The sequence below is a fragment of the Pongo abelii genome, chromosome X, assembly GCF_028885655.2.
Source record: "Pongo abelii isolate AG06213 chromosome X, NHGRI_mPonAbe1-v2.0_pri, whole genome shotgun sequence".
In the NCBI taxonomy this organism is placed as follows: domain Eukaryota; kingdom Metazoa; phylum Chordata; class Mammalia; order Primates; family Hominidae; genus Pongo; species Pongo abelii.
In genome coordinates this window covers 16,166,755-16,310,933 of record NC_072008.2, presented here as the reverse complement: position 1 = coordinate 16,310,933, position 144,179 = coordinate 16,166,755, and the positions used below count along the sequence as shown (strand labels likewise).

The 144,179-nt window shown below is 40.2% G+C and overlaps 2 protein-coding genes and 1 pseudogene across 2 annotated transcripts; 1 reads left to right on the top strand and 2 right to left on the bottom strand.

Moving 5' to 3' along the window:
• Nucleotides 1-13,437: 13,437 nt before the first annotated feature.
• On the top strand, nucleotides 13,438-14,294 carry LOC100436762 (large ribosomal subunit protein eL6-like; annotated as a pseudogene).
• A 42,588-nt stretch (nucleotides 14,295-56,882) lies between these two features.
• MAGEB17 (MAGE family member B17) lies at nucleotides 56,883-66,575 on the bottom strand. The gene is given in 5 exon segments (XM_054544816.1): nucleotides 56,883-58,433; nucleotides 61,979-62,054; nucleotides 62,057-62,245; nucleotides 63,064-63,103; nucleotides 66,522-66,575. Coding segments are annotated over 5 exon segments (1,419 nt in total). The 3' UTR covers nucleotides 56,883-57,373.
• A 2,697-nt stretch (nucleotides 66,576-69,272) lies between these two features.
• Nucleotides 69,273-108,629, bottom strand: GRPR (gastrin releasing peptide receptor). The gene is made up of 3 exons (XM_002831418.4): nucleotides 107,776-108,629; nucleotides 81,005-81,356; nucleotides 69,273-79,407 (listed from the first exon to the last, which is right to left on the bottom strand). The coding sequence occupies exons 1-3, from the start codon at nucleotides 108,186-108,188 to the stop codon at nucleotides 79,018-79,020; spliced, it is 1,155 nt and encodes a 384-aa protein (XP_002831464.1). The 5' UTR covers nucleotides 108,189-108,629; the 3' UTR covers nucleotides 69,273-79,017.
• Nucleotides 108,630-144,179: the final 35,550 nt, after the last annotated feature.

Sequence of the window (144,179 nt, the reverse complement as noted above, 5' to 3'; positions counted from 1 at the left end):
TGTTGTTGTAAACTCTATACTTACATGTCCAGCATTTCACTTTATAATTTTGGGCCTATAAATTATGCATTTATATGCAGGTTTTCTCTATGAGACTTGAAGTTCTTTGAGGCATATGATAATTTCTTATTCATTTTTGAAAATCTAATGCTGGAGGTTCACTTCCCATATGTTCGTGGAGGGGAGGAAAAAATAATTTTCTCCTCTATCCTTCTAAGTTCTTAATTGAGATGGACGTCTTTAACAAAAGACAGATTAACAAGAGAAAATCCAACAGAAGTTTAATAGCATGTACACCTCACGTATACATAGGAGATACTCAGGGGAAATGAGTAACTCTTTAAAAGATAGCTTTGATTTCAGACTTAAATATCATCTTTAACTGAAATCAAGAAAGAAGGGTGTTGGGAGGCCAGTAACGAGGAGGTGGCCAGGAAAAGCATGGTAAACAGGGTAAGGTTTGTGGTGCAGAAGTTTAATATAAAGACATAAAAGTAACTCTAAGGGATAACTTAGAGAGAGAGACAAAGGGGAGTGGGGAGGAAGAGAGAGGAATCAAGGAGGAAAAACTTGGAAGAGGGCCTGTTCCTCAAGGATGCGTTTAGACCTCATCGCAGAGGATGTGGCCACAGCCTACTGGATAATGAAGAAGTTTGCTGGGTTGCCCTGACCAGAGCTGGGCCACAGTCACACAGCCACAGAGGCTGATAGGCGGGGGCATAGAGGGAGTCAGGGTATCTGCAGCCCACTCACTGGCAGGGTGGTACACAGCCCTTGATACATGGTACCTTTGTGGGAGGGCTGTAGAAACTAATCACTGGGGCACCAGTGAGCCAAGGCACTTGGGTGGGTGTGCAGAGAGAGCTGGGGTACCACTGCCAGCATGAGGCCTGGAGTTCACCAGTGTCTACCTTAGGAGGGCCATGTCATGGAGATCACTGGATCTGGGCCAGGCTGTGGGATTACTGAGTTTTGGTACACTCCCAGCACATAGCTGGGACAGAGCACCACTAGATGTCCCTATACACATGCACCATGCAGCAGAAGCAAGAAAAAGCAAAAATCAGCACAATGGAACCAGGAAAAGAAGGCCCCTTCCTCCTGTAATGTCCCTCCACTGAGAAAGCTGACTATAAAGGACATGTTTACTATAAAGGACAAATGATTTAAGAGTCTAGGCTATTGTTGCAGAGCAGGTACTGAAGGGTGAATTTGGAGTTGAGAGGCAATAAATTCATGACTGACATGTATTACAAGTTTCCACCAGCTCTTTTGAGCTCCTACCATCCATGAAAACAGCATGGCCCAAAGAGCCACTGCATCTTCAGATTGAGTTCTACAATGTGGAGCAGACATGAACCATAGGTAGTGTTAGGCCTAGGCTGGCTGAGATCGTTGAAATGACAGCCAACTTATGACTCATGAGTATCAAACAAATATTCATTGCAGCAAGTTCTTGAGATATTTGAAGCTATTTGTCATACAGAAAAAAATAACTAATATGTCGATTTTCCTCCATATCCCTTGTGCCAGTGCCTAGATTATAAGATGAGATCAATATACAGTTTTAATTGAATTGTTATATAGACTCTGGGTCCATTTTCTGATTTTTCTGAAGGTTTAGCCCACATGTTGTCTAATGGGCTACAAATTGAGTCACCATTTCAGGTACACAGCAGAACAGGAATAACATCATGAAGAATCTTATTAGATTTCAAATTGGCTCTTTTAAAGAAAAAAAAAACAAAACTCTTTTAATGGAAAACTCAAACCCAGGAATTGCTTTTTAAGCTTTTGGAATCCACACAGCTCATTCAGGGTGGGGCCTTTATATGATGCAGCTAGGCCATTAGGTCTGGCTTCATCATCTAAAGTGGTACCTTTTTTATGTGGCTTTGGGGGAACAAGGTGAAAACTAATCAGAAGATTGCCTTGTATGTGAGCTGGCTATTTATTGCTCAAGGGGTGAATTTATGGGTGAAGAGAGAAAACAGATAATCCAAACATGGCCCCTACTTGTAGGGCTACAACTATCATATGTTAATTTTATGTTCCAATCTTTTTCTCCTGTTTAAGGTCACAGCACAACATCACACCCTCACATATAATTGACTAACAGTGAAGAATTCTATCCTTTCTTACATTAATTATTATGCTGATATTACTTTCATTACACCACAAAGAATCATCAGCAGGAATTAACACATTCTTCAGTCAATTGAAATTATGTTATTTAAAAAGACATTCCTTTTCAAAGATGTCTGGCACAAATTCTGGCATCGTATCCTAAATATGATTGTTGGTTTGGCCACAAATGTTGTCCATTGCTAACAATATACTCAAGAGCTTTTCACTGGTTTTCATGATGCATATAGTAGAGCTTCCCCCTAATTTATTGACCAGAGCTATGTTTATAGAGCTTATCATCTCTATGTTCTGCCCCAAAACCCCATACTCCAAATGAGCTACGCTTTATCTGTTGTCACTTTGGACTTCATGGTGCTGCTGCTACTAACAGTAGCCAATCCTTGCAAGTCATGAACACTCTGTCACGCGGGGGTTTTGATTTAGCTTTTCGTAGCAGGCTTTTCTGATTAAACACACTGTAAACTCTACCTTTCTCAATGGCATAGTTATTTATTTTCCTTCCAAGGATGTTCATTAAAGGGGTTTCAAAATAAAATAGTACATTATGTTGATATTCTTTTAGGCCCACAACCTCTCTATATTTTATACTTTTAAAGTTTCCCCTTTCTTTACTGTAATACTCATCTAAAGAATCCAAAATTGGTTTCCATTTGATTTTGTTTACTCTCTAAGTTCTCTTTTTCTGAGCTAAAATAACTTTTGATATGTATCTCTGAACGAGGGTTTCCAAAGAGTAGAAATGACATGATCCCTCACAAATGGAAGCTTTGGAGAGAATGTAGACCTTGAAAGAATTTTACACAAATTTGTCTTCAACTTTCTCCTTTTGCCATTGAGGTTTAGAGAGGCTAAGTGACCTGTACTAGGTTAAATAACTAAGTGATGGCATATTTGGGACCAGGAATCAGTCATCCTCTCTTCTCTCCCAGTTTTCTTTTCACTGGATCATGACACAGAGTGATAAAATGGGAGAGCAGGGAGGGATGTTAGAGATCACTCTATCTAACCGTATTATTTGAAAGATAAGAAAGTAATGCTAGGGAAATTTGGATATCTGGCATGATCACGATATTCTTGGCCTTCCAAAAAATATCTTTCATTCTTTTTAATCTCAAAATAAGAAGCTTTTCAGCAAATCTCCAGTCCCAGGGACTGGCCCTGGTGAGACAATTCACTGAGGAAATCTGTGGCTTACACCCACATGTCTGTTAGGAAGCTGAGCCATCTTCATGAGTAGGCAGAAAAAGGAGGTGCACTAGGAAATCTCTCTCAACCAAAATATCACCCCACACATATCCTCTTTGGGAGACTAACTCTTCTGGGTTCTGAAGGCTTCTTTCTATCTTTCAGAGTTCCCTATTAAAATGCACATAATCCTAGAAAGAGAATCATTTTGAGTCATTTCAGGTGTTATTTATTTATTTATTTTGAGACGGAGTCTTGCACTGTTGCCCAGGCTGGAGTGCAGTGGCGCGATCTCGGCTCACTGCAAGCTCTACCTCCCAGGTTCACGCCATTCTCCTGCCTCAGCCTCCTGAGTAGCTGGGACTACAGGCGCCCGCCACCACGCCCGGCTAATTTTTTTTGTACTTTTTAGTAGAGACGGGGTTTCACCATGTTAGCCAGGATGGTCTCGATCTCCTGACCTCGTGATCTGCCCACCTCGGCCTCCCAAAGTGCTGGGATTACAGGCATGAGCCACCGCGCCTGGCCCCATCTCAGGTGTTATTAGTGAATATTCAGATTTTCTCTGAGAGAAAGGCTTCCTTGATGTGCTTTTGTAATAGACGAAGAGAACCAGGAAAAAAAAAGGGTCCTGAAATGAGATGTCTGTCTTCAAATCAAGCTCCCTAAACCATATTTGGGACTGAACTAGACTTAAAACCTTGCTGCTTTACATAGGCTGTGTTCTTAACATCAGCAGAAAGAAACACAATCACACTGAGTATTTTTATTTAAATTATGCAAAAGTGTGGGTAGAATCCCTGGATTTCCTTCTCGAGCTCACTTTGCAACTAATAATGATCCCACATAGAGAAAAGGGGAAACATTGGAACTGATGCTTAAGTGAACAAATCTAAACACATTCTTGACTTTATTTAAAATCTACATATTTCATCAATTCCAAGATATATTCCCACTTCCCTATATTAACATTCTGAAATCAAGATGTTTCTAATGGCTGGTGGTGTCTTACAATCATTGGCAGCCAGGTGGGCACTGTCACGTAGTTATCGCGTGGATGGGCACCAGCTTGATCATACACAGTGTTCATATTACCATTTCAGTAGACTTATATGTAGTGTTATTTGTTCACACAGCAATGTAGTAATACATATAACTGGTATTTAAGTTTAAATTCAACTAGCACTTGAAGTATCTTTAATGGATTATTCCATGATTTGGTATTAAAACATTAAGATAATGTGAATGCAGAGAAGCGGAGAAACAGAGCAGCAGGGTATAAATTTGATATTAGTGAAACAAATATCTGTCATTGAAGGAATGATGACAATTTTACATTTTCTTTCAATGCAACAAGCAACTGCTTTATGGTATCTAGGAAAGGAAGATATCCATAGGTAGATGAAACTCTGCTGGATTTTGCCATTCGTGTTCATCCAAAAGCTTTACCTACACCTCATCAGGCAAGAATGTGCCATTATCAGCACTTGCAGAATGAGTGTCAGCAGCTTGCAAGGGAATTGCAGGAACAATAGTGGAGCACCATCTTAAGAAATGCTGTATTACCAGAGCTCTCAAAAACATAGAGGACAAGATCATATGTACTCTATGGTATGACACAGATGTAAAACCAAAACATGGACATGGAAATTTTGTAACGAAAAATGATTCAAAAGAGTTAGACAATAAATTTGAAAAATCTTTAGGAATTAAATCAGTTTATTTCATTCATATTTCCCTTTTAGATATATGCATAATAGTGAAATATGATTAAAATGTGTGCTTAAATAAGTCTAAAAAACTTCTTTTAAAAGCTATACAATAAAATTTATAAGTAATTAAGAAGTATTATAATTTAAGTACTTTTTGTTTCTTAGTGTTACATAAATAATGGTACATCTTATAATTGATGACATCTTAGATTCAGTGTTAATTAGTAGCAAAGCCTGAAAGAATCCAGATCTTCTAACTGTCAAATACCTCACACAATGTCTATTACATAGAATGTACTCAGTGAATAGAAGAATTGCTGAAGAAAAAAGAAGAAAAGAAACAATCATGATTACAAAATCTACCCAGGGTGAATTCTCAGTAGCAGAGAATAGCAATATCTATCAGAGAAGAAAGCCAGACCTTAAGTAGATTGTCAGTTTACTTTGACACGTACAACTCAAAATTGACCACTTTTACCTGGTATCTGAATGTCTGCCGAAAGATGATGAGAGGCATGAACATGAATTATCTTGATTTTCTATTTAGAGGATGGATAATTACCTATGATGATTTTTTAAAATACCTGTGAAGACTCAGGAGGCCAAGTACGGTTATGGAGTTAACCTTTTAGTTTGGTTGTTGTCAAGCAGCAGTAAATCAGATAAAGCGTGGAGGGCAAAGTCTTAGAGGATAAGAAGCCAGACAGAGGCTATAAGGCCATCAGAGGTTGTAAGGAACAGCTTGCTGGCACTTTTCCAGTTTTGCCTCCACTTTGGACCATGCACAAATGCACTGTGAAGCATCATTGGTACTGCAATGTTCAAATACAATTGATCCTTGAACAACACAGGTTTGAACTGCATGAACCCACTTATAAGATTTTTTTCAATAAAATTTACCAGTGTGCCCTGCCTCTTCTGCCTCCCCTTTCACCTTCTCCACCTCTTCCACCTCTGCCACTCCTGAGACGCAAGACCAACCGCTCCTTTTTCTCCTCCTCCTCAGCCAGTTAACATGAAGACATGTTAACATGAGGACAAAGACCTTTATGATGCTCCACTTCCACTTAATGAATAGTAAATAATGCATATTTTCTCTTTCTTATGATTTTAATAATATTTTCTTTTCTCTAGCTTACTTTATTGTAGTAATACAGCCTATAATACGTATAACATACAAAATACATGTTAATACTGTTTATCAGTAAGGCTTCCAGTCAATAGTAGGCCACCAGCAGTTAAGTGTGTTTTTTTTTTACTTTTTAAAATTTTTCCATAAGTTATTGGCATACAGGTAGTATTTGGTTACATGAGTAAGTTCTTTAGTGGTGATTTGTGAGATTTTGGTGCACCCACCACCAGAGCAGTATACACTGTACCATATTTTTAGTCTTTTATCTCTTTCCCCCTTTCCCACTCCTCCCCCCAAGTCCCCAAAGTCCATTGTAGTCTAATCATAGACTACTATATGCACATCACATTGGCTAAAAATTTTAAAAGACAGAACATAATAAATGTTGGCAAGGATTTAGTGCAACTGGAACTCTCATACACTGCTGGTGGGAATGCAAATTGACAAAACCACTTTGGAAAACCGTTTGGCAGTATTATAAAAGCTGATTATTTGCCTGTCTTATGAAATTTCAATCCTTGATATATTTCCAACAGAAATTGGCTCAGCAAAAGGCACAGAAGAATGTTCATAGTTGCAATATTAGTAATAAGCACAAACTGAATGAAATTCAAATGTTCATTAACAGAGGAAAGAATAAATTGGTACATGTTTATCCAACAGAATACTATTATTACTGTTACATACTACAACACGGATGAAACTTATAGACATGATGTAGAATGACACAAGCCAGATACAAGAGTTTGTTGAGTATGATTCCATTTGGTTCAAAAATAGGCAAAACAAATCCATGCTCTTAGAAGTCAAGATAATGATTACCCTTGGGGTGGGGATGGAGTAGTAGACAGTGACTGGAAGAGGACACAACGGGGCTTTTGGGCCTGCTGGTAATGTTCTGGGAGCTGATCGCGTGGTTGCTTCCAGTTTGTGACAGTTTATTGTGTTGTAGACTTAAGATTTGGACAGTTTCTGATATGGGTGTTATTGAGCAGCATGCAAAATTTTGATGAAATTTTGGGATAGAACAAAGTAGATCAAAGAATTTTGTATTTGTGATGGATTGTTTTGTTTTCAGAAACCATTTCATAACTAGCCCTCACCTGATGCTGGGACCAGGGTCTGGCCTCAGAAATCGGAGAGGATTTGGTCACTTCTCTACCTTCTTTGTGTGTTGATATCAGTCCCCATCAATGACCCTTATCAAGTTGAGAACAATGAGACCCCAGATGTCCTTAATGACCTAGAAGTTGGCTCTCCAGAACGTACCTGGACTTAGTCTACCCAGAGAAACTGAGGGTCCACAATAAAATAGCAGTGTCCTGTGGAGTGTTGGATATTAACATTCAATAGCAAGTTTATACATTGTGGAAACCAATTATGTTAAAGGAAAGACACAGAGAAACCCAAGAGCAATTCTATGACACAAATACATAATTCTGTTGCTGATAAGAAGTTTAAACCTTCCAGGAGCTGACTTGAATGGCCTTGCTCACTAGTACTTTTGTTTTTCACTGCATCTATTTAAATGCTACTTTTTACGACATTTCTCTGGAGCTAAAAGGAACTTTATAATTACTTATGTGTGGACCAGTACTTCAATATAAGATGGAAACCTACATCTTATAATTGCTCTCACATGGGCTTTTCCGCCTTGTTTCTCCTCACTGGAGCAGATGCTAAGAGCATGGCAGACGTAGAAAAGTATTGACCTTGATCTGAATAGGCCTTGGTTGAACTTGTGCCAGAATTCATGACTTCAAAAGATCTTTTGGAATAAACAGAGTCAGGTGAAACAAATTTGTTCTTTACTAAAGCAGAGCCAACACGTGAGTAGATGGCACAGTCACTTGGGGGCCAAGAAAGGTCTCTTTGATCTAGTGTCTGAGGGTAGGAGCCTAGAGATCAGCCTTCTGTTAAGAATATCCAGAAATGGAGCAAGAGGACTGATAAGATTCAAGTGGGTGGCACCACATACCCTTCAGTCTAGTTTTTGTTTTTATTTTTAATTTTTGTGGGTACATAGTAAGTGTATATATTTATGGGGCACATGAAATGTTTTGATACAGGCATACAATGTGACATAATCACATCATGGAGAATGGGGTATTCATCTTTCTCAAGCATTTATCCTTTGTGTTACGAAAAACCCAGTTACACTCTTTTAGTTATTTTTTAATGTACAATTAAGTTACTATTGACTATAGTCACCCTGTTGTGCTATCAAATATTAGGTCTTATTCATTCTTTCTATTTTTTTTTTTGTACTCATTAACTGTCCCCACCTCCCCTTGCCAGTCCCCCATTACCCTGCCCAGCTTCTGGTAGCCAGCCTTCTACTCTCTATCTCCATGGGTTCAATTGTTTTGATTTTTACATCTCACAAATAAGTGATAACATGTGATGTTTGTCTTTCTGTGCCTGACTTATTTCACTTAACATGATGATGTCCAGTTCCATCCATGTTGTTGCAATTAACAGGATCTCATTCTTTTTTATGGCTGAATAGTACTCCATTGTGTATATATACCACATTTTCTCTATCTGTTCATCTGTTGATGGACACAAGGTTGCTTCCAAATCTTAGCTATTGTGAACAGTGCTGCCACAAACATGGGCCCCTCAGGCTAGTTTTGACAGAATGGCTTCATGGTTACAAAAATGACTTATATGGTATGATCCAGAATTTCATCTAGAAAGATAAAAACTAACAGTCTGTAAAATTTCAGTAAGATAGTTTAAATTTAGGAAAGTTATAGAAATCTAAAGACTCAATGGTTACTTTGGTCATGTGTTACAAGTTTGTAACAGGAAGAGTCTGTTTCTTGTCTACTTTCCCCTCTAGACCACAAGATCCTTGATGTCAGGGAATTTATCTTATTCATTGTTTGGTCTCCTGGACCTTGAACATTGCCTGATACATAGTATATTCATCGTAAGTATTTGCTGAATAAGTGAATGAATTAATGAGTAAATGGATGAATAAAAAATGATAAAATTATTCTCCATGAGAAATTTTCATTATCTTAATTTATACTGTGTGACTAGCTATCAAAGTCTTTAAAAACTGAATGCAAATCTTAGGTTTCCATAACTCTTTATAGTGAACAAGTGAGAAAGATGTGCACTTTCCCCATATACATATGCACACGTTTGCCCACACTGACAAAGAACATGGGTAACTCATTCTATTGGAGGGAAAAAAATCAATCAAAAGTGTTTGTTTTCACTGTGAACATCACCAGGAACAAGATTGTTGCTGTGCATTTACTGATGAAATGTTTAAGGGGCAGCTGTAGATAATTCGTGTCTGTGCTTCCAGATCACAGAAATTGGCATTCACTTTAGAGATAGCAACTGTTTGTTTCTATTTGTTTTAATCTCACACCCAAGCTTTACTTGATCCAATGTCATTTTAATATTGTTTCTTTGCCAAGGTCAGCAGTGAAAAACACCTGGTGTTGGGATCAAAGGTTAATCACAGGCACAGCTTCCAACTAAATATAGGTGAACATGGCTACTACTAAATCTGCAGGAATCCGCTGTTGAGCAAAAAGCACCAGTCTAGGCGTTGGGTGTGTATTATTTGTCTTTTGCTGCCTAACAAATTATCCCAAAATCTTAGCAGCTTTATACAGAAATATTAATTATCTCACAGTCTGTGAATCAGGAACATGGGCAAGGCTTAGTTGAGTCTTCTGACTAAGGGTTTCTCAGTGGGTCACAAACAAGGTACTAACAGGGACTGTAGTCATCTCAAGGCTTGATGGCTTATAATTTCACTCACATGGTTGTTGACAGTATTCAGTTCTTCATGGGCTGTTGGACTGAGGGCTTCAGTTTTTCTCTGGCTGTTGACCAGAGGCAGCCCTCAGTTTCTTGCCACATGAGCTTTTCCATAGGGCAGCTCACAACATGGCAGCTTGCTTCATCAAAGTGAGCAAGCAAGAAGAACCAAAGAGAGAGTGCAAGCAAGATGGAAGTCATGGTCTTTGGCAACCTAATCACTGAAGTGACATTGTGTCACTTTTGCCATGTTCTACTCATTAGGAGCAAGTGACTAGGTCCAGCCCACACTTAAGGAGAGGGGATTACAGGAAGGCGTGAATAGTAGGAAGAAGAGATCACTAGGAGCCATTTTAGAAACAGCCACCAAAGAAGACTTATATCTCAGTCAAGTGACAGTAATTACCAGCATGATACTGGTTATATTATTTTGCTGTTTTGCCCTCAGTTCTCCCATTTGCAAAATGGGGGGGTTGGACTGAATTGCCATTGGTGTTTACAAGATGTTAATAAGTTTATCCTATCTCTGGGATTGAATTGTTGGACATAAATGCCATAGGGCATTAAACATTCTTCATTATATTAGCTAAGCCTTTTGGCCTCAAAGAGTAAGGTCTTTCTCAAGTTACCACAAGGAAAGTGCTCATCTATAGTTAGGATCCAGGTGGTTTGAACTGAAATGGGAGGTAAAAGGTGATTCTAGGAATTCACTTCTTTCATCATATCCGAGGGGGCCTTTGTCATGGCATTTTTGCATTGCTCTGGAAATCTATTCCATTCTCTTCTGCCTTCTCCTTAACACATGTCTTTTACTTACTCGGTTTCTGCTTTCTCGCTATTTTAATTTGCCGTGGTCCATCATCACCTGAATCCTACTATCTGACATTTCCTATATATATCCTTTCAATGACTAATGTATTCCATATCTCCCAGGGTAAATTCCTGAGAAAGACAATCTTAATGTTCTAGGTCATCATTTCATGTCAGGCTTTTTGGGAGATATGGAAGGTCAACACAGGCTCACTGTAAGTTATTGTACACCCATCCTCTAGTGTTTTGAATATCTTACACATGAAGGAACATATCCAAGGACCACTTCTGATGAGCTCAAAATTCTTCCACTTCCATTTATAGCCTTTTCTTCTTTATTATTGATAAAAAATAGTGTACAACAAGATAAAAATCTAGGGTTGGTTATAAGTCTATGATCTGTGTTCTAGACTCTATAATAAAGACAGGAGTCTAAACAACAAGAAAAATTAACTCAAATGTCTTGAGTGATTTGTTCTATTGATGAATTTGGAAACTATGACTTTTTGACCTCCCCTCACCTTTACCTTACCCTGAAGTATGGTGGGCAGAGAATTATCTGAATTACATCCAGGGAGAAGGTTTCAATTGATTTCAAACGTTCTGAATGATTTCAGCTAAATTAAAACTTTTGCTAAGTTCCTGTTGACTTCCCAGTTTAGAGTAGAGGTCACAGTAGAAAATCCAGGTCATTGAGGACATATTTACTTTGCTCTGAAGTGAGAATGGAGAGTGCCTTTAGATACACACACATACACACACACACACACACACACACACACACACACAGGTCTTCTCTCCAATTAGGAATCAATCTGGCTTTGTATTTCCCTACTTTTGTTGAAAATAGAATTTCTAGCTTACAGTGTAATTCACTGATGTGCTACCCTTGTAATTAAATGAAGATTCAATGATTCTTTTGTTATCCTTGCTTGTTGATATTTATTTTCTTTTTAAAATCTCCTGAGGATTCATTTCTTCCAGAAAATCTTTTGCAACTTGATTCCTTAGTTGGGCTGTAATCAATTATATGCTTTGGGAGCCCAAAGACGGTTGAGTATTTTTAAATCCAGTCTCTATTTTACAGTTGAGAAAACTGAGGTCAAGTAAAACTAAGTGGCTTGCCCAACATCATGTAGCTAGTTAGTGGCAGAGCTATGACTGGAGTCCATGTTTTCATACAAAATTTAAAGACCTTTACACCTTAATTAGTCAACTGACAAAGTATTATTGAGTATCCCCTCTCCTCTCAATTGTAAGTTAGAACCTGTTATGGAGCTAAGATATATCAAGAGAAATTATAAATAATCATTTCTCACCAAAAGTTCTACTTGTAGCCCTCAAATATGTGGGGTTTACACTTCACAGCAAGATCTCCTACTGTGGTAGGTCATGGGTATCTATTGATTGAATGTCCAAAGTTCTACTACAGTTCTTCAACCACATTCAAATATATCATCTTACTACTGTTTGGGCACAAAGAATAATACCTCCAAAGCATGGTGGTTTGGCATGCTGAGCACTTAGAATTAAAAGAAATTGGAAGGCTCTCCTCCCTCTCCCAAGTACAGGGAGAAACACTGGTATTTCCTTATCTGACTAAGGATACTTATTTTTTAAAAGAAATGCAATTGTGTTAGGAACCATTCCTTGGGAATCTTGTCAAATAACCAGGAATGATTAATCACTGGAGAAGAGAAGAGACTAAAAGTCATCACCACACCTTGACAGACTTTTCATCTATGCTTCTGAGGGCAGTCTTGAGAGATTACCTGGGAGACTTTATCTACATAAGAAGACAATCTTTGTTCACAGTATAGTTCCACCCATCACCTTTCCATAGCTTCCCATTTAGTTTCCTAAGAAAATAATTTAAAAGATAATGTCTGTATCCCAGGCCCATTTATTTTCGCTAAAAATCATGAACTACCTCTCTAAAATTGCCTACAGCACCCCACTTCACTCTCCCCTATGAAGAGAATAGTTAAGCCTCAACCATCTGGCCCTTTTTGTCTCATATTTGCTGGACTTCTGTGTTCATGTGTATGTTAATAAATTTGGATTGTTAACAGAAAAAACAAACTCTGTAAAATATTTTAAACAGGTTTATTCTGAGCCAAGATGAGTGACCATGGCCCAGGGAACACAGTCTCAAGAGGTCCTGAGAAAGTGCACCTACAGCAGTCAGGTTACAGTTTAGTTTTGTACATTTTAGGGAGGCAGAAGTTACAGGCAAATATATAAATCATTACATGGAAGGTATATATCAATTTGGCCCAAAAAGGTAGGATATCTCTAAGTCATAGGTAGGTTTTAGGTATTCTTTAGTTGACAGCTGGTTGAGAGAGTTAAGCTATTGTCTAAAGACTTGAAGTCAGTAGAAAGGAATGCTTGAGTTAAGATGAGGGGGTTTGGTGGGCAAGGCCCTTGTTATGTAGATAAAGCCTCATAGGTAGCAGCCCTTAGAGAGAATAGATGGTAAATGTTTCTTTCCAGTCCTTAAAGGCGTCAGACTCTCAGTTCGTCTCTCCTAGATCCAGGAAAGACCTGGCTGCATTGATGGAGATTCTCTACAGATGCAAATTTCTCCCACAAAAGACAGATTTGCAGGGTCCTTTCAAAATATGTCAAAAAATATATTTTGGGTATTTCTCATCTTGCAAGATGGCAGGTGAAAAAGTTGAGAAGCGAGATACTAAAGACAAGAAACCCAAAGCCAAGAAGGCTGATGCTGGTGGCAAGGTGAAAGGGTAGTTACCTCAAGGCTAAAAAGCCCAAGAAGGGGAAGTGCCATTGCAGCCGCAATCCTGTCCTTGACAGAGGAATTGGCAGATATTCCCGATCTGCTATGTGTTGCAGAAAGGCCATGTACAAGCGGAAGTACTCAGCTGCTAAATCCAAGGTTGAAAATAAAAAGGAGAAGGTTCTTGCAATTGTTACAAAATCAGTTGGTAGTGACAAGAATGGTGGTACCCGGGTGCTTAAACTTCTCAAAATGACTAAGATATTATCCTACTGAAGATGTGCCTCGAAAGCTGTTGAGCCACGGCTTCAGTCAGCACGGGAGAAAACTGCGAGCCAGCATTACCCCCTGGAGTATTCTAATCATCCTCACTGGATGCCACACAGGCAAGAGGGTGGTTTTCCTGAAGCAGCTGGGTAGTGGTTTGTTACCTGTGACTGGACCTCTGGTCTTCAATCGAGTTCCTCTACGAAGAACACACCAGAAATTTGTCATTGCCACCTCAACCAAAATTCATATCAGCAATGTAAAAATCCCTAAACATCTTACTGACATTTACTTCAAGAAGAAGCAGCTGCAGAAGCCCAGACACCAGGCAAGTGAGATCTTTGACACAGAAAAAGAGAAATATGAGATAACAGAGCAGTGCAAGATCAATCAGAAAGCTGTGGACTCACAAAGTTTACCAAAAATCAAAGCTATTCCTCAGCTCCAGGGCTACGTGTGATCTGTATTTGCCCTGATGAATGGAATTTATCCTCACAAATTGGTGTTCTAAATTTCTTAAGGAGAACTTAATTAAATAATTGATATATATATATGGGTAAAATATTTTTATTTCCCTCAGGGTCTGCTATCTGTCATGTGATGCTATACCAGAGTCAGTTTGGAAATCAAGCCACATTATACCTGGTGAATAAAAAGCCTGTTTAACAAGGTTTTATGGTTTGTAGAGAGTGACTTGACCTTTGCTTTGCATGACCTTAGGTCTTCTTTATAATTTAGTATTTTATTGCCACAAAGAATCTGGTTTTTCAGTCCTGTGATCTGTATTTTAACCCTAATCCTGGTCAATCGTGCCTAAACTGCAAAAGGGAGTTAACTCCCTTCCTGTCATGGCCGGGAATTCAGCTTTTCAGGTTTCTCTGGGGTCTCCTTGGCCAAGAGGGGACCTGTTCAGTCAGTTGGGAGGCTTAGAATTTCATTTTTTGGTTTACAGCATGCTTTTTCTTTTATTAATCTGTCTATTGTCGTCTATTCAGACCTTCAGAGGGAAAGTTTGAGCTTCCCTACACTACTTAAGCTAGTTTACCATATCCTATTGTTTCCATCCCATCTTCTTCTCAAGACAGCCTAAATTCCTTACTCCTGAATACAACATATCCTATCCCCTTTGCACCTTTACTCATGTCATTTCCCCCCTCTCCTTTCCACTTGCCAAAGACATTTGTGGTCTATATCAGGATCCTTTTTTTCCTTGCAGCATCTTTCATCTATTGTATTCTGCCATGATTTCCTTTAGCTTGGAGCTCCCATAACAGACAGAACATTCATTTATTATTCCTTTCACTTATTCATTGATACTGTATCCTATTCTAGGTACTGATCTAACTATGTGGATAAAGGGCATCAAAGACTTGACAACATGATTTTTACCCTCTTGATGTTTAAAATTACACCAGGAAAAATAAAGCCACATAATTTTGGAGAGATAACATTTCTTCTTATTAACTTACAAAAGTTTTCTTTTTAAGTTCCCTTCTATTCTGCTTATTCAATCAGATAGCAGTGTGTTCTTTTTGGGGGGTGATATATATGGAAAGGGCTGAAAAACAGAAGTAATCCACACTTTTCTGACTTTATCCAAAAGACTAAGCTTGTAGGGTCTCCATGATATTCTGAGGATATCCTTGTGGGTTATCAAAGAAGGTAAAAAGTAGTTATTGTGTGTTTTCGGCCATTTTCAGAGTTTTCAAAAAGGAGAGGGAAGAGAGATTTTCTTCTCTCCCAGACTAGAAATTAACTTCCCCTGAGAAATGGAACAAGAAGGTGAACCTAAGGATCTTGGGATAACTTGCTGGATGTTCTGCTGGCAAGCCCCAAAGCTGATTGGCTCAATGGTGCATTTTACAGTTGAAAGTAGCAAACTATGTCCTTGTCCCAGTGGAGACGTTGTTAGAGATAGGGGATGACTCAGCAGAAGCCTTCGTGGGCCATGACTGAAAATCAGATGGTCATTCTAAGCCCTCCTCACCCCTGCCTCCAAGTCAACATTTTGTCCCAAGACATAAGAAGCCTGATACAACATTGAGGAGAAAGTGGGGCACCACAGGAAGTACAGAGGCTTAGTAATCCATTAGCCTGTTGGAATGGGTATTTGGAGTCAGAAATTAAGTACAAAAAAAAAAAAAAGTGATAGTCTGTGAACCCTTGAAACTGTGGATGGAAGTATATTTCTGCTTTGTACTTTAGTGTAACATTCCCATCTCCCTTAGTTCATTTTGTATTACTATCAAGGAATACCTGAGGCTAGACAATTTAGAAAGAAAAAACGTTTACTAGCTCACAATTCTGCTGGTTGGAAAGTTCATGATTGAGCATCTCCTTCTGTTGAGGGCTTCAGGAAGCTTCCATTCTTGGCAAAAGGCAAAGAGGAGCCAGCATGTGCAGAGACCACATGGTGAGAGAGGAAGCAAGAGAGAGAGAGAGAGGGGAAAGGTGCCAGGCTCTTTTAACAACCAGGTCTCTCAGGAACTAATGGAGTGAGAAATCACTCAGTCCCAAGGGAGGGCATTAATCTATACATGAGGGATCTACCTCGTTACCCAAACGCCTCCCACTAGGCACTACCTCCCAATACCACCAAACTGGGGGCTAAATTTCAACATGAGATTTAGTGGGGACAGACAAACCATATCCAGATCATAGCATCATCTAACAAAATGTTCCCTTTGGGCATCCCAGATAATTAATACAAATGTCTCCATTTGTAAGCTGAACAATGTGTAGTATAAAAAATATTATTAAAAACTTTTAAAACCACTCGGTTTTGGACAATATGTAACATGTCACTATACTCCAATGTCCCACAATGTCCTCAACAAACATTCCTTCAAGTATGACTTGAGAATCTGTCACCAAAGCAATCAAGGCAAAGAATTAAAGCAATTTAAAAATCTGCTAAAAGCAAAACATGTTCTAAAATCAAACTTAATCATTTCACAATAAATGGTGAAGGCCTGCCTAGGGAGGAACCTTCCCTCAGTTAGTTGTCACACTCTTTTTGTGGCTTTGAGGGATGTTCTGTGATACAGGGATTTTTTTTGAGGTACTGCGATACAAGGTTTTTTGTTCCCTACCCAACTTTTGGACATTTTTGCAAATAAATATTTAACCAAGCTGTTTGAAATCAGTGATTGGCCAAGTCAATTTTTCTCTCCTGCTGAGTGGCGGCCTCACTTTTATGCATTACACCAGATATGTGAGGCTTCACTCAGCATGTCCAAAGCAGAGTAACCGAAATTGGGACCTATTGTGCATGGCTGGCTATCCCATCTGGAAAGCCTGGGACATGGATGTGATTCCTGTGGAATAAAATTTGCCATTTTAAATTTGCACCCCAGCCAGTCATATCAACACTGTCTTCCTCAGTCAGGAATCCCCAGGAAAAAAGTGTTATAGATTCACTCTCAGAAGTCAAAGGAGAACATATTTATGAAATGGAAGAAGAATTGTTCCTACCAAATAAATATTTCATCACTAGACCTTACATTATCCAGTACAGTAAGAACTTATCAAGTATGTTCAGAAACTGCTTTGCTTACTATCACATGTACTCCAAAGGAAGGATTTACATGGTAAACTTGAGTGAACACTCTAATATGAGCAGAATTGGCCATCATAGTGACAAAAAAGGAAAATTTATATTCTTATAAAGGCATTTTGAAATTTCATTATGCATGTAGTTTATTTTGCCCTTAGTCTTTCCTCTATGGAAAAATGAAACTTATTCAGTTTCGTGTTGATACTATGGTTGAGTTTGCTAAATATGAGTATTATTATAATTTATAAATCATAATCTCTTTGTTGTCATTTTAGCCCCTCAAAAGGGCTTCTTGCTACTCCAATAAAATTTTTGTTCTTGCCTCTTCCCCCTACTACTCCATCCTCCAATCAGTGTGTTTCTTTTGCATTGGCATTAATGTAATATAAGGGAAAGTGTGGGAAATGATGTCTAAAAAAAATTGAGTAAAGTTTTAAAGATTATTTTTGCTCCTATTTAGACCTAAGACAACAGGAACAAAAATATTTTTTAAATTGTGAAACATTGGTTATAAAAGGAAATTAAGCCAGACTACAGACACACACACACACACACACACACACACACACACACATAAACATGGATGACCATCGTACCATGGTGCTGCAAACCATATTTTCTGGCCAGGATGCTTGAGTAGGTTACCATTTTCTTGCAGGCTTGGCATCTCAATATTATGGTTATAGCTCATAAGCATGGTTTATAATGTAATTTTCTCCAAATTTATATTGGTGAAACCAAGTGACTAGAAAAAAATATGAGTTAATTTGAAGGCTCTAATCCAATATTAAAATGTTAATGGCATTGAAGAGCTTCTAATCCTTCCAAATGAGGTCATGACATATCAGAGATAATAAGCCATCTTGAAAATATCCTAAGAACCAGGTCTCTGGGCAATGGTTTACAAACTAGACAGCATCCATTCAGAATATTTTCCATCCCAATTTAGGAAGCAAGTAAATAATTACTATTTTGAGGGGAGAATTATAACACTTAAGCATTCTGAGGGTTACATATTTTAAGGGACTAATTTCTTACTGCCTGATTTTTAATTCTCAATATATCTACTGTAATCTTTGCTAGTTTAAAAAAATATTTAAGTAATCAATAAAGTGCACTAATTATACATGTATAACTTGATGAACTTTTATGACTCATATCAAAATATAGAATATTTCCAGTACTCTGGAAGGCTGCTTCATGTCCCTTTCCAGTCAATACCCCCTTTATTTATTTATTATTTTGAGATGGAATGTCGCTTTGTTGCCCAGGCTGGAGTGCAGTGGCGTGATCTTGGCTCACTGCAACCTCTGCCTCCCAGGTTCAAGTGATTCTCCTGCCTCAGCCTCCTGGGTAGCTGGGACTACAGGTGTCCACCACCATGCCCGGCTAATTTTTTTTTTTTTTTGTATTTTTAGTAGAGATGGGGTTTCACCATGTTGGCCAGCCTGGTCTCGAATACCTGACCTCAGGTGATCCACCCACCTCGGCCTCCCAAAGTGCTGGAATTACAGGTGTGATCCACCGTGCCCGGCCCAATACCCTCTTTTTAGAGATAAGAAATATTCTGACAGCTAAACAATATTAATTAACTTTGCTTGTGCATGAATTTCATACAAAGGAAATTATATAGTATATGTCATTTTGGGTCTGGCTTCTTTCACTCATCAAGTCTGTGAGAGCTATCCATGTCACTGGATGTTTTTTGTATTTCATTTTTATTGTTGTGTATTATTCTATTATATGAATATACTATAATTGATATCTTTCTCCTATTGACAGGCATTTATGTTGTTTTCAGTTTAAGTTATTATGAATAAGGCTACTATGGGCAAGTTTGTATATGTCTTTGGAACACATACGCATTCATTTTTCTTGGTTATTTCCTAGGATTTGATTGCTAGGTCATGTTTATCTTAAGTAGATGCTTATTTAGCTTAAGTAGTCACCATCAGTGTTTTAAAATGGCTTTACCAATTTACATTCCTACTAATAATGTATTTGAAAGTTCCAATTGCTTCACATGCTTGCCATCACTTGGTATGATCAATCTTATTAATTTTGGACCTTTTGTTCAGTGTGCAGTAATATCTTATTGTGATTTAAGTTTGACTTTTCCTGAGAATTAAGTTGTACACTTTTTCATGAACTAATGGACCATATGGATATTCTCTTTGTAAAGTGCCTGTTCAAGTCTGTTGCCTGCTTCTAAATTTGGCTATTTGTCTTTTCTTATATTTATTTGTAGGGGTTCTTCATATATTCTGGATATGAGCCATTTTTTTGTAGATCTAAAAATGTTTCTCCATTTGTGGCTTGCCTTTTTACTATCTTAAAAGTATCTTTTGATGAACAGGAGTTCTTAATTTTAGGTAAGTTCAGTTTATCAATCTTTTTTATGATTAGGGTTTTTAGTGCAATTTTAAAGAAAAAATTGTACCTTTTCTAGTTTTGCTTACTGGCCAACAAAAAAATATAAGAATTGAATCTAGCATTCTTACTGATGTGGACAATCAGAAAACTTTAAAATGCTATAAAACTCCACTAGAATAGCTAGAATTTTAAGGACTTTCAGAAAAAAAAAATGTTGGTGAGGATGTGGAACAACCAGAAGTCCCATTGCTGGTGTGAGTGTAAAATAATCTACTCACTTTGGAAATCTATTTGTCAGTTTCCTATAAAGTTAAACGTACACCCACTCTATAACCCAAAATTTCTACTTCTAGGTATTTACTTAAGAGAAATGAAAACATATGTCCACAAAAAGCCATGTATAAGAATGTTTACAACAATTTCATCTTTAATAGCCCCAAATTGGAAATAAATGAAATATCTATCTACAGATCAGATAAGCAAACTGTGGTATATTCATACAATAGAATAATACTTAGCGATAAAAAAAGAATTACTGATACAAACAATAACATGAATAAGTCTCACAAACATGTTCAGGGAAAGATACCAGACACAGAGAATACATATTGCATAATTTCATTTATATGAAGTTGTAGAACTTGCAAATTAATATGTGGTAATAGAAATCAGAACAAGCTGACAACTTTCAGTTCTAGAAAATATTTTTCTTGCAGAGAAAACACACAAAGAGTTGATGAACAATGCAGGGAGAAAAACTGTATTGTCTGAAAGACAAACACAAATACTACTGGCAGATAGTTTTAGTTTATATTTGAGGACAACAAGATGGCAACTTTTATTATTAGCAGCCCAGGAAACATAAACAATGTGTGTATGTGTCAAATGCTTTATTCCCCAGCACTGAAGGACATTTGGAAGCTTTGGTTCATAGGAAACCAGCCAGTGTGGCTATTAGGGAGGTGACAGTCAAGAGGATGAAAGGACTGGAGGGGAGGCAGAGCCCAAGACAAAAGGAAAGAGGAAGGTCTGCTCTGCTACCCAAGAGAGAGGTCAGTTATTAAAGAGCTTCCGAAGACAGAATGCCAATTCTGAGACTTGTCCTAAGCAGATTTTTTCATTCTCTCTCACCACTTAGTTATAATCACTACTGTGACATAGATTATACATGCACTTTGTTGCTTATTGTTAGTATGTGCCATTGTGTGACCTTTGGACTGTTGAATTTCAGGTTTCAGCTTGCATTGATGCTTACTTCTCTTTTCTTCGTCTACTTTAATTAGGCCACAAGCAACGGGGCGCCATAATTTCGTCTATTCTAGATACAGCTACAGATGGAATTATTTCCTGTTATGAGGAAATGAAAACTAAGGCAGGGAAAACATTGTGTCTGTGTTTTCTACTCCAATGTGGAAGATCTTTTGAAAGGCCTAAGTCTCACTGTTAGCATCTTTGAGATACTTTGTCTTTTTCTATGAGTTCTACATGTAGGAGAAGTGGGCATGATGAAACTTATTCATTCAAGAGATGAGGCTCAGAAACATCCGCTGAAGGATAAGAAAACTGAGTAAGTGCATACACTGTTGGTAGGAATGTAAATTAGTATAGCCACTCTGGAAAACAGTATGTAGATTCCTCAAAAAACTAAAGATAGAACTACCATATGATCCAGCAACCCCATTGCTAGGTAGATACCCAAAAGAAAGAAAGTCAGCATGTTGAAGAAATGTCTGCACTTCCATGTTTATTGTAGCCCTATTCACAATAGTTTAGATACTGAATCAACCTAAGTGCCTATCAACAGATGAAAGGATAAAGAAAATCTGGTATGCATACACAATAGAATGCTATTCAGCCACAAAAAGAATGAAATCCAGTCATTTGCGGCAACATGGATGGAACTGGAAAACATTATGTTAAGTGAAATAAACCAGGCACAGAAAGATAAATATTTCATGGTCTCACTTATATGTGGGAACTTAAAAAATTAATTGGAACTGGTGAATAGAATGGTGGTGACAAGGCTGAGAACAGTGGGGGAAGGCGAGCATGAAGAAAGGTTGGTCAATCGGTACAAAAATACAATTAAATTATTTTATTTTATTTTAAATTTATTTTTTAAAAATTTATTTTATTTTTTTAAAAGACATTACTCTGTTGCCCAGTCTGGAGTGCAAGTGGCACGATCATAGCTCACTGCAGTCTCAGACTCCTGAGCTCAAGTGATACTCCCACCTCAGCCTTCTGAGTAGCTAGGACTACAGATACGTAGCTAGGACTATCATGCCTGGCTAATTTTTTAATTTTGTGTAGGGATAGGGTCTTGCTATGTTGCCCACACTGGTCTCAAACTCCTGGCCTCAAGTGATCCTCCTGTGTCAGCCCCAAAGCACTGGGATTACAGGAGTGAGCCAGTGTGCCTGGTCCAAGAATATAGTCAGATAGAAGGAATAAGTTCAATAGCACAGTCAGGTGACTATAGTTAGTAATTTGTTGTATATTTGAAAATGATTAGAAGATAAGATGTAAAATGTTCCCAACACAAAGAAATAAAAAATGTTTGAGATGATGGATATCCCAATTATCCTGATTTGATCATTACACATTGCATGCATGTATCATAATATCACATGTACCCCATAAATATGTACATGTATTATGGATCCATTTTTTAAAAAAACTACAATAACTAGAAAATATAAAAGAAAACAGCAAATTTAAAGCATCTCTAATACTCAAGAGTTGGTCTGGTCCTATTAGCTAATCCTTGGTGTTGCTAAGAGCTAGCTTGGCACTTACAGCTAAACCATGGTGTTTTCTTGTTAAGCGTAAACAATCTCACAGAGCACCAGATTCAGATAAGCCCACTCTGACCACGATGGATCAAGAGAAAATAAGACTACCTTGCAGTCATGTCTGAACACAAACAAAAACATGAACATCGTTCAAACCACAAAAATGATCAAATGGCTTTCTATCTTGGCTAATATAAGTAACGGATGCTGCCTGATCAATGACAGTGTTAGCCTCATACTAGTCTTCATTCCTTTAGATAAGATTTATTATGATACTCAATAATAGAATTACCATTTCCTAACAGCATGTAATCTGGAATAAAGTCCTGCTTCCTGAACCTTCCTCCAAATCACCCACTGCAAGTCCAAATACTATAAGTCCTAACACCCTCTATTGAGATGCCCTATGGCTCCCCATGGTGTTCATTCACTCTCATTGTAATAAGTCAATAAAGCCAACTTTGACTGGCTATAAGTGTGCTCCTGATGGTCTTTAGCTGAAGGACATTAACAGAAGCATAAAGAAATTGAGTGGAATTTCTAAGACAATGTGAATACCGAGAAAAATCACACCTTGAGGACCATCTGCATAGAGGTCAGTACCAAAACTCAATTACGTGCCACTTGAGAGACTTCTTGTACCTCAATCATTTTTAGCCTGGCCTCTTGGCTACTAGAAGCAGAAAGAAACAAAACTTGTATGTCTCATTTGGAAACCTTGTATTGAATATGTGCCTTACTTAGATAAAGATGCCCAGGGAATAGGTGTATGGTGTCAATATTTAGTGGGTCAGAGACGATAAACATCTTTGTCAGAAAATGGGGTTCATGGAATCTGGAGAAAGACACGTGGAATCATCGCTGGGGTGACTGATGTAACGGAAAAGCATTAAGAGAAAGAGTGAGAAACTGAGTCCTGGAGTCCTTTCCATAACATTTACACCAGGAGAAAATGCTCTCTGTGCCTGAATCCTGGCCCCAGCCCAGACATACAAATGCCAGTTTCCTACAATGACTCTTGGTGAACAAATTCATTCCCAAGGCTCTAGGTTGTTTTGTGAAGACATTTGCCTTTTGACAGGACATTTACAGTTTTTTTAACCACACTACTACGTAGTAGTTAAAAATCAGGTTCTGGAGTCAAAAATACCTGAGTTTAAATCCTAGCTGCATCAGTTATAAGTTACTGTTCTTGGGAAAGTTCCTAACCTCTTAGTGCTTCAATTTCTGTATCCAAATAACAGAGACAATAATAACTGTACCAAGTGTACCTGCTTTGTAGGATTTTGTGTAAAGTGCTTGCTTGATGTTTGGCACATGGTAAGCTTTCAATGAATGATAGCTATTGTTCATATAATTGGTCTATATTTGGAAGTACAATGATGTCGCCTTTTCCTAGTATTTGAATATTTGTTTTAAGAGAGTTTTACACAGATGTCAAACATACTTATGTAGTTACATGTGTACATATACACTCAAATACATATGTATACATATCCATACACAGATGAACACTTGCATTCATGGGTTTTTCATGAATACTGGGCTGGTCCTTAGGTGGGTACATGTTGTGAAATTATGGGGCTCAGGTTAGCTCAGGAATAAATATAAGCCTGTAAAAGGCTAAAGGTGACTTTGTAAATTTCCAAATCTTAGTGCTAATAAATTTTACTTGGCTTTTCCTGAGCTGTTTCCCTAAACTTAGAAGTTTGCTTCCTTAAATAATTTGACAGCCCCTCTTGTCATTTTACATTCTCCCACTAGTTCTTATCCCAGAAGTTATCATGACTGTTAATACCAGCCCTCTCCAACAGTGCTTTGGCCACAAAGGCACCAAAGAGCCATGGCGAATAATTACTTAACTATTATTAATTCTTGTCCCTCAAAAGGGGGCCTGTCTGAAAGAAGTCCCAATAGACCATAACTCCAAAGTCCACACAGTGATAATGTTTTTTATTAAAAAGAGTTTGGAATGGCTGGGCTGGGAGCAGTGGCTCACGCCTGTAATCCCAGCACTTTGGGAGGCCGAGGTGGGCGGATCACGAGGTCAGGAGATCGAGACCATCCTGGCTGACACGGTGAAACCCCGTTTCTAGTAAAAATACAAAAAATTAGCCGGGCGTGGTGGCGGGCACCTGTGGTCCCAGCTACTCAGAGGCTGAGGCAGGAGAATGGCGTGAACCCGGGAGGTGGAGATTGCAGTGAGCTGAGATCGCACCACTGCACTCCAGCCTGGGCGACAGAGCAAGCCTCCATCTAAAAAAAAAAAAAAAAAAAAAAAAAGAGTTTGGAGTGACTGCTCATAGCTTACAATGCTGTTTCAAAGGGAAGAATCAGGGAAACCATCTAACACAGGGGAAGTGTGATGGAGGGTAAGTCAGAGTAGAAAAAGACAGTGGCCTTACTCAATTATGCTTTAAAATAGCTTGTATTTGTGAATTTGACAAAAATGTATGACCATATGAATCACTGCTAGGGCCCCTTCCAGGGCCTTGGAAGGATTCAATACAAGCGTGGGGCCCTGAGGTTAAGCTGTTTTAGTAATGCTGCCTATGCCTTCGACTCTCCCAGGCACCGATAGAGTTTCAGTTGCAGTTGTCACTTGTTCATCCAAAGGAATAACTATTTTGTGCAGACTGGTGGGAGAACAGGTTTAGGATTGCCGTTCTAGGTGTTGGGCATGGACTATGTCTGTCTTATTAGCACTGAAGCCCCAGGGCCAGCATAATGCCTTCCACAGAAGAGGTGCTCAGTAAACATGTGCTGTATGAAGGAAGAAACTAAGAATTCCACCCCCAGGATGACAGGGATAGTGAATTCCAATGATTTATTGAGTGAGGGATAAATGATACAGAGAATGTGCATAGCATTAAAGTTTACAGAAGTCTTTCGTGTACATAAGAGGTTGGCAAAACACAGCTCATGGATTGGTAGGTCAAATTTAGCCTGCTGCCTTATTTTGTAAATCAAGTTTTATTGGAATACAGCCACACTCATTTGTTTACCTATTGTCTAGACTGTTTTCCTGCTGAAATAGCAGAGGTGGGTAGCCACTGAGATCACATGGCCTGCAAAGGCTAAGATGTTTACTATCTGGACCTTTAGAAAAGTTTGTTGACACCTCATGTATATTATCATATTTTGATTTTGAACCTCATTTCATGCCTGTGAGGGAGGTCAGCACTTAATATCTCTTCCTGACAGATGAAAAAAGTTGAGACTCAGGTTAAATATCTTTGCCTGGTTAGTTGTGTATCAAGAGTTGACGTTGAACCTAAGTGCTGGGACTAATTCAGGTGTGCCACGAATGTAGGTTGCTAAACTACTTGTAAATGAGCTCATGCTGTGAACCTTTAGAAATAGAAAGCCATTTTCAGAGGAGCTCAGTAAATGAAGCAAGTTTCAGTGTTTCCACTAAGGCTTTTGGGCAAGCTTTGCACAAGTGCCACATATTCCTCAGGCCTTAACACTTAAGTTCACCCCAGCCAACTTTCAACTGCAAATGTCTACTTTTAATGTTTAAGTGGAAGGCCACTCTGCTTATATGTAAGGCAGGCTGGAACTTCCATGAAACAATTCCCCCCAAGAGAGGTTAATTCCTGCCAGAAGTTGGTATATAAATACCCCAGCTCCCTTTCTCCTTGGGTTAAAAACCCTCAAGGCATAGGTTTCACACCACTTCTCAGAGTTGCCCTGTAGGATTAAGCTCCAGTTTCCCACAGTGGAAGCTGGCTTGATAATGCATCCTTTATTGGCTGCCTTCTCTGTTTTGTGACATTTCCCCACTCTCCTACCAGTGTTATCTGCACCTCCCAAATAAACTACTTGTACTTGTATCCTTCTCTCAGATTCTGCATTTGGGGAAACCCAAGCAAAGACAGCTTTGGATAAATGTAGACACTCTTACAGGGGAGCAAATATTTGGACTCATTATGATAGTTCACTGTGATGTTTCAAAGGGAAGGATCAGTCATTAGGATGGGGTTAATCTTTTGTAGTTCATTCTATTAACCCAACTACTAGTTTGCCGATGAGGGCTCGCTTTTCCTGCAGTCACTGATCCTGGAAGATGCTCACCTGCCATGTGGGGAGGAAAGTCTGCATCAGCCAAGACACACATGGCTGCTGCTGCTGAAGTGGAAAATACTGCAGTGTCATCAATCAATGCCTTCCACATGCTCTCGGCAGAAGGGCAATTAGTGTTACTCAGGATGAAAATGAATATAAGGCTGTGGATGAATGGGTTATTGAAGAGACTATCGAATCAGCCTGGCTGTTAGAAGTGGCCAGAGGCAGTGGGAAGGCTCCTTGTCTGTGCTGGGCAACAGCTAGTTTAGAGCAGCCTTCTGTCTCAGGCTTGGAAGGGGTCATTCAACTGACAGAAAGATTAGTCATTTTTACCAGATTTGTCATTTTTACCACTTCCTCCCTTCTGGGTTATCCTCTCAACAGACTCAGCAACTAGGGTACATCTACTCACAGGGCTGTGGCCATATTTTCTTTTATAAAAGCCAGAAAATGGAATCCCTTCAATGTAGTGACATGATTTTTTGCAAGTGTTTCCTTTTTATCCCTGCCTTTGGCTGTCTGTCACTGTCTATATTTCTCCCTTTGGCTCTTTCTGCCCCCCACCTGTCTCTGTATCTCTGCTTCTGTCTCTCTTCCCTTCCTTTCTCCGTACCCAGTTTTCCTGTCCGCTTCTCTTTCCTTCTCCTAGTTTCTCTCTTTCCCTCCCCACCTTCTCTGCTCTGGTCCTTCTTTTGGTCTTTGGAATATTTTCTCATGTTCTGACATTCTTTAAGGTAGGTTCATTTATTGGATCCTTGATATATCTCCCAAAGAAAAGCAGTTATAATTAAAATCTTTGTTACTTGTGGGCAAATAACCCCATATAAAATCAGATTCATTTTCAAGTAAAATTCCCTCTTGGGCTTTAAAAGCCTGACTCCTAAAGTTCCCCAGCTGGATAGACTGTCTGCTTCTCTGTCTTTAAACATTATCCAGGCACAGCGGGCACAGTGGCTCACGCCTGTAATCCCAGCACTTTGGGAGGCCGAGGCAGGCAGATCATGAGATCAGGAGTTCAAGACCAGCCTGACCAATATGGTGAAACCCCATCTCTACAAAAAATACAAAAATTAGCCGGGCGTGGTGGCGCATGCCTGTAATCTCAGGTACTTGGGAGGCTGAGGCAGGAGAACCGCTTGAACCTGGGAGGCGGAGGTTGCAGTGAGCCAAGATCATGCCACTGCGCTCCAGCCTGGGTGACAGAGGAAGAGTCCATCTCAAAACAACAACAACAACAAAAACAACAAAACATTACGCAGGCAGCAGGGTACACAAAGTTTAGCCACCTTTTAGAAATAGGTGCCAAGTATTGTGTCCTGCTCTGTTTGCCTAGGTTTACTGGCTATAGTTCACAGGTGGGCCTTAACAGAAGAGAAGACATAAGCAGCTTTCACACCAGAATGGAGCCAAGATGTCGGCAGGCTTAGTGACTGGATCTGAGACATCCCTGATATCATCACAGGGTTGAGACCTGGAACTTTCAAAAAACTCTTGGTTCTATATTATCAGTCCAGAGGCAGAACTACTAAAAAATCTGCTAGAAAGCGGCAACAGGAGGAGAGGGAGAGAGCTCTGTCTCAAAGACTCAAAATGGTCTTATAAACCAAAATTCCAAAGAAAGTAAAGAAATTATGTGTTAAGAAAGACAGCTGACGAAATCACCACTCAAACATGAATTCACTCAGGATGAAATTAAAATACTTTTTTAAAGTTTAGAAAAGACTTGATCATTGTCAGGCCTCTGAGCCTAAGCTAAGCCATCACATCCTCTGTGACCTGCACGTACATATCCAGATGGCCGGTTCCTGCCTTAACTGATGACATTCCACCACAAAAGAAGAGAAAATGGCCTGTTCCTGCCTTAACTGATGATATTGTCTTGTGAAATTCCTTCTTCTGGCTCATCCTGGCTCAAAAGCTCCCCTACTGAGCACCTTGTGACCCCCACTCTGCCCGCCAGAGAACAACCCCCCTTTGACTGTAATTTTCCTTTATCTACCCAAATCCTATAAAACGGCCCCACCCTTATCTCCCTTCCCTGACTCTCTTTTCAGACTCAGCCCGCCTGCACCTAGGTGATTAAAAGCTTTATTGCTCACACAAAGCCTGTTTGGTGGTCTCTTCACACGGACGCGCATGAAATTTGGTGCCGTGACTCAGATCAGGGGACTTCCCTTAGGAGATCAATCCCCTGTCCTCTTGCTCTTTGCTCTGTGAGAAAGATCCACCTACAACCTCAGGTCCTCAGACCCACCAGCCCAAGAAACATCTCACCAATTTCAAATACGGTAAGCGGCCTCTTTTTACTCTCTTCTCCAACCTCCCTCACTATCCCTCAACCTCTTTCTCCTTTCAATCTTGGCGCCACACTTCAATCTCTCCCTTCTCTTAATTTCAATTCCTTTCATTTTCTGGTAGAGACAAAGGAGACACATTTTATCCGTGGACCCAAAACTCTGGCGGCGCCGGCCACGGACTAGGGAAGGCAGCCTTCCCTTGGTGTTTAATCATTACAGGGACGCCTCTCTGATTATTCACCCAGGTTTCAGAAGTGCCAGACCACGCAAGGACGCCTGCCTTGGTCTTTCACCCTTAACGGCAAGTCCCGCTTTTCTGGAGGAAGGGCAAGTACCCCAACCCCTTCTCTCCGTGTCTCTACCCCTTCTCCGCCTTTCTGGGGGCCAGGAAACCCCCAACCCCTCCTCCTTCACTCTTAGTGGCAAGTCCTGCTTTTCTAGAGGAGAGGCAAGTACCCCAACCCCTTCTCTCTGTGTCTCTACCCCTTCTCCACCTTTCTGGGGGGTAAGAAACCCCCAACCCCTTCTCCTTCACCCTTAGTGGCAAGTCCTGCTTTTCTGGAAGGGCAAGTACCCCAACCTCGTATCTCTGCACCCCAATCCCTTATTTCCGTGCTCCGACCTCTTATATCTCTGTGCCCTGATCCCTTATTTCCACGCCCCAACCTCTTATACCTCTGTGCCCTGATCCCTTATTTCCGTGCCCCGACCTCTTTCCCGCTTTTCTAGAAAGTAAGAACCCCCAAACTGCTTCCCTCCGTGTCTCTACTCTCCCTTTTCTTTAAACTTGCCTCCTTCACTATAGGCAACCTTCCACTCTCCATTCCTCCTTCTTCTCCCTTAGCCTGTGTTCTTAAGAACATAAAACCTCTTCAATTCTCACCTGACCTAAAACCTAAATGCCTTATTTTCTTCTACAATGCCACTTGACCCCAATACAAACTCGACAGTAGTTCTAAATGGCCAGAAAATGGCACTTTCAATTTCTCCATCCTACAAGACCTAAATAATTTTTGTCCAAAAATAGGCAAATGGTCTGAGGTGCCTGACATCCAGGCACTCTTTTACACATCGGTCCCTCCCTAGTTTCTGTGCCCAGTGCAACTCGTCCCAAATCTTCCTTCTTTCCCTCCTGCCTGTCCCCTCAGTCCCAACTCCAAGCGTTGCTAAGTCTTTCTAATCTTCCTTTTCTACAGACCCATCTGACCTCTCCCCTCCTCCCCAGGCTGCTCCTCGCCAGGCCGAGCTAGGTCCCAATTCTTCCTCAGCCTCCACTCCTCCACCCTATAATCTTTTTATCACCTCCCCTCCTCACACCCGGTCCGATTTACAGTTTCATTCCGTGAGTAGCCCTTCCACACCTGCCTAGCAATTTCCTCTTAAAAAGGTGGCTGAAGCTAAAGGCATAGTCAAGGTTAATGCTCCTTTTTCTTTATCAGACATCTCCCAAATCAGTGAGCATTTAGGCTCTTTCATCAAATATGAAAAACCCAGCCCAGTTCATGGCTCGTTCGGAGGCAACCCTGAGACGCTTTACAGCCCTAGACCCTAAAATGTCAAAAGGCCGTCTTATTCTCAATATACATTTTATTACCCAATCCACTCCTGACATTAACTAAAACTCCAAAAATTAAATTCCAGCCCTCAAACCCCACAACAAGACTTAATTAGCCTCGCCTTCAAGGTGTACAATAATAGAGTAGAGGCAGCCAAGTAGCAACATATTTCTGAATTGCAATTCCTTGCCTCCACTGTAAGACAAACCCCAGCCACATCTCCAGCACACAAGAACTCCAAACGCCTGAACCGCAGCTGCCAGGGGTTCCTCCAGAACCTCCTCCCCCAGGAGCTTGCTACAAGTGCCAGAAATCTCGCCACTAGGCCAAGGAATGCCCGCAGCCCAGGATTCCTCCTAAGCCGTGTCCCATCTGTGCAGGACCCCACTGAAAATTGGACTGTTCAACTCACCTGGCAGCCACTTCCAGAGCCCCTGGAACTCTAGCCCAAGGCTCTCTGACTCCTTCCCAGATCTTCTTGGCTTAGCAGCTGAAGACTGACACTGCCCGATCGCCTCAGAAGCCTGCAGGACCATCACAGACGCTCTAAGTAACTCTCACAGTAGAAGGTAAGTCTGTCTGCTTCTTAATACGGAGGCTACTCACTCCACATTACCTTATTTTCAAAGGCCTGTTTCCCTTGCTTCTGTAACTGTTGTGCATATTGACGGCCAGGCTTCTAAACCTCTTAAAACTCCCCAACTCTAGCGCCAACTTAGACAATACTCCTTTAAGCACTCCTTTTTAGTTATCCCCACCTGCCCAGTTCCCTTATTAGGCCGAGACACTTTAACTAAATTATCTGCTTCCCTGACTGTTCCTAGGCTATAGCCACACCTCATTGCCACCTTTTCCCCCAGTTCAAAGCCTCCTTCACATCCTCCCCTTGTATCTCCCCACCTTAGCCCACAAGTATAAGATACCTCTACTCCCTCCTTAGTGACCGATCATGCACCCCTTACCATCCCATTAAAACCTAATCACCCTTACCCCGCTCAATGCCAATATCCCATCCCACAGCATGCTTTGAAAGGACTAAAGCCTGTTACCACTCGCCTGTTACAGCGTGGCCTTTTAAAGCCTATAAACTCTTCTTACCATTCCCCCATTTTACCTGTCCTAAAACCAGACAAGGCTTACAGGTTAGTTCAGAATCTGCGCCTTATCAACAGAATTGTTTTGCCTATCCACCCCGTAGTGCCAAACCTATATACTCTCCTATCCTCAATACCTCCCTCTATAACCCATTATTCTGTTCTAGATCTCAAACATGCTTTCTTTATTGCACCCTTCATCCCAGCCTCTCTTCGCTTTCACTTAGACTGACCCTGACACCCATTAGGCTCAGCAAATTACCTGGGCTGTACTGCCGCAAGGCTTCGCAGACAGCCCCCATTACTTCAATCAAGCCCAAATTTCATCCTCATCTGTTACCTATCTCGGCATAATTCTCATAAAAACACACGTGCTCTCCCTGCTGATTGTGTCCGATTAATCTCCCAAACCTCAATCCCTTACAAAACAACAACTCCTTTCCTTCCTAGGCATGGTTAGTGCGGTCAGAATTCTTACACAAGAGCCAGGACTGCACCCTGTAGCCTTTCTGTCCAAACAACTTGACCTTACTGTTTTAGCCTAGCCCTCATGTCTGCATGCAGCAGCTGCCACTGCTTTAATATTTTAGAGGCCCTAAAAATCACAAACTATGCTCAACTCACTCTCTACATTTCTCACAACTTCCAAAATCTATTTTCTTCCTCACACCTGACGCATATACTTTCTGCTCCCCGGCTCCTTCAGCTGTACTCACTCTTTGTTAAGTCCCACAATTACCATTGTTCCTGGGCCGGACTTCAATTCGGCCTCCCACATTATTCTAGATACCACACCTGACCCTCATGACTGTATCTCTCTGATCCACCTGACATTCACTCCATTTCCCCATATTTCCTTCTTTCCTGTTCCTCACCCCGATCACACTTGATTTATTGATGGCAGTTCCACCAGGCCTAATCGCCACACACCAGCAAAGGCAGGCTATGCTAGAGTACAAGCCACTAGCCTGCCTCTTAGAACCTCTCATTTCCTTTCCATCGTGGAAATCTATCCTCAAGGAAATCACTTCTCAGTGTTCCATCTGCTATTCTACTACTCCTCAGGGATTATTCAGGCCCCCTCCCTTCCCTACACATCAAGCTCGAAGATTTGCCCCCACCCAGGACTGGCAAATTAGCTTTACTCAACATGCCCCGAGTCAGATAACTAAAATACCTCTTAGTCTAGGTAGACACTTTCACTGGATAGGTAGAGGCCTTTCCTACAAGGTCTGAGAAGGCCACCGCAGTCATTTCTTCCCTTCTGTCAGACATAATTCCTCAGTTTAGCCTTCCCACCTCTATACAGTCTGATAACAGACCAGCCTTTATTAGTCAAATCAGCCAAGCAGTTTTTCAGGCTGTTAGTATTCAGTGAAACCTTTATATCCCTTACGGTCCTCCGTCTTCAGGAAAAGTAGAACGGACTAAAAGTCTTTTAAAAACACACCTCACCAAGCTCAGCCACCAACTTCAAAAGGACTGGACAATACTTTCACCATTTTGACTTCTCAGAAGTCAGACCTGTCCTCAGAATGCTACAAAGTACAGCCCATTTAAGCTCCTGTATAGTTGCTCCTTTTTATTAGGCCCCAGTCTCATTCCAGACACCAGACCAACTTAGACTGTGCTCCCAAAAAACTTGTCATCCCTACTATCTTCTGTCTAGTCATACTCCTATTCACTGTTCTCAACTACTCATACATGCCCTGCTCTTGTTTACACTACCAGTTTACACTGTTTCTCCAAGCCATCACAGCTGATCTCTCCTGGTGCTATCCCCAAACTGCCACTCTTAACTCTTGAAGTAAATAAATAATCTTTGCTGACAGGACTATGCTGAATCTCCTTAGGCACTCTAATTAGATGTCCTAAGTCCTCCCAATTCTTAGACCTTTAATACCTGTTTTTCTCCTTCTCTTATTCCGTTTAGTTTTTCAGTTCATACAAAACCGTATCCAGGCCATCACCAATAATTCTAAATGACAAATGTTTCTTCTAACAGTCCCACAATATCATCCCTTACCACAAAATCTTCCTTCAGCTTAATTTCTCCCACTCCCACTCTAGGTTCCCACGCCGCCCCTAATCCCACTCAAAGCAGCCCTGAAAAACATCGCCCATTATCTCTCCATACCACCCCCAACAGTTTTCACCGTCCCAACACTTAACCTCTATTTTGTTTTATTTTTCTTATTAATATAAGAAGACAGGAATGTCAGGCCTCTGAGCCCAAGCTAAGCCATCATATCCCCTCTGACCTGCATGTACACATCCAGATGGCCAGTTCCTGCCTTAACTGATGACATGCCACCACAAAAGAAGTGAAAATGGCCTGTTCCTGCCTTAACTGATGACATTGTCTTGTGAAATTCCTTCTTCTGGCTCATTCTGGCTCAAAAGCTCCCCCACTGAGCACCTTGTGACCCCCACTCCTGCCCGCCAGAGAACAAACCCCCTTTGACTGTAATTTTCCTTTATCTACCCAAATCCTATAAAACGGCCCCACCCTTATCTCCCTTCCCTGACTCTCTTTTCAGACTCAGCCTGCCTGCACCCAGGTGATTAAAAGCTTTATTGCTCACACAAAGCCTGTTTAGTAGTCTCTTCACATGGACACACATGAAAATCACAAGTATGCCTAAGTTGAAAAACTACATTTTCATAAAAATAACAAAAAATTATAAAACAAAGCAGACTTGAAAGAACAAGGGTGGGTAGATATGAAAGGAAGAAAAACAAAACAGAATGAAACATAGTTAATTGTGCTAAAGACTCAATAGATAAAATGAAATCTGGATACATTTGAATAGAGAACTTGTGAATCAGAAAACAGTGTTGAAGAATTTAACCTGAATATTACACAGATGCTGATATCAAATATAAAAGAACAGTCACAATAAGGTTGAGGAATAAACAGGCATAATGTGAATTACATGAGAAAAAAGAGAGTGGGAAGTTGAAGAAGCAATATTTAAGAAAATATTGAACATTTTCCATAATTGACAAAAGACACGAGTCTTCAAAACAAAGCACACTTTGAGACTGAGCAAGAGAAATAAAATTATACCCACCTTTAGATATATTGCAGTGGAAATGAAGAGCAGCAAGAATAAAGAGAAAATATCTTAAAAGCTACCAAATAAAAAAGACGATACAACAAAACAATTAGAGAGGAGACTTCTCATTAACAATAGTTGCAAGGAGACAATGGAGTAATGTATTCAAGCTAGAAATTTATGTGCATATACATTCTTATTCAAGAGTGAAGGAAAAATTAAAATATTTTCAGATTTACAAAGGCTATATTTATGATTCAGACTCTTATTGAAAGAAATATTACACTATGTACATTATCAAGAAGAGAAGTGAACACAGAGGGAATGCTTAAGATGTGTGAAATCACAGTGAATAAATAAATTGGTAAAATATGCCAGTAAGTTTAATGACTGAAAAAAGTAATTGTTTTGTATAAACCAAAGTAAAACTAAATTTCAAAGCAACAATAAAATGATCGAGTTGTTCAACAGATAGTTAGAGCATGCTAAAATCTTTGCCTTTGGAAGGAAGATAAATAAAACTGGTTAACATTGTATTGTTTAGAAAATTTATATGTAAATATGTTTTTAAAAGTTGATGAGTTCTAAAAAAAAATTAAATAAATATAAATTAGTTAAATTCACCCAGTAAAAGACATAGACTATCAGATTAGAGTCAAAATGAAAACCAAATCTGCCACCTTAATTTATAAGAGAAACTCCTAAAACAAACCCATATATAAAGGGTTAAAATAAAGACCTGAAAAAAGTACATCAGATCAATATTAACCAAATTAAAACTTGGATAGCAATGGCAGTACATAAAAAGTGATTAATTTTTGTCTGTTTTTGTTATCAGCCTTCATTCTTATTGAACTCTTTTATTAGTACCTGTAATTATTCATTATAATGTCTTAACTTTTTAAGATAACATGAATGTTAATTGGGGTTAACTTTATTTCTGTTCCCTCTTTTCATATATAACTTACTTTCCCTGTCTCATTAAATAGCCTTGCACTTTCATAATGTTTTAAAATATTTACATTCTGAGGGAACAAAAATTCTGTGCTAAAGAACTCTCTTCTGTGCTGCCATTAACCTTTTCAGTATAAATTCTACTATCACAGGCTACATAGGAGATGACAGAGTTTTAACTTAAAACCCATTGTAAACACATTATATTGATAACATAGACTTCACACTGTGTGTGTCTATTAAATGAGTCTATAAACTTCACTAACAGAGTTGCAGGATGTTTAAGTTTGAAGATACAGCCTGATCCATCGTTTCACAGAGAAAGAAGCTGAGGTTCAGAGGAGGTAAGTGACGTACCTGACGATACACAGCTCCAGTTTTAGAGCCCGGACTAGAGCCATCTGGTGCCCTTTACATCTAACCTCCTTAGAGATGCATTTACCATGAAGCCACCAAAGCTTAAGCTTCAGGGCCCCTCAATTGCAGAGGCCTCTTCCATGCCCCTTGCAGAACATGAGCAATGTGTTGCCATGGCCGTATAGGTTTTGTAAAATCTGCAAAAGAAAGATATTTTAAACAGAATCAGTTAAGAACACTCTCTTCCCATTCTGACTTCCCCATCACACTTCCCCCTCATTTAAAGGAGCACTGGAGTGGCCAAGGATATTGAATGTGTATAACTTCATAGTATTTTTCCAAAAGAAGCCCCTACAAAACCTGGATCCACCTCACCTGCATTTATAATGTTAATAATACACGTCATTGATTATTCCATGACCATCCATGAACCTGCTACTTAACGCAGGAATTTAAACATAACAAAAACTTACTTTAACTCTGTGCTCTGCCCCTCTCCCATCCTCCCTCTCCCTCAGAGATAGCCACTATATTAATTTTGTGTTTATTGTCCCATTGTCTTTTTGTTTTGTTTTGACACGTCATTAGCTTTAATATAAATACATGTTTTGACTTGCACTGAACTTTGTGAAAGAATATTGTACTTGGTCTTCACTCAACATATTGTTGCAAGTAGTTGTGATTCAATCATTTTCACTGCTGTTTAATATTCCATTGTGTGCATGTATCATAATTAGTTTACTCATTCTCCTGTCAATGGGCATTTGGGTTGTTTCAAAAATTTTTGCTATTTTGAAAGGTGCTGGTATAAACATTTTTGTATATATTTTTGAATAACCATGTGCAAGAGTTTCCTTTGGGTATATACCTTGGAGTAGAATTGCTGTTTCACAGAGTTTAAACATGTTCAACTTTATGATATAATGTTATGTTGTTTTCCAAATCATTTGGAACAATATACAATGTGTGAGTGATACATTACATAAGAGGCCTATTGTTTCATCTCCTTTTCAATATTCAGGCTTCCTATTTTCCCAATTGTGTGGGTGTAGAATGGTAGCTTTTTGCAGTCTGGCTTTCGACTTCTTTAATTACTAGTTAAGTTGTGCACCTCTTCATGTCATTTGCAATTCTTACAACAATCTTGTAAGTTAGGGATTTTCATCACAATGTGATAGATATAGAAAATATGACACAGAGAGGTTAAGTAACATATCCAAGGTCACCCAGCTACTAAGTGGTAGACCAAGGATTCATACCCAGTGTAAGCAAAGTTCTCACACCAATTCTGTTATATTAACCACCTTATTTCTTTGCTACATATGGTATGGAATAAAGAATCTTGGAGAAGTTGCTGTTCCAGGTCTTGCAAGATTGAAAACCTAATCATTGGTAAGGCTTTCTTTCCACAAGATTGAATTAGTAGCCATTAATCCATCGAGGCTAATGTCTGTGCCCTTTGGGTATTCGAATTTATCAAAACAAGTCTCTGCAGAAGTGAAATGACCTAATCTGTGTAGTTCTTTGGGTTTGTGAAGTGGGAACATTATTCTGTTTGCTTCATGATGAATTATTGAACTAATACTTAAATCATTCCATAAATACAGAGTGAGGCTGAGCAACCAGGAGACACAGAGCTAAGAAAAAGTTGGCTTTTAATATCATTCTCTGAACCATTAATCTGTCAGGAAAGAGGAAAAGATGTCATATTTTATTACAAAGATGCCTAGAATATGCAATTAATCTAATTACAACAGTTATTATTATTTTTTTAAAAATCAGTGCTTCCTGTGCCCTGGGCTCCATAATCCCTCCAGCCCATGAAGTGACTTAACTGGGGAGAGTGGTGTTTCTATCCTGGGCTGTTCCCAAGAAGCCACAGTCCAATCAAGGTGTCTGTGAGACACCTTGAAAGAAAGGGAGCTGTGTGGGACAACCAATTTTTATTTGTCTATCTCTCTGCTCTGCCTCAGGGACATAGGAACAGAGTAAACAAATGCTATAAATTCCTGCCCTAGGCACTGATTTTTGAAGGAATTGAAAAGACAAACAACAACTACAACCCTGTAGTTTTGGATGCAAAACTGTCATAGCTTTAAGGTGTCTTGCATATCCTCAGTCTGGATGCTTTCAATAACTAGCCAAGAGATAAAGAATGGGTTCCTTTGTGGGAAGTTTGAAAATAAATATGTCTGCATCTTCACTTTGTAATCTCTGGAAAAGGATGCTCACAAGTATTTAAAGAAGCTGGCTCTGGGCAGCTGAAAAGGCAGGGAGAAAAGCCCACTTCATTTTTTAAAAAATAGCTTTAATGATATATAATTCATATGCTATAAAATTTACCTTTTAGAAATATACACGTGATTTTTAGTATATTCATAGAATTGTGCAACCATCATCACTATCTAATTTTAAAACATCCTAATCACCTCAAAAAGAAAGCTTGTACTGGTTAGCAGTCACTTGTATATTCTACGTGGAAGTTCCTTATCAGATACATGATTTGCAAATATTTTCCCCATTCTGTGGATTGTCTTTTCACTTTCTTGATATTATCTTTGAAGCACAAAAGTTTTTAATTTTGATAAGGTTCAATTTGTTTCTTTTTTCTGTTGTCACTTATGCTTTTGGTGTCATAGCTAATAAACTGTCATCTAATCATAGGTCATGATTTACTTCTACGTTTTCTTATAAGAGTTTTATAGTTTTATCTCTTATTTTTAGGTCTATAATCCATTTTGAGTTATTTTTTATATATGATGTGAGTAAGGACTCCAAATTTAGTCTTTTGCATGGAGATATCCAGTTGACCCAGCACCATTTGTTGAAAAGACTATTATTTCCCCATTTAATTTTTGTAGTATTATTGTTGAAATGAATTGACCACAAATATAATGGTTAATTTCTGGACTCTCAATTCTGTTCCATTGATCTATATATCTATTCATATGTGAGTATCACACTATTTTGATTACTGTAGCTTTGTAGTAAGTTTTGAAATCAAGAAACATTACTTTTCCATCTTTGTTCTTTTTCAGATTTTTTTTTCTATTCTAAGTCCCTTGTACTTCTGAATGAATTTTAGAATCACCTTGTTGATTTCTTTAAATCAACTTGAAGGAAAATTGGCAATTGCCTTCAAACAGGCAATTTGGATTTTGATAGGGATTGCATTAAATCTGTAAGATCAATTTGGGGAGTATCATCATCTTAACAATATTAAGCCTTTCAATCCATAAACATGGTCTGTCTTTTATTTACATTCTTTCAATGATGTTTTGTAGTTTTTGGCATACAAGTCTTGTGTTTCCTTTGTTAAATTTGTTCCCAAGTATTTTATTCTTTTTGATGCTATTATAAATGGAGTGGTATTCTTAATTTCATTTTTGGATTGTTTATAGCTAGTATATAGAAATAAAATTGATTGCTGCATATTGATCTTGTATCCTGATCAAGTATCCTGATTACTGAACTCATGTATTAGTTCTAATAATTTTTTGTGGATCCCTTAGGATTTTCTATATACAAGATTATATCATCTGCTAATAGAGATAGCTTTACATCTTCCTTTTCAAACTGGATGCCTTTATTTCTTTTCCTTGCCTAACTGCTCTGGCTAGAACCTCCACTACAAGGTTGACTAGAAGTAGCAAGAGCAGCTATTCTTGTATTGTTTCTCATCTTAAGCAGAAACTTTCACCATTAAATATGATTTCTCTGTCAGTTTTTTATAAGTGCCGTTCATTAGCTTGAGGAAGTTCTCTTCTATTCCTACTTTGTTAAGTGTGTTTATTATTTTTAAAAACTGTTAGATTTTGTCAAATGCTTTTTCTTTTGTTTGTTTGTTTTGTTTTGTTTTGAGACAAGTTTTCACTCTGTCGCCCAGGCTGGAGTGCAGTGGTACAATCTTGGCTCATTTCAACCTCTGCTTCCCAGGTTCAAGTAATTCTCCTGTCTCAGCCTCCCGAGTAACTGGGATTACAGACACGTGCCACCACACCTGGCTAATTTTTGTATTTTTAGTAGAGATGGAGTTTCACCATTTTGGCCAGGTTTGTCTCAAACTCATGAATCAAGTGATCTGCCCGCCTTGGCCTCCCAAAGTGCTGGGATTACAGGCATGAGCCACCACGCCCAGCTTTTTAAAAAAATTTTTTATTTTTATTTTTTTACTTTAAGTTCTGGGATAAATGTGCAGAACATGCAGGTTTTGTTACATAGGTATACGTGTGCCATGGTGGTTTGCTGCATCTATCAACCAGTCATCTAAGTTTTAAGTCCCGCATGCATTAGCTATTGATGCTGATGCTCTCCCTCCCCTCACCCCCTACCCGCTGACAGGCCCCGGTGTGTGTTGTTCTCCTCCCTGTGTCCATGTGTTCTCATTGTTCAACTCCCACTTATGAGTGAGAACAAATAGGAATGCTTTTACACTGTTGGTGGAATGTAAATTAGTTCAAACATTATGGAAGGCAGTGTGGTGATTCCTCAGGGATCTAGAACCAGAAATACCATTTGACCCAGTAATTCAATTACTGGGTATATACCCAAAGGAATATAAATCATTCTACTATAAAGACACATGCACACGTATGTTTATTGCAGATTTATTTACAATAGCAAGGACATGGAACTAACCCAAATGCCCATCAATGATAGACTGGATAAAGAAAATGTGGTACACATACACCATGGAATATTATGCAGCCATAAAAAGGAATGAGATCATGTCCTTTGCAGGGGCATGGATGAAACTGGAAGCCATCATCCTCAGCAAACTAACACAGGAACAGAAAGTCAAATGCTTTATATGCATCTATGAAGTTGATTATGTGGATTTTGTCCTTCAGTCTATGAATATAATGTCTTAATTTACACATGTTAAGCCAAATTTGCATTCCTGGAATAGATTAGATTTGGTCATGGTGTATAGTCCTTTTTGTATGTTGCTGGATTTAGTTTTGTATGTTGCTGGGATTTTTTGTGTCTATATTCATTTGGGATATGGGTCTATAGTTTTATTTTTCTTTTCTTGTGACGTCTTCTTCTGGTTTTAGTATCAGGACCTCATAGAATGAGTTGTGAAGTGTTCCTTGTTTTTTTTTTGGAAGAGTTTGTGAATAATTGGCATTACTGTTTCTTCTAATGTTTGGTAGTATTTACCAGTGAATACATTCAAGCTTGAGCTTTTTCTTTGTAGACAGTTTTTATGATTATTATTTCAATCTCTTTACTTGCTATAGGTCTATTAAGTTTTCAGTTGTTTCTGGAGTTAGTTATGATAGTTTTTGTCTTTTTAGTATTTGTCCATTTATCTAGGCTATGCTAATATGTTGGCACATAATTGTTCATAGAATATCCTTATAATTTTTTTTATTTCTGTAAGGTTAGTGATGATGTCTGTTTTTTCATTCCTGGTTTTGGAGTATTCTCCTTATTTCTCTTGGTCTGTATAGCTAAAGGTTTGTCAGTGTCATTGATCTTCTTAAATAACCCACTTTGGTTTCATTGATTTTCGTTATTGTTTTTCTATTATCTCTTTCAACTATTTCTGTTCTAATCTTTATTATTTCCTTCTTTCTGCTTGCTTTGGGATTAGCTTGCTCTTCTTTTGATAACTTTTGAGGTGGAATATTAGGTTATTAACTTGAGATTGTCCTTCTTTTATATATAAGCATTTACAACTGTAAATTTCTCTCTGAGTACTGCTTTAGCTGTATCTCATAAGTTTTGGTATGTTGTATTTCCATTCTCACTCACCTCAAAATATTTTCTAATTTCAATTGTGATTTTTTTCTTTGACCTACTGGTTATTTAGTAGTGTGTTATTTAGTTCCTACATGTTTATGAATTTCCTAAATTTCCTTCTGTTATTGATTTCTAATTTCCTTTCGCTGTGTTTGGAGAATGTACTTTGTATGATTTCTGCTTTTAAAAAATTTTTTGAGATGTGTTTTTGTGGCCCAACATATGGTCTGTCTTTGACAGTGTTCCATGTGCACTTGACATGAACATGTATTCTGATTTTGTTGGATGAGGTGTGTTAGGTCTAGTTTGTTAACAGTGTTGCTCGAACTTTTTATGTAGAAGTGAATTTTCAGATGTTCTTATACCACCATTTTGGAAGTGATTTTTCACTACAGTTAACAGAAAATAGCTTTAGTGTGATGTCCTTAAATAAAAAACAAGGATTTTCCTTAGGTTGACAATGTAGGCAATAATAAAATAACTTACTTAGTTTGCACTTATCAGTTGTTCAGTAAGTGCCTAGTCAAGATGTAACCTTGTCGTTGATCACTTCTGTGATATGGTGTGGTTTTTCTTTGACAACTTCTCAAACTATACTTATTGGTTGCAGAAGTCAAATTATTTTCCTGGCAGTATCTAATGCCAAAAGCTATGATCAAGTCTTTAAGAAACCCATGAATATAAAAAAACAAAGACTGAACTTGTGATTTTGCCACCCAGAATACATTTGGCAATGTCTGGAGATATTTTTTGTTATCAGAACTGGAGAGTGGTACAGGCATCTAATCGGTAGAGGCCAGGGATGCTGCTAAACATCCTATGATGCACAGGGCAGTCCCCCACAACAAAGAATGATCTGGTTCAAAATATCAATAGAGGCAGGATTGAGAAACCTTGGTCAAAGATTAAATCTAATCTGTGAGATCAAAAGGAAAGAAATTTTTAAATTTTATTACCAAAACCATCAAGCATATATTACTTGTCTTGATTTTGTTTCATTGAGGAAAGGAATTCAGAGGCACAAGATAGAAATACATTTTTGAAGGTAATAGATGACAGACTTGAGATTCAGGATGTATTACCAAAATCAGCAAAAGAGATTAGCATAGGACAACAGCATTAATAGAAATAGTCTCTCTTTTTTTTAGTGGTCACCATAATTTTGTTTCTTTTTTAAAAATATAATTTCAACTTTTACTTCACATTCAGGGGGTACATGTGCAGGTTGATTACATGGGTATGTTGCATGATGCTGAGGTTTGGAGTATGAATAATTCCATCACCCAGGTAGTGAGCATAGTACCCAATAGGTAGTTTTTCAGCCTTTGCTCCCTGCCCCCCACCCCCCTCAGTAGTTCCTGGTGTCTATTGATCCCATCTTTATGTCCATGTGTACTCAATGCTTAGCTCCCACTTATAAGTGAGAACATGTGGTATTTGCTTTTCTTTTCCTGCATTAGTTCGCTAGGATAATGGCCTTCAGCTGCATCCATATTGCTGCAAAAGACATGATTTTGTTCTTTTATGTGGCTGCTTAGTATTCCATAGTGTATATGTACCACATTTTCTTTATCCAATCCACTGTTGTTGGGCACCTGGGCTAATTCCATATCTTTTCTACTGTGAATAGTGCTGCGATGAACATATAAGTGCATGTGTGTTTTTTGTAGAATGATTTATTTTCCTTTGGGTATATATCCAGTAATGGGATTGCTGGGTCGAATGGTAGTCCTGTTTTAAGTTCTTTGAGAAATCTCAAAACTGCTTTCCACAGTGGCTGAACTAATTTGCATTCCCACTAACAGTGTGAAAGTGTTCCCTTTTCTCCACAGCCTTGTCAGCATCTGTTATTTTTTGACTTTTTAATAATCACCATTCTGACTAGTATGAGAAGATATCTCATAGTGGTTTTGATTTGCATTTCTCTGATGATTAGTGATGAAGAGTATTTTTTCATATGTTTCTTGGCCACTTGTATGTCTTTTTTTGAGAAACATCTGTTCACATCCTTTGCCCATGTTTTAATAATAATTATTTTTATTTTATTTTATTTTAAGTTCCAGGGTGCATGTGCAGGACGTGCAGGTTTGTTACACAGATAAATGTGTGCCATGGTGGTTTGCTGCACCTATCAACCCATCACCTAGGTATTAAACCCCATATGCATTAGCTATTGATCCTGATGCTCTCCCTGCCCGCACTTCCTGACAGTCCCCAATGTGTGTTGTTCCCTTCCCTGTGTCCACATGATCTCATTGTTCAGCTCCCACTTGTAAGTGAGAACATGCGGTGTTTGGTTTTCTGTTCCTTTGTTAGCTTGCTGAGGGTAATGGATTCCAGTTCCAACAATGTCCCTACAAAGGACATGATCTTGTTCCTTTTTTATGGCTGCATAGTATTCTATGGTGTATATGTACCACATTTTCTTTCTTTCTTTCTTTCTTTCTTTCTTTCTTTTTTTTTTTTTTGAGATGGAGTCTCACTCTGTCGCCCAGGCTGGAGTGCAATGGCATGATCTCGACTCACTACAACCTCCGCCTCCCAGGTTCAAACTATTCTCCCACCTCAGCCTCCCAAGAAGCTGGGATTACAGACATGCACCACTATGCCTGGCTAATTTTTGTATTATTAGTAGAGATGGGATTTCACCATGTTGGCCAGGCTGGTCTCAAACTCCTCACCTCATGTGTTCCGCCCACCTCGGCCTCCCGAAGTGCTGGGATTACAGGCATGAGCCACCATGCCGTTTTCTTTATCCAATCTATCATTGATGGGCATTTGGGTTGATTCCATGTCTTTGCTATTGTGAATAGTGCTACAATGAACATACGAGTACATGTATCTTTATAATAGAGTGATTTATATTCCTTTGGGTATATACCCAGTAATGGGATTGCTGGGTCAAATGGTATTTCTGGTATATGTCTTTGAGGAATTGCCACACTACCTTCCACAATAGTTGAACTAACTAATTTACATTCCCACCAACAGTGTAAAAGTATTCCTATTTCTCCACAGCCTCACCAGCATCTATTGTTTCTTGACTTTTTAATAATCGCCATTCTGACTGGCATGAGACGGTATCTCATTGGGGTTTTGATTTGCATTTCTCTAATGATCAGTGATGTTGTGCTTTTTTTCATATATTTGTTGGCCGCACGAATGTCTTCTTTTGAGAAGTGTCCGTTCATGTCCTTTGCCCATTTTTAATGTGGTTATTTGCTTTTTTCTTGTAAATTTGTTTAAGCTCCTTGTGGATTCTGGGTATTAGACCTTTGTCAGATAGGTAGATTGCAAAAATGTTCTCCTATTCTGTAGGTTGTCTGTTCACTCTGATGATAGCTTCTTTTGCTGTGCAGAATCTCTTTAGTTTAATTAGATCCCATTTGTCAAGTTTTGCTTTTGGTTGCAATAGCTTTTGACGTTTTCATCATGAAATCTTTGCCCATTCCTCCTGAATGATATTGCCTAGATTTTCTTCTAGGGTTTTTATAGTTTTGGGTTTTACATTTAAGTCTTTAATCCATCTTGAGTTAATTTTTGTATAAGGTGTAAAGAAGGGGTCCAGTTTCAATTTTCTGCATATGGCTAGCCAGTTTTCCCAGCACCACTTATTAAATAGGGAATCATTTCCTTATTGCTTGTTTTTGTCATATTTGTCGAAGATCAGATGGTTGTAGATGTGCAGTCTTATTTCTGAGATCTCTATTCTGTTCCATTGGTCTATGTGTCTATTTTTATACCAGTTCCATGCTATTTTGGTTACCGTAGCCCTGTAGTATAGTTTGAAGTCAGGTAGCATAATGCCTCCAGCTTTGTTCTTTTTGCTTAGGATTGTCTTGGCTATATGCTTTGCCCATTTTTTAATGGGGTTGTTTATTGCTTGTTGATTTAAGTTCCTTATAGATTCTAGATATTAGATCTTTGTCTGATGCATATTTTGTGAATACTTTCTCCCATTCTGTAGGTCGTCTATTTACTCTGTTGATCATTTCTTTTGCTGTGCAGAAGCTCTTTTGTTTAGTTAGGTCCCACTTGTCAATTTTTGTTTTTATTGCAATTGCTTTTGGGGACTTAGCCATAAATTATTTGCCAAAGCCTGTATCAAGAAGGTATTTCCTGGGTTTTCTTCTAGGATTTTTATAGTTTGAGGTATTACATTCAAATCTTTGGTTCATCTTAAGTTAATTTTTGCATATGGTGAAAGGTAGGGGTCTAGTTTCATTCTTCTGCATATGGCTAGCCAGTTATGCCAGCACTATTTATTGAATAGGTAGTCCTTTCCCCATGGCTTGTTTTTGTTAGCTTTATCAAAGATCAGATGATAGTAGCTGTGCAGCTTTATATCTGAGTTTTCTATTCCTTATCATTGGTCTTCTTCTCTGTTTTTATACCAATACCATGCTGTTTTGGTTACTGTGGCCTTATAGTATAGTTTGAAGTCAGGTAATGTGATGCCTCCGGCTTTGTTTCATTTACTTAGGATTGCTTTGACTATTCAGGTTCTTTTTCGGTTCTATATGAATTTTAGAACAGTTTTTTCTAATTCTGTGAAAAATGACATTGGTATTTTGATAAGAATACTGTTGAATATGTAGAATGCTTTGAAAATTGTGGCCATTTTAATGATATTGATTCTTCCACTCCATGAGCATGGAATATTTTTCTATTTGTTTGTGTCATCTATGCTTTCTTTCAGCAGTGTTTTGCAATTCTCCTTGTTGGGAGCTTTCACTTCCTTGGTTAGATGTATTTCTAGGTATTTTATTTTTGTGTGTGTGTGTGGCTATTGTAAATGGGATTGTGTTCTTGATTTAGCTCTCAGCTTAAATGTTATCGGTGTATAGAGATGCTACTGATTTTTATACATTGATTTAGTATCCTGAAACTTTACTGAAGTTGTTTATCAATTCTAGGAGTCTTTTTGTGGAATCTTTAGAGTTTTCTATGTATAGAATCATATCATCAGTGAAGAGAGATAATCTGACTTTTTCTCTTCCTGTTTGGATGCGTTGTATTTCCTTCTCTTGTCTGATTACTCTGGCTAGGACTTTCAATGCTATGTTGAATAGAAGTGGTGAGAGTGGGGATTCCTGTCTTGTCCTGGTCTTAAGGGAAATATTTCTAGCTTTTGCCTGTTCTGTATGATGTTGGCTGTGGGTTTGTCATAGATGGTTCTTATTAGTTTGAGATATGTTCCTTTAATGCCTAGTTTGTTGGGGGCTTTATCATAAAGGAATGTTAGATTTTATCGAAAGCTTTTTCCATGTCTATTGAGGTGATCATTTGATTTTTGTTTTTAATTCTATTTATATGGTGAATCACATTTATTGATTTGCTTCTGCTGAACCAATCTTGCATCCCAGGAATGAAGCCTACTTGATCATGGTAAATTAACTTTTTGATGTGCTACTGTATTCAGTTTGCTAGTACTTTGTTGAGGATTTTTGTGTCTATATTTATCAGCAATATTGGCCTGTAGTTTTTTTTCATTGTGTCTTTGCCAAGTTTTGGTATTAGAGTGATATTGGCTTCATGGAATGAGTTAAGGAGGAGTCCCTCCTTGATATGGTTTGGCTCTGTGTCCCCATCCAGATCTCAGGTCAAGTTTTAATCCCCAGTGTTGGAGAAGGGGCCTGGTGGGAGGTGATTGACTCATGGGGGTGGACTTCCCCCTTGCTGTTCTCATGATAGAGTTCTCGTGAGATCTGGTTGTTTGAAAGTGTGTAGCACCACCCCCTTTGCACTCTGTCTCTCCCATTATGTGAAGATGTGCCTGCTTCCCCTTTGCCTTCTGTCATGATTGTAAATTTCCTGAGGCCTCTCCAGAAGCAGAAGCCTGTGCAGCCCACAGAACCAGGAGCAGATTAATCCTCTTTTTTTTTTATAAATTACCCAGTCTCAGGTAGTTCTTTATAGCAGTGCAATAATGAACTAATACGCTCCTCCTTCTCTATTTTTTTAATAGTCTCAATAGGATTTATACAATCTTTTCTTTGTACATCTGGCACAATTTGGTTGTGAATTCATCTGGTCTGGGCATTTTTTGGTTGGTAGGATTTTATTACTGATCCAACTTTGAAACTCAATATTGGTCTGTTCAGGGTTTCAATTTCTTCCTGATTCAATCTTAGGAGGCTGTGTGGTTCCAAGAATTTATCCATTTCCTCCAGATTTTCTAGTTTGTGTGTATACAGGTGTTCATGATAGTCTCTGAGGATCTTTTGTGCTTCTATGGGATTGGTTGTAATGTCACCTTTATCATTTCTGATTGAGCTTATTTGGATCTTCTCTCTTTTTTCTTTGTTAATCTCGCTTGTGGTCTATTGATCTTGTTTATCCTTTAAAAGAACCAACTTTTGGGTTCATTGATTCTTTGTATGGATTTCTGGGTTTCAATTTAATTCAGTTCTGCTCTGATTTTAGTTATTTCTTTTCTTCTGCTAGCTTTGTAATTAGTTTGTTCTTGTTCTAGTTCCTCTAGATGTGATGTGAGACTGTTAATTTAAGATCTTTCCAATTTTTTTATGTATTCTTTTAGTGCTATAAACTTTCCTCTTAACACTGCTTTTGCTGCATCCCAGAGATTTTGATATGCTGTATCTCTGTTGAAACAGTCTTTTGATAGGAAATAATTAATTTTGTCACCCAGAGATTAATCATGGGGAAGTACTGTTTCCTTACAAACTGATAGGAACTAGAAAATTAATCAACGTATTTTCTCTACAAAGTGGTGAATACTTAGAATACCTTTATTAAGCAAATTTTGTTTTGGGTTTCAGACTTTGTAAAGGTATTTAGGTTTCTATCATATTTTTTCTTTGTCTAATAGGTGCCTTCCATTTTGCAGAATCTATTGGTATTTATATTCCATAAGGACAATAATTTTTTTTGTTTTGCTTTGCTTTGAGTGTTTTGTTTTCTAATGTTTCCTCCGTCAACTAGAAAAAGAGTAAACACAATTTTTCTATAAAGGGCTATATGGTAAACATTTTCACCTTTGCAGCATATATAGTTCATGTTGCCACCATTCAACCCTGCTGCTGTAGCGGGAAAACAGCCATAGACAATACGCAAATGAATGGTCATGGCTGTGTTCCAATAAAACTTTATTTACAAAATCAGGCAGTGGGATGATGGATTTGACTTGCAGGCCACAGTTTGCCAAACCCTAATCTAGAAACCATCTGGTACTTACAAAATACTCTATAAACATTTGTTGGATGAATATTCACTAAGGGAACTAGCAGCTGAAAGCAACTTATGACAATTATTAATCCAGCCTAAATATTGTCTTTGGTGATGAACCAGAAAAATCAGAGCACACAGTGTTACTAACAGTTTTCTGGGTAATCCTTACAGAAAATAGAAGCCCAAAATAAAACAACAGGATAAAAGTAAAAACATAGGATACTTGAAACTTAGATTGTGGACACTACCTACCCACTACCAGCAAAACGCCACTTTTCTTCCTAACTCTGCCATTTCATATTGCATCCCTCATGTTGGCTTTGGAATGGAATGCATTGGCAAAAGAGTTTATAGGTAAAGGTAATGGCTTGTATTTCCTGAGGAAGCACAGGTTAGGCAGGAAAAGCTGAGCAGAGATGAAAAATGTCATTTCTATCTTGCCTTTGTGTTAATTACTAGGAGTTAACTGCACATTTCAAGCTGATATTTTACTTATTCAACATTGTTGAAATAATTTCTTATTTTCCGTGATTATATGCATGATTTCTTCTCTTCTTTCATGATTTCTTTTCTGATTTTTGTTACTTTCTTTTTCATTATTATAAACTCTTCATATTAGTTGAATTAATATTTTCTATCATCATTTAAAAAATCATAGCATTTGACCTGTGGCACTGCATTTTGTGTGTGTGTGTGTGTGTGTGTGTGTATCTATATCTATCTGTCTCTCTCTCTCTCTCTCTCTCTATACACACACACACGCACACACACACACACGTATGTATAAAATGGTCTTACCCCATTATAAGCTTCTAAATCAAAGTTAAGAAACCTTGGCTTACTGGACATTTTGAGCCGAATAATTCTTTTTGGTGAAGGCTGTCTTTCATATAAATTGCAGGATGTTTAGCAGGATTCCTGGCCTCTACCCACTAGGTACTAGCAGCAGCCTCCTGGTTGTGGTGGTCAAAAATATTTCTAGGCATTGCCGCACGTCCTATCGAGACAAAATTGCCCCTGGTTGAGAACCTCTGTTCTAAATGAACGAATTTGTAAGATAATTCCTATTATTGCTATGAAAGTTACCTTTGTATGAATGGTACTGAAATGTTTTTAGTCACTTTTAAAAAATTGGCCTTAAATCAAAAGGAAGGTCTTAAATCGTTGAACAACCAAGACAAGAACAAAAGAAATGGCAACAAGATTACTGAGAACCAACAATAAACCAGATTTACTCCATACATTATCTATTTACTCTACAAAATCCATTTTGTTGATAAAGAAATTGTGGCTCAGAAAGATAGCTTGTCCAGAACCAGAGAGTCAGTCAGTCGCAGAGCAAGGAATCAAATCTAGGTGTGTTGAGCAATTTAGCCTAAATATTTTCTTACAGAGTCTCTTCTATGTTAGTTTTTCTCAATATTATCAGACCCAAATGCTACTTTATACTTTAAACAATTTTGATCCCCTGTCAACTATCTGGAAGTGAAATTTGCAGAAAATATAACTTTTTCATCCAGATAAATAACAGTATAAATTTAACATACTGTCTAGTGATATGAAAGAGAAAAAAGCAGTTTATAATGAAATATTTTTAAACATGTAAATAATTAGCATGAATACACTAGAAGATACAATGAAGTAATCAGATTCTTACACCTACTTTTGAAAGACTTAAGAGAAATAAAAGAATATTCAACTGAATATTTTTGCACTTTTTCTTTATATTTGCCATTTTGTAATAAGTGCTAAATATTTGTATATATACCTATAATATATGCCATCTATATATACCGTGAATGAGACACCTAAAAGTGAGGTGTGTATATTGGCCACCCAAGTAACAAGAACAGTGATGTCATCAATGGTAGAATTTTCTGAGACTCTGAACAACTAAATACAATAAAATAAAACTCAGTACAATTTTTGCTCATTTTAAACAGTAACTGCACTCCTGTAAAAATTAGTGCAAAAATTACTTTGTGTTTATATGTAAAATAGAATTAGAGTACAAGATGGGGGACATTAGTATCCCTCAATTTGGAAAAACAAAATGCACCCAATACAAACAATTTGGATAAAAAGAAATTTTCCCCAGACAGTAGGACCTTCCCATTTCCAAACAGCTGTTCAAAGAGCATAGAGATGTATACCTCTCTAGCAGGATAGTACATGGGACTTTTCCTGTTCGTGAGATTTGGCTTAAGTCCCAAGGATGAAAATGCTGTGTAACAAAGGCCCACACATTTCAGAAAGACTTGCAAAGAGGTGGCAAACCTAGTCCAGCAGTCAAAAACCTCAATGGCCTGAAGGAGCTAGAAATGTGTTGGAGGGATCCATCAGGAAACTAATGAGAGTGAAGATTTTTGTGTATTTCCTCTCTCATTCCCATAGGGGTGAGAAAAAGGGGTTCTTCCTTAACCACACTGCAAGTGAGGAGGCATCAAGAGCAGCAGTGCTTCTGGAGAGGAGACTAGAAACATAATTCATTGGTTGGATGGGTTCAAAAGTCTGAGTTGTGAGCCTTGGAGCCACCATAGAGGCTGGGAGAGTTCTAGGGGAAGCTTGATATATGTCTCCTGGAGTTGGAAGGAAGGCATCCAAATTAGTGCTTGTAGAGCAAAAACAATCTAAGGATGGTTGAAGGTTGGAGAGGACTGGACCAGCCGGCAATTGCCAGAGAAGGAGAGGGTAGTATTGGGAGTCACCCACCCATCCATTTTGGGACAAAGAATGAAGTGAGTTTTCCCATTACTTAAATAGACTCTCTGGAGGACAGATGGACTTGAGTCATCCTAATAGGACCTGCCCGATCTTTTGTAATCTCAATAATGAATTCAGAAATTATAACCCTGGAATGTTATTTTAAACATGTACCAGTATATCGCCAGGATAAATTCCTAAAGCTGAAATTCCTAGGTCAAACAGTATGTGAATTTTGAGAAAGTCATCCTTTTGTGGGCAAAACCCTCATGGGTTACCACTTCATAGCATATCTCAATCTCAGCACTAAGGACATTCAGGGCTGGAAAAGTCTTTGTTGTGGGACACTGTTTAGCAGGAGTCTAGGCATCTACCCGCTAGATCCCATTTATGCACCCTTACCCCTAGTGTAACAATCAAAAATGTCTCCTAACATTGGTTAGTGCAGCCTTGGGAGAAGAAAAGAAAAAAAAATTCCCTTAATTGAGCCATTTGCTGAGCCATTTCATTCTGCTATTTAATCTGGCTAATTTTTGTTCTTTTCTTACTTGGAGAGACGGGGTCTCACTTTGTTGCCCAGGCTAGTTTCCAACTGCTGGGCTCAAGCGAACTTCCTGCCTCACCTCCCAAAGTGCTGGGATCACAGGTGTGAGCCACTGCGCCCCACCTCGTGGGCACCCTGTGTTCGGGAGAGTTCCGCTCATCAGTGTCAGTCAGGGTTCTTGCTTCCATTAGGGCCTAGGCGTCCGTCCCTCTAAAACCAAGCCCTCCCCTCCCTGGAAAACTCCAGGCAGAAGTCAAAGCCACAGCTGGGACAGGGCTGAGGTGGCAGGGGGCAGGGGCAGAGGGACTGGGGCAGCTCACGCAACCATCTTGGCTGTGTGCAGGTAAGCCCTTTAGCCCGCGATCAGGGTCCTGACCTTGATACCCAAACAGTGCTGGGATTACCGGTGGAGGATCTTGAGTGCAAGTTGTCCAGTTTCTTGGCATTTTGAACAAATAACTGGACAAAACACACAGCAAAGCAAGGAAAGAATGAAGCAACGAAAGTAGAGATTTAACAATGAGAACACATGGACACAGGAAGGGGAACATCACACACCCGGGACTGTTGTGGAGTCGGGGGAGAGGGCAGGGATAGCATTAGGAGATATACGTAATGCTAAATGACGAGTTAATGGGTGCAGCACACCAACATGGCACATGTATACATATGTAACAAACCTGCACATTGTGCACATGTACCCTAAAACTTAAAGTATAATAATAATAAAATTAAAAAAAAAGAAAGTAGGGATTTATTGAAAATAAAAGTACAGACCACAGGGTGGGAGTGACCCAAGCAGTGGCTTATGGGGCCCTGTTACAGAATCTTCTGGGATCCAAATACCCCCTAAAGGTTGCCCATTGATTACTTGGTGTTCACCCCATGCAAATGAGGTAGTGGCCTGCAATCAGTCTGATTGGTTGCAGAAAGCAACCAATCAGAGGCTGAAGTGAAGTTACAAAGGTTACATTCCTATGCAAACATCTGATTGGTTGCAGGAAGCAAGCAATCAGAGGCTAAAGTTACAAAGTTGCACTCCTATGCAAGCGTCTGACTGGTTGTGGAAAGCAGAAAAGGGGGTTGGTTTGCAAAGGGAGTAGCCTCCGGTCCTTTTGATAATTAGGACAAAAGTGGAAAGTTGGGGTTTCCCTTTTGATTTAGGTTTAGGAAGTCTGTGTGAATCCACCTTAGGTTCCCTGCCTCCAGACCTTATTCTCCTGTCTCACTGGGATTCTGGTAGCCTGAGGCAGCATCCCTTAGACCCAGATCCTCTGGTTCTGGAAGCTTCCAAAGTGGAAGTCGGAGTGAGCCACATCCGGCTGAGGCCCTTGGGGGTCTCCCAGGGCTGAGAGCAGGGCAAGGGTTGTCTCAGTGCACTCTTGAGGGGAGAAGTCCTCTCCAGGGCACTCAGGGTCCTCATCCAGACTCTGTTTAGGGCTCCCATCGACTCTCCTGAGCAGCAGTCCTGATGACTGTGCTCAGGGACAGCAGGCCAGTCAATGGCAGGAGGGCATGTGATGCGGCCATGCGGAGGAGGAGGACCAGAGGGTTTGTGAGCTCCTCAGCAGGGAGGTGCCACCTTGGCCTTCAGAAGGCCTCTGTGCAGGTGTCTTGGAGGGTGCTGCTTTAGGACCCCATGGGACTCCTGTTCTCCCTGTTAGTCTGTCACCTGAGGACCCCATGGAGGAAGTTAGAGTGCACCTTGTCCTGCAACCTGCCAGCCCTGCCTGGGCTTTCCTGGAGTGATGGCAAGAGCTGGTAGTGCGGGCTTGCTCTTCTGGGGTGGTGGACCTCTTAGTTCACATTCAGTGCCATCATGTCAACTGGCGACAGGGTGGCCTGGGCCCCTTCCCTCCACTGTGCTGAAGTTGACATCTCAAAGTTGGCCCTCACATTCCTGGAATCCTCTACAAGAAAGAGAAGGGGCATATCACCCCACCAGCCCTGCCAGGGGGCATTCAGTGCTGACAGCCCTGGAGCTGACATGCTCTATCCTGGGTTTGTCAGAGGTCCCCCTACTGACCTGAATCTAAAAGACTCCCCACAAGGCCATCACATCCTTATCCACTTGGAAGGGAGAAATGGAGGTTTATGACATCCTGGCTACCCCTGTCTAGAGCTCCAAGTCCTGACAACAGGGGTGGAGCCCTGCTGCCCTCCACCGTTTGGACAGGGGTCCAAACGGTATACTTGGCTCTCTCACCTGGACTCCAGGTAAGATCCAGGTCTCTTCTGTCTGTAGCACTCCTTAGACCAAGGTCCTCCCCTCCCTGAGATCTGCCAGGCAGAAGGCAGCCCGCAGCTCAGCCCATCCTCCCAGGGCTGAGTACAGGGGTGGAGCACTGGGGGACATAGATCTTTTGGATAATGAGCAGAGTGGTCCCTTCAGTCCACATTCAGGGTCCTCATCTGGATACCTGACAAGTCCTGGTTCACCATCCTTCACTTTCCTGAGTCCACAGCCCTTCCACCAAGGTCATTACCTTCCTGAAACTTCAGGGTGAGCCACATCCGACCAAGGCTGTATTGGGCCTCTGAGGCTATCTGCAAGGGCAGGACTGTTTGCCATTTGGGCAGGGGACCCAGGACAGGGGGCAGGCTGTCAGAGATGACACCATCTCCTCTTTTTCTTCCCTTCAGCAGCCAGACAGAGCTTCTGATGGAACGTTGTTTCTAGTCCATTGACTTTCTACGGGCAAGGGGTAGAGCAAGATCTTCCTGTGAGCCCCTGATCTTTTGAGGTGATCTGACATTGCATACAAATGGAGGTAATCATATTATCATCGACTATTTTCTTTTTTCTTTGTTCTTACCCCAACCCACCCCACTTTTTTGTTTGTTTGATACTCGAATTGCTCTGGCTATATATTCCCAATCAGTACTTTGTATAAAGTCCTCTTCTGATTGCCCGAGATATATGTAGGAGTAGCAAAAAGAAACGTGAATTACAACACAAAAGACCTGCCTCAGGATGGCAGGACTGGGGTCGTGTGGGTTTTAGACAGATTCGGACCCTGGCACTGCCACTTCCCTGCCAGCTATAAGCACTATGAACTCAGGCATATTGGCAGACTTTAGGAGACTCGAGTTCTTCCTCTGTGAGGCAGGTTTGATAAGGCCTATCCTCTTGGACTGAGGGCGTCTATGGAATGGATGCTATGAACCTAGGACAGTGTCTGGAAAGTATGGAGAGTTTCTAAATGGCAGTTACTTACCTTGACTATTTGGATGCCAGAAAAATACCATGCACCACATTGAAATTTTAATTTTTTTTTCTTTTTCTTTTCTTTCTTCTTCTTCTTCTTTTTTTTTTTTTTTTTTTTTTTTTTTACGTAAGAGATGTCAGGGAGTATGCAGTCTTCTATTACAAAGAAAACCAAATGAGCCAAAATGCTGCTTGCTAAATCCAACTGAGTAATCATTCCCCATGAGAGGATCAGTCATTTTAATTGGGTGTGAAGAAGACTTCCCCAGTCAGATGCACCACGAAGACGCTAGAAGGTGTGCAGAGGACAAACACCTTTCCTCCCTCCCAGCTGCCCTTGCATTGAACCCATCCCTAGTTTCATTCACCACCACCAAAACTCTGGCAAAGAACTGGCCATCCTATGCAGTGCACCTCATTTCCATTCCCTTTTAATGGAGCAGTCTGGCTCCCCCAGGCCAGGGACAAAAGGACCAGGCCAGTGGCTGCTGGACATCCTACCTGAAGGGAGCATCACCCTCATTCTCAGAAACAACCTAACACAGCAGGCAAACCATCTATATAGTGCACTGTGCTCACTGGCATGGGGACACAGCATAGGAGTCCTTCCAATCCTGCCCCAGGTGGGGATGCCCCTCTGGTCTACCTCATCCCTAAGGAACTGGTGGGACCACTTTTCCCTTGAAGGCCTAGTCTGTCCACTCTGAAACCCACCACCTGAGGGTCTGGTCTCTGCTCACCATTTCAACAACAGCCTCATCTAGCCCCTGATGCAGGCTAACTTGAAATGCCCTCCTACTAAGGGACTGGCAGTGTCTCAAGTTCCCAGCCTGCCCTGTCCCAGGGCATTTATAGTAGAGGAGGGGCAATGCAGGGAGGATCCTATCTTGAATCTCCTCTCTCCTCTCCAGTACCTTGATTGCCCTTTAGGTATTCCAATGTGTCTCTTCCACGCATCCCACCCCAACCCCACCGTGTTCCTAATAGGAGAGCTGCTCTTGGATTCCAAAATATCATTGTGAGGGGCTGGGTCTTTTTTGTCTGTGCTTTCCCAGAACTAGCATGAAGACTGTCAAAGAGCAGATGTTCAATTCATGTTTGGTGAATGACATAATTCGGATGCTTGTCCCTTCCAAATGTCATGTTGAGATATAATTCCCAGTGTTGGAGGTGGGGCCTGGTGGGAGGTGTTTGGACCATCAAGGAGGGTCCCTCATGGCATGGTGCTGCCCTGGCCATAGTGAGTGACTTCTCACAAGATCTGGTCATTTGAAAGCATGTAGCACCTCCCACCCCGCTCTGCTTGGCTGTCTTCCTCCCACTGTTGCCACGTGACATGCCTGCACCTTCTTCCCCTCCTGGCATGAGGAAAAGCTCCCCAAGACCTCCCCAGAAGCAGTTGCTGGTGCCACGCTCATACAGCCTGGTGAACTGTGAGCAAGTCAACCTCTTTTCTTTAGAAATTACCCAGTCTCAGGTACGCCTTTAGAGCAACACAAGAACTGCCTAGCACAAGGAACAAAAGAGCCAGTGAGCAAGTGTTCTCCTTTATGATTTAATTTCTCCAACATTCTTGAATACACATAGCAACTGTGAGTATATAGCTTTTCATTTTATCACAACAAAAGACTTAAAGAAATAAGATTTTTAAATGTCAAAGGTTGCCAATCAATTGACACTTTTTTCCCACCATCTTGTGATCCCAACTGATGCAGTGTTTGGTTGTTTCACAGTTTAAAGCCAATCGCTATTCCAATGCTATTTCTTCTTGCACTAGATCACAATCTAATAAGTAAAAATTTCCAATTTGTTTTACAAAATACAAGAACATCACTCTTCAATGTGATAAACAGCAATAATTGTGTGAGGCACCTAATTCATGAACTTAGATTCTGAATCAAAGTCAATCTCTTTCAAAGGAACACGCGGTAGACACAGAAGAGAAAGGGGAATCTACAAGTGGCTTGCAAATAACCAGAACAAAAGATAGACACATCTTGGGATCTCTCTAGCCCCACCTTACCCCCAAATACTGAAATGGTGGACAGCCCTTTTCAATCTCTTAGTGAGGATTGCCTGAGACTTCACTAGGGCTGAAAGGACCTGCTAGCCTTGGCCCTGGCGCTAGCCCTGGCTGCCGCTCTGGCTCTGGCTTGCTCTTCCTCCTCTCTCAGAGCCTCCTCATACCGGGACTTGTAGGTACTGGCAACGGTATCATTGAGCTTGGCCACAAACTCCAGGACTTTCATTTTGCTGGTTTCGGCACGGGCCCTGGGACCCCACAGGAACTCATAGCGTGGAGGATCGCTGCTGGGCACCTGCCGGTACTCCAGGTACCCCTCTCGCACCAAATCTTTGGTGACAAGTGCCTGGGGCTCCCCATAGATGAAGTGCTTCCTACCCTTATACATCCCCAACGCATTCAGGCATTCCCATATCTCTTCCTCAGTGGCACGGTTGCCACGCATGAAGATGGTGCTCAGGAGAACCATCAGGAGCCCGCTCAGGGGAAAGCCCCCGCCATCGCTCAAGCTTCCTTGATTGGGAAAGTCCAGCTTGCTAACAAGCACATAGGACTGACGGCTGGGGTCCATTTCCTTCAGGTAGAGGCCAAAGACCACCTCTACGTTCTCAGTGCTTCTCCGGAGGATCTCAGGGAAGTGCTGCTTGTACTTTCTGTTGATAACCTTCAGCATGGCTTCCCTCGTAATGGGCTCTTTCCTTATATACTTGTTGAGCAGGAACTGCACCAATTCGCCCGTCTTCGTGTTCAGAAGATCTCTTCCTGTGCTCTCAGAGGAGGATGGGCCATGGAAAGAGTTGGGACTTTCCCCCTTTTGGCCCTTGGCACCTTCATCAGAACTTGTGAGTGAAACAGCTGCAGCAGGAGAGCTGGGGTAGCTGGCTCTCTGGGACTCGTGAGGAATGCCTGCAGCGGGGAAGCTCTGGGGAGGACTCTGGCATGCAGGAGAGGAGGAGGATGGCAGCTTTTCCTTCTCTGCTGCGGTAGCTTGAGCAGCCGTGAGACATCGGTCTTCACCTCGAGCCTGGCGGCGTTTCTCACGGGCACGGCGCTTACTCGCCTGACCGCGAGGCATGATGACTGTGCTTAGGGGCAGCAGGCAAGAGGGTGCAGGAGGTGGGCACCTGGAGCAGGAGGAACAGAGGGTGTGAGCCCCTCAGTGGGGAGATATCACCTTAAGGAGGCCTCCATGCAGGTGTCCTTGAGGACCCTGCTCCATAGCCCCACCAGGCTCCTATTCTCCAGGGCAGCCTGTCCCCTGGGGACCCTGGGGAGGAAGTTACAGTGCTCCTTGCCCTGCAGCCTGCCAGCCCTGCCTGGGACCAAGATCCTTACTTCTCTGTTTCCTCTGAGGGGAAACTGAGGCCATCTGGGCTTGACATCCCTGTCTGGGGTCTCAAACCTCTGACATAGGGAGGGATCCTGAGGTCCTCTTACTAATTTGGGGTTGGTGGCTCCATGCTCCTCAGGGTCCTCACTATCTGAGGCCCTTCCCTTCAGGGTCAAGGCCCTCACCTTCCTGAGACCCCGCCCCCACCCCAAGGGGAAAGAAAGCATGAGCCCCTCCAGCCACCCCTGTTCATGGCCTTTCTGGACTGGTAGCTGGGTCTGGACTCTCAGAGCCTCTGATGTTCTGGGTTCGGTGGCCCTGTTAGTTCTCACTTAGGCAGAATGTGGGACATGTCCCTCAGCCCACCAGATTCCTCCAGCCTCAGCCCCAGGCCGTGTCCACTCTGAGCCCCCACAGGCTAGAAGTGAGGGGCCCTCTATCCGACTCCCTCTCCTGAGGTTTCCCAGGCCTGAGAAGGAAGCCAGACTTTGTGGTGCCCCCGGATCCAGGTGAGTGCTCTCCTCAGCCCTCACTCAGAGTCTTAACCCTGATTCCCATCATTACCTGGAAAACACTCCTGTCTTAACCTGAGACTTATTCCCTCATACCAGCCCCTCCATTCTGAAATACCCCTAGGAAGTAGTGACGGTCACCTCAGCTGGCCACAAATGCTCATCATTTCCCAAGACTGGGAGCAGTGGAGATTTTCTGTGTTGGCCCCACAGTTACACATGGGTGGTCCCCTTGGTCCCAGGGTCCTCACCTTGACTCCTGGCAAGAGCTTAACAACCTCCAGCAGCTGTCTTGAGGCTGTCCCTTTTACCCAGGCTCTTCACCTCCCTGAGATGCCCTGGGAGGAAATGCCACTCACTATGCCAACGTACCTGGGTCTCCCAGAGGTGACAGTATGGGTGGTGCTCTATGTGGCCTACTTCTCCCTGGGAAGGGCTCCCTCTTCTCATTCAGTGTTCTCCCCTTGACTCCCACCAGGGACTAAGTCCTCCTTCCCACCCTGCCATGAGTGGGGCCTTGCCCATTGGTGCAAAAGAGCCACTTCTCTGAAACACCACCCCGACCCCTTCAGGACACGAGGGGTCACCAAATGCTAATGGCTCTGCCCATGGTTTCCCAGGGTGCACAGCAGAGCTGAGACTTTATGTGGTCTCCTGTGTTTTGGAATGGCCATTTTCCTCCCTCCTCATGCAGGGTTTTTTTTACCTTCACTCCCCACAGAGCCTGGGACTCCTTTCTCCGCTGACCTGGGGCAGCCAGTCTTGCAACCAAAGCCCTCCTCTGCTGAAACCCTCCGTGCAGCCCTGTCTACTGAGGGCTCAGGATCTTCACCTTGCTACTTGACCAGTCCTGGGACTCCATCCTCAGCTCACCACAGGCAACACCCTTCACAGCAAGATCCTTGCTTCAATAGGACCTCAGATTTGGACATTCAGGGTAAGCCACATCCTCTCAAGGCTGTTTAGGGCCTTCAAGGCGTGACAGCAGGGGTGGGACTCTAGGGGACCCCACTGCTCTGCCTCAGGGTTCTGAACCTGGCTCAGGGTGGGACCTCCAACTCTTTGGGACGCGACTCAGGCCGCTCCACTGACCTGAGTCAGTCAGGCCCAGGCCCAAGCTCTCACGTCCCAAAGTTGCTAGAGGGAAAAGTCACGGCATGCCCTGTCTGGCTATGCCTGCACGGGGTCTCCCAGAGCTGACAACAGGGCAGCAGAAACCTGGCTCTCTGGCTCTCCCTGGCTCTCTTGCTTTTTCCTTTTTTTTTTTCTTTGTGACAGACACGGGGTCTCGCTCTGTCGCCACGCTCATGGCGTGACCATGGCTCACTGCGGCTTCGACCTGCTAGGCTCAAGCAATCCTCCCGCCTCAGCCTCCCGAGTCGCTGGGGCCACAGGCGCCGGCCACCATGTCCTGCTAGTTTTTGTTCTTTTCTTTCTTGGAGAGAGAGGGTCTCACTTTGTTGCTCAGGCTGGTCTGGAACTGCTGGGCTCAGGTAATCCTCCCGCCTCAGCCTCCCAAAGCACTGGGATCACAGGTATGAGCTACCATGCCCGCCTCCTGGGCCTCCCATGTTTGGGAGAGGTCTCCTCATCAGCATCAGGAAACTCATTTCGATTAGGGCCTAGGAGTCCATCCCTCTGCAGAACCGAAGCCTCACCCTCACACCAAACCCTCCCCTCCCTGGTGCCCTCTCAGAAGTCAGGGCCACAGCCTGACTGGAGCCTCCCTCGGCTGAGGGAGGTGGGTACCCGGGGGCGGGGGTTGGGGGACACAGGGTGGTCACTTTGGCTGCGTGTGGGTGGGCCTTTCAGTCCACGATCAGGGTCCTTACCTTGATACCCAACCAGTCCTGGGGTTCTGGTAGCCTGAGGTGGCGTCCCTCAGACGAAGATCCTCACCTTCCGGCAGCTTCCCGGGCGGGCGGATGTCGGAGCGAGCCACATCCAATCAAGTCCCTGCTGGGTCTCCCAGGGCTGAAAGCGGGGCGGGGCTCTGCTCGGGGCCCCTTTTTGCATAGAAGTCCTCTCCAGTGTACTCAGTGTCCTCTCCGGGACTCCAGTGAGTGTCCAGTTCTCCTCTCTCAGCTGAACTGTGCTTTTGCCTTTAGACAGAGTCACTACCCTCGTTAGAGCATCTAAGCAGAAAAAAAGGAGTCCTCAGCTGAGGTCTTTGCTATGGCTGACAAGATTAAGCATTTTTTTGTTTTTGTTTTTATTTTTTGCTGATAACCATTCCCTTATGTCACTCTCGGTCCTCACCTTGATTCGAGTCAGTTTCTGGGGCTCCACTATGCACAGCTGGGGCTTCCCCCACCAGACCAAGATTCTCTCTTCCCTGAGACCCTCCAGGCCGAAATGACAGTCACCTCAACCTGACAGCTCTTCCTGGGCTTCCCAAGTCACGGGAGAGGTAAGAATGGGGTGGCAGGAGTGGGGATGGGATGGTGTGGCAGCGGCGGTGCAGGGAAGGGGAGATGTGGGTTGGTGGAGGTAAGAGTTTTTGTATCTTCCTCTGTTCTAGTGTGGATGTGTGGTTTTCTAATTGCTCCCTGAAATTCCTCACCTTGACACCTGACTAGTCCTGGAACTCGATCCTCATGGGACTTGAGGCTGCTCCCCTCTGATCAAGGTCCTCACATTCCTGGGACTACAGAGTTGTAATCAGGATGAGCCAAATCTACCAATGACTATTCCAGAACGACAAGGGCTGTCAGCCAGGGCAGGATTCTATGGGACCCCACTGTTCTGGCTTGTTCCTTCCTTTATTCTTAATTCAGGGTCATCACCTTGGTATCTATCAGAAGCTCACAGTCCTTCCTCTACTGACCTGAGTTTGTCTTCCTGAAGTCTCTTATGCTCCTGAGAACCTTGAAGGATAATTGTGGAGATGCTCAGCCTCAGCTGAGAGCAGCCACAGGCTGGTCTTTGTTGGACCTCCAATATTCTGGGATGATGGTATCCTCAGTCCTCCTACATGGGGCTTCACATCTTGGTTCCTGTCTCGTTAATTCAAGGCTTCCTGGGAAATGCCAAATCCCTGCAATCTCTTTAACAGTTTTTCTTCCGCAAACTTTGCAGAGAATGGCTCCTTGCCCTGAAGTGATGAGAGATCAGGAAGCTGTAGCTCAAGGCAGGGGGCCCAGGACAAGTGGTGGGTGGTCAAAATAAAGCCAGTTGGTCTATTCCATTTCTTTACCAGCCAGACTTAGCCTCTGCTGTAACTTTGGTTCTAATAGATTGGCTTTCTCCAAGGAAGGGTAGGGCCACATGATTTTGTGAGTCCCCAATCTTTTCAGGTGATCTGACATCACATATGTAGATGATCATGTGGTCACTGAGTATTGTCTCTTTCTTTTCCTTATTCATAGCTCTCATTTATTTTTGTATTCTTATTGCTCTGGCTATGTATTCCAAACCAGTAGTTTGTGCACGGTATTTTTCTTCTTATTACTTGATATACAATTTGGAGTAGGGAGAAGAAAAGTGAATTAAGATACACAAGGTCTGTCTCAGGCTGAGATGAGTGTGACGGTATGGGAATAGTTTTATTTTAAATAAACAATACTCGCCGGTCGTGGTGTCTCACCCCTGTAATCCCAACACTTTGGGAGGCTGAGGCGGGCGGATCACCTGAGGTCAGGAGATTGAGACCAGCCTGGCCAACATGGCGAAACCCTGTTGCTACTGAAAAAATACAAAAATTAGCTGGGTGTGGTGGCAGGTGCCTGTAATCCCAGCTTCTCAGGAGGTTGAGGCAGGAGAATTGCTTGAACCCGGGAGGTGGAGGTTGCAGTGAGCCAAGATTGCGCCGTTGCACTCCAGCATGGATGATAGAGTGGGACTCCATCTCAAGAAAAAAAAAAAAAAGCAATACTTGCAGATGGTTAGCAAGAAAGTTTATTTTTTTCTTACCATGGCATTCGCCAACATGTTTCCTAATTAATATGAGCCCCTATGACAAGTTTGACCACTCACAGTGATGTACATTAAAGAGCTCTCAGAATGTTCCCCCTGCCTTTGACTACAGGCCAGAGAGTCATGGTTCCTTTACTTCTTGTCTGGAGTGGGCATCATTTTTAATAATGGTGAATTAAGTCAGTGTTAGTTGGTGCTGCTAATCTGTGCACCACAAATGACAATTGTTTATTTGATGGTCCTATTGGGCATGACAAGTAAGGTAAATACTAATAGTTGCCTAAAAGGCAGAATTTATTAACTCTGACACTTCCCGCCTCACTTTGGCTATTCATGCTCTGGGTCTGTGGTTGTGAGAAACTGATCACATAGAGCTCTGCAAAGGGAATTTTGTGGTTTTCTCTGATTGGTTCAGACAATGCAATAGACATGAGGGATGGCAAGACAGAGAGAGAAATAAAGAAGGAGAGGGAGACAGAGCGGGAGGGAGAGAGACAGAAGGAAAGAAGAAAGAAAGAGAGAGAGAGAGAAAGGAGGGAGAGGGGTGGGGGAAAAGGAAAGAAAAGAAAAGAAAGAAACAAAGAGGAGAGAGATAGAAAGAGAGAAAGAAAGGAGAGAGGGGTGGAGGAAGAGGAAGGAAGGAGAGAAGAAAGAAAGAAAAGAAAAGAAAGAAAGAGAAAAGAAAAAAAAGAGGGAGGGAACGAGGGAGGGAGGGAAGGAAGGGAGAGAAAAAGAGGGAGGGAAAAGAAAAGGAAGAAATGAGGAAAGAAGGAGGGAAGGGATGGAGGGAGGGAGAAAGGAAGGAAGAAGGAAGGAAGGAAAGAAAGCTTTATGGAGAAGAAAAGGTCCCCGGCCCTAAGAAGCTTTATTAGTCTCATGCAGGAGTCAGCAAGTGACAGCTTTCAGGCCAAATCTAGCTCACCACCTGTTTTTGCAAATGCAGATTTATTAGAACACAACCACACTCACTCATTTACATGTTATCTATGACCGCTTTCATACTACAAAGGCAGAATCTAGTAATCATGACACAGACTGTATATCATGCAATGCCTAAAATATTTACTCTCTGGCCCTTTACAGAAAATGTTTGCCAATTCCTGATTTACTGGGATAGATCAGCATTTACACAAGTAAATATAATTCAAAGCAGAATATGATTTAAAAAAATAAGACCCATGTAGAAAGTACTGTGTGAGTACAGGAGCATGGGAGGGCTTCATGGAGAGAGAACACCGCAGCTGGGCTTTGGGGAATGGGTTGGATTCAGCCCAGCTGAGAGACAAGAGGACATTTTAGGTGAGGTAGTCCTCAACCCTGTCTGCTTATTGCAATTGCTTGGAGAGCTTTGAAATGGAGATGTGTGGGTTCCCCCTCCTTGAGATTCTGACTCAGCTGTTCAGGGGCAGGACCTGGGCATCAGGATTTTTTTTTTTTTTTTTTTTTTTTTGAGACAGAGTCTTGCTCTGGAATGCAGTGGCCTGATTTTGGTTCACTGCAGCCTCTGCCTCCCGGATTCAAGTGATCCTCCACCTCAGTCCCCAGAGTAACTGGGACTACAGGTGTGCACCACCATGCCTGACTAATTTTTGTACTTTTTTTATAGGGACGAGGGTTTCACCATGTTGCTCAGGCTGGCCTCAAACTCCTAGGCTCAAGTGATCTTCCTGCCTTGAACTGCCTTGAATCCCAGCACTTCCTCCCAAAGTGCTGGGATTATAGGTGTGAACCACTGTGCCTGGCAGTCATCAGGATTTTTAAAAACTCCACAGGTTATTCTAAGGGCAGCCCAGGTTGAGAAACCCTGGCCCAAAGAAGTGTCAGGGAACAATTAGGAGCAAGGTGTGAATGGAGGGAGTCTCTGGGTGCAGAGGGAAGGGATAGTACAGTGGGAGATAAGCCTGGGAAGTAGGGAGTCAAATCAAGGTCAGAGAAATTATATTTTGTCCTGGGAAATGGGGACAATAACAAAATGTGGGCATGAGAGCAACATGATCAGAGGCATGTATAAGGAAGCATAATCTAGAAAAAAAAAGTAAAGAATAAAAATAAGAGCCTGTTAGGGGTTATTTGCAAGAGTTTAAGCAAAACAAGGAGCATATCTTGTTTAGGGCAGTGACATGTGATATGGTTTGGCTGTGTCCCCACCCAAATCTCATCTTGAATTGTAGTTCCCATAATCCCCATGTGTCATGGGAAGGACCCAGTCGAAGGTAATTGAATCAAGGGGGCGGCTACCCTCTTGCTGCCCTCATGATAGTGAGTGAGTTCTCATGAGATCTGATGGTTTTATAAAGGGCTTTTCCCCCTTTTACTCGGCACTTCTCCTTCCTGCCATCATGTAGAGGATGTGTTTGCTTCCCCTTCCACCATAATTGTGAGTTTCCTGAGGCCTCCCCAGACTTGCAGAATTGTGAGTCAGTTAAACCTCTTTTCTTTATAAATTACCCAGTCTTGGGTATGTCTTTATTAGCAGCATGAGAACAGACTAATACAGTAAATTGGTACCCGCAGAGACTGGGGTGCTACTATAAGGATGCTCGAAAATGTGGAAGCGAATTTGGAACTGAGTAACAGGCAGAGGTTGGAACAGTTTGGAGGGCTCAGAAGGCAGGAAGATGTGGGAAAGTTTGGAACTTCCTAGAGACTTGTTGAGTGGCTTTGACCAAAATGCTGATAGTGATATGGACAATGAAGTCCAGGCTGAGGTGGTCTCAGATGGGGATGAGGAACTTTTTGGGAACTTGAGTAAAGGTGACTCTTGCTATGCAAAGAGACTGACAGCATTTGGCCCCTGCCCTAGAGATCTGTGGAACTTTGAACTTGAAAGAGGTGATTTAAGGTATCTGGCAGAATAAATTTCTAAACAGCAAAGTGTTAAAGAGGAAGCAAAGCACAAAAGTTTGGAAAATTTGCAGCTTGATGATATAATAGAAAAGAAAAACCCATTTTCCGGGGAGAAATTCAAGCCTCCTGCAGAAATTTGCATAAGTAACAAAGAAACAAATGATAATCACCAAGACAATGGGGAAAATGTCTCCAGGGCATGTCAGAGACCTTTGCGGTAGCCCCTCCCATCACAGGGCCCCCCTGCTGTGTGCAGCCTGAGGACTTGGTGCCCTGTGTCCCAGCCACTCCAGCCATGGCTAAAAGGGGCCAAGGTACAGCTCAGGCCCTGGCTTCAGAGGGTGCAAGCCCCAAGGCTTGGCAACTTCTACATGATGTTGAGCCTGCAGGTGCACAGAAGTCAAGAATTGAAGTTTGAGAACCTCTGCCTAGATTTCAGAGGATGTATGGAAACCCCTGGATGTCCAGGCAGAAGTTTGCTGCAGGGGCAGGGCCCTCATGGAGAACCTCTGCTATTGAAAAGGGAGAAGTATTCCCTCATCCCCCTCACAGGGCATGCAACAGGGATGTGGCTCACTTCTTCAGTGCCCTGCTACTCAAACCCCTACGAGGAGCATGCAGACGGGCAGGTCGTGGGGAGTGTTTTGGGGCTCCAACCCCATGGCAGTGTCTAGGGTTGTTTACAGCGCCTGAAATCCCAGTGGGCATGCGTTACAGTGTGCTCTTTCAGTTGTGTGTTAATCAGCTCAATTAGACCCTCTGCCTTATGAAAAGGACAGAGGGCTTTCTGTATCCCGGGTTCTTGCCCTGCTGTACCAGAAAAATCAGATCACATGTGGGCTTGCAGAATGAGTGCAAGGTTTTATTGAGTGGTGGAAATAGCTCTCAGCAGATGGACGGGGAGCCAGAAGAGGGATGGAGTGGGAAGGTGGTCTTCCCCTGGAGTCAGGCCACCCAGTGGCCAGATCCTCCTCTGACTGCCCTGGTCGAATTCCCCTTGGTGTCCACATTGTTCCACCATTGATGGCCTGCCAGCATCTGCTGGTGTCTGTTGGTGTGTTCTCCTGCTGGTGTGTTCCTCTCAATGTCCAGCCACTTTGTGTCTCTCAAGTTTATATGAGCATGGGATGGGGGCAAGGTGGGCCAGAAAAATGCAACATTTGGATGCAAAACATTTGGATGCAAATGGAAAATGCAACATTTGGATGCAAAACATTTGGATGCAAATGGAAAATGCAACATTTGGATGCAAATGCAACATTTGGAAAATGCAACATTTGGATGCAAAAACAGGAGTGCCTGTCCTCACTTAGGTCTGTGGGCACATGCCTGAAGGTGGAGCCCTTACCAGGGACCATGGCCTTCTCTACCCAGCACTTTTCTGCCCCCCTTCCATATTACTAGAGCAGTACAGAAGGGAAATGTGGGGTTGGATCCCCCACACAGAGTCCCCACTGGGGCACTGCCTAGTGGAGCTGTGAGAAGAGGGCCATAGTCCTCCAGACCCCAGAATGGTAGATCCACTGACAGCTTGCACTGTGCACCTGGAAAAGCCAGAGCCCCTCCACACCAGCCTGTGAAAGCAGCCAGGAGGGGGCCGTACCCTGCAAAGCCACAGGGACAGAGCTGCCCAAGGCTGTGGGAGCCCACCTCTTGCATCAGTGTGACCTGGATGTAAGACGTGAAGTCAAAGGAGATCATTTTGGAACTTTAAGGTGTAATGACTGCCCTATTGGATTTCAGACTTGCCTGGAGCCTGTAGCCCCTTTGTTTTGGCCAATTTCTTCCATTTGGAACAGGTGTATTTTTACCCAATGCCTCTATCCCCAATGTATCTAAGAAGTAATTAACTTGCTTTTGATTTTACAGGCTCATAGGCAGAAGAGACTTGCCTTGTCTCAGATGAAACTTTGAACTTGGACTTTTGGGTTAATGCTAGAATGAGTTAAGACTTTGGAGGACTGTTGGGAAGGCATTATTGTATTTTCAAATGTGAGGACATGAGATTTGGGAGGGTCCAGGGGTGGAATGATATGGTTTGGCTGTGTCTCCACCCAAATCTCATCTTGAATTGTAGCTCCCATAATCCCCAAGTGTTGTGGGAGGGACCTGGTGGGAGGTAATTGAATCATGGGGTTGGCTAGCTCCATGCTGTTCTCATGATAGTGAGTTCTCATGAGATCTGATGGTTTTATAAGTGGCTTTTCCCCACTTTGCTCTGCACTTCTCCTTGCTGCCACCGTGTGAAGAAGGATGTGTTTGCTTCCCGTCACCATGATTGTAAGTTTCCTGAGGCCTCCACAGCTGTGCTGAACTGTGAGTCAATTAAACCTCTTTCCTTTATAAATTACCCAGTCTCAGGTATGTCTTTATTAGTGGCATGAGAATGGACTAATACAACATGTGACTTGGCAGATTCAGGAGTGAGGGTTAAAATTACAACAATTTGGGCATGATATGGGCACCACTCCATGATAATAACCCCCACTATCCAGTCCTGGAGGCCCCTGCTGTGGAGGCATTACCCTTTTGTTTCTGAATCATGGAGAAATACAGAGTCCTGGAGGAGAAGTTGAGGCTACAAGGATGCACTTGGCCACTTGCATTAGCAGCTATTTCCTGAATATAGCCCTTGGGAGATGGTCTCTTATACCCAAGACATTTTGGAAAGAGTTTTACAGACCTTGGGGTCTAGTTGGAAGTGAGTGAGCTGAGTAGGAGGAGCCAGAGATGATGGTAAGGTTTTGAATTTAGACAATTGAGGGAATTTTTACAGCCATTGGAAGGCAAGAGGGACACAAAAAGATCTTGGGAAAGAACTGATCTCCTCCCTCTGATGAATGGGGCCTCACCCATTAGTGCAAGGAATCCACCTCCCTGAGACAGCACTCCCCCTTCAGGAAATGACTTCTGCTCCCAGAAAGGGGGTGTGCTTTTAGAAATTCATTTGTTTTATATGAAAAAAAGCTCAACATCACTAATCATTAGAGAAATGCAAATCAAACCACAATGAGATACCATCTCATGCCAGTTAGAATGGTGATCATTAAAAAGTCAGGAAACAACAGATGCTGGCAAGGCTGTGGAGAAATAGAAACACTTTTACACTGTCGGTGGGAGTGTAAATTAGTTCAGCTATTTTGGAAGACAGTGTGGCGATTCCTCAAAGATCTAGAGGCAGAAATACCATTTTACCCAGCATTCCCATTACTGAGTATATGCCCAAAGGAATATAAATCACTCTATTATAAAGATACATGCACTCATATGTTCATTGCAAAACTATTCACAAAAGCAAAGACATGGAATCAACCCAAATGCCAATGAATGATAGATTGGATAAAGAAAATGTGGTACATATACACCATGGAATGCTATGCAATCATAAAAATGGAATGAGATCATGTCCTTTGCAGGGACATGGATGGAGTTGGAAGCTGTTATCCTCAGCAAACTAATGCAGGAACAGAAAACCAAACACCACATGTTCTCACTTATAAGTGGGAGCCGAATGATGAGAACACATGGGCACATTATGGGGAACAACACACACTGGGGCCTGTTGGGGGGATGTGGGGAGGGAGAGCATCAGGAAGAATAGCCAATGAATTCTCAGCTTAATACCTAGGTGATGGGATGATATGTGCAGCAAACCACCACGGCACACGTTTACCTATGTAACAAACCTGCACATCCTGCACATGTACCCTGGAAGTTAAAAGTTGAAGACAAAAAAAGAGAAATTCATTTGTTTTCATGTTGAACATGATTCAGTCCATATTCAAGGGACAGGAGTCCTGCTTTTGTGTCATTTTCTTAACAAGATGTTAGCTTATCTCTCTTATATTAGACTCGTTGCTTATCAATGTTGAGCCCAATGAACAGGAATGGTCCCTGCTTGTTGTGTTACAATATAGTCCTGCATGGATTTCCTTCCCTCTAGTGGAAGGGACTGATGAATCTGCTCACTTTATCCACATCTTCTCCAAGTCACTAAGTTTTCATTTCTTCAAACTCCTGTGACTGTGTGGAGATACAAATCATGACACTTTCCTTTAACTTCCTCATTTGTGAAATGAGGAGGTGTGTCTGGGCATTCTCTGCAGTGGCTTCCAACTCCAATAATTCATGCTTTTAAGAGAATATTAAATTCTCTGTATTACAGTCTTTGCATTAATAAAACTTTCTTTTCTGACATGGTAGGCAGCACGCTTACAAAGGGAGAATGCAGGCTTTCTAATAGTAAAAAGTCATCTGGACTTTGAGTAGAGCTCTGAGCAATTAACCTTGACCAATCTTAAATGTCAATTTGGCCTTTTATGGCTTGAATATCTCAAAGATTTTTGTCTACTTATCTTCCCATCTAATCCAGGAAAACAAGAGATACAGGGTCTACTTCAGACACAATTATGAATGATCTCTTTTATCTATTTAAAGTGTTGACACTTTCAGAAAGCATTTACAATTTAATCATGGGCTGTATATGCCACACTTTGAGAGGGTGGGGTACATGGCAGAAGTGGTAAGATATCTGGGAAGCAGAGGGCCTTCTCCCAAGATGATTTCATGGTGGTGATTGCACACTCAAGAGCTCCCTTGGCAAGGCTTCAGTGTGCCTCTCAAGGAGTTTTGTGACTGCATCTAATAGACATCTCTGGTATTACCTCTTCTCACCTGGAGTACAGGGAGCTTGGACAGCCCTAATTTGCATCCACTGTAGCTGTGTCATTTCTTTGTCATCAGCTTATTTTGTTCACAACTTTGCGATTGTGGTATTTCTCATGCTGCCTAATGTTTGCTGTTGAGTATTTTAAATATTCCTAGAGACTTGATCACTGGCTTAGTCATTAGGCAGACTTCAAATAAGTGGAATTGGTGACAAAGAGAGAAAGAATTTGCTTCCTGACAACTGATCCTGCAGGAATGGATAAATGAACTAAATGCCAACTCTCCTCACTGTCTCTGGAACGCTAACCTTAGAATCAATTACTCTTTCTTCACAATAAGCAGGAGCCAAGATGGGAAGAAAGAAAAGTAGGCTTCAGGTAGTCTAGTAGGCTAAACATCTGGAACTTTCAGCTAGACTTCTTCACTTTGATTTATAAGTTATACGAGCTTTCCTGCTCTCTGATGCCTACGATTATCCTAGGAAACAGACACTCCCAAACTTTAGTGTTCAAGTCCTAAAGAGAGCAATTTAGAATAACTGTCAATATTATAAAAGCATATGCTCTTTGTTTCTGCAATTCTACATTTAAGAATTTTTCCTACAGCAACACTTGCTCGTGCATGAAATTGTGTATGTTATTCATTGCAATACGGTTGATAATAGCCAGATATTGGAAGCAATCTGAAAGTTCATCAATGGGGGATGGGTAAATAAATTAGGGGCTGCTATGCAGTTGTAAGAAAGAATGAGGAAGTGCTTTATACAATAGTCCCCCCTTATCTGTGGAGGATATGTTCCAAGACCCCCAGTGGATGCCTGAAACCACAAATGGTACTGAGCCCTATAGATACTATCTTTGTTTCCTAAACGTACATATTTATTATAATGTTTAATTTATAAATTAGGCAAGGTAGCAAAATAACAACAAAAACTAACAAGAAAATCAAACAATTATAACAACATACTGTAATAAAAGTTATGTGAATGTGGTCTCTTTCTCCTAAAATATCTTATTGTACTGTACTTGGCTTTTTTTGGACTGCAGTTGTCTGTGGTTAGCTGACATGGCAGAAAGTGAAACTGTGGATAAGGGGAGACTACTGTTTACCGATATGGAAAGATCTCTAAGATATGGTATTTAGTGAAGTAAACAAGGGGCAAACAATGGATATGCTACCATTTCTGTAAAATGGTGGTGGGCTTCAGGAAAACACAGATTTGTATCTATTTGCATATGTGTAAAAAATGTCCAGTAGTGTACACAAGTAAGAAACTAATAACAACATAACAATGGTCACTCCTTGGAAGGCTTTGGTAATGGGTGCAAAAACTGTACAGAGGGGACAATGGTAGCTGAGTAAGTTTTCACTGGATTCCTTTCTAGGCTTTTGGTTTTGGACCATGAGAATAGCTTACATATGCAAAAGGTAAGTACATATTTTAAAAATTTAATGAAACACCACACCCCCAGCCTAAACATTGACGTTGTTCCAAGTCAATAGAGGGTTGGGGAATCTGCATTTTGCACAAGCAGCCTGGCCGATTCTGATGTAGATGGTCCAAGGAACCAAGGAACTGTGGGGCACATAGCCACAGACTACGTTCATGCAACAACTATTTTTTATTGAACGTTGGATACATGTATCTGTCCATTTCATAAATTATGTTTTATTATATTTAAGGAATAAACCTCATTTCTTCTACAACTTGAACATCCAGCTTACTATACACGGGATTTGACTTAATGTCATATAGACCACTTACAATGTGATAGAAGCATTGGAAGCATTTGTTGAAAAATAACAATTTCACTCAAAGCACACTTTATAGATAGAGTTTTACACGGTCACAGAGTTGTTTGCACATTTAAAGGGATCTGAGTCATTCATATTAATATTGTGGATTTCTTATAAATAATTCATTTGTTCAAGGAGTCCAGGCAAAGCCAAGCCATGACATTATTTACACTAAGTACCACACCTGGAACTTGTTCTGAGTTATTTAACACAGAGTACATTTTTCAATGCAATAAATATTTACAGTTAATAGTAGCAAGTACAATTATAATTTATGAAATATGAGTCTAATATTTAAAACAAAACATAAAATGACATTAAAGAAGTTTGTGCCATTTATTTTTACAACTCACCGAATTGACTGTTTTACGAATTTTATTACCCAAAACCCTACTGACTTGAATGCAAGAAAGGTCATGTTTGAATCAGTAAAGCCCAGACTGCAGGAAAAAAAAAAACTTTTTAGAAGATAATGAGTTTTACTTTCTTAATGTTGTACATGTAATATTAATGTCATTAGCTAAAATGGAAGCAAAGTTATGAAAATCTGGATTCACAACAGGCTCAAATTATATAATGTACCTTCAACACTGAAGTTCTGAGTTATGCCAACATTTTTAAGCTTGTCTGGGAGTTAATGAGGCCTTGAATGTACGAAGTTTTACTGTCTGTTAAAATTATTCTTTTAAAATGTCATAAAATTATGTGAGTCCTTTCATGTCATTATATGACTCTGTGAGTGAATTTTAAATTGGGGGAAAAAAGGCAAATAATCTTATCTTCTAGAAATGTGAGTTCAGAGAGGGCAGAGAGACAGTGGTGTCTGTGTTTAGAACAGGGCACCTAGGGCTAGGCACTCAGATACCTAAGTCCATATCTGAGTTTCTTATCTGTCCCCTTAGTCCAGGAGATGCTTTTCTGTTAGAGGCTATTTATGTAGCCTGGGTCCCCAGACTCTAGGAAACCAACCATTGTCATATCTTACTCTTATTTTGGGGAAAGTAGGGGCGTAGGTGGTTCTACCTCTACCTGACACTTTTTCTCCAACTAATTCTGATTCAAAGAAAAATGGCTAGATTCACTGTTCTCATTCGGGTCTTCTCTCTAACTTGGTCCTCAGCAAGTTTTTTTCTCTCCTCAGACACAGAACTACGTGGGAAATTCTTCCCAGGGCTTCCAGTTGCAAGTGAATTGTGTCTCTGAGTAGGAGAGAAGGAGGGTGCGAACAACTGACCTAAGGGACTTTCTTACCCACTTTGTGCTGCATTTCAGCCTCTGCCCTCAAAAATTCCTTAAACTAGGAGCCTCGATGCTCTTTGCATACATTCTTTGACTCTATCATTAGTTCAGGTCTCTGGACAAAACCTAGAATAGGGAGTGGAGTTTTCTACTAAGTACTGTGAACTTAATTTTTCACACAGGTGGGATTTGGGAAGCAATGCTAAGCAGTGGAATGGACATCGACATAGAGAGATCAGCTCCACACTTATACTCTGCCACTCAACTTCCCCATGTGACTTGAGGATCAGTAAGTAATCTCCCTGCCACGGCTTCATGTGCCCAGCACTGGACTTGGCACATTGTCAGTGTTTGGTGAAGCTGAGCCCCTTCCTTTCCAGCACTTCCAGAGCCACAGCACTCCATTCAGGTTTTGGTCAAATTTGGTGTATTTCTTGGCCAGTGTCTTTGCTCCCAAGGATCCCACCCTTCTTCGTCTTAGCCTTCCATTTCATTGTGGCATTGAATGTTGTGCCCACCAATATGTCTCTCCTGGGGCAGCCAACAATGACCCTGTCCACTCCCTTGTGCCAAGTTAAACAAATTCACTTTGGGGACAAGAGAATATCCTGTAAAGTGGAGAAGTGATGATCAGCACTGCTCTTCAGTATAACTGAATAGCCCATGGGAATGAAGTACAGTTAGTTCACCTCGAAACAATATGAAATCAGATTAAGCTGAACCAGATGAAATTGCCTTTTTGTAGTTCGAAAATGGCCCAATCTTAACAGCTTCATGTTTCAGCCTCATAGTTCCATGGGCCTTTTAATGTAATGGTAGATGGTCACATTTCCAGAGTAAAGGATGTATAGCAGCTCTTTGGCCAGCAGGGAAGGCTTGGATGAAATGAGGTAATGAGTATGAAAGTACTTTATAGACCATGAACACTAGGTAAATGCAAAGTTTTTAAAAAATTAGTCATGGACATGATTCCACAGTAATATTCTAACCCAGGGATTCTTAAATTTAACATATGTGCAACATTGAAGCTTTTTAAAAATTTGGATACATTCTACTGAATGAATTTCTAATGTGAAGTCTCATAAGAGAAAAGTCTGTTCTCAGTGTGTTATTTGTAGATTGCTCTGAATATATTCAGCTGGACTTAATGCTTGGCCTCCTGCAATATAACAAAGGGTGTCTCTGAAGGCCAAAGTTACAGTAAGAGATTGTGAGATAGTGAAATTTTTGTGTGTGTTTGGGAAGTATGTGTCTGGGTGTGGGCTAGAAGAAATGACCATCCAGATACAGAATAAAATAGAGCTTGGTAAGCCTTGGTTTCATCAAACAGTGTGCACAAAGCCTAGGCCCATGAAAGCCTAGTCCCAAGAAAGATTCTTTAATCCCTTTGTGTTCAGCTGTTAATCCATTTCATGAGAATACAGCCAAAAATTAGACAAGTGTACAAATGGTGCTCCATTCCCCCAGAAACCCAGGGATAATTCTAAGCTACTCTCTAACAATAGCTACCTCCTGTTGTGGATGTGAAGAGCACAAATGGCAAGAAAGTTTGCACCCTTCCCATCTCACCACGATACAAGTGGATGGCTCTTCATTCAGCTCCCATACAGTCAGCTTCCCAGGGCGATGGTTTCTAGCTGGCTTCCAGGAACAGTGACTTAGCCACCTTTTAGTCCACAGATGATGCCATTCAATGTGTACTCCCCAGACAAAGTTAATCTCTATTACCAGAAGCTACTTGATGCATGAAGACACTGTGAAACAAATAACCAACTGCTGCTTTTGACATAAATGAAGACTTTACAATGCAAGGATGCTCATGTGCTATTGTCAAGTTCATTTATTTCTGTTCAGTTTCATTTTCATAACAAGATGAGCTTGGTTCATCTGCAGCAGCCCCTAAACAGTTTATTTACCTAGGGGTTCTCCATCCTCCCGGATGGAACCAAATTGTTTGTGGACAAAGAGGGAAATCCAGAGCTTGTTAATGAGGCGGAAGGCAGGTTCAGTGTGAGAGTGAAGGCAGTCAAAAAAACAGGATTTAGCCATCCACATTTATGGAGAATCATCAAATCAACAACAGGGAGGGGCCCTGTCTTCACTAAGCAGGGAGGATCTTCTTGCTAAAGAATATCACTCCCAATAGCAGCTGCACCTTCCCTGCCAACAGCAGCCGTTGGTGGGAAGATTGCTTTGTTTATTGCTTAATCTATCACTGTTGAGCTGCCTGCCTCAGGGAGGCTCAATTTAAGATAGATTGAAAGGTAGTGTCTGTCAATTGAATAAACACAGATGGTTTTCCACAGCAAAAATTGATTTTTTTTTCTTGCCAAAGACATAAGTGCTAAACGTGATTATCTTTGGAAGCCAGGCGTGAAATGTCTCAGCTCCAGCCCCTGCCACACTCTGCTTTGGCAGAGAAGTGATACACATGGGGACTTGGGTCTCTCACGTAATTTTAGGTTCTTGAGGTGGAATAAAATAATAAAATTTTGACTTCCCTAGAGAAGGGCCCAACTATGCCCTTCCTGGTAAGAAGGTCTAAGTCAATCCATTAGTTGATTCACAGAATAGTTTTACCAGTCCTTGGTCACTGGCTGGCAAAGGCCTCCTTCAATCCTTTCATTTAAGAGTCTCAAAGAAGTAGTAAGATTCGGCCGGGCCTAGTGGCTCATGCCTGTAATCCCAGCACTTTGGGAGGCCAAGGTGGGTGGATCACCTGTGGTCGGGAGTTCGAGACCAGCATGACCAACGTGGAGAAACCCCAGCTCTACTAAAAAAATACAAAATTAGCTGGGCATGGTGGCACATGCCTGTAATCCCAGCTACTCGGGAGGCTGAGGCAGGAGAATCCCATGAACCCAGAAGGCAGAGGTTGTGGTGAGCCCAGATAGTGCCATTGCACTCCAGTCTGGGCAACAAGAGCGAAACTCCATCTCAAAAAAATAATAATAATAATAATAAGATTTGCCTAAGGACACACAGCTACACTTAGACCTCCATCTCCTCACTCTTTGTCCAGAAGCTAGGAAGGAGACCACACACAATCTATGCCATGATGTTAACTGAAGGAGACATGAAGATGAGCTCTACTCCTAAAATGTCTCTGGAAGCAGGTAGATCAGAGATGCCTGAACAAGTTATGCTAGGTATTCAAAAGGCTATACATGTTAGCAACTAACTAAGCATAGAGTCATTTATATTCAAGGGTTTTGAAGAAAGCCAAGGGCAAAATTGTGGAACACTAGTTCAAAATAACAGATTCATGGAGGTTGAAGAAGGGTGAATAGGAAGAGTATCCTTTGTGTAATGAGAAGACTCAGCAATATGTTTTCTTATGTCTCTTACAGCTCTAACTCCAAAACATAGCAAGCTCGCGGAACATCATTCATGCAAAGTATTCCAAGGAGCCCCTTGAAGCAACAGAATGGTCTGTCTCCTTTCATACCACTAATGTGAACACAAATATAGAATAGCGGTTGATTTCCAAAGAGTTGTTGTTGCAAGGGTAGCAGAAGTGAGGCTACTGTGACCAAATGGGCTACAGAAAGGCTGCAAAGACAGAACTAGAGACGATGAAGAGACTCAGAATTTTAGCGATAGACAAGACCTTAGCACTGTCTTCTCAGTCTAGAGATGAAAACATGGGTCTAGACAAGTGAAATTGATAGCCAGAGTGATATAGCTAGAGACAGAATTGGACCGTCAAGCTAGAAATCTTGGTTCTTTAAGCTATACTATCTGTCTTGCTTTTCAAACTGTTCAATGTAATTATGGACTACCAGGAAAGCAGGTTTGTACAGTACAGACGAGCACGTAGCAAGCAGAATTGAAGAAGTTTCATTCTATCTTGGTCCTAACTCCTAAAGCTCCATAGACAGTGGGCACTTCTTCGTATCAAGAGACAAGAATCTTTTCATATGTGCCATGTGAAAATGAGAGCCAACTGTTTGTATCTCATCTGGATAGAGAAAACCTAAAGTAAAATTGTCTTAGAATTTTAATGTGTAAGGGCACATTTGTAAAATTTGAATTTATTTGAAAGTGGGTTAATATGTTTGCAACCTGTCAAAATTGCCCTCTCTTTGAGTGAAGAAAAACTCGATTCAGGGTTTCTAAAGTAAGGGAATCAAATCTTTTTAGAGCCAACTAAACTCACTTAGAAAAAGAAAAATATTTCAGCCAAGTCTTTTTCTGCACATGACTCTTTCATAAATACTCTTCTTAAGTAGAAACAAGTCTGTAGCTGTTTTTCAATCAGTTCTTAAAGTTAAGACCCTTGTGACTTTCTTATACATATTCAGACAAAAAATACGTGTTACTGAAATTTTATTCACTTCCACCCACAAACGTTAGGAGAAGCATACATTAAATATAAACATGTTCCTATTTCTACTCAGATACAATCCCTTCTTTCTTACAGTGAAACTACTGATTCAGTGTAGCAGTCAAAGACAAATCTAAGTAAATACATTTGACTCAAAACCTATGTATCAAGAATAAATACTGTACTTTATGCATTTATAGATATTTGATTAATTAATAGCATGATTAATTTTTTTTCCTAAAAGGATTTCTCTTCTATGGTGGAATGGCACCCTGGATGATTAAAACTGTAGCAGCAAACAAAACCTCCATCAAGTAAGAATTCAGAGTGTGAGATATCACACACAGCCACACGTGGATCTTTATATACGTGACAATGTGTTTCATTGTATTTTTGCTTTAAAAGTATGTATTGAGCATTTCTTCTAGGTCCTCAGTAACATCTTTTTAAGAAAAATAAATGCTTAGGGAATTGTTTTATATTAAACTCGCTTCCATTGTTATCAACTTGGAGAGTGTCCCTCATACATGGGGCACTCTTTCACAGGATTGACTTTTCATATTAGGAGTGTAAATAAAAGTTGTTCCTTGGTTTGTGTATTACAGATATTCCTGAAAACAAAGTCAAGTTATATGTCTAAAGTACTAGCGTCTGCTTAAAGAAATGACAAGATGAAGTCTTTCACAAAGTAAGCATTCAATGTAGATTTCTCTGCTATATAAATCTGGTTGTTCATACAGTTTCTATGACATAATTGGCCACGACCATTTAACAGGGCTTGATGCTTAAAAAAGAATTTTCTACTTGTTCCCTTTTCTGAAAAGGGAAGGTTTGCTTCACATCAGAAGAAACATTCACAAGTTGAAATGAAAAACTTAAGACTTGGTGGCTTCTTTCGAAATATAATGGTGATCCATCATTTGGGCCTCCCCACCCTCACCCCCACCCCCACCTACACCACTCAGGAGCATTCTGAAGGGTCTTTGGAGAGCACAGACACAACAATGGATGCAAGGGTTCCTGTCTAGCCATAAAGCAGAACCGTCCCTCAGGGGGCAAAATCAAGGGTCAATCTAGACATACCGCTCGTGACAGATGTTTCCATTGATGAGGCTAAAGGTGGCCACGGAGGGGTTGGTACTCTTGAGGGAGGTCATGCAGGTTGTACTCCTTCCAGTGCTGTGAGACCGGATGATCAGGCCAGGCTGGCAACAGAGGAGCTGAGTGTTGAACTGTTTCCTGAAACTCTTGCTCAGCAGGTAGAGGGCAAAGGGGTTCACGCAGGAGTTGGTGAAGGCCAGGAGGCGGGCACAGATGCTGGTGACAAAGTGGAGCATGGAGGTGTCCACCTCAGAGTAGTGGTAGGAGCGGTACAGGTAGATGACGTGATTGGGGAGCCAGCAGAAGGCGAACAGGCCCACAAACACCAGCACTGTCTTGGCAAGTCGCTTCCGGGATTCAATCTAAGGAGAGAGTCACATAGAGAGAGACAGAGGAACCAAGGGACAGTGTCAGAAGAATGCAGAGAGACAGATTCAGGCAGAGAAAGAGACAGGGAAAAACGATTAGGGCAACAGATGAGTTCACAAAGCCACAGAAAAAGAGTTCAATAGGAGAGGGCAAGAGATAATCCAGTAAAATGAGAGAAAGGCAACAGAAACGACAGAAAAGGAAAAAAAAAAAGAGTCAGAAACACAGAAATGGATGAGCCAGGAAGCAGAAATCGACGAGGAAGAATAGAGTTAGAACATACCACTGAGAACAGATCTCTAAACAAAGTTGATTACATGTTTGAATGGATTGCAACATGAACTTCTAATAAGTGCCCCCTTTTTCCTCAGGAGAGCATTGGTGCAGTTTATCAGCCATACTACTTCATGTCTTTCTTTTCTCCACAGTTAATAATTTCTTATTCCCTCTGATGCTCAAAAAGAGCAGCCAGCTTTGTTCTTCTTCATTGGCTAAACCAAGATAACTCTCTGTTATTATGATTTTAAAATCCTGAGTTATCTCTGGACTATAGTCTATAGGAAGAGACTGTGGCAAAGAGGGATGGGCATCTCCTTTTGCTCCCAACTCCATCCACTACCTCAAGGGGAAACATGTTTCTCCATAAAGAGTTTGGGGTACAATGGATGTTGGCTAATGAGAGGTTTTTCAAGTAGGAAGGTAGTTTCATTAGAAACTGCCACTCTTCCCCCACAATTGAGACAAATACATAAATAATGAACGTTAAAGGGTAAGGTCTCCAAGTGAGTCAGCTATTCACTGAAATGGAGTGGGGAGTGTTTCTGCTTTTGCATCATAGATGCTACATGATCTACACCTGGGCTAGAAGGCAGAAACTGACAAACAGGAGGAAGCCAGAGCCCTTGCTTTCTACCATTTGTTTGTACCTCAAGGATGAAATTATGGGGTGTTATGGGGGATAAGAAAGAGAGTCTAATCATATGGAGGGCATCTTGCATGCTGGGCACTGTAGGCCTTACATATACTCTCTCTTGTAATCTTCCAATAGTTTTACAATGTAGGGATTATAAGCCTATCTGATAGGTAAGAAAACTGAGGCTCAGAGAGGCTGAATACATCATGAAGCTTGGACTTAAGCCCAAATCAGTGTGAGCCTATCCTAATCAAACTACTCTTTTTCTTCAACTGGCCTCACTTTCCAGCCTCCTCTGCTTTGTCTCCATGTGGTAATCCTCTTTCTAGGCAAACAATGTGACTGGAGTTTAAAGAAGTCACATCCCCATGAGCTTCAAAGCTTTATTTATTTATTTTTAAAATACAACTCTTTTTCAGATTATTTCTCCAAAAGAAACCCACACTTGAAATATTTCAGGTTCACAACACCTCCCTAGCTTAGGTCTTTAACAGGAGAATAAGATTATAAAGACCACCTTGGGTTTCCATGGCTAGGCGTTTCCATTTAGCATCCGGCCACACATCACCCACCTCATCTAATTGCAGATTCAAGTGTCATGGCTTGTCAGTGGGGTCCAATAGAAATGCAAGGGATTATATCCCCAAAGAGGAAATGAATCAATCCTGAGCACCTACCTGCTTCTTGACATGTATATTCCCTTCCACGGGAAGATTGTAAGCACTCTGGATCAGATTTTTAGCAATGAAGTAGTAGTAAACAGAGATGATTGACAGTGGGATGACATAGAAGACCAGAAAGGAAGCCATAGAGTGGATTTTGGGGTGAAGCGCATTAGAGTGTGGGTATGGGGCACAGCTAATGAAGGTCTGGTTGGTGCTTTCCTCATGGAAGGGATGGAGGTCAGAAAACACGGCCTCTGGAATGGCCAGCAGCATGGAGATGATCCAGATAAAGGCGGCTTTGAGGCAGATCTTCATCAGGGCATGAGAGGCCTGGATATCCATTGGCCGGACAATGGCTTTGTATCTAGGGCAGGAAAGAAGGATCCCCATCAGTTGCATAATATTATTCTGAATACCAGCACCAGGACTAAGTTGAGGCAAGCGAGACACCTGGCATACAATACTTAAGGAGGTGCTCACTTTCGGGTCCTGAGGGTGCCGACTCTGAGTTCTATGACCCTGAGAGTGAGTGCCTCCTTAAATTTTGTACTCCAAATAGCCACTTGCCTCATTCTAATCTAGCCCTGAAGGATGCCTTCTCTTCTCTCCAGAAGTACCATTCCGCTCATATTCTCTTTTTGTCTTAATTTAAAGCCAATTAAAAAATAACATAAATAAAAATTGTATATATTTACTGTGTACAACATGATGTTTTAAAATATGTATACATTGTGGAATGTCTAGATTGAGCTAATTAACATATACTTTACCTCACATACTTATCTTTTTAAAATGAGAACACTTAAAATCGACTCAGCAATTTTCGAGTGTGCAATACATTGTTATTAACTATAGTCACCATGTTGTACAATTCACACTCTCTCTTGATTTTAAGAATACCTCTTAGAAAAGCTGAATTTCCCTTTTTCTTCTTAAATCATAGAAATTAGTAACAAGGCATGTTGCTGGTTAAAGGACACAGAAACAAGGAGGTTGGCTTTTTTTTTTTTTTTTGGCAAAACCTTCATTTTGAGTATTCAGATCCACTTCAGGGAACCTTAAGTCGTTGACTATTTTAAATATGCCTCTTTTCTTTTTCAAAGTATGCATAATAAATGGTCCCTTGAAAAAGTAATACCCAGGAGAATCCCTGTCATTTTCACATTGATTTTTCCCTTGCCTTCCTGATCTCAGCCTTATCTTCTCTTGAAGTATTTAGGTTCTTCCTGCTTTGTGAGCTATTTGTGCCCATGTCTTGGGTTGAGTATTCTGGGAAGCAGACGCTGAGATGAAGTAAGAAATACAAGTTTTATTGAGGAGCAATACCTGTGAAAGGAAAAAGGGGACGAAGTAGGATAGAAAGAGGGAGCTCGTCAGGTCTACACCAGCGAGGATGACTAAACATCTTGGTTTGCCTGGAAATTTTCCAGTTTTAGCATGGTAAATCCTACATCCTGGGAAATCTCTCAGTCCAAGCAAACTGGGATAGCTGGTCATTCTACGCTAGCCCAACAGGAAGCTTAGGAGGAAAGATTACCCAATGGGGAAGTCCTGCTTTGGGTGGAAATTGCCAGGCCCATGTATAATCACCTTGCTTAGTCATTGCATGGGGTCACCCCAGGAAGAATGTGATCTCAGTTACCACCTGGCTCAGTCACTGGGCAGGAACCACCCAAAAGAACATGACCACAGCTTGAAAGCTGAAGTGGACCCTGAAAGAGCTGGTAGTTGGAGGCTTCAGCTAACCACACCCCCTGCAGCTGGACAAGTCTCTTCTTCAAGGGAGGTCTGAGCAGCACATCTCCATGTCTGCACACTGCCCATATGGTCTCTAGAACAGTAAGCGACAAGACAAGGGCACCATTATCTTGTGTACACCTGTCTGAGAACCCACTAGAGGATGAGCCTTTGGTGGACAAAGAGTATGTCTTTTTCCATCTTGGAATCTGCCAGCACTGTGATTTGCACACACTCCACAAAAGTTTGTTCAATTGAACATGAGCTACTATAATGTGGAAGTTGATATGAGTTGAGACCAACTACATGTGAGGGTGTTTATTGCTGAAAATGCTGTGTTTAAACTGGACTCTACTTATGATACTCTTTTATATCATGGACTTCAGGGAAGGGGAATACTTATTTCCACTTGTTTTCATGTTGATTAGACCTCCATTGGTTTACCACTCTTGGCTGCACCCTGACTCCTCACTCACTTTCCTCCTCCTACCAGGGAAGGGGGAATGAATTATTCAGTGGCGAGTTTGGGAAAAAGAACCTGGCTCGTGCATTGGGCTCAGGGAGGACTACGGTTGTTTAACTGGCCCTGTCTAGAGGAATGGCAAGTGTAATATAGAAGATAAGAGAGTGTCTGCAAGTTCATTATTGCTATAGACCTGAGTTACATTCCCCAAACAGCTTTATCAGACATAGATGCAACTATTTTTATCATAGTCTCTCTGATTTCGTTATCTGGCTTTTTGTTCTCAAATTAGGTAGGGAAGAGAGGGCTAATATTTATTAAACATCCCCAAACCCCAAAATTCCAGAACAATACTACAGTCCTGCTTCAATGTACCTGTGTTTGCTTTATTTTTAAACAAATACAAACAAAAATAAAAATTTAAAAGAAAGTTCTATTTTCTTCTAGTGTCTTCTTTATTCATTAGCCATTTTAAACATTTTCCTAGCTTAGAATGTAGGCAAGAAATTGGTATCTTTAATTAAAGGCATGAGAACATCTTCAGCCAAAGATGCATATGGCTAAAGATATCGCTAATAAATTTGTTAGAGATAAAATGATAACTAAGACTTCTATCTGCATTTTCTGGCAGATAGCAGTCATAATTACCACTAACTCTCTGAGTAAAGGTGATTCACTCAGTCAGAAACCAGAGTAAATGGCTTACTTCCTTCTCTTTTAGGAATCTTGTCTTCCTAGGTGCAAAATACCATGGGAACTATGCTCTTTTAAATTCACAACTTTTAAAATATAAAATATAGTATAAAGCATTTATAGTTTTACTAGAAAATTAATTTGAATCTAAATCTAATTAAGCCTCTAGATTTATGTGCCAGTCTTCAGGAAATATGGTGATAGAAGAACCTGCTAAATGATGCTATAAGAATACAATCAGCCAAATTCTGAACTGGAAAATCCTACACGAATAATTACCCCATTTTTTTTTCAACAAATATATGGCATAGAAAATGAGGGAGAATGGTTATAGACTGACTGAAAGACATATCAACCAAATGCAACGTGTAGACTCCTTTTGGATTTTGAGTCAAACCAAACAATAATAAAAAGATATGTGCGCAATGTGCAGGTAAGTTACATATGTATACATGTGCCATGCTGGTGCGCTGCACCCACTAACTCGTCATCTAGCATTAGGTATATCTCTCAATGCTATCCCTCCCCCCTCCCCCCACCCCACAACAGTCCCCGAAGTGTGATGTTCCCCTTCCTGTGTCCATGTGTTCTCATTGTTCAATTCCCACCTATGAGTGAGAATATGCGGTGTTTGGTTTTTTGTTCTTGCGATAGTTTACTGAGAATGATGATTTCCAATTTCATCCATGTCCCTACAAAGGACATGAACCCATCATTTTTTATGGCTGCATAGTATTCCATGGTGTCTAAAGTATAATAATAATAATAATAATAATAATAATAAAAGAAAAAAAAACCAAAAAAAACAAGAAAAGTGATCTATGTATATTAATAAAAGACACTATTCTTAAAAAAAAAAAAGATATTTGTGAAATAAATATTGAAGAAAATCAAATACAAATGTACTATTGGTGATATCAAGGAATTATTTTTAATGTATTGAGTGTGATAAGGGTATTGCAGCTATGTGTTTCTTAAAAGACCTTGTTTATAAAAGACACATGCTAAAATATTTACCAGTGAAATAATATAACATCTAGTATTTGCTTTAAAGTATTGACATATTCATATATCACTTGTGCAATTAAAAATAAGTTAAAATGCATTGCAAACAATTTTCTGTTATGGTATGCTCAGAACATAGCAAATAAATGAAAGAAATCCCATTTACTAAGCTCTTGCCTTTTTCAAAGCAGAGAATAGAATCTATATTATCTCATTTATATTCCAGACAACTCCAATAGGTAGACATTATTATCTCCACTGCAGATGGGAAATTGAAGCTCAGTTTAAGAGGTGGTAGAGTCAACATTCAATTTAGAACCAATGTTTTTTAGAACACCATAGTTCTTTCAGAAGAGAGCTTTGGGTAAATTCTTCCTAGAGGGAGAGAAATAGACCAGATGTTTCTCAAATGTATATAAAACACACAAAATGTTTCCTGCAAGTCTAATGGTTCTGTATAGCATGGAGCATATCAGTCTATTTCCTCTTCTGGCCTAGATTGCTCTGCCCAGAGCTCCCAATGCAGGGAGACACCACAGGGTAGTTCCTGTTTAGGAGCAATGGCTGGTTGGATTGGAGTAGATACCCGATCTAAACCAGCCATTGAACTGCCTGGCTAGCTACTAAAGAGTTTCTCTTTCTCTTAAGCATTTAAACAGAAAAAGAGAGAGAATACTGTTAGTCAGTAATAGATGCTGGAAATATAAGATTTTGATGTCAAGGAAAAGATCAGGGCAGCCATATTTAAACATGCAGAAGATGAATAAGCTGAGTAAATGGACTGAGAGAAAAAAAATGAAGCAGACATAAGAGGAGAAGCTGAGATAATGTGGCCCTAAGTCATATAGAGGGTATGGTTTCTGGCTTATGTACTAGTTTTGAATGTACAAGAGATGTCCTGTTATAATTTTACAATACTACCATCCCCTTTTTACTTGAGTTAGTTTGAGTGGCTTCTGTTCTTTGCCAACAAAAGAGCCTTATCTAAAACAATTAGATGTGATAACCCTTTAAAGTTATCACCAGATTTAGTTCTAAGGTCATTTTGCATAGATCATTCCCCACTTGCTACTCTCTGAAAGAATGAGCTGTCCACTTTCCATTGTACTCAAGAGATAGACTAGCCTATGCCTCATTCCTAAATTTTCCATTGCTTTCCTGTTTCCCTCCTTCCATCATGCCCAATTCCAGATTCTTGATTCATTTAAATCCAATCCTTCCAAATTTCAGTTTAAGTATCATCTTGATGAAGCTTTTGCTGACCAATCTAGGCCTTAATAGTTCCCATTCTTTCTCCCAACCTGTCTGACTTTTATGACAAGATTATCAACTCCTCTCATTTTCTGCTTATTATGCACTATCTTGAATTGTTTGCTAGTTTTCTATGGGTATGTCTTTTCTTTCTTTTTTCATTTTTAAGTTTTGTAGGTACATGGTAGGTATATATATTTATGGGGTACATGAGATGTTTTGGTACAAGCATGCAATGCATAATAATCACATCATGTACAATGGGGTATCCATCCCCTCAAGCATTTATCCTTAGTGTTAAAAGCAATCCAATTATACTCTTAGTTATTTTAAAATGTACAATTAAGTTATTATTGACTATAGTCACCCTGTTATCCTGACAAATAGTAGGTTTTATTCATTCTTTCTAATTAGTTTTTGTACCCATTAACCACCACTGCCTCCCACCTATCCCACTACCCTTCTCAGCCTCTGGTAACCATCCTTCTACTCTCCATGTCCATGAATTCAATTGTTTTGATTTTTAAATCTCCCAAATAAGTGAGAGCATGCAATGTTTGTCTTTCTGTGTCTGACTTATTTCACTTAACAAAATGATCTTCACTTCCATCCATGTTGTTGCAAATGACAGGATCTCATTCTTTTTTAGGGCCGAATAGTACTCCACTGTGTATATGTACCACATTTTCTTTATCCAATCATCTGTTGATGGACGTTTAGTGTGCTTCCTAATCTTGGCTATTGTGAACAGTGCTGTAACAAACACAGGAGTGCAGATATCTCTTAGATATAATGATTTCCTTTCTTTTGGGTATATACCCAGCAGGATTGCTGGATCATATGTTAGCTCTATTTTTAGCTTTTTGAGGAACCTCCAAACTGTTCTTCATGGTGGTCATACTAATTTACCTTCTATGGGTATGTCTTTTCTACCTGACTTTTTCTTAAGTTTCCTGAGGTCAGAAGCTTACATCCTTTCCTCTTCTCTTTTTCCTGTCTCACTAAAAATGTTCCAGGTTCCTTGCTCTGAAAATCACTTATTTCAAAGTAGGGACTCGGCAAATACTTGCTAATTAATTGATGATTAGTATGTGACTTGCTCATGTGTCTCTTATTTCCAACTTCTCACAAATGAGAGAGAGAAGTTTCCCTTTTACACATTAAGTCAGTAAAAATCATTCTTCAATAGACTGACAAATTTGCTCCTCTGACAATATGGGGCTCAAACAATTGTTTCCCACTTCTGAAAACATCTGTGCTTCATTTTTCTTATGCAAACATTGGAAAGGTCACAAAACATTCTCTGTGGCAAGATTAATTTGTCAAAGAGATTCTTGGCAAGTAGAAGTAGCTGGCTGCCACACTCTGGGTTGGAAACCTTTGCCCACAGAAAGGTATGTCTTTTATTCAAATATGGGCAGTTTGTTTATTTTTAAGGATCCAGCATTTCAGCCCTTATTTGTCCATAATTACCTACAGAAGTCTGTAGGAATTGTTGCACTACAATATTTTTAAAACTCCACTGCAATCCTAACGTATACTATGTGGAGAATACTGAGGTGAAGACGATAATTAAATGAACTAAATGGTCTCTAGGGTAACTGACACATTGCCTGCCTTAAAATTAGAATTCTACCTGATGAGATTTGACAAAACTACTAAACATCAGCTTTATTTTCTCCTGAGAAAAGCACCAAGAATTTTTCTGAACAAGTAAGGCAATTATTAGCTGGCTTGTATGATGATTATAACCCAGAGCAATGGGATCTTATCTCTCTGAGCTATTACTCCACAAATGGAGAACTTACTGGTCTTTGGTGCCAATCCAACTGTTATCTTTAAGTATGTAACAGATTGCAGTTATGCTTTTCTGTTTTCTCCAGGATAAATATCTCCAATGCTCCTTTTCACCTCTTCTTAATATACTCTAGTTTCCTCTGGGCTCCAATGCAGACCTAGGATCAAGAGATGTAGTTCCTAATGGTGATTCTACCAACTAGTTGTATGGTCTTGGATGAATCGTGGACTCTGCACTTCAATATTCTCATCCTTGAACAGGAGATAATTCTTTACTGACAAGGAGCTTGTGGGGATATGTTAACAAAATAGCTAGAAATAACCCTCTAGATATTAGGTATTACACTCCCCATTACTTTAAGAACTGAGGTGCTACACTGAATGAACAAACAGAACTCACATCCCACTTCGCTATTCTACCCTCCAAAAGGGACTTGCAATTCTTAGCCTCAAGCTTTTGAGGAACCTCCAAAGAAAGGAGTAGGAGTCTTTGTGGTAATTTCAAGTAATATTGACAACATCGATGAGGGAAGACTGGGGAGAAGTGGAATAAAGCCACATCCTGTTAGAGAAGCTAAGGAAGAGTCAAAAGGTGTTCCTCCAATAGGAACGAACAAAGGAAGGAGAGCAGGGAGGTTCTAGAACTTTGGGTGGCTTGTTGCATTTGGGGAATATTAATGTTTGGGAATCTTCAGGTTGTTTACTCCGGCAGTCCTCCATCTTTTGGCTCCTTTTCTTCATTGCTTTAATTTGTGCGTGAGCACCAACTTCTTGGAAAACCTCTATGATTCAAAGAGACTGCAGAAGCTAAGCTGGGGAAAAGAAATGTCTTGGGATTTGCTTTTGGCTCAACAGGGAGAGGTAAAGTGTTGCAGAGGGGTGAAACTTTAGTTTTCCCAACAGGATGGGTAAAAAAGAGCAGTAATATGGGGCAGGAGAGAATTTCTGTCCCTGCATGGAGGGAACAAGCTTTCAGCTTTATAGCTCACAGGTCTGAGTGTGTGATCAACAGGGCATGGAGGGGTGAAGAGCTCCAGCAAAAGGGCAATTAAATAAATAATTCCCCAACTTTTCTGCTGTCAGACATGGGCAGGAATGCCTGAGGGACTAAAAGGAAAAGAGCAGAATCACTGGGGAAATAAGGGGATGGAAGGAAGGGAAGAGAAAAAAAAGGAAGAAGAGAAAAAGAAAGGAAATTTGAGGATAGGAGAGAAGGAGGCAAGGGAGAGGAGGAGAGGAGACGAAAGGGGAGAAGACAGAAGAGATGGAGAAGAGAAGAAAGGAACAAAAGTTATATTCCATCTAGCAACACAAGTTGGGCCAGCTCCCTGCAGACACATTCATCTGGACCTTGTCAATCTACTCTGATGCCCAAGAAGAAGCTGGAATAAGGGTGGTGGGAGGTTGGAGGGGGAGTGGGGGCACTTAGGGAAGTATACCAACCCCCATTCTTTAAAAATCCTTTAAGAACAGAGCTTTAAGAAAGTAATAACAAATTGAACATACTCCTACATTGTATGTATGTTAATGTATAAATTATATATATGTACTACTGTACTAATATATTAGGTACAATTTCATTCTATGTTACCAGGAATTATTGTTAATTTCATTCAATGTGATGGTGGCATTGGGTTGTGTAGAAGACTACCTTTGTTCTCAGGAAATATACACTGATATACTTAGGGGTGAAAGGTGAGGATGTTTGCACCTTACTTTCCAAAGCTCAGCAAAACAAAACACAACAACATACACACAGAAAGAAAGAGAGAAAAAAAAATCTAGGAAATGGTAATTGCTGAATGTGGGTGGGTATTACACAAGAGTTCATAAACAAGTCAGGGAGAAAACATATGCTAAAATGTCGAATTTTTAAAAGATGAGCTAACAGTAAAATAAAATTTTAAAGACTACTTTAAATATTTTTTGTTAAATATTTTTTCCCAGTTTATTGACAGTGAACCTTTTGCCATCAGAAAAGCTTATTATAACTATGATGTGATTGAATGTGTCATATCTGATTAGAGCCTATACCAGGAATGAGAGAAGTGTCTTCTCTGTTATATTCATATTACTCTCTTGGGCTTGCAATTTTAATATCATCTACAATCTGTGGGGTTTGGTTTTGTTCTATTTTGTTTTAGCAGGAATATTTTTAAGCCACTTGCCCATTTGAGGAGGTTAGTTTAATTAAAACTAGATTATGCACAACACACATCACTTGGCAATGCCTTCCCTTAAGCTAAAAGTGCAAAGAAGAGTAAGGGTGTCCTATTTGAGCCTTCTAGATAGTGGGTCACTCACTCCTGCCGCCTGAGCCACATGTGATAAGGAATCCTCTGATGTGGGTGAGCCTCAATTTGGATACTACATATTACTCATGTTTAATTCATCCTTGTATTAAAATAAAAATCAATATAAATAGAGGCTTTGGTACTTCCCTCCCTTACCTCTCAGATCAGGCCACACCTCTCCGGGAGCATGTGAAGTTCACTTTGGGGTTCATTGTCCCAGAAGACACTTTCCAGAAAATTTGGCTAAGGTTTCAAAGGTTCTCTTCACCCCCATATACACGCCTTGCAGTTCCCTATGGCCTGAGGCCTAGAGCAGTGTCTGGGCTCTTTAAAATATCCAGAGGCCTCAGGGCCAGCAGTGGTCATCTGAGTGAGACCTCGACCTTAGAGCCGAGGTGAAAAATGGCACCAGTGAAGGACTAGAAACCAGAGGCTGGAACAAGGCTAGAGAAAGAGCTACTGACATTGAGAAGGTACTGATCCTGGGATATGAGGGATGTAGAAGCTTAGGGATAAAATGGAAAGAGAGATGCAATTAGTTGTTGGACATCTTATGGCACTTTCTCATAAGGAGTTGGGCAGCTATTGACCCTTGGGCCAAAAATGAGTTTCAGCAGAGTGATCCAATTTCAAAGCTCAATGCTAATCCTGTAAGGGAGCCCATCAGAAAGGTATATGCAGGATGAAATATTACAGTTGCCAGTGGATATGTTTAAAATGACAAAGGAAAGTAGTAATCCATTTAATTTCAGTAGGTGTTCAAACATCCTGGCACACATTGTTCATTCCTCAAAAATGTTATGGAGGAAGAACATGTATTTATAACTTGTTAAAATTTTATGAGCCAAAATGTTTGAAAAACATTTCGAAATCCCATTTGCAAATTGTAGTTAGACACAGCCTGCAATTACTTTACTGCATAGCAAAGAAGATACACAGAGAACAGGAAAAAAAAAAAAATCACAAAGACAAAGAAAAATCAACCGTGCTCTAGGTGGAAAGGATAATAGATTCAGGGTCATAAATTGCCTTTGTAAATTGTCATTCACCTCCAAACAGACCCCGAGGCAAGGATTTAGGTGCAAGTAATTTATTCGGAAGAAGATGCCAGGAAGCACAGGGAGGTAGAAAAAGCCAGTAAAGGGCACCACGGTGGGCAACTGGGGCACATTCTTGCTGGGAATCCCCTGAGAAACCACAGTTAACATGTTCTAGAACTGTGCCACCAAAGGATGAGGTGGGTGGGGTATTTACCCACCAACTCTCATCTCTGGTTGAGAATTGTCTGTTGGTGGTAATTCTGGGGCACTTCAGCCTACCCCAAAACCTTTCCTTGGCCAGAGATCACCCTTGGTTAGAGAAACACAGGAAGCCCAGCCCTCTAAGTGACCTCTGAGTTGTGCCAGGGGATATGGACACCACCACCATGTACATTTTTTCTCCTGATCTGGTCAGTTTATCAAACACATATATAGAAAATGAAATATCACAGATAATTTTCAGTTTTTAAATATATTTCAAATCATTAAGGATAAAAATGGAATTTCTAAATTATCATAATAAAATGCATTATCATTTTTTTCCAAAATAAGAATCATTATAGCTCAAAAATACCATCATGACATATGAGTCACTGTGTCTAATTATAAACATTTAACAGCACTAGATTTAAATAAATGTTTGGGAAAGGTTTTATAAATGGTGAAATGGTGACCCAACTTTGTAGCTTACTGGGACCACTGGCCCAGGAGGTTGATCCTGGCAGTGCTGGTGAGGCATCACCGTATGGTGCAGAGGTCCAAGACGGGGAGAGAGGGACTGGATGAAGACTGGGAACCCTGCACTCTAGTCCCACTTCTATGATTAACTATTTTTGTGGAAGCATGTTGTCTCCGTTTCTTTTTATTTTTTGTTATTTAACAAAAACTTATATAGTACTCACTGTGGGCCTAGCACAAAGTTCTCAACACTTTTCAAGAATTAGAGGAAGCTTTCCCTCTGCCCCTACATAACAATACTAGAAGACAGGTATTACTATTGTCATCTTTTTTTTTAACACATGAGGAAACGAAGGCACTGAGAGGTTAGGTAACTTGTCCACGGTCATACAGCTAGCAAGTAGAAGAGCTTGGGTTTAAACAGATACCATCCAGCATCTGAGTCCATACTTTAAACTGCAAGATTTTGATGTCTCCATTTTCTTCATCTGTGAAACAGAACTAAAGATACCAACCTTACTTAGTATGATGAGGATTTAAATGAGCTAAATTTTTCAAACGCACTTTGAAAAACAGCATTATTTAAATCCGGGGTGCCCAATCTTTTAGCTTCCCTGGGCCGCACTGGAAGAAGAAGAATTGTCTTGGGCTACATGTAAAATACACTAATGATAGCTGATAAGTTAAAAAAAAAAAAATCTCAAAAAAATCTCATGTTTTAAGAAAGTTTACGGATTTGTGTTGGGCTGTATTCAAAGCCGTCCCAGGCCGCAGGTGGTCTGCAGGCTGTGGGTTGGAAAAGTTTGATTTAAATAAAAGGTTATTATTGTATTTCCTGAAAAGGAAAGCAAGTCCACTAGAATGTCAACTGGTCAAGACTTCTACAACAACCTCTTGGCTCCCTTATGAACCTAAATAGCAGTCATGCTAATGATGCACTCACTCTTTTGACTAGGAATTGTAACATGTCATAAAGAAGTCAACATATATTATTTAATTACATCATTACAAAAATTACAACAGTCCTATGATATACTAAAAGTAGATGATCCTCTCCCCATTTTAAAGATCAGGAAACTGAAGCTTACAAAGTGATTTGCCCAAAGTCACATAGCTGACAACTGGAAGAACCAGGGCTCAATCTCAGACATTTCTTCAAATTCAATGCTTTTGAATTTATCCCCACTATGAATAATAGTGATGTACTAAATGTGATCCCCCAAAATTAATAAAACAAAAGAAAGCAAACAAAAGAAAATGACAAAAATAAGGGGACTTATTGCTTAATGGGCATAGAGCTTCAGTTTGGGAAGATGAAGAAAGTTCTGGAGATGAATGACAGTGATAGTTGCACAGCACTGTGAATGTCCTTACTGCCACTGAACTATACACTTAAAAATGGTTAAAAGGGCAAATTTTGTTATGTATATTTTACCCCAATACAATTTTAAAAAGAAAAAAACAAAACAGCAAGAAAAGAAGAAAGGGAAGAAAGATGAAATAGTTTTTAAGCTTGTTATCATGCAACTTCAGGGGTATCGTAAGAACTAACTGAAATAGTCGCTTTGAGTCAGCAAAAGTATCAACAAGGAAGGTGGTTAGGAGGCATTTAGCTATTTTGAAGGACGTTTTTCATTCAAAAAAGTTATTATCAAACTACAAAGAGCTTATTGTAAAAACTTAGTAGAGAATTCTAAAAACAAACAAAAATCATCTGTAAGTTTTGCATGTCATGTTTTGATATATTTCCTTCCAATTTTTCCTTTTGTCTTTTGTACAGAATTGAGAGCATACAATTCTGTATCTTTTCTTAGTGATCTATAGCATAAACATCTCCTAGTTTCACACAGATGCCCAAGACCCTTCTAGGAAACAGGCAGTGCTCTGCCCATGCTTCTGGGCACCATGACTTTTCAAAGAACCTTGGTGCTTGCTAGAGGGCAACGTCCCTGCTTTCACAGGTTCTTCTTACAATTAGCTTCAGTGCAACACAACATGCTAAAATGACACAAAGCACCCCCTACTTCCCAAAAAGTAATACCTCTAGCATATACAAATCCAAATCCAAAGCATACCTTAAGCAGCTACTTTTGCATGGTCCTGTACTAGGTACACAAGAGTTTAAACAAAGCATAAGCCCTGGACACTCAGTGACATTTATGCTCATTCCATTTTGGAAATTAAGAAGGTTGATGTACCCTGAGTAACAGGAGTATCAGTTTCTTAAGAGTAGGGTCTAGGTCTTGTTCATTTTCTGCCTACTTTATTTATGAAATAAATAAATGACTGAAACTAAAAATCTAGAACTATTCATCCAATTTGTCTGGCCTGTAATGTCTTCCTTTCAGATAAGAAATGGGTTGAAGATGCTCAAGACAACCCATTCCTCACCTGCCATGCTCCTAGTCACACACGCTACTCTCAAGCCCTTTTACCCAAAATCACTCTGGATACCAGCTTATTAGCCTTTTCCCAAGAGATCTCCTAGAGCCAAAACACTTCCTATTTCTCTAATCATTTCAAGACTAGAAAAATCACTGGGGGCAACCAAAGAAGTGATTCTCCCAAACTCAGTTCCTCTTTTTGACAATTGTAAGGCAACTTGCTCACATGAGCCTATAATGAAAAGATCTTAGAGAAAGCAGCACTTTGCATGATGGAGAAACATTAAAAGGAGGTGGTGAGAAGCATCTGTTTACACCTTTACTTCCCTAGTAAACAATTTACCAGGCCCTGCCCTCATGTCCGCCACCCATGGAAATTGGAATCCACCTAAACCTCCATTTAAAACCCACTTACTTGTTTCATTTAAACAACAGTTAGCATCACACAGGACCCAGGTCATGCTGGAAAAGACACTTGGCTTAAAGACTTCAGCTTGATTCTCAATTTCACTGTTTGCTAATCGTGTGATGTAGAACCCTCATTTCACCATCTAAAAACAGGGATAATGATAAGGATTCCAAATGATCTAAAAAGTTAATGTTCATGATATGACAGTGCCTCAAAACCCTGAAGCATCACACAGATGTATGCCTTTTCTTTATAATATTCCTTAGGAAGTCTGTCCTGGCTAACTGGAAAGGGGTCGTGGATTCCCCTAGGTCCCACTCCATTCAAATAGGAAATTCTCACCGCTAAATAACCACCCCAGGAAGCATGCACCCTCTATATCAGGGACAGTAAACTAAGACCCACTGACCAAGTCTGGTCCACTGCCTGTTTTTATATGGCCCGTGAGCTAAGAATGGTTTTTACATTTTAAATGGTTGAGAAAAAAATCAAAAGAACATTTTGAGATGTAAAACTTTCATAAAATTCCAATTTCAAGGTACATAAATAATGCTTTATTGTATCATCACCATGTATATTTGTTTACACACTGTGGCAGATTCCACCCTACAAGGGTAGACTTGAGCAGTTGCAGCAGAGACTGTATGGTCCACAAAGCCTAATATGCTGCAGAAAATGTTTGCCAAAAGTTTTACCGTTTCTGTTGTTCTCGCCTGTCCACACCAAAGCTGTTGGTTCCTTCTTTAAACAGAGGTAAGCTCATTTTCCATCTCACACAGCACTGTCCGTTAGACTTATTAATTTGTGATAATGAAGACAATAGGCCACTGACCCCTGTCGTTGGTCTTCCAGTACTAAGCACTCATCGCTCAGGATGCTTAGTCTAACAGCATATTTAAGTCCTAATTTGGCATCTCAGGCTCTGCTTGGTACCATGGATATAATAGTTCCCGGCCATTGAGGGTTTAAAATCTAATTGGGGAAGCAAGATACATCTAGGAAAAGCCCTTCATGAGCCGTATAAGAATACTGACATATGCCTTTATGAAGAGCTCTTAGAATAGATGCTGCTAGGTCAGCATATAAAGTGCTGCTACCCTGGTACAGACAAATGAGTGAATGTCTAATCACAAATCTGTTTCATATGTAACTATGGAATACAAAACTTAGAGGTCATAGAAGAGGAGACTGAGACCAGAGACTGAGGCCCAGAGAGGTCCCCACAGCCAGTTAACTGAGAACCAAGACTAGACCTGGGTCTCTTGATCCTCAAGTCAGCAGAGACTTTTATGTTTACCTATAGCACTTTAGATGCTCGGGTCTTTTCAAAGCACAAGTAAAGAATACTTAAAACTAAATATTGACTGTACTTGTTTTCATCCCGCAGTACATGTATTCCTTCAATCATCATTTTAACCTTCAATTTCACTTCTGTTCACAATCTAGGAAAGAAACGATGCCAAATTCTGATTTTTCTGTTTTTCTGTGATGTTTCCAATCATTTAAAGTGTAAAGGGAGAAGAAAAGATAATAATGAAATTCTTAGAAATCTGTTCTGATCACCATTTATTTAAAAGGAAATAAGCATTTCCCATATGTACTCATGGAGTAACTACTGTGATTTTGTTTTTTACATAATTTTCTATTGTTTTAAGATTGTATTTAAAGTATTTCTCATAACAGAGGCCTGCGGCTAGTATGAAACAGCCTGACTCAATTAAAAAATCACCACCACCAAACGGAAAAAAGAAATCTTGAAAAGCTTAAAGTTGATCTGTAGTTATTCTATTTATATGTAGACAGCATGAAGAAAGAAGTGAGTCACATACACACATTATTGTCACAGTAAATTCTCCTCACATTGGAAAATAAATTCTTTATGTGACAAACTTTGCATTTTCCCCCTACTTCTTTCCCATGTAATCTTTAGCTATCGCCACTGGCCAGCTGGCCTGAGTACAATACAAAAACAATATTAAAAAAGAGAAAGAAGACAAAGAAAGAAAGAAAAAGTAATAAAGATGTGAAGTTTAAAGAAATGTACCTTAGGAACATTCTGGCTCTTTCCTTCCCATGAAATTTTAGCTGTTATCAATCACTGAATAGCGAAATGTCATTTGTAGCTCCTGCTTATTGGGGCTAAAAGTCCTGGCTTAGTTTAAAGATCCCAGAGGCTTTGATGTACCTACGTGCTTGGCAGTGTCCACTGCGGCAGGCATCAGTTGAGATTCCTGACTTACTCACTTTGAGGTTAGCCAGAACTCACTTCTCTCACTCAAAATTGCTGAGATAATTTGAGGCTGTGAATGTTGATCCCATAGGCCTGAATAGGTAGCTCTGAATGCCTCTTTAAAGAAACTGGGATGTGTGTAGTTTTGAGGACAGCAGATCAGGTCTTTAAGGGAGGTAGTAGTATAGGATGTACTCTTTTTGATAATGGCAAACTGGTTTGTTGCTGACCAACTCTCCTGGAAGGAGATGTTTCCAATCATTTAAAGTGTAAAGGGAGAAGAAAAGATAATAAGGGAGAAGGAAAAGTTTTAAAAATCTATTTGAAAACATCAGAGAAGTACCAAGGTAATAGGGATTTGAGAGTCCAAAGTCCTGGTGAGAAATGATGTGCAAAAACGTGAAGTTGTTATTCAGCATCATTTCCCCCATAAGGCATTAACCAAATGTCAAGCAGCAGCAGAGAAAGTGAGAGCTGAGCCGAGCTTCCAGGAGTTTTAGGATGAAGGAGGACAATAAGTAGAGTCCAGGGCCCACGAAGGAGAGAAGCCCAGGTTAACACCTCAGGCTTTTAGTTGAGATGCCTGAAAGGGTAAGCCTCAGTGACAGGGGAAAACTAGATTAAATAGACCAACTCTCACAAAAACCAAAGCCCACCCTCCAATCTGTTCAATCCCTGACTGCATCAGATATAATGCCACTTCCTAATTACCTTCAAGAAGCAAAAGCTAATCTCTTCTGGAAGATAATACCATCTAGAGCCTCAAATTATCTATAATTCTTTATACATAAATAGAAACAGATTTATAGAGGTTCTACATATTAGACTTACCAGAAAGGTATTTTAAAATATATTCGGACTAATTTGAGAAATTAGACTACAAGATGGAATAAAATGAAAATTCTAGAATTGCAATATATAATAGCTGAAATGAAGAATTAAATGGAAGCTTCAGAAGCAGCCTAGACACAACTGAAGAAAGGATTAGAGAACTGAAAATGGCCAGACTGAAGTACAGTGAGAAAAAAAGATGGCAAATACAGAAAAGAGAGTAGGAAATTTATGGGACATGGCAAAATGGTGAAATGAAATTGTGCTTAAAATACTTCTCAGTAACAGAGGTCTGACTCTAGTATGAAATTGCCTGCCTTAGTAAAAGCAAAGATAACCAAAGGGGAAAACACTTTAAAAGCTTAAAGTTAACCTGTAGTTATTCTATTTATGTGTAGCCAGGACAAAGAAGGAGAGGAAAGAGATAATGAGGTAGAAGCAATATTTGAAGTTGTAATGGTTGAGAATTTTCCAAAACTAACTAAAATCTTCAGGCCACAGATTTAAGAAATGCTATAAACTCCAAGCAGCAAAAATACAAAGGAAATCATGCCTAAGTGCATCATAGTAATACTGCTGAAAATCAGAAAGAAAGAGAAAAATCTGAAAATCAGTCCAAGAGAAAAAATCAATACTGTTAAAGGAGCAACAATAAAACTGACATATGACTGTCAGATACAGTAAGAGGACAATGAATGCCAACTTCAATGTGCTGAAAGATAAGAACTGCCAACCTAGAATTCTATGCCCACTGAAAATATCCTCCAAAAGTACATGAAACAAAGACGCTTTCAGACAAACAAAGACTGAGAAAATGTGTACACTAAATGAAATACTGAAGGAAGATCTTTGGGGAGAAGTAAAGTGATCTCAGATGAAGCCACAGAGATGCAGGAAAGAATGGAGAACAACAGGAAAAGTAAATAAATGGAATCTAAATCTAAATCTAAAGGTAAATATGTGAGTATATGTAAAGTATGTACAAACAATAAAAATAATGTAGGTTTTTAAATCTAGAGAGAATTAAACTATAGAATCACAATAACCAACAAAAAGGCAAGAGGGAATTTTAAATGAAGTTAAAAGTGTCCTGTTATTTTTGCGTTGTCCAGGAAGTAGGAAAGTTCCAATTTGTAGTAGATTCTAATAGGTCAGGGATACATGCTGTTGTAAACTCTAGGGAAGCCCCTAAAAGAAATTAAGAAGAGTTTGTATAATTAACAAACTCAGACACAGGGGAAATAGAATAATTAAAATATCTAATTTAAAAGAAAGCAAGAAGGGAAGGAAAAAATATTATGAAACATGTGAGACCAATGGAAATCAAACAATAAGATGGTAGATTTAAATTCAAATATATGAGTAGAATTGAATTTATGAGTGTCTGTGTTTATAGGGCAGAAACATGTAGCCAAATTACAAATAGCAAATATATTTGTGTAAAGTCACAGATGTTGTGCAAACTCACAAAATACTGACATTGATGGAGATAGCACAAAACTCATAATGTGAAGATATCCATGATAAATAGGTTACAAGGAGTCATCAATTGAATAAGTATTTAAGATTACACAACGCAGAAGAAAACTTGAAATGCTTTGGGTTTTTACAGTCCAGATAAGAAAGAAACTTGATAATGGCTTTTCCAAGTTTGATGTTAATCCTAAACATATATATGACACTACCAATAATGAGATATGAAGCTGAAAGAAAGTTTTTCTAATCTCTCTTTAATAAAAAGCCAATTTTAATCAACCATGCTAGAAGACTGACCTCCTCCTCCTATTTTCTCTATAGAAATGGATTTTACCAAATAATGTCATTTTAAAGGCAGACAAATGAGGATGAAGCCAAAATATTTAAGAAAACAAGTATGACAGAGGTGTGTCAGACAGTTATTTAATAGATATTATATTCTTTTTCTGGATTTTATGATGTTGGTGAAATTTAGCAGCCTATTTAAATGTGTGATTTATTATGATTTCTAAATCTAATGTGTGATTTCTAAAGGTTTTAAAATATCCACTTCTCTTCCTAATTTTGTAGTCATAATTTTATTTGGTTTTTCTTTAAAAATGCCCCCACCCCAAGAGTCCCCATAAAATCTGGATAAACTCTTGTCATCTAGGGTTGGAACCATTGTTCTCCTGCAATCACTCTGTTAATCATGAAAAGTAATGAGCAACATGATTCACAGACCATAACCCAGTATTCTGGGTTTACCCAGTAGGACCTACTAGAATTCATTCATTCCTTTATTCCTCTCTTCATGCATCCATCCATTCATCAATTCAACAAATGTTTATCAAGCACCTACTACACGTTAGGGACTGTTCTAGTGTCGGAGAATACACCAAAGAATGAGATGGCCTCCCACTTTTTTGGAGCTTATACTCTAGTCGTGGCAGACAGTAAACAAACAAATGAACAAAATAATTCTCAAGAAAATAATACTGGATGATATTTACCCAAAAGAAATGAAGACATATATCCATACAAAAACTGTACAAGAATGTTCATGGCAGATTTATTCATAATCACCCAAACCAAAAACAACCCTAATGCCCATTAACCGGAGAATGGATAAACAAAATGTGGAATATCCATACAATGGAATCCTTCTCAGCAATAAAAAGGAATGGATTACTGATACGTGCAAAAAAGTGAGTTAAAAGAAGCCAGACCTAAAATAGCTACATACTATGTGATATCATTCACATGACATTCTGGAAATGATCAGTGGTTGCCAGGATCTGTAGGTGGAGGAAGGAGATAGATTGCAAAGGGGCATGAGAGAATTGGGGGGTGACGAAAATGTCCTCTATCTTGACTGTGCTGGTGGTGGTAGTGATGTGACTGTATGTTTGTCAAAATTCATACAAATGTAAAAAATTTATTGTATATAAACTATGCCTCAGTAGACCTGAAAAAAAGAAATTGGATTATGGGGTAGTATTGGTTATTTCTTCAGATCGAGTGGCCAAGGAAGACCTCCTATAGGAAATGTTGTGTAATATGTGAAATGAACTTCTTCAAAATCCCTTGTTCTATTATTACTAGGAAATAAGAAATGGAGAATTTTTTTTCTTTTATTCTGAAAAACATGTGTTTTAATTAAGAGAGAATTTATGCAAATCCCACACATAAGAGGACTTACAAGTTCAAAAATGTAAATTTAGCCTATTTTCAAAGGATGTTATTAACAGGCACAGTTCAAAAAACCTCAGCAGGGAGCCCTTTCAGGCTATACTCTATGTTTCATGATCAAGCTTGTGCTTTCTTTTTTGCCTCTATGCATATTAAGTTGCCAGAAATGATAATTAATTAGTCACATAAAAGCCTAACGCTTTAAAAGATAACACGTGAGAGACAAGGTCAAAGTTCTTTGCTGCCTTTCTCCTCTCCCGATCCACTTGAAAGAGCCTTGCTGGGAAACCTCACTTCAACAGCACCTGTCCTCTCATCACTCCTAGAGGCTGCTGGCAGCTGTGGTAGTTCCATTGCCGTGGAGAGACATGAGTTGAGTTTCCTTCCAGAGAGGGGCAGCATGTGTTTCAGAAAAATCAAACTATACAGAAGTTATGAACTGGCAGCTTATGTAAACTGGTTCCAACAGAGGGACTTTCTTGTAAAGCATTTCTAGAAGGATGCTTTACAAGAAATGATATTAAGTAAGTCTTCTCTTGTGAGAAAGGGGCCAATCTCCTTGCAATCAATGAAGCTGGGCCTCTAGAATGGTAGAGGAGCCTTTGGAATTACTGGGGTGACCCCATTAGAAGGGGATTACCCTGGAGTCACTCAGGGTATTTTCCTTCAGAAGGGTAGGTTTTGGCATCAGTAGTTCCCACTGTCCAGAAAAGGGAAATGGAATCAGACTCTGTGTTTGATGGTTTCTGAAGAAAAGTTTCCAGTTCCCCTGAAGGAATTAAGACTTGGAATGAGGATGAAAGGGTTCTTTCTAATCTGAGTCCATTCTGAATTTGTTGTGACAAAGTTAAATCCCATTACCTCTTTTGGTCTCTGTGTCAAACAAGGGTGTGAACTTCAAGATGACTTTTACTTCTAGCTGCTGGACTTTATCCTTTTGTCACTGCTCAAACATCAACCAAGGTATAGTTACTGTACTCTTACTGAATGCAGAGTGGGCCTGGCTACTGTAGAAGACACAGATCCCTATGAACCACCCCATATGATTAAGGAAGTATAAAACATATATCTAACAAAGACCTAGTAGTACAGGATAGATTTGGCATTTAATGAACAATACAGGCAGAAACAACTTAGGAAGGGGAAAAAAATCAATGAGAGCAAAAGATCAGGGAATGCTTCATAGAAGAGAAAGGACTTGAACTATCCCTTGAAGGACTGACAGGATTTGGGTAGATGGAAAGAATAGGGCCCAGCCATCAGAGAAGGGGAAATGAAGTTAGAGAGGGGAGAAGTCTGGTGGCACATGTGGGAGGCAGTGAGAAAAGTCTGGCTAGAGCAGTGTTTGTTCTGGCAAGTCTTGGGACAGGAGGATATAAAAGAGAGACTGGCAGCTGGAAGAGGACCTACAAGAAAGAATGGAAGGATCAGACACAAGTTCACAGTGGAGACCTGGAAAGCTGACCCCTCATGTCTTTGGAAAGCCTCAAAACCTCATCAATGGGATGCCTAAATTCCCCAAGCCAGTGACTACATATGATATGCGGCTGCTTCATTTCTTCCCTCTTCACTTGTGTGTGTCTTCCAACAGAAGATATTTCACAGACAGAAAGAGCCTGTGCAGCTGGGAGGCATTTGATATTTGCCTATCTGAGGAATTCCTGATACCCTCTGTGAGAGAGAGGAGCAAACGTGTATCCTGGGGAAGAAATTTGGACCCCAAATCATATAGCAAACTCTTTTCCAAACTGTCCAATGGAGCCCTCTGCAATGACTGAAATGTTCTGTGTCTCCACTGCCCAATAGAGTAGCCACTAGCCACATGTGGCTACTGAGCACTTGATGTGTGGCTGGTGTGATAAGGAAATGAAATTTTCCATTTCATTTAAATTAAATGCAAATTTAAATAGCCACATGTGGTTAGTGGCTACCAAGTTAGACCATACAACTCTAGATGTTGGGAAAGCTACAAACCATGTTATCACATACATTCCTTGCAGAAAATTCAAAGAATCTGTACTTCAAGAAGTTTGCAGAAATATAACACCTTCCTGTTTCTTTCCACATTCCAAATAACAAAGAAACTTATAACCAGTCTTTCCATAGAATCAAAGAAGAATCATGTTACAGTGGAACCGCCATATCCATCTGTCCTTAGAATCCATTCTGCCAGCCCCATTCTACTAAAAATAACACTGAATAATAGCACTGAAGCAGGCTTAATATAACTTGGGCATTATATATGTTGTCAACATTAAATTCAGCTTTAAACCTTACACTTACTGGAAAAGAAAACACAAACCACTCTCACCCTTTTTCTGTTGAGGGTCCAATTCAGGTCTCAAATTTCATTTACATAATAATGAGGCACCTAGCACAAAGGTGGACATCTAATAGGAAGGACCAGTATGTAAAAAATATCTCCATCTATCCAACCATTCATCCATCTATCCACCCATCTGTCCACTCATACATGTAACCCACCCAACCAGCCAGCCAGCCAGCCATCTATCCATCCATCCACCCATCTATTTATCTCCTGAATCTATTTACTGACTCACAAAAAATAGTTTTTCTTTCATCTACCCAGATAATGAGTGCTTAATAGAGAACAGATGAGCAGGTGACTATGTGATACATTATTATTATTATTATTATTATTATTATTATTATTATTATTATTTTGAGATGGAGTCTTGCTCTGTCATTCAGGCTGGAGTGCAGTGGCACGATGTTGGCTCACTGCAACCTCTGCCTCCTGGGTTCAAGTGATTCTCCTGCCTCAGCCTCCCAAGTAACTGGGATTACAGGCTCCTGCCACCACACCCGGCTAATTTTTGTATTTTTAGTAGAGACAGGGTTTCACCATGTTGTCCAGGCTGGTCTCGAACTCCTGACCTCAAGTGATCCACCCATCTTGGCCACCCAAAGTGCTGGGATTACAGGCGCGAGCCACTGCGCCCGGCCAATACATTATTTTTAAGAGTATGCTTTCAGATTAATCCTCAAAATAGAATGAAGAATAAAAATGAGGAAAATTGTATGCATTAACTAAACATAATTTAATTAGTCAATATTTATTGATCACTCATTTGGCACAAGAAAACTTGAGGGGCACTATGGAAGATTTAAGAATACATTAAAAATCTCTGCCTTCAACATTCTTAATAATCTACCTAAAAAATGTAAAGCAATGAATATATGAGAGGCTAAAATAAACAGACAAACAAAACACTTCCAAACAGCAATATAAAAGGTGTCACAAGATAATTCATGTCTCAGATAATAAGTCTGATATTTCAAGAGGGTCAGGAAATATGAGCTAGAATGGCTCAACTTAGGGCTTTAAGGAGGAGATTTGAATCAGATTCTGAATGATAGACAAAAAGATAGAAAAAACAATCACAAGATGAAGGGACCGTGGAAATTGCCTAGCTCAACTCCATCATTTTATAGATGATTAAACTAAGGTCAGAGAGGTAAGTGACTTAGTCCCACTTTCTCATATGGGTAGTAATGGCAGGAAAATGTCTAAAATGCAGGTTTGTTGATACCCATTCCAAGCCCAAATGCCACATGGGATGAGGAATACAGTCTGTATTTAGGAAAGGAGAAAGCATTCTGGAGAGTGGGTGGGGCAGAGCAGAAGCCAGGAAACAGAGCCAGGAACACATCAGTGCAACCACTGTGTATGAGGATATCAGTGTGTGTGTAAGGACAGAAAGCATGGGAGGAGAGGGAGGATGGGGGTCAATATTGAAGGTGCTTGAATACAAACCTACAACTGCTCAGCTGTGCAAATCCCCAGAATTCTGGTTTCTGGGACTGCGTCGAAGTCTCCCTTTTACCTGGTGATGCCAGTGTAAACTTTTCTAGAAACTTGATATTCTTTTCATATTGACAAAGACTCGAATTCACCCGGTGAGGGGGGGAACTGCAGAAGGGAAGCTGGAATGAGGACTGGCAATGCTAGGCAATGTATAGGGGGCAGGGATGGATGGTTATCACTATGTGCCCCACTCATGCCTCAGAACCTTGAATTCAGTAGATTTAGGACAGGGCCTAGGAATCTGTATGTTTTTAAAGCTCCCCTGTGATTCTGGTGATCATCTGGTTTGGAGGGTCTTCTGGTTCATTCACTTTTTCACCAATCTACCTAATACAGACTACCACCTTGAAAACTGACAATATTTAGTAGATATAGGCCCCTATAACCCAGCAATTTCACTCGCAGACATATATCCAAGAGAAATAAACACTTATGTTCCCCCAAAGACATGAATAAGAATGTCCAGAGTAGGTTATCATCATCCCCAAACTAAAAACAACCCAGTGTCCATCGGTATTAGAACGAATAAATAAACCAAAGTGTATTCATACAATGGAACACCACACACAATTAAAAAGAACAAACCACACTGTTACACATATTAATACGGGTGAATATCACAGAGATAATGATAAGCATAAGAAGATAGATACAAAGGAGTACTTGCTATATGATTCCATTGATATGAGATTAAAGAACTGGCAAAAATAACCTATGGTGATTGGAATCAGAATAGTGATTGCCTCTGTATGGGGGTATTAACTAGGAAAGGGCATAAGAGAAACTCTGGGGGATGCTGGAACTGTTCTATATCTCCATCTGGTTATGCAGTTCTATAGACATATGTAAAAATATATTGAGCTGTTACTTGTTCAGTTTACTGTGTATATGGATTACACCTTGTTGAGAAGAAAAAATAATATAGAATATATATTCACCCTGCCAACCTCATGAGATATAAGATAGAAGAATCCCATTGCTTTCAAAAATGAGAAGAATAGAAAAAAGTACAGTCTTAATCATTTAGCTCAATACCTATTCTTTCTATTGGAATTGGTTAAATGCACTACCTGTGATTCAGGTGATCCATCAGCTTTTTAAAGACTTAGCAAAACACAAAAAGTTAGCTATATGGGAGCTTCTAGTAATTTCTGAACTTGGCAAGGACAGACAGTAATTATAAACTTACTGGGAACACACTGGAGCTGCGAAGGAGTGCAACCTGGCTTTTGAAAGAGCTTTCCCTTTCTGTTGATGGTGAACTTGGTCTGCTTTGAAACTCCAGAGAAGAGTTCCCTGCAGCTGCATCTTTACAGTCCATGCCCTCACTTTCCTTTCTGTTTTTCTCCCCAAGAAGAGAGTAAACACCATCTGTACCACTGCACTCCCCAACCCGGAAACCAAAATCTCTCCTTCCCATTAAGAAAATTACCCTCATCCTGAAGAGCCCTCGGCCATTGGTAACAAGCCACAGCCCTTCTGCCAGTTCCAGAGTTTGCCAGCCCTGAATCAATACATGAAACTGTCTGTGGTCATTGTATCTGTGGGCAGATGTGCAGGGTAAGATGTGGATGCCGAAGGGGAATGGAGGGAATGGAGAAACTGTCCAGTCGGTACAATGTGCAAACCTTACTTCTGTGCTATTACTTTTCAGACTTTGAAAATGTCGTGTGCTGGGCAGTGTGCTTCAGGTAGCTAAGCATAAACACGTGTCTATAAATACTGATAACAGTATCTTTATTTGTCCATTACTCAACAAAACCAGATCACCTGAGAACTGTTTGTTCCTCTACAAAATGAGAATCCAGCACCACATGTATTAAAATGTGGGACATTTTCTTCGGAGTATAAACTTTCAAGAGCAGCGTCTATGTCTTTTCCAGAACACTCTCAAATCCTTCTGTATCTTTTACACATAACATACAGTTGATTATAAGTGAAAAATTTATAGTCTCAGGTTCATTGCAGTAGTTTTTCTGGGTTTGACCATATGGTCTATGCTGTGTCTGAAAGTCTATTCATTACTATGTCCAATTTCCGGAACACAGAAGTACATAAAGTATGTTCAGTAATTTATGTGAACAACCTGCAGCTATTTCTTGACTTGTTAATTCAGGTAAGTGTTTCTTATATGCTAGACACTTGATAAATGTTCAAAGAATGAATATAAAGTTTTAAGACTGAATAAACGTAAACTTTTATGCAATGCGCTCACACAAGAAATGCAGTTTGCAAATATGTATATTTCCCAGAATAAAAAACTGTAGTGAACTCCCTCTTCCTCCCCACAATAAGCCCCAAAAGCATGGTATATGAAGTATTGTCAATAAAGATATTAAAATTAGAAATCAACCTTGAATAGAGCTTTCTCCAGAAAATTTTAAAAGCTCAAATAATGCTTGATTTCATTTAAGAGAGACTTAGGAAAACCGGCATACAATTGTTCTATCACAGAGAGTCAAATACAAAATCAGCTGTGAGAAAAGTTAAACTGTCTGAGGAAAACGAATTTCAGAGAAATGAGGCTTATTTTCTCCTCTTGGTTATTTCTGAAAGAACGTTTTGAAGAAATCCAGTGGAACTTTCCTGTTCTCTGAGGGGTTTGAATTGCTTCTAAAAAACATTTGCCTGAGGTTTAAACTCTATTGGGTGTGATTGTCTTTCTCACTGGTCAATTAATTTTGCAAGGAGGGAGAAGTTAGGAAAAGGCAATGCTAAATAGATATGTCTCCAGAAAAAGGCACCTCAGTTTTCTGCTTAGAGATTTTTTTTTTTTTTCTCATCTGTCTCTTTCTGTCCCCATCATTCACTTTTCTTTCTTAAACCAATATGTTACACTCAAGAAGTCATACCCAGAATAAAAACCTGCCTGGAAGAGAATCCGTGTTTGAGTAAAACTTCCCTTGTGCAATCAGCTCCCTGTCCCAACATGGTAGTTCATTCACCCAGGCGTCTATCACCCTTGGAGAGCATGTAACTTTCAGCCGGTACTTACCTGTCAGCCGAGAGCGCCGTGAGTGTGAAGACAGACACCCCAACAGAGGTAAGCTGTATAAAGGGGATCAGTTTGCAGCCAATCCTGCCAAATAGCCATCTGTCAGCCAGGTACCTGCTGGCATCCACTGGAGCACACGTTATTAGGAGGAGCAGGTCTCCCAAAGCCAGACTGGAAATGAACAGGTTTGGAACGTTTCGCATGGACTTGACTGTACAGAAGATCTTGATCAAAGTGATGTTGCCAATGAGGCCTATCAGAATGATAACCCCATAAACTGCAGGGATGACATAGAGGATCCCAGGGTGGGACCAGTCGTCGTTCACGGGCAGATCCGCACTGTGATTGGAGATGTTGCAGTGCATGAAATGGTCCACTTCCAAGTTCAGAAGGAAACAGTCATTTAGAGCCATCTCTAGATTTTTTTTCCCACCTAAAAGTTCCCTTAGATGCTATTTCTTAACTATTGATTTTGCAACCGAGTGAAGATGAAGATGAGATCTATGCCGGGCTCTTTGTCTTCTTTAATAAAAATACTCTGAGTACATATATACTAACTATGGTATTCAAAACTCTCTGTCACTATTTTGACACTGGTGCTGCTCTGGCTTTCACATGACCAGTGCAATACAACTCTAAATTCAATAAGTTAACAACAACAAAAACTTAGCCACAAAAAGGCTTAGAATTAAACCCACTCTGCATCAGTTCTTTCTACCTCCATTCTAGTCTGAGTCTCCCTGGCTGCAGTTTACTAAGAACTTTTGGCCTGCTATTTTCCCACAGCGTCTTTCCTGATATTTAGAATCTGGAGGTTTAAAGTGGGTAGAAAAAAACTGCACTGAGAAATCCTCAAATCCTATAGGCAGGATGCTTTGCACGTCACGGGCTTCACCAGCAAACGGCAGCTCCGCTAAGCTGAGGCTCTGAAGAGGAACCAGTGTTACTTATAGACAGAGAATGCCAGCCCCCTGCTGGACACTTCAATCACTGCCCAGTTGCCTGCTTTCTCCAGATGAGAAGCAACCAGCCGACTGCACTTCCTACCTAGCTTAACAGATACCTTTGGCTTCTCATGTAAGCACATAGCACCTAGGGTAGGTATTTAATAAATGTTGCTAGCATTCTGCAAAGGCACTGGAAATCTTTCTGATACTATCCCCATGAATCCAAATGGGGATTTACATCCCATTTTCTCATTTTTTCTAATTCATTAGAATGACATGTCAATATTGCTATCAAATGAGGTCTGTCTTTGAATTAAATGCACACTGATGCACAGGGTGTCCATGTGTGAGTTATCCCACTCAGTCTTCCCACTGCCTCTTTGAACAGGGAATGCTCCTCAGAAACACATGCACAGACTCACACCTTAAACCTTCAGCAACTGACATCTGGAAAAGCCAGAAGCACAATGCACACATGCTCTTTCCTGTAGATTTGCCAAGCCGTTCCTATTCTGTTTACCAGGGAGAAATTAAATTGGGAACCAGCTGTATTCTTAACTCTCAATGATCAATAATCTTTTCCAGAAAAATGGGTCTTTTCTCATCTGATCTAAAAATTTTATGAATCGGCATGTTGATGCAGCTATTTGCATTTATTAATTGAACGTTTGCCATGTTTTATAGCAAATATCCTCTTTATAGCCCTGTGTGGAAAATAAAGAACTATAAAAGCATGATAGATACAATACTGAGGAATTGAGTGGGTGGTAAAAGAAGTAAGTTATCGTTGAAGGAGTGCTAGAAAAAGCTTAATTGAGGAAGTGCTATTAGAATCAGGCTTAGACCTTTAGCCAACAACTTCTAAATACATTATTAGAGTGCATCTTTATGACTTATGTGAAGCCAGCTCTTCCAGGTACATGACGTGAAGCCAGTCACTAACAGGTAAAGTCTCATTTTTCAGAACCCATAAGGAATAACAAAACTTGCACTTACCATGCCAGGGCCCACAAAGAAAGCCCCCCAACTGTGTTGTTATGGACATTTCCAGTGGCAGGTTCCAACACTGAGGCTGCTGCCATGCTTTCTATGTAAATATGAAAGGCTCAGCGCCCCTCTCTGCCAGCAGGAGGGAGACTGACGCTGCATGGCTAGAGGTGGAAGAGCTTCTCGGCAGAGATCAGTATCACCAGTAATGAGCCAATAGCCATGAGCCCAGTGGTGTTGATTAGTTGCTAGCAATATCGCTTAATGATACAGTACACAGGCTCTGCTTCAATTGTGGCTCCCTCATTTATAATCATGGCAAGTTACTTAGTGTCTTAAGCTTCAGGTTCCTCATCTGCAGAGTGAGGAGAACTTGTGAAGTTAGATGAAATGATTCATGTTAAGATTGCATAGTATTTGGCACATAGTAAGTGCTCAATTAATATTAGCACTTATTATTATTATCATTATTAGATTGAGGGGGAAAGGCTTACTTTGGAAAAGCCCAATGAGTTCAGAAGAGTGATTGACCTCAGATCAATAGGCAAGCACTCATACGAGTGAATTAGCAACTCCTTTATTTACTTGAAAAAAATTTATCAAACATCTACCAGTTGCCAGGCACTGAGCAAGAGGCTGAGAAAAATAGCATGAAGATGTGTACTCTCACAGCTCTTTAGACCCCAACCCCTCTCTGGAGTGAAGCAACTACCTTTTCTCCAAAAAAGATGATATCTTTAAAGGTTAAGTGTTGACAGGGTCTTTTGAATGAAGAAAATCATATGTGCCTAGGATCAAGGCATAGAGGAAAGAGCATGACATTGAGCAGAGGGACATCTATAAATCCAGAGGGTCACCCAGATTGGAAGACAGGGGTGGAAAAAGAACAGCGTGAAATGCAGCTAGAAGCAGGTTTGGGTGAGATTGTGATGGATCTTGTATTCTTGCTAAGAAGTTTGGTCTAAAGGGCATATTTTTGGTTCACAAAGAGAACTTCTGGATGTTGTTTCCCTTTATTTGTTTAGACACCCCTGTGTGCTGAGTCAGCCTCACTACTTAAATCTAATTGGGTGGTTAGTGTTTCTTCCAATGTAAGTTAAGGGGATGCTGATAGATATTGATTTCTCATAGCTGGTGTTAGCATTATGTGTTCCACAGCACTATAGATTCTTCTAATGGTATTTTAGGAGTAAAGGTGCGTTGAGGTTTGACATCTAATATTTTCTGGGATCAAAGATGCTTTAAAAAGATAATTCGGACCAGGTGCGGTGGCTCACGCATGTAATCCCAGCACTTTGGGAGGCCGAGGCGGGCGGATCACGAGGTCAGGAGATCGAGACCATCCTGGCTAACACAGTGAAACCCCGTCTGTACTAAAAATACAAAAAATTAGCCAAGTGTGGTGGCGGGCACCTGTAGTCCCAGCTACTTGGGAGGCTGAGGCAGGAGAATAGCGTGAACCCAGGAGGCAGAGCTTGCAGTGAGCTGAGATCGTGCCACTGCACTCCAGCCTGTGCGACAGAGCAAGACTCTGTCTCAAAAAAAAAAAAAAAAAAAAAAAAAAAAAAAAAAAAAAAAGCTAATTCCTATGTCATTTCAACTAATTAACTATAATGACTCTTTCCATCCCTACCATTATGTGTCACCTTCCGGCAGAGCACCAAACGTATTCAGACATTTGCTTAGCTTTTTATTTACTGGTGAACATGAGATGCCTTTGACATGTGAACATGACATGGAACAAATGTAATATAAAATCTCTGTCCCCAGGGAGTCCAATTTCTGAATAGAATTGGAGTATGACTCAGCATCTTTTCTTATGTGTTGGGGCAGGGTTGTCACTTCTGTTTCTATTTCTGTCAATAGAGTCACCTTTTTCATCCTTCCAAAAGACTGGATTTTCTGTGGGGCTTTAATATGAGGTGGGCAACAGTGACTTGATAGAATTTAGGAGAACCGGTGGATTCAATGGGACCACAGAGTGTGGAATCAAAGCCTCTTCCCACTGGCTATGAGCAAGGTCAAAAGGGAAGCCTCTGGAGGGAAAGGCTGAATTTGGCTTCAGGCATATTGAGTTTGCTAGATGAACAAGGGAATGTAAGAAAGCCAATGCAAAAGGAGAGGTAAAGTCTGAAAGCATAGAAGTAAATAATTAAGAGGACTGGTTGAGAACTAGAACCCTGAATGCCAAATAGTTTAAATCTACAGTAAAAGAATCACAGAGAATCAGGTGAAGTTAGGCTTTGAGAAGAAGATTATGTGGTAAAAGTCAGTGAAGACTAAGCGTGATTTCAATATTAGATTTGTGACAGCACCACGGAGAAGCTGCTCAAAAGATTGCAGCAACTCTTGCTTGAGAAGAATCAGAGATGTCAAATTTTAGTACTGCAGCAGGAACAAAAGAGGCAGATGACTCTATCCAGATCCTGTAATGCTGGGATCATTTCAAGTTCCCTTTTCTTTTCTCAACATTCTGTGACTTTTTATGGGGCTTAAAAACTTAGAAGAAAGATGAGGGGAGTCTTCTGGAAGGAAAAAAAGAATTGGGTTTCATTTTGAGTCACATGAAACTGCAGAAGTAAATGTAGATGCCAAGAGAAAGCCTAAAGAGGAAGACGAAATTCTCAGACACATCTGAGGATAGGAGAACACCTGGTGTGGTGGTTAAAATATATTCGCCAGTTCTCAGTACTCTTTGCTTCAAGAGATGAAGATTAATTTAACCCCCACCTCCACCCCTTAAGTGTGAGCTTTACTTAGTGACTTGCTTCTAACAAATACAATGACACAGCAGGAATAGTGTGTAACTTCCAAGACTAGATGATAAGGAACATTGCAGCTTCCTCTTTGCACTCTCTCCTTGGATCACTTGCTCTGAAGGAAATCAGCAGCCATGTCATGAGGATACTCAAGTGACCCTATGGACAGATCCACATGGGGAGGAACTGAAACCTCCTGTCTATAGCTATGGGAGTCAGTCATTTTGGAAATGGATCATCCATCCCCAGTCAAGCCTTCACATAACTGCAGCCCCAGCTGACTCTCTGACTGCAGCTTCATGAAAGACCCTGAGCCAGAATCACCCAGCCAAGCCACTCTTAAATTCCTGATCCACAGAGACCATGAGTTAATAAATGTTTGTTGTTTTAACCCATTGTTTTATGGTAATTTGTTATGCACCCACAGGTAACACCTGGTAAGTAGAATGGATGGAGAAGAGGAAGAAAAGAAAACCACCACAAAGACAAAAGAAAACAGAAGAGAAAGACCAGAAAAGGCAAATGCTATAAACCTGAGTTAAACCTGGAGTGGTCATACAGGGTGTGAGGGAAGGAAAGTATGGTCAAATCTAGAAAGGTTGTGCACACTGAAATTCATTTGTCATTCTGCAACACCAAAGTTTCTTATCTGGATCAAAATATGTATTTTTAAAATATTGTAAATGAGCTGAACTTTCTTGCTCAGCCACCATATACCTGGAAATTAGACCGTTTATATTTCATTTCTGTATCTGCTCAGTGAACTTGGACAAGTAAAATAAATTCAATGAACATTATTTGTTACTGAACTGTTCTGTGCTATGGATTCTCCATTCATAAAGTACAGGAACATTTTCCCCTTGCCTATGCCCCAGGACAACTTGATGCATTAGCACCACCAGGAGCATGGAAGGCAAATGAGAGTGGTACTGTTTCTCTATCCTCAGCCATCTATTTCTAGCCTTTTCTTCCTCTCCCCTGAGAGGGTTTGATCAGCACAGTCCTAGACTCCCTGAAATACATTCCTGTATTATTTCCACCTCCAATAACAGATGTCTGACAAGAAAACATGTTGCTGGCATGGATTCCTTTTTAAATGTTAGATTTTGAAATGTCTTTCAGTTTATGGAGAAGTCACAAAGATGGTACAAAGAGTTCCTGTATGCCCCTCACGTAGCTTCCTCTATTATTAAAATGTTACAAAATGAAGAAATTAGCATTGATATAACACTATTATCTAAACTACAGATTTTATTCAAACTTCACCAGTCTTTCCATTACTGTCATTTTCTGTTCCATGGTCCAATCCAAGATACTATATTGCATGTAATCAACATGATTCCTTAGCTCCTCCTAGCTGTGACAGTTTCTCAGACTTTCCTGTTTTTCCTGACCTTGATATTTTTGAAGAATATTGGTCAGGTATTTTGTAGAATGTCCCTTCATTGGGGTTTCCCTTGTATATTTTCATGACTTGACTAGGGATATAAATTTGGGGGAGAAAAACCATAAGAGGTAAGGCACCCTTCTCATCACTTCCTATCAGGGAGTATGTATTAGTTGCTACTGTAACAAATTACCCCAAACTTAGTGGCTTAAAACAAGAAAAATGTATACAACTCTGGAGACCAGAAGTCAGAAATGAGCCTTACAGGGCTAAATTCAGAGTGTTGGCAGGGCAGGCTCCTTCTGGAGGTCCTATGGAGAATTGTTCCTTGCTTCTTCCAGCTGCTGGTGGTTCCCAGCGTTCTTTGGCTTGTGGCCACATCACTCCAATCTCTGCTTCTGTCGTCAAATTGCCCTCTCTTCTTCTGCAGCCAAATCTCCCACTGCCTCCCACTTATAAGAGTCCTTGTGGTATAATGGGCCCATCTGGATAATCAGGACAATCTTCCCATCTCCAGGTCCTTAATTTAATTTTGTCTGCAAAGTCCCTTTTGCCATATAAGGGAACATATTCACAGGTTCCGGGGATTAGGGGGTGGATATCTTTGGGAGTCATTATTTAGCGTACTACAGGGTACATGATTATCCATATGATTTATCAGTGGTGAGGTTAACCTGAGGTTATCAGTGGTGAGGTTGATTAAGGTGTTATCTGCTAGGATTTCTCCACTGTAAAGTTATATTTGGGGTGATAGATTTTTTTTCATTGCTAAAAGTATGATTTTACTCCCACCTAAATAAGTAATAATGTTGACATTTTGTAGCCATTTGACACCATTCTTTTTTTTTTTTTTTTTTTTTTTTTTGAGACAAAGTCTCACTCTGTTGCCAGGCTGGAGTGCAGTGCTCACTGCAACCCAAGCTATTCCTCTGCCTCAGCCTCCCGAGTAGCTGGGACTACAGGTGTGTGCCAACACGCTCAGCTAATTTTTTTTTTTTTTTTTTGCATTTTAGTAAAGATGGAGTTTCACCATGTTGGCCAGGATGGTCTCAATCTCCTGACTTCGTGAGCCATCTGCCTTGGCCTCCCAAAGTGCAGGGATTACAGGGGTGAGCCACCACGCCCAGCCATTTATATTAAGTTCCTTTCCCAGCCGCCCCAGCTCTAGGTCCCAGAAATACAAAAATTAGCAAGCAACGGTTCCTGCCCTCAAGTAGCTAATTGCCTAACTAGGAAGAAAGTTTTCAATGTATTGAAATAAAGCTATTTTGTAACAGAAACCAGCATTGTTTTTAAACAATGCAACCTGCTCCAGCAGAATTTCACATACTGCAGAATTTAAGCTTCTGATTCCCCACCACAAGATATCAGAGGCTGAATTATATTCAAACTGCTTATTAGCTGTCTGCCTTTGAGGAAGTTACTTTTAAACTCTATGCTTCCATTTTTTTTCATATATAAAATCTGGAACCTGCTTCAGCAAGGACCTTTGATTGTACAGTAGGTTTCTAGTCATATAAAAATGGAAACTAATGTTCTTAGAGTTTCCGAAGTATGATTGGACTTTCTGTGACTATTTTCCACTTTTATATGCTCTCTTGGATTCTCTTCTCAAAGGTGTTATCATCTCATGGGCAAACCAATAAAAATGCCATCAGGTTTCTCATGAGAAGTCTGGCTTTTATTTTTGTTTCCAGCCAGCTTTATGGGACAAAATGGCTGGGATACACCCCCAGACTCTGGGTGCTCATGCAACTAAAATGAATCCAAACCTCACATTTCACCTTTTGTCTTTGGCCGTAAAATAACACACCATGTTCTTCTCTAAGGAAGATGCTAGAAAACAGGCTTATCCATAGATTTTTCTCCAAGCGCCACTATGGCACTTCAAACTCAGAGTGGTTCCATGGGAACTCTCACTCAATACAAAAACCCTGTTATTTTTACTGCTTGAAGGAGGCTCACCTTAAATTAACTCCAAGTCATGTCTGAAATATATATCCCATACTAGGTTCTTCAAGTCAAATACTCTTGAAATGGAACAGCTGAGAAGTACGCAGGGAATTTATCATTCACATACTGCAGAATTTAAGCATCTGATTGCCCCACAGCAAGGTATCCGAGGCTGAATTCTATTCAAATTGCTTATTAGCTGCCTGCCTTTGATGAAGTTACTTTTAAACTCTACTCTTCCATTTTTTCATATATATAAAAGGGATTTAAATGACACTAGGGTTCTCCTTCTTAGCTCACAGAGATTGTTGCAAGAGTCAAATGAGATAACACATATGAAGGCATTTAAAAAGATGTAAAGTCCTAAACAACTTTAAGTGACTTTGTAGTAAATTATCACATTTTTTTTTAGGTGTGATAACGGTATTGTAGTCGCGTTTTTAAAAGTCCTTATCTTTTAAAGCACGGGTGAGCACGCTTTTTCTTAAGGGGCCAAATAGTAAATATTTTAGGCTTTGTGGACCACAGGGTGCCTGTCCCTGCTGGGAAAGCAGCCAATAGACAGTAGGTAAATGAATGGGTGTGACTTTGTTCTAATAAACTTTATTTGCAAAATAGGAGGTTAGCCCACAGGCCAGAGTTTGCTGATTCTGTTTCAGGAAAACTTGCTGAAATATTTATGGATAAAATGACATGATAGCCAGGATTTGCTTCAAAATAATATGGAAAGTAGAGAAGTGGGTAGGGACAAAAATGAAACAGGATTGGCCCTGAGTTGATACCTGCTGAAGATAGGTGAAAAGTATGTGGGTGCCCATGTTATGCATCTGTCTATTTTTTGTATATGTTTTAAATTCTCCACTATAAAAAGTTTTTACAACGTCTAATAAATGTAATTAATTATTAACATGGTTAATAATGCCAACCAAGTAACTATTCACATATCTTTGAGGTCTTGGCTGGGTGGTGCAAAGTGAAACTCTTCCCTGAAAGGGTGGTAGTATCATTCCAGCCATTCAGATATGCATTTCCTCTCCTCCACATCAATCAACCTGGAGGTCCAAGATTGAAGTGCCATGAAATGCACATGACTTAGAATGGAACTGGTTTCAGAGTAGCTGGTGGATTGTCAGTGCAGGAAAATGACTCTTGGATGCAGTAGGGAAGTAGACTGATTTGCTCTTTTTACTGACCACCCCAATCTTTCCTCATTCCTCCCCGTGGGCATATTAGTGTATTTTAAATTCTGCTAGTGTCCCACAGAAACCAAATATATATCCAGATAGATAATGAGTATTACAGGATCTGTGGAAAGGGGTGAGGACAGAGGATATAATAATAGAGCCGATATTGATTCCAGATGCTTTACGTGTGTTCTCTCATGGAATCCTTACAACCACCCTATGATATAGGACTATTTACATCCCTTTTACAGATGAGAAAATGAGGCATAGAAAGGGCAAGCACCTCGCCTGCAGTTACATGGTTAAGAAGCGTGTTTCTGTAATTGGGTGTGTAACCACTAGACCACATCATCTCTCAGGGGACAAGGGAGAGAACTAGAGAGATAGTTATGACTCAGAGTTCTCCTGGGAGGTGAAATGGACAAATAGGAAAATGAAGAAAAAAGTGCACTGAAACAAGTAGAAACTAGGAATAAAGAATTAGGGAGCTGAAAGACTGGTGGAAAAAAACCAATAAGGAGAATCCAGCAGCTGTGGTTTCTATTTCTTTCTCGGCAATGGTATCTTGTGTTTTTTGTTTTTTGGGGTTTTTTTTTTTTCGCCTCTAGAGAAATAAACAGGATGCTCAGTTCCTGTCTCATGTCTACAGTCACATTTCTTTAATATCAAAATAATTTAAGATGTGGAATAGAGAAAAGCAGAAACTCACTAGTTCCTAATGATGACAGGTCCTCAACTGTGCTTCCTCTTTCAATAAACAAGATAAAACATCCTCATGGAAACATGAAGCAAATTATGCAATGTTTTACTGAAAACACTGCTAGGCCTCAGGGTGACTCTTAGCAATAATGAAAATGCCCCCATTTCTGATCCCATGGCAAAGAGGCTTCTCATAGGATTAGAGCAAGGCTTGCTAAGTTGTATTTCATCTCCTTCTAGTGCACCCCACTCCCTGTCCTAACCCCACTTCTATATCCCTTCACCAGCAGTGAAGTGCCACCTTTCAAAATGAAGAGCTAATTTGCTATGTTGGAATTAGAGACTTCACTATAGTCATCCAAAATTGTTCATTCCTCTTCCTTCACTTGTAAACTCTCCTTCTGATGAGTATGATTAATAATAGTCTTCCTCTTTGGGTTTTGTACCATTAAAAGAACTTACCAACACACATTTGATTTCCTTAATCAAAGGCCTAAAAGTGTGGAAATGCTGCTTTTGAAAAGAGATTGACCAGACCCCCCAGGCTATAAGGCTGACTTAAGGGTGAAGCCTCATTATGTCCATAGCAAAGAAAGCCTGGTTGCCAAGCATACAAAAATTTTTTTAAAAATAGAAAGTTAATAACTCTGAGTAGGTTACAGCAGGCTATGATGTTTATAGGTTTCTGAAGCACTTTGATTGAGATTCAGTGACTTCAACTTGTCAGGGAGGCAGAACTCAATAATTTTTGTTTTAACTTTCAATTAAATTGTTGAGGTAAAAACAATCAGAGCAGAAAAAGAATGAGGAGAGGCTTTTGTTACTAGGCAATCCAGAAGCAACACAAACTGTACTCTGGAAGAAAAATGCTTTTTACCCTTTCTCAGAAACTAGGACACAGGAAAAGTAGTACCAAAGTTTTTCCTTAGATATAGCTACTGCCAAACCTAACATGGGCACATTCACCCCTTAAATTCTCACTCCAAAATCCAGGTTTATTCAAGAGTATTTGTATGTGAGAACATGTATTTGTAGGAGGGTATGAGTTAGAATTAGCATTTGCTGAGTATTCACTATATGCCAGGCACTATTATAAATGCTTTATAGCTCTTTAGATTTTGAACCCTATTAGGAAGGTACTATTATTAATCCCATTTTAAGAATGAGGAAACCAAGCTCCAGTGAGGTTTTATAATTCACCCAAGATGACACAATTAGTCAATGCTAAAGCCTGGTTTCAAACTCAGGCAATCTGGCACAGATTTCATGCTCTTAATACCATTCTAGTTCCATGCAATATCTGAATACGAATTTTTGCTATCTGAAATCAGATATTTTTAAAATTTCAAATAGATTCCCCCACCCCTTCATAGCTGAGAAAACTGAGATGCACAGAGGTTAAGAGACTGTCACAGTACAATATTTATTTTTATCTACATTCTTATTGCATTTTTGTCATCCCAGTTTCTACGACATGCAATATCTTTTAATCATATTATAGAGCTTCTGGAATGCAAAGACCTTGTCTTATTTATCTTCACATAAACCTAATTTTAACACTTCTCTTATAGAGTATGACAAATTGTGAAAATGTACACACATTCTTCATCACTGTATCCATACTTGCTTGAAATAAGACCTTGATGCTCTTCCCATTAAAATGTAGAGACTAACTCTCTATTTATTCTGGCCTTTATGACATTTTTTCCCCAGCAAAATGCACTAGAAATAGCCTTGTGCCAGCTATAACCTAGGTCTCAAGAATCCTAGCATGCTTAATTTTGCCACCACCTTGTGGTTGAACACAGGCTAGCCTGCTGGAGGATGAGAGGCCACATGAAGTAATAGCAAGCGATCACATCTGAGGTTATAAACACCAAACATCCCTCAACTATCCCAATCACTAACTATAGATGCATGAATGGGTCCAACTGAGACTCATTGAGAACCACCACTTAAGTCCAACCCAAATTTCTGACTCACAGAATTGAAAGCTAAATAAATCATTGTTGTGTCAAGCCACTAAAAAGAGATAAAGAGACTGTTACAGTAAACTAATGTTGAGTGATGGTCGGAAACCAGGTCTCCTGATAATTTACATATTTCTCTCCTTCCACCCCGCCATCCATAAAGCTCTTTAAAGAGACATTTCATCAGAAGAACTATGGCATCCACAAAGATGCACCACTCAGATCTCCCATTAAGAAAAAACATGTTGTTAGCAGCAAAGAGTACAGTTTGCTAAGAACCTCCAGCTAGTCAGTGCCTTTAAAATCTGCCTGAACTCTCTAGCTGAAGCCATGCTCTTCCAAGGCAGCCCTCAGCCAAAGACTCAGCATGGCAGAAGACCTACAACCTGGTCATTTCTGCCCAACGGGAGACTCTTCTAATGGGCACTCTTTGCTACAGAGCTTCCCATTGGGTTGGTGGAGACTTTGTCAGAGCTGCTTCATTGTCCAAGGCTCTCCCTAGCCAAATCTGCTTCATAACCCTTTTATCTTTCACAGTTATCACCTGTGCAACATACCTCTTTCTTACCTAAATCTAATTCAGTTTCTGCTTTCCAGGGAGGACCTACCTGGCACAGGGATAAAATCTACTTTGCTGATACTTCTAACATTGAAGGTGGAGGAAAATAATCAAATTTCGAGGCCAATCATTTGAACAATGTCTTTCCTCCTCTCTTGTCTTTCTTGTATGTGAGGTCTCTCAGTACAGACGATCCCTGACTTAAGATGGTTCAATTTAACAACTTTTTTACTTTACGATGCTGCAAAAGCAATATGCGTTCAGTAGAAACCACACCTCCAGTACCTATACAGCCATTCCCTTTTTAACTTTCAGCATGATATTCAATAAATTACATGAGCTACTCGACACTTTGTTATAAAATAGGCTTTGTGTTAGATGATTTTTCCCAGCTATAGGCTAATGAAAGTGTTCTGAGCACGTTCAAGATAGGCTAGACTAAAGCTATGATGTTCAGTAAGCTAGGTGTATTTAATGCATTTTTCACTTAATGATATTTTCAGCTTAAGATGGGTTTATCAGGAAGTAACCCCATAGTAAGTTAAAGAGCATCTCTATTAAGATAAAACATTCGTGTTTTCAACAGCCTCTTCCATGAAGGTGAATCTCAAGTTAATATTCCCCTTTAAGAAATTCCTAAGACAATCATCCAGGCATGATGGCTCACACCTGTAATCCCAGCACTTTGAGAGGCCAAGGTGAGTGGATCACTTGAGGTCAGGAGTTGGAGGCCAGCCTGGCCAACATGGTGAAACCCTGTCTCTACTAAAAATACAAAAGTTAGCGGGTGTGATGGCACACGCCTGTAGTCCCAGCTACTTGGGAGACTGAGGCAGGAGAATCTCCTTAACCCAGGAGGCAGAGGTTGCAGTAAGCCAAGATTGTGCCACTGTACTCCAGCCTGGGCAACAGAGTGAGAACCTGTCTCAAAAAAAAAAAAAGAAAAGAAAGAAAGAAGAGAAAAGAAATTCCTAAGACAATCAAAAATGTAGTGAATGCAGCCACACAGAAGTGCTTGTTATTTTTAGGTAGGCTCTTTTACTGCCCTATAATTTTTTCTCACATGCTGCTTGAAATGCCCTAAATATTCTTCACTTTCTCCTTCAGCTGGCAAGCTTCTCATTGTTTTATGCCAAGCTGAAATGTCACTCTACAAAGCCTTCCTAGAGTTCTTCAGACAAAATTGTCCCATCGCATCACAACCACCATCGTAATCTTTTTTTTTTCATCATGATCATTATTATCACTATTGACATCTACTGAATATTAATGACAGGTCTTGGCTTAAAGCTACATGTGAATTATTTATTTGATCCTTACAGCAACAACAATGAAGTAGGTAGTATAATTGCATCCATTTCACAGATGAGGTATCAGAGGTACAGACAGGTTAAAAGTCACATATCTAAAAAGGAATAGGGCTAGGATTCAAACTCAGCCTATCTCTTAAATACAATGCTATGGAATATGCTGTATCTGAAAACAGCAGGCCATGTTCTATTCTTTTCCTAGACACGTCTTCTTAACAAGTGAATGACTTGCAGTTAAATCTGATTAATAGTCAATAGGCCCGGCAGAAGAAAGAGTAAGAAGGAAAGACTCTGATTTTGCCTTTGATAAAGTTAATCCTGAGATTTCCCAGAGCCCTCTTCTCTTCCATTCCCTTTATTTTCCTCTCTCCTCAGTCTCCTCTCCTTTCTAGTCCCTGATTTGCAAAGTGGAAAACTGAGATATTTATGACTCCTGGCTTCAAGCTGTTGATGTTATTAGGGTCTGTGGACTGGGGAGTGGGGACACACTTATTCCAATTTTTCTCTGTTTAAAGCTTTGGTATAGGAACAATGTAATTACTTCCTAGTTCTTCCTCCTTGGTGGTGGCCATGTGTGCATCCCAAGATAAGGAGGAAAAAGCATGAGTCTGAACTATGTTGAATTGGTAACAATACTGCAACTGTCAATCTTGGTTTCCCCATGTGTGACCTTGAGCAAGATTCAGAATCTCTATGTATTTATATTTCTTTATCTATAAATGATATCATCTTATTATTTATAAAGTAGAAATAATAATCTCTAACTCACAAGGTAGTTGTGAAAATTAAATGACACGTAGAAATATTCAATAAACAGTAGCTCTTTTTCCCAATATCATTGTCAAATTTTGCACTTGATATTCAGCCAACTCCATTGTGGTCTTTTGAGCCACGTTTGTATAAAATTAGCTTTTTCCATGTTTTATGGGAAAGTTTGTTTTTTTCTCTATAAGCACACTATATTTATGTGACTAAATAATAAATAAATATAAAATATATATAATAAAAATTATATGCCTCATATAGTTTGGATATGTGTCCCCGCCCAAATCTCATGTTGAATTTTAATTCCCAGTGTTGGAGGTGGGGCCTGCTGGGAGGTAATTGGATCATGGAGGTGGATTTCTCATGAATGGTTTAGCATCATTCTCTTCATGCTGTCCTTGAGATAGTGAGTGACTTCTCATGAGATCTGGCTGTTTAAAAGTGTAGCACCTTAGGCCAGGCGCAGTGGCTCATGCCTGTAATCCCAGCACTTTGGGAGGCCGAGGCGGGAGGATCACCTGAGGTCGGGAGTTCAAGACCACCCTGAACAACATGGAGAAACCCTGTCTCTACTAAAAATACAAAATTAGCTGGGCATGGTGAAACATGTCTGTAATCCCAGCTACTTGGGAGGCTGAGGCAGGAGAATCTGTTGAACCCAGGAGGCGGAGGTTGCAGTGAGTCGAGATCATGCCATTGCACTCCAGCCTGGGAAACAAGAGCAAAACTCCATCCCCCCCCCAAAAAAAAAGAAAACAAAAACCAAAAACAACAATACCAAACAAGTGTAGCACCTCGCGCTCTCTCTCTTTCTTGCTCCTGCTTTTACCATGTGATGTGCCTGCTCCGCCTTTGCCTTCTGCCATGATTGTAAGTTTGCTGAAGCCTCCCCAGAAGCTGAGCAGATGTTGGCACCATGCTTCCTGTAAATCCTGCAGAACCATGACCCAATTAAACCTCTTTTTTAATGAATTACTTAGCCTCAGGTATTTCTTTACGGCAATGCAAGAACGACCTAATACAAAGCCATAATCAGTACTCTTTTTTTGGACAGACAAAACAAATTATTTGATAAGGAGGTTTATGTGTATTAATAAATTTGACTGGGAGAAATACATCTTATTGGTGAATAAGAAATTTTGTTCTAATTCATGATATGATGAGAAGGGATGTTAAAGTTCTAATAAGGCATGGAATGGTAAAATGACTATTAATTGAATGTGACCCTTGGGTAATTTATGCCTATAACGAACTAAAGTATCATGGAAAAATGACTTTTTAAACTGCTATTACATTTATTCACACATCCACTCACTCATCCATGTACTTCTTCATCTATTATTCATCTGTCCTCCATCCATGCATCCATCTTTCCACCCATCCATCAATTTATTATCCAACTATTCATCTATCAATGCATCCATCCTTCCTTTCACCCACTCATTCCACTGACCTACTCAAGGTAATAACAATGCAGTGCATGTAAACATATATAAGAAATGGTCTTTACCATATGGAAACTTTCTATGTATTAGGGGAAAACAGAAGATAAGAGGAAATATGAGCTAAATCACCCCAAGAGTTGTGAGAAATTATATCTTAAGGGCGAGAAAGAAAAACTTCTTGGATGGAAGAGACAAAATTTACTTTAGACATTGAAGACTCTTGAAGAATAGGTATAACACCTGTCCTAGTCTTTTCAAGCTACTATACAAAATACCTTAAACTAGCCACTATACAAAATACAAGCTGGAAAGTTCAAGACCAAGGTGTCTACAGATTTGGCATCTGGTGACAGCTCATTTTCTCGTTCATAGATAACCATTTTCTCACTGTAATTTCACATAATGGAAGGGGTGAACAAGTTCTCTGGAGTCTCTTTTAAAATGACACTAATCCCATTAATGAAGGCTCTGCCCTCATGACCCTATCACCTCCCCAAAGTCCCCATTTCCTTATACCATCATGCTAGGGGTTAAAATGTCAACATATAAATTTGGGGGTGGGGGTACAAATATTCAGGCTATAGTATTCTGCTCCTGGCCCTCAAAATTCATTCCCTTCTCACATGCAAAAATGCATTCATCCTATTCCAATAACCCCCAAAGTATTAACTCATTACAGCATCAACTCACAAGCCTAAGACCAAAGTCTCACCTAAATATAATCCAGGCTGGGCGCAGTGGCTCATGCCTGTAATCCCAACACTTTGGGAAGCCGGGCAGGTGGATCACTTGAGGCCAGGAGTTTGAGACCAGCCTGGCTAACATGGCGAAACCCCATCTCTACTAAAAATACAAAAATTAGCCAGGCATGGTGGCACACGCCTGTAACCCCAGCTACTTGGGAAACTGCGACATGAGAATAGCCCCAGGAGGCGGAGGTTGCAGTCAGCCAAGATCACACCACTGCACTCCAGCCTGGACTACAGAGTGAGACTCTGTCTCAAACAAACAAACAAAATAAAAACAAACAAACAAACAAAAACCAACATAAATATAATCTAAATCAGATATGGGTGAGATTTAAGGTAAATTCCTCTTCAACAGTGAGCCTGTGTTATCAAACAAGTTATGTGCTTCCGAAATACAATGGTGAGATAGGCACAGGGCAGACATTCCCATTCCAAAACAGGAATAGAAAAGAAGAAAGGAGTACTATGTCCTGAGCAAGTCCAAAACCTTAAGGCTTGAGAATAATCTCCTTTGCTTCAATGCTTTGCCTTCCAGATCCACCAGGGTGAAGGTCCCAACTTACGGACACACTGGAGAAAAAGGCCCATTTTCCCGACACACTGGGCTGGAGGTCCTGCCTCTGCAGCTTTGCTGGGCATCAGTTGGACCTGCAAGACTCCAGGAAGCTCTGTTCCCATGGTTTTTTTGGGTGCAACACACTTTGTTGCACCCACTCAAGCCACACCTAGGGCAACTGAGGAAGGTGGCAGTAGAGTACAGGGAGCAGAGCCCACAATGTAATTCAGCCAAGGTGTTTGCCACTTTATAACAAGTTTTGCCTTTTCTCCAGTTTCCAATAACGTGTTCTGTATTTCCATCTGAAACCATATCAAAATAGCCTTTACTGTTGATATTTCTACCAATATTATGTTTATAACCATTTAGGTATTTTCTAAGAAGATTGAGGCTTTCTCTACAGCTCTACTTATTTTTTTTTTTTTCTGATCCCTCAGCAGAATTATCTTTAAAAGTTTGATATGGTTTGGCTGTGTCCCCACCAAAATCTCGTCTTGAATTGTAGTTCCCATAATCTTCATGTGTTGTGGGAGGGACCCAGTGGGAGGTCATTGAATCCTGTGAGTGGGTTTTTCCTGTGCTATTCTTGATAGTGAATATGTCTTATGAGATCTGATGGTTTTATAAAGGGCAGTTCCCCTGCACATGCTCTCTTGCCTGCCACCATGTAAGACGTGCCTTTGCTCCTCTTTGTCTTCTGGCATGATTGTGAGGCCTCCCCAGCCATGTGGAACCGTGAGTCCATTAAACCTCTTTTTCTTTATAAATTACCCAGTCTAAGGTATGTCTTTATTAGCAGTGTGAGAACAGACTAATACAAAGTTCATTCAGGGCAATGTTGGCTCTTTCTAGCATGCACCTCAAAACTCTTCCAGCATCTACATATTACCCAGTTCTAAAACTGCTTCCACATTTTTAGGTATTTATTACAGCAGCAACCCACTTCTTGGTATCAGGGCATGATGGTCCTCTTGATACCATTAATAAGTTTAGTTTCTAAAGAAGCTGGCCTTTGAGACACAGATTTGACTGCAAATAATTTATTTGGCAGAAAATCTAGGAAGTCCTGGTAGGTGAGTAGGTAGTATGTCAGGGAAGGGAAAGGGCCAATAAAGGCTATATTATTAAGCAAATTTCCTCTGTGAGTAACTAGAATTCAATCACACTGGGAAACTCTGGGAGTCAGTATAAAACAAGCAAATGCCTGAGAATTATTCTACTGGAGAGGGAAGGGAAAGGGCCAATAAAGGCTATATTATCAAGCAAATTTCCTCTGTGAGTAACTAGAATTCAATCACACTGGAAAACTCTGGGAGTCAGTATAAAACAAACAAATGCCTGAGAATTATTCTACTGGAGAGGGAAGGGAGTGGGGGTGTTTATATGTCAACTTTCATTGGACATTGGTTGAGAACTGTTCCTAGGAAGATGGTAATTTCCTGGCACTTTTGGCCTTCCATGTGCATGGATAGAGAGGGCTTCAGTGGCCACAGAAAATCCTCAGGAAAAGAGATGACATATTGGCAGTTAGAAATTAAGCCTGCCCACTAAAATGGTAAGGCCCAAGTAGATATGGGGAGATACAGACAGTAGATGCTTTATCAGTAAAGTCTAGAAGAACAGCACTTATAAAAATGACTGGGGGCAGTGCTTTTGTACAAGGGTGAATCAGAATATCTGGGAGGTATGTATAGTTTTAAAAACCATATTTAATATAACATAATTTTATGTTTATAAAATAGCAATACTTTGGGTTTTTATCTCTTTGGTTGGTAAATATAGAGAGAAGATAGTAAGTTTCAAAACAGTTCAGCATAAAATTATAACATTGAGACAGATGAGTTTCAGAAGGGTCATTTGAAATGCTCATGTTTACTTTTGGCTTAAAATGTTTGAGAGGGGCTAAGCCAGATCCCTCATTACAATGTGCTACCTAATGAGGAAAGTATTTGCTAAAGAGGTTCTTCCATTTTGTTTTTCTACCCAAGGGTAAATAAGGTACAGATATATAAACTGAAAAGAAAAGCTGAAATTGGGATCGCCATTTCATCCACATCTTTAGAGCCATGTTGAAAATGTATTTCAGCACAGAGAAAAAAATGGCCTTTGGCAGAAGCATTTAGCAGAAGATTCAGTTTCTAAATACATTCTCAGCAAAATTAAATGGATTTGCCATGTTCTAATTCAACTTAGTTATGCCCCATGAAATTGAGAAGTTTTCTATAAATTGCATTTTAGAAACCCATTAAAAAATCCTCAAGTAATAATTTCTAAAAAAGAAAAACCAAAAGAACTACAGAGAAAGTCACTAAAATCAGCTATTCATCATTAATTTTTCTTTCTTAAAGGGAGTGACTGACTCACTCATTTACTGAATTCCATTTTGGGCAACAATATTTTTAATGTTAATCTAAGTGTTCATTCTTCAAACAAAATATACTGATAAGGTCTTAGTGCAGGTGTAAACTTTGATATAAATATCTCTAGTCAATTTATATCTATAAAGTGATTTGCATAAGCATCCTTGGCTGAAGGAAAAGGAAGTTTGCTTAGCACCTGGGGAAGAGTCAAAAATAGTCTTTTGAATATAGGCCTCTGGCTTGATGTCTGAGTTTTCTGGAGAGATGGGCTAATAAGAAAATCTGAGGAACCCATGGCCAGGTGCGGTGGCTCATGCCTATAATCCCAGCACTTTGGGAGGCTGAGGCAGGAGGATCACCTGAGGTCAGGAGTGCAAGACCAGCCTGGCCAACATGGTGAAACACTGTCTCTACTAAAAATACAAAAATTAGCCAGGCGTGGTGGCAGGTGCCTGTAATCCCAGCTACTCAGGAGGCTGAGGTAGAAGAACCACTTGACCTCGAGGGGCAGAGGCTGCAGTGAGCCAAGATCGCACCACTACACTTCAGCCTGGGCAACCAGAGCGAGACTCTGTCTCCAAAAAAAAATAAATAAATAAAAATAAAGAAAGAAAGAAAGAAAGAAAATCTGAGGAACACATTTTAGTGAGAAATCCTGAATACACAGGTCACAAGCAGCATTGTACTATAGCTCTGCTGAGGACAGTGAATGAAGGCTGCAGGGAACATAATGTAACTTTGGTGACTTGAGGGTTCACAGTTCTGGAGTACCTGGGACATCAGCACTCTCCCAGAGGTGCTGGCTGTGGTGATCAGCAGCACCAAGTAGCAGATACCCTTGAGGGATTCAAGGAGAAGACAACAGGAAGGCTTCTTACAAGCTGCCAGAAAGGGATTTTGCAAAACCGGCGAAATCTGGACTTTTCTTTTTAATATGACCACTTTAGTACTCATAGGCTGGAGAAACTTGGGTTGACAATGAATGAAAACAGTACCAAGTTTAACATGCATCAAAGTTTCATAAGCCTTTGCAGATCATAATTATAGAAATCTACGAATGGCTCTTAATAATTACATGGACAGAAAATAGTAAATCCAGATAATATAAATGCAATCAGTTGTGCAGCGTTGTCATCTTGATAAATTACATTTTTCCAAAGAGATATTTTAAATATATCTATTATTTGTTCCACTAAGTGCCTACTTGGTTAATGGGGAAACTGTGGATTTGGGGGTTAGGAGCCCTAAATTCCGGTGTCCTAATTGGGCCAATGGCTTTTTGAACTTAGGCAAATTTTGGGCAAAGGATTAATTGTTTGCCTCTAATTCATCACCCCACCACCAATCAACACCCTTGGCAGGACCTCACTGTGGGCAGAGGGTATTTCCCTGCCCCTTAACTTTGGTTTTGGCCATGTGATATACCTTGGCCAATGACATATGAGCAGAAATTACTTCAGTTCCAAGTGTAGGCTTTAAAAGGCCTTGTACATGTCCACTTGCCCTCTTGTGCCTTCACAATTACCTCAACACCACCATCTAGTTAGCCCACTGGTTCAAGGAAGATGAGAGTCATGGGCAACAAACCACAGAACTGCCCAAGCCACAAAAGCCTAGATCAGCCAAAACTCAGCTAGTTGAGAGATGCATTAGCTAAATACATGTTTATTATAAGCTGCTAAAATTGTCTGGTTGGTTGTTACACAGCAATAGCTAACTGATACATCTTGTTATCTTTCTGGACCTTAGTTTCTTTATCTGTAAACTGAACAAGTTTACCATTTAACTTCAGATCTCTTCTAGCTTTAATCTTTTTTCTAAAACAAATTCCTCCTATGTATATGTAGCTGAATTTTTAAAAAATCTTTTCTTATAAACCTAAAGCACACTGATTTCAGAAGTATTGTTCCTCTAGCTGGATACATCAGGTCTGTATTTAATGACACCCACTAGGTAGCAGAAAGTCTTTTAACCAAAGCTGAAGAGCCATATAAAATATGCAGAGGTTGAGCCTCAGATAAACAGTATACATTTAATTTCTAGCTTTCAAAGTAAAAGCTTCAGAGTGAGCCCCTTATGTTTTTATTGAATGAAAACAAGTAGGTCTCCTAGACAGACAGGTGTGAGGGAAAGGAAGGACAGCATCTTCTAGACTTTTGGGAAGCATTTATATTTTTGGCTTATAGAATTCAAGCCAAAAGTATCCAACCAAGGTTTACCTTTGAGGACCAAAAATGATTAGCCATTTCTCTGGCAAGATATCTCTATACTCATTTTTATAACAGCTCCTTGACTAATCATATGATTTACATATGATTTTCTATGTGAAGAAATCATATGATGTCTTCACATAGAAAAATAAGAGTATTCAACCTCTTTCAATATGGAAACTTAACATTCTCCTTTGTTTTTCTTCCTTGTCTTTGCTCCATAAGAAAGATCTACCAAAACCTACTTCACCACTAGCACTACCACTAGTGGAATGCAAACACAGCCCTCTCCTGCTGGAGTTTAGCTCTTTAGACTAATAAGTTTTAAGTTGTTAAAGATTTGGGGTCATCAAACTTTATTGAGGAAGAAAACGGGCTGGGGGAGGGGTGTGTGTATGTGTGTGTGTGTGCGTGCGTGTGTGTGTGTGTGCGTGTGTGTGTGTGCAGATAAACAGGGTGTGGAGTTAGACCCTGGAAGGACTAGGGGAAGGCAGGGCAAGATACATTAGGCTGGAAAATGTCTTCCCCACCCCAAATATATTATGTTCTAATCCCTGGAACCTGTAAATGTTGTTACCCTATATAGAAATAGGATCTTTTCAGATGTGATTAAGCTAAGGATCTTGAGATGGGGAAATTATCTTGAATTATCACGGTGGGCACTAAATGCAGTCGTATGGATCCTTAAAAGAAAGAGGTAGAGGAAGGTTTGACAGACAAGCAGAGAAGGCAGTGTGACCACAGAGGCAGAGATTGGAGTGATAAGGCCACAAGCTAAAGAAGCAGGCAGCCCCCAGAAGCTGGAAGAGGCAAGGAATGGACCCCCTCTAGAGACTCCAGACAGAGTCTGGCCCTGCTGACACCTTGATTTCAGCCCAATGAGACTGTCAAGATTCTTAACTCAATCACATCTGCAAAGATTCTGTTTCCATAGAAGATAACATTTCTCTCTCCTCTCTTCCTCTTTCTCTCTCTCGTCTGTCTCTTTCTTTCTTATTTCTCTTTGTGTCTCTCTCTTATCTGCTGCCCAAGCAGATGCTAAACTGGGGGATGAGATAATGGATTCCTCTACTTTTAGGTATGCTAATCTCTAGGAATTATTTTATTCCTCTCCTCCCAACACTTCACATGGTTTCCCATGTGGAAGAGAGGAAAACATTTTATAGTTATTTCTTAAGTTTGTGGGGGGTTTTTGTTTTGGTTTTTGTTTTGAGACAGAGTCTCACTCTGTCACCCAGGCTGGAGTGTAGTGGCGTAATCTCAGCTCACTGCAACTTCTGCCTCCCAGGTTCAAGCAGTTCTCGTGCCTCAGCCTCCCAAGTAGCTGGGATTATAGGCATGTGCCACCATGCCAGGCTAATTTTTGTATTTTTAGTAGAGATGGGGTTTTGCCATGTTGGCCAGGCTGGTCTCGAACTCCTAACCTCAAGTGATCCACCTGCCTCTGCCTCCCAAAGTGCTGGGATTACAGGTGTGAGCCACCACACCCGGCCAAGTCTTGTTTTCTAAAACAAGTTTAAGAATACAGGTATATGTATTCTTCAACTGGCAGAACTTACAACGCAAAGATACATTTACATTTTTTATTTTTTTTAAAAATCATTACTCATGTCCTAGCCTAGAGACACTCAGGAGGTATGGTCCAATCCAGCTTTTTTGTCCATTGTCCCAGTGGCTCTGAACATTGCCCAGAAACCAATTCAGTTCTGCATGGTTTGTTCAAGGACAATTAGAGTTCAGGCTTATCTTTTTTTATCTCCCTAATTGTTAGAGAGCACAAGGAGTCCTGAGGCTGTCCCCAAATCTGGCAGTCTGCTTAATAATCACTCCTCAGCTTCTAAGCACTTTTGAGGAAGGAGGAGATCAGTCACTGGGAGAACCAGCTACTTTGTTATGGATTTATTAACTTAACCCCTTCTGAGTGCTCGGATAAACTACAGATGGAAAGAAGACTTTTCAAGGGTTAGAGGAAAGCTCTATAAACTATATGTTGTCAACAAAACTCAATCAAATTCACATTCTCATTCTTCTGCTTGTCTTTAAAATCCCAGATTGATTTTTGCAGAATTCACAGTGTCACCCAGGTAATGCTGTTTCTAGTTACTTTATTAAGGAGTTGTTAATAAAATAGCATAATGTGATGCCGCTTTTGTAAATTCAGCAAGTCTATCACCTAAAAGGGAAGCCCTCCCCCCAAAGCACATACAGCTCTTCTGGGGAAAGGGACTTGTGTGTGTGTGTGTGTGTGAGAGCGTGTGTGTGTATGTATTTCTTGGCCCAACTCATTTCTCCTGCCCACTCCCTTTTGGTTGTGCAACTGCAATTTGATCTTGCACTGTAATAACTCAATTTTGCTTAATCTGATTACACTTGACTAAAAATGAAAAGCAGAATCTTTATGATATATTGAAGGATTTGTAAGGAAAAACTGTTTATCCTTCTAGCAGATTGTAACAGTTTAATGCAGGGCTTCTTAGCCTTGTCACTGTTGATATTTTGGCTGCATAACTCTTTGTTGCTGGGGGGAATGTCTTGTATATTTTAGGATGTTTAGCATCATTCCTAGCTTCTACTCACTAGATGCACAAATGTGCCAGTAGCACCCCTTCCCCTCGTTTGGAACAGCTATAAATGTCCCCAGATATTGGCAAATGTTTCTGGGGCAGGGGCTGGGCAGGGGAGAACCACTAGTTTAAATTGTAAATTCATTTTTTAAAAGATTCTCAGAGCAGCCCAAGAGAGACTGTGTTGAAAATGTGTATTAGAAAATTTGGTAGCCAGCCTCCAAGATAGCACTCAATGATCCTGCTCTCTGGTATTCATGCCTTTATATAAGCCTCCCCACCGACTGAATAGGGCTGATCTATGTAACCAATAGAACATTGTGGAACTGACACAGTGTGATTTTCTTCAAGCTAGGTCATAATGCCACAACCTGATGGGTTCATCTTGACTGCTGCCCCCCACCACCAAAAACAATGTGAACAGCAAGTCTTGTAGCAAAGAAAGAGTTTAATAATCACAGAACTGGCCAAGTGGGGAGAACAGGGAGAAATTTCTCAAACTTGTCTCCCTGAGAATTCAAAGGCAGGGTTTTTAAGTGTATTTTGGTGGGCAGCAGGGTAGGGAACTGGAACAACTGATTGGCTGGGGATGAAATCACAAGGGCAACTAAAATTGTCTTCATGCAGCTCAGTCAGTTCCCGGGAGTGGAAATTCAGGACCAAGTGGTGTCTCTTGGTGTATTGAAATGCTAAGTCTGAAAAATATCTCAAAGACCAGTTCTCTAGGTTTCACAACTGTGGTGCTATCTATAGGAGTAGTTGAGTAAATCACAAATCTTGCAACCCCTTGTTACATAACTCTGGGAAACATGCTAAATGATGGCAGATCATTTTTTAACTATGTCTATTCTTTAGCAAAGTTTAAGCCTGTAATATAATTTTAACCTTGCCTTATGAATTCTTGTGTTAGGCCATTCTTGCATTGCTATAAAGAAATACCTGAGACTGGTTAATTTATGTTAAAAAGAGATTTAATTGGCTCACGGTTCTGCAGGCTGTATGTACAAGAAGCATAGCAGAGTCTGCTTCTGAGGAGGCCCCTGGAAGCTTACAATCATGGCACAAGGCCAAGCTGGAGCTTATATGTCACATGGTGAAAGCAGAAGAAAGAGAGAAAGAGAGAGGAGTTGCCTCACACTTTTAAAAAACCAGACCTTGGCCAGGCGCAGTGGCTCACGCCTGTAATCCCAGCACTTTGGGAGGCCGAGATGGGTGGATCACCTGAGGTCAGGAGTTTGAGACCAGCCTGGCCAACATGTTGAAACCCCATCTCTACTAAAAATACAAAAATTAGCCGGCCATGGTGGCAGGTGCCTGTAATCCCAGCTACTTGGGAGGCTGAGGCAGGAGAATCGCTTGAACCCGGGAGGTGGAGGTTGCAGTGAGCAGAGATCACGCCATTGCACTCCAGCCTGGAGGACAAGAGCAAGACTTCATTTAAAAAAAAAAAAAAACCAAAAAAAAAAAAAAACAGATCTTGTAAGAACTCACTCATTATCATGAGAACACCACCAAGAGGATGGTTCTACACCATTCATGAGGGATACACCCCATGATCCAGTCACCTCCCACAAGGTCCCACTTCCAACATTGGGGATCACAATTCAACATGGATTTGAGCAGGGACACAGATCCAAACTATATCAATGTGGCTTCAAGCTCTGGACAAAGAGGGGGTCAATTTCCATTGCCTCCATGTTTAACTATACCCTAAATTCTTCTCATAATTCTCTTGTCTGTGCTAGAATAAGCAAAACAACAATTTAGCTTGTGAGGTTAGAAGCAAGATGGAGTCAGTCATGTTAGATTTATCTCATTATGTATAATTCTGCAAAAGGGTTTCAATAAGACCATTGATGTTTTAGATTACTTGCTCTAAGGGGAAACTAGCTGCCATATCATGAGGACACTCACAAGCCCTGTGGAGAAGTTCACATGGCAAGAGCCTCATGAGATCCATGTTGGATGTGGATCTTCCAGCTCCTGTCAAGCTATGAGATGACTACAGCCCTGGATGACTTCTTGACTACAACTTCATCAGGGACCCAAAGCCAGAAACACCCATCAAGCCACTCTTGAATTCCTGATGTACTAAAATTGCATATTGTTTGTTATAGTTTATTATTTTTTAAGCCTCTAAGTTTTGGGGTAATACAGCAATAGATAATTAATAGAACTTAGAACAAATATCAATTTTGAGCAAATAAAACATTTGTCTATCCAATATTTGTTTAATCAGAGAGACATTCTTTGTTACTTTTCTTATTAAAATCTTAAGGGTAGAGTACTATGGATCATAGCATATTAACCGAAGGAAGACAGAAGCAGGTCAAAAGATAAAGCTAGACTTTTTGTTAGGAAGAAACAGAAAGCTCCCTTTGATTGGCTAAGCATAGGGATATCCCTAATTCCTAAAATAATGGGATTAAGCAAATAAACACTTAATTTACTGGATAAATGCTTGTTTTATCTTTGTAAATGTTGGATTTTATTTATTAATAAATTGGGTTCCATTTAGAACATCTTTATAGGTCATTACAACATTAGTCCTTGTTTAAAAATGTAAAATAATCACAGTTTATTTCGTGTGACATCTATACATGCAGTTTATATAACCATGCAATTGCCAGATTATTTGCCCATTGATGTTTCTTAAAATGGTGCATAAACTGGCCCTCTCACATAAGAATAAATTTGAGGGATAGAATTTCCTTACTGCTAAAATCTCCTTGCCCACAAAATAATTTTCTCAAGCCATTAAAGAATGATGAGCAATTAATGGATAAACAAACCATGGTATATTCATATGATGAAATACTACTCAGTGATAAAAAAGGAATGAACTGTTGCTACACATAAGATCTGTGAATATCAAAATAATTACGCTGAGTGAAAGAGCCCAGACAAAAAGAGTGCATACTTTATGATTTGACGGGCACAAATTCTAGAAAATGGAAACCAATCTGTAATATCAGAAAGCAAATCAATGGTTGCCTAGGAATGGGGGTAGAGAGGGGCAGGAGGGAGTCATTATAAGTAAGCATAAAAAAACTTTTTGACAGTGATGGATATGTTTGTTATCTTAATTATGGTGATGACTTCATAGATGTATACACATGTCAAAACCTATCACCTTGTACACTTTAAATATGTACAGTTTATTATATGTCAATGTTGCCTCGAAAAGCTGTTTTAAAAGTGATGGATGACATACCATGTCATAAAAAATGAATGGTGGCATAATCATACAGAAAAAGCAAAGAAATAGAACATAGACAAAAGTAGTTATCCTGTCATCTGAATTCCTAAAAATCTTATTCAGTTGCCCAAACAAAAAATGTTGGACTCCATGTGAGCTTAAGTTTGCTGTTCTGCAATTCAGTGCTTCTATTCAAAGATATTGGGGAAGAAGTAAGCCCGTAGGGTTCGCAGACACAAGACAGATTGCTTTCACTGCAGGAGTGCTTGCACAGCCCTCCCCCAACTCCAGCTTGCAGCAATGAAAGTGACTTCTTTCCTCTTCTTGAGGAGAAGAGAGAGATGATTAAAGGGGACTTTGTCTTGCATCTTGGATACCAGCTTAGTCACAATAGGATAGAGCACCAGGCAGATTCATGAGGCCCCCATCCCAGGTCCTGGCTGATGGAAAACATTTCTACACATACACTGGACCAAAAGGAAACATGCTACCTTGAAAGGAAGTACTCAGTCCTGGCAGTATTCATGACCTGCTGACTGAAGAGCATGAATAACCAACAGTACTACCCAAATAGTATGCCATGGGCCTTGGGTGAGAGAATCTGAGATGTGTTGGCTTCAGGTACCACCTTGGCCACAGTGAAGCAGAGCACCAAGAAGGCACTTGTAGTCTAGGCCTAGGCTCTTGGACAGCATTTTTGGACATGCCCTGGGCCAGAAAGGAGCCCACTGCCTTGAAGGGTGAGTCCCAGGGCCATATTCACCACAAGCTGACGGAGGAGCCCTTAAATGAACATCAGTAGTGGCCTGACAGAACTCTCTCTGGGCTGGTGGTGGTAGCCATGGAGACAGGATCCTCTGCCTATGGAAAGGGGAGGAAAGAGTGGGAAGGACAATAGCCACACACACACACAAATACCTAGGTATTAACCAAAGAAGTGAAATAGCTCTATAATGAAAACTATAAAACACTGATGGAAGAAATTGAAGAGAAAACCAAAAAATGGAAAGATATTTCATGTTCATGGATGGGAAGAATCAACATTGTTAAAATGTCCATACTATTCAAAGCAATCTACCAGATTCAATGCATACCTTGTCAAAATGCCAATGTCATTATTCACAGAAATAGAAAAAACAATCCTAAAATGTAAGTAGAATCACATAATTTTAGAATAGCCAAAGCTGGCCAGGCACAGTGGCTCATGCCTATAATTCTAGCACTTTGGGATGCCGAAGCAGGTGGATCATGAGGTCAGGAAATCGAGACCACCCTGGCTAACACGGTGAAACCCTGTCTCCACTAAAAATACAAAAAATTAGCTGGGCATGGTGGCACATGTCTGTAATCCCTGCTACTTGGGAGGCTGAGACAGGAGAATCGCTTGAACCCGGGAGGCAGAGGTTGCAGTGAGCCAAGATCACGCCATTGCACTCCAGCCTGGGTGACAGAGTGAGACTCTGTCTCCAAAAAAAAAGAAAAGAAAAAAAGAATAGCCAAAGCTATCCTAAATGGAAATAACAAACCTGGAGGGATCACATTATCTGACTTCAAATTATACTGCAGAGCTACAGTAACCAAAACAGCATGGTACTGGTATAAAAACAGACACATAGACCAATGAAACACAACAGAGAACATGGAAGCAAATCCACACACCTACAATGAACTCATTTTTGACAAAGGTGCCAAGAACATACACAGGGGAAAGAAACAGTCTCTTCAATGAATGGTGCTGGGAAAACTGGATGTCCATATGCAGAAGAATGAAACTTGATCCCTGTGTCTTACCATATACAAAAATCAAATCAATATGGATTAAAAAATTAAATCAGATACCTCAAACTATGCAACTACTACAAAAGAATTGGGGAAACTCTCCAGGACATTTGTCTGGGCAAAAATTTCTTGCATAATAACCCACAAGCACAAGAAACCAAAGCAAAAATGGACAAATGGGATAGCATCAAATTAGAAAGCTTCTTCACAGCAAAGGAAGCAATCAATGAAGTCAAGAGACAACTCACAAAATGGGAGAAAATATTTGCAAACTACCCATCTGACAAGAGATTAATAATCAGAATATATAAGGAGTTCAAACAACTCCATAGGAAAAAAAAATCTAATAATCCCATCAAAAAATGAGCAAAACATTTGAATAGACATTTCTCAAAAGAAAACATACAAATGGCAAACAAGTATATGGAAAGGTGCTCAACATCATTGATCATCAAAGAAATGCAAATCAAAACTACAATATCTCACCCCAGTTAAAATGGCTTATAAAGACAGTCAATAACAAATGCTGGCAAGGATGTGGATAAAAGGGAACACTTGCAAACTGTTGGTGGGAATGTAAATTAGTAAAATCACTATGAAGAACAGTTTAGAGGTTCCTCAAGAAACTAAAAATAGAGCTACCATATGACCCAGCAATCCCACTGCTGGATATATACCCAAAAGAAAGGAAGCCAGCATATAGAAGAGATATCTGCACTCCCATGTTTGTTGCAGCACTGTTCATAATAGCCAAGATTTGGAAGCAACCTAAGTGTCCATCAACAGATGAATGGATAAAGAAATTTTGGTACTTATACACAATGGAGTACTATTAAGCCATAGAAAAGAATGAGATCCTGTCATTTGCAACAACATGGATGGAACTGGAGATTATTATGTTAAGTGAAATAAGCCAGGCACAGAAAGACAAACATTACATGTTATCACTTATTTGTGGGATCTAAAAATCAAAACAATTGACCTCATGAAGATAGTGAATAGAAGGATGGTTACCAGAGGCTGAGAATAGTAGTGAGGATGGGGAAGTAGGTGGAGCTGGTTAATGGGTACAAAAAAAAAATAGTTAGAAAGAATGAATAAGACCTAGATTTGATAGTACAACAGAGGGACTAGCATCAATAATAATTTAATTGTACAGTTTAAAATACCTAAAAGTATAACTGGATTGTTTGTAACACAAAGGATAAATACTTGAAGGGATGGATACCCCACTTTCTATGATGTGATTATTATGTATAAAGTATTTCATATACCCCATAAATATATGCACCTACTATGTACCCAAATATTTTTGAAACACAAATTGCTTTCTTGATTTCTTTTTCAACTAGTTTGTCAGCATATAGAAACACTACTAATTTTTGCTGATTTTGTGTCCTTCAACTTTACTGAATTTGTTTATCAGTTGTAAGAGTTTTTTGGTGGAGTCTTCAGGTTTTTCTATCTATAAGATCATGTCATCTGCAACCAGGACAATTTGACTTCTTCCTTTCCAATTTGTATATCCTTTATTTCTTCCGTTTGCCTAATACCTCTTACTTCAATTATCAGTGCCTCAGTTAACTTTTCCTTCCTCTACTCTTACTACAATCTCTTGGTAATTCTCCACAAGACTAGCTATGGAGTAGGAGCGGTCTTACTTGCACCTCTCTTTCATTTTCCCCTCAAAATTAGGACAAACACTTTTCTGCTGATTTCAAAGATTTTGCTACTATTCATATGGAGAAACAGGCAGAAAATAGCAAATATGAGAAATTTATGAAGTTTCAGGGTCATGCAAAGCGCTTATAGTCATGACTCTCTGTTTTTTTTCCCAAATCTCTTCTGAGATGGTGGCTGAGAACCTCTTAGTATTTTCTCTGTTTTTATTGGTAAAGTCAGGACAGCAATCCTCCTCCTATGCCTAGTTACATCTTTTCCCAGTTCTTTCCAAAGTCAAAAACTGTATTGACTCTTTCCTATATCAAGAACCCTCTTCAAAGCCTACAGAGATTAAAAACCAGTCAGGACAGTATAATTTTGTTAATTTGGGTCAGTGTTTTAGTGTGAATAGTGTAGTTGAGCAGGACTATCTTCTGCTATTATGGTATCTCTCTCCATGAGATTATGCTGTCGGGGTTCTGTATCAGTTAGCTATTTGACATACTAATGCTGCATAACATGCCACTTCAAAACCTAGTGCTGTACAACAACATGTATTTCTCCCTCATGTGGTATCCTGGGGTTAGCTAGAGTTTGGCTGATCTCAGCTGGGCTTAGCTCCAATGTGTGGGTTTAGTTCAACTTTGCTCCACACATCTCTCATCCTCCTTAGACCAGCAGCTTACCTTAGGTGTACTCTTGTCATGGTGCTAGCAAAAATGCCATAGGTCAGAAACACGTTATATCTCTTAAGACCTAGATTCAGAACTGGTACCCTCTCACTTCTGCCCACATCCCATTGGCCAAAGCAAGTCATATGGCAAAGCCTAACATCAATGGGGAAGGTAGGTATACTCCTCCCAAGAAGTTTTTGGGAGGTGGAGTAGGAAGGAATGAATACATGCTGAACAATAGTCTGATCTGCAGGTTGTTTTTCACTTTTCTTTTCATCTTTTCTTATACATTTATTATTCTTATGCTGCTGGAGAAAAATATAAACTTGCATTTCACAATTTGCAAGCATGGCTTATGTTTCACTATTTACAAAGCTGATTTCGTGCATTACAAGGCTTTACTCTCTATCACTTTTCTGACAGGTACATTATTTTTTCCTTGGGCTTATCAGGCTATTATAGCAAAACATTATGTGGTTTGGGGTGAGGTTTATACCATAGAGGTGATATCAATTGGGAATGTATTCAACAGCAAATAACATGAAACTCAACTTACAGTTGCTGGAACAAATAGGAATTTATTTTTCTCACGTGATGAGCAATTCAAAGGCAGACAATCTTGGGCTGGTAATATTATCAAAAGACTCAGTTATTTCTCTTCTTTTGATCCATGATTTTTAGTGTACTGGCTTTTGTCTTCATGGTTGTAAGATGGCTAGTGCAGCTTCATATGTTAAGTCTACATTCAAGACAAAAAAAGGGCAGGGGACCATGACAGCTGACACAGTCTCCCCTTGTGTTCAGAAAGAAAACCTTTCCCAGAACCACCCTCAATAGATGTCCATTTGTTTCTCATTAGAAAATAAGGTTTTCGGCCTTATAGACTTTATAGCAAAAGGAGGGGTGAAGGCTGTTGGAAGGGAATGTTGAGACAACCTACAGTATATACCACAGGGAACACGCTCGTCCTTTGTACCCAACCCCTCTCCCTCTAAGTAATGCTTACCTCTAAGTATCTATCCATTTGTAGCAAGTACAAAATGTACAACCCATGGATACTCCCTGACTAAAAGATAACCCTGTCCCTGGACCTCTTTTCCGCTTAGGAACATGCCCCTCTGTGTTTTTCATCAAGCCACATAGAAATTGATCCTGAGTTTTACGAATTGATTTACACATTTTATATTCTCAAGTAATGCTATAATGTTTACTGATTTGGAAAATATCAGGAAAGGCTATTATTTTAAGGTTGTGTCCTTGAGCAAGTTACTTAACTACTCTGGGCTTCAGCTTCATTATCTAAAAAAAATTGACTTATTAAAAAAAAAAACTATCTTGCAAGGTTGCTGCGAAGATAAGAAATCATATTTGAAAAGAGCTTCATATTTTGCCTAGCATTTAGGAGGTGAGCTGAGTTTTGTTACCAGCAGTTGGATGCATTCCTAATTGGTATACTCACTGTGCATTAAGCTTCACTACCTCCCACAATCTTTCAGTGAATTACTCTGACGGAGCAAAGGGGTAAAATGTACTAATCAAAAAAGGAATGCATTGTGAAGCCTTATAATCAGTAGCTGACATCATTTCCATTATTGTTCTAAGGTACTTGAAGTCATTCTGATTAAATAGTTCATCCTCCTTTTCTTTGCAGTTTCAGAGCATGATAAGGCTACCAGTAATATGTCAAGAATCTGCACCCAGCATTGCTTTTATCTGACTGCCAACTCTGTATCACCATCATGTACCAGCCTTCAATAATGGTCAGATGGTAAGTGGAGGTGGGTGGGTAGGGGGTTGGGGGGGCTACTTTTTAAAGTATGAAGAAGAAATGTAGAGGAATATAAGAATATCTTGCTTGAAACATAATCTCTAGGCCTGGGAGAAATTGCCTTCCTCCTTCCTCCCTGTCCCCACATCACCAAAGCTCCACCCTGCTCCTCCTTAGGGCAGGGATAGAGCATTGAAAGAAAGCAGGAAAGTTTCCAGTTGTGCCCCTCCTTTCTAGAGACAAAAACATTTGCTTTTTTCTTCTTATTTCTCAAATTCACTGGCTACAGCACTTACACATTTGTTATTCTCCACTGACTGCTCTAATTGAAATTCAGGTCCAACCACTCAACTGAAAAGTTAACTAGATTAAGAAATAATTAGACTATCCAGTCATTAATTGCACCCGACATTAACCCAGATGAATAGACACATGACCTGCTACAAACTCATTGGTAGGTTGATTGTTAATGTTGAATTTCTCTCAGTTTCACACACCAGAAGTAATCATAGGTTGTCTCCCTTTATCTACCAAAAATTAAACCCTGTAATTTGGGGGTTGAAGAGAAGGCAACCATCAAAATTATAAAAAGGAAGTATTTCTTTCTTATGTTAATACTTAGTGATTGCTTTAAATGCAACAGAGTTTAACTGTAATAACAATTCTTAAGTCATAAGTATCATGCAAAATTTTTCCTTCTGGATACAACTTCACGTTTAGATTAATTTTCATAATCTCAGTAGTGGGAATGTGGATACCTGTTTTGCTCTCTCACCAACTGATGGGTACAAAGAAAAGGATGGTGGTTGTGGTGGCAGTGGGGTCTTTTAAGTGTCATTAGCACCTAAGTAGGAGAGAGGACTATTCCAACACTTCAGAAAGGTTTACCTTGCCCCTGAATTTGCTTAAATCATTATAGAAGAGTAGGACTGGAAGTTGCCTTAACAATCATCCCCTCATTATACAGACAGATGTTTGTTTGTTTGCTTCATCTGGTGTTTGTGTACAACATATGGCAGAAACTCCTTGATGTGTGTTGCACCTGGACCAATAGATCTTGGGCAATAGGGATGCCTATATAGAGGTGATTTGCACAAATTGGCCCTAAAAAGTTAACATGGACATATGTCCCATTCCACAAGCAGGGATAAGCTCTAATGACAATTACCTTGTAAAGGGTAAAACATTGCTGTAACATCATGCTAATATTTTATATCAAACCCTTTCCTGAGAGCAATGGTTGATAGAGGAGGGTCAAGGGAACATGAGAGTGTTGGGTACACAGTGAAATGGGAAGTGAAGAGAGGAGGAAAAGGATCAGAGACTAGAGACTGGGGAAAGATCAGGCCAAAGAAACCACGTTACCACTGAGCCTGGGAGTTCCTGAATCCTAATGAAGCATAAATATCCTTGAGATTAAACCAATGGCTCTCAAAATGCGATTTTCATACCAGCAGTAACAGCATCACCAAAGAGCTTGTCTGGGCCCTACCCCACAGCTACTGAATTATAAACAACCCCTGCAGCTGATGCTTATGTGCAGTCCAGCATTTTCCCTTCCTGTTTACAAAAAAAATCATACTCAGGTATATCACTTTAAAGGTAGATTACAAGTTTTACAGAAATAATTTTAAGATCCTCTCTTCTTTCTGTTTTCCACTTGGGCAACAGGTAAAAACAGCAATCCATATGACTCATTATCTGTCATGAAGCTATGGACTAACATTTCAGATTTAATACCGTTTATGTAGAAGGAATATTCTGTTCATAGTGTTGAGATGCAGAACAATACTCAGAAGTATGGTGCTTTGGAATGCTGAGCACTTTGAATTGAAATTGGAAGGCCTTAGAAGCTGCCTCAGAATTAAGGATATCTAGGTTACCTTGTTTCTTTCCCCCTCCAAGGGCATAAAGGGACTCTTTCTGGAATTTCCTTACCTAACTAAGGCAACTTTTTTCCAAAAGAAATGTAATCATCTTAAGGACAGCACCCTGGCCTTCCTGCACCCCCCCACCCTCCACCCCAGGGATTTTATCAAATAACCAAGAAAGAAGGAAAGATTAACCACCGGAAAACAGAAAAGACTAGAAGTCATCACCATACCCAGACAGACTTCATCTATTCTTCCAAAGGAAGCTCTAAGAGATTACCTGGGAGACTTTATCTACATAATAAGACAATTTTTGTTCACAGTGAAGTTCTGTCCCTCACCTTCCTGCAATTTATCTCCACTTCCCCCAAAGCTCAGTGGAACTTTGTTCCAGGCCAATTGTCTGTTCTTTGGTTTCATGCATTTCCCCTAAAAATCATTTACTATCCCTCAAAATTACATACATCTCCCATTTCCCCTTTTTGTTATGAAGAGAGTATTTAAGCCTCAACAATCTGGCCCTTCTTTGAGTTTCATATTTGTGGGACATCCACACTTACACACATTATTAAATTTTGTATGCCTTTTTCTCCTATTAGCCTGTCTATTGTCAGTTCATTCCAGAAAACCTTCAGTGGATAGAGGGGAAGGTTGGCATTCATCTCTACTACAGAAAATATTAAGTTATATGGGGAACAATAATTCTGCCTGACAGCTTTTTGAAATAAGTATTTTCACATTAAAGTATTTGCTTTAGGCCGGGTGTGGTGGCTTATGCCTGTAATCACGGCACTTTGGGAGGCTGAGGCAGGTGGATCACTTGAGGTCAGGAGTTTGAGCCCAGCCTGGCCAACATGGAAAAACCCCATGTCTACTAAAAATATAAAATAATTAGCCAAGTGTGGTGGCACACACCTGTAATCCCAGCTACTAGGGAGGCTGAGGCAGGAGAAAGTGTCCTTGTGAGCATTATTTACCTCTTTACCTCCTATCCCAAGATCTTGCACAAAGTGGGTGTTTATGTTTTTTGAATGGATGGATGGACGA

Coding starts and splice junctions, on each gene's coding strand:
- GRPR (XM_002831418.4), bottom strand. CDS start 108,188: ATGGCTCTAAATGACTGTTTCCTTCTGAACTTGGAAGTGGACCATTTC. Junction 81,357..107,775: donor ACGGCGCTCTCGGCTGACAG/GTAAGTACCGGC, acceptor TTCCTGCCCTAG/ATACAAAGCCATTGTCCGGC. Junction 79,408..81,004: donor ATATACATGTCAAGAAGCAG/GTAGGTGCTCAG, acceptor CTCTCTCCTTAG/ATTGAATCCCGGAAGCGACT.